Source organism: Pinus tabuliformis, chromosome X (genome assembly GCF_031772625.1).
Source record: "Pinus tabuliformis cultivar Carrire ecotype Pingquan chromosome X, CPIR1, whole genome shotgun sequence".
Lineage (NCBI taxonomy): Eukaryota > Viridiplantae > Streptophyta > Pinopsida > Pinales > Pinaceae > Pinus > Pinus tabuliformis.
The window spans coordinates 1,463,585,629-1,463,729,807 of NC_142308.1; the positions used below are offsets into that span (position 1 = coordinate 1,463,585,629).

Below are 144,179 nucleotides of genomic sequence, written 5' to 3' on the forward strand. Positions count from 1 at the left end.
AATTGTTTTTAATTAATTAAAAAAAAAAAAAAATTGGCACCCCCGAGCGGCCCGCGGCGGCGCGGCCCGGGGCGGAGGGGCTGCACGCAGGCCCTCCGCCCCGGCCTCGCCGCCGCGGGCCGCCCGGGGGCGGAGCGTCGATTCCCGGAATCGACGCTCCGCCCTAGGGCGGCCCGCGGCGGCGCGGCCCGGGACCGAGGGCCTGCGTGCAGGCCCTCCGCCGCGGGCCGCCCGGGGGCGCCAATTTTTTTTATTTTTTTATTTTTTTTTAAATTAATAAAAAAACAATTAAAATTTTAAAATTTTTAATTTTAAAATTTTTAATTAAAAAAAAAACCATATTAATTTTTTAAATTTTTAAATTTTTTAAATTTTATTTAATTTTTAAAATTTAAAATTTTATAAAAAATAAAAAAACCCATTTCATTTTTAAAGTTTTTATTTATTTTTTAATAATTTTTAAAATTTTAAATAAAAAAAAAATTAAAATCGTTTAAAAAAAAATATTCTAAATTATAACCAAAAATAATGGTTTAAAAAAAAAAAAATCAATTTTTTTTTTTTTTAAACATTGTTTAAAAAAAAAAATTTAATGTAATTTTTTTTTTTAAATATAAAATATAGGTTTATTTTTTTTTTAAAATATAAAAGATCTGTTGAATAGTTTTATTTTTAAATAAAAAATAGAAATAAAAGTTAAATTGTTTTTAATAATAAAAAACGTTTTTCTTTTTTTTTTTTTAATTAAATTTTGAATTTTTTTTTAAACAAAATATCTATGTTTAATAAAAATTAATAACATTTTTTTTTTAATAAAAAATACACTTTTTTTGGATTTTTTTTTTTATAATTTGAAATTTTTTTTTTGTTCTTTTTTAATATTAATTTTATTAGTTTTTAAATTTTTTTCATTAATTTCTATATATTTTTTTTTTTTTTAACTAGTTTGTTTTTAATTTTTTTTTTTTTCCCGGTTTTTTCTAATGTTTTTTTTTATTTCTCTATTTTTACTTACTTAATATATATATATTTTAATTTTGTGTTTTTTTTTGTTTTCCAAATCTTTTTATGGTTTGTGAGATAATTTTTTTAACATTTTTTTTTTAAATATTAATGTTACTATTTTTTAAATTTTTTTCATTATTATTATTATTATTATTATTATTTTTAATTATTTTGTTTTTAATTTTTTTCCCTAGTTTTTGCTCATGTTTTTTTTTTCCCTCAATTTTTACTGACTTATATATATCTATATTAATTTTGCTTTTTTTCCCAAATTGTTTTATGGTTTATAAGATATTTTTTTTTAACATTTTTTATTTTTTATTTTTGCCTTTTTATATATATAATTTTTTATTTGTTTTTTAGAGAGAATTATTTCATTTGGATTGAAAATTTAATTAACGATGTATAAATATGTAAAATATCGAAAATGAAAAATATCGACCTTCTTCTTTAAATATACAAATCAATAAAAACCTCACTACAAAAAAAAAAAAATAATAAATAAAAACAAAAAACTATGAAGAGGAAGATCACTTCCAAAATTATTAAATTTACAAAATAATTGTTTACATTTCATACATTAAAAAAGTTAAAGTCAAGAAAACAGGCTTTTTAAAAAAAGGGTCTGATGCAAAATAACCATTTTTTTAAATCGGCATGAAAATCACTACCATTCTAAAACGCAATGTACATAACAAGAATTTAAAAAAATTAAAGTTACAAAAACCATGTTCTAAAAAAAAAATGTGTATTCTGCATCACCACTTTTGAAAATCAAGTCATTTTTTTGCCACCTCTACGAAACGGGTAACAGTATCAGTTTCCGTTTCAAAGTAAAGTTCCAAAAACCATGTTCTAAAAAAAACATGTGTATTCTGCATCACCACTTTTGAAAATCGGGTCATTTTTTTGCCACCTCTACAAAACGGGTAACAGTATCAGTTCCTGTTTCAAAGTTTACATTGTTTAGACTCAAAAGAACTGAAAAGCAGCAAAGCAGATGTACAGGAAGAAACTCACGGGATGGTCAGAAGGGAGAAGAGACCAGAGAACAGCAGTCAGAAAAATGTGTACAACTCGGCAGAAGGACCCTGTAAGCCCAAGACTGCCATCAAACCCCGGGTGGTTCTGAATGATCCTGCACTGTAGGAGCACAGAGATCACATGACGGCTTATGCTATTATATGCAAGTTTATGGGCATATGGCCCACAGAGAAGAATCTGTATATTTGGATTAGAAACAACTGGAAACCAAAGGGGGATATAACTCTGCATCTAGGGTCCAAGGGTTTCTTCACAGTGGTTTTCAACAACCTAGAGGATAAAGACAGAGTTTTCGAAGGAGGACCCTATTTCTATGCTACTGCAGGACTATATATGCGACCTTGGGTAATGAACTTTGTCCCGAAGTGAGAAACGTTCTCATCGGTCCCGGTATGGATAAGACTTTACTCCCTACCTCTAGATTATTGGCTGCCTGAATCCTTGAAAGCTATAGGAAATAAATTAGGACATTTTCTAAAAATCTCAGAGGCAACTCTGCGAGGGAAATATACTTCCTTCGCACGAATATGTGTAGAAATGGATCTATCGGGAGCACTCCCGGATGAAGTGGTCTTAGAAGTTTATGATGAGGAATGGGTATAGACGGTGGACTATGAGCATGTCTCGTTTAGATGTTAGAAATGTCATGAACATGGACACCTTTTCAGAGATTTCCCACAAAACAAGAGGGAGGATAATCCAAGGACCAACACAAGCTCACCAAGATAGGAGGCAGAGGGAAAGGAGGAGGAAGAAAGTACCAAAAAAAACAGAGTGATTACAAACTAGCAAGTCACAATAGTTTTGAAATTTTAGAAGAAGAAGGGGGGAACAATGAAAAGGTGTTACTCTAGACAACCATCCCGGAGAGAAAGAAAAGGACAACATGGAAATATTATAGGAAAACAACGAACAATAGGAAACCACACCAAACAACATGGAACTAAGCAGGGACCAAGAGATGACCCCTAGTGAAGTTGGGACAGAGGACCAAGAACTACATGAGATTCTTGAGAGGGAGAATCTTGATCTAGAGAAATTCTTAAACCAGGGAACCAACAAAGGGATAGATTCCCTACCACAAGAGGAGTTTGATAGAGTACAATAGCTTTTCCTTTGGAGATCTCAGACAAAAACCTTAGGAAACAAAAGAAGCCATGAAAGTCAGGACCATGGAGGGGTCAAATCAATGGAGGAAATATCAGGACACTCGGCCAAAAACCCAGGCAGGAAAAGAGGTAGAAAGAGACAAAATGAACTGCTCATAGAGTGTGGGAAGCTCATGATCAACTCAGGTAAGATGAAAGACCTCACCAGTTACTCATTCAAAAACCCACCATCATGAAGCTCACATCATGGAATATCAGGGGTCTAGGGAGTAAAAGGAAACAGAGGAATCTCAGCAACAGATTAAAAGAAGAAAACCCAGATATGGTGTTCATACAAGAAACAAAATGTTCAATAGACAAAGTTCGGAAGATACATAACAAATGGCTCAGTAAATATGAATACCTAGAAGTCAAAGCCAATAATACAGCCGGAGGGATTCTTACTCTCTAGAATCCTCAGAAATTTGACATTTTGGATGCGGAAGCATCCATGAACTATCTTTCAATGGTTATCCAACCTTTGGACAACAAGGATATCTATATGGTTACAAATGTCTATGGACCTTTGGGCAACAAGGATATCTATATGGTCACAAATGTCTATGGTCCTCAAAATCCTGGAGATAAACCCAAGCTTCTCACCTCACTTGAGGATCTTAGAGAGAGACACCCAGTAATACCCTAGATTCTGGGTGGAGATTTCAACATGATCAAATCTCTTACAGAAAAAAAGGAGGAACTAGTTTGATGGCGCATAGAAAATTTTAGGGGCAAATGTTCGCCCTTTGGCGAAATTAAGGGGTTTTAAATTTTTAGTGGGCGAATATTTTGTATCATAGCACATTTTTACAAATCACCTCAAATAGCCCACCTTATTTTAAGGGAGAGGGTAAAAAAGGTAAATTTAGCTCTTGAAATTAGGAGTTACAACCTTCCATTCTCATAGATTTTATTTAAGTGAATCCATTCACCCATTTTCAAGAATAGGTTTTATTTAAGTGAATCCTATGGGCCAAATACCATATTTATAAAAGAGGTATGGTAAATAAATAAAACATTTTTTATATTTACTCCATAAGTCACCTTATATACATGCAAGGATGTAAACAAATAAAAATATAAGTAAAGTGGAGGTATGGTAAATAAATAAAAATATAAATAAACTAGAGGTATGGTAAATAAATAAAACCTCTTTTTATATTTAGTCCATAACCCTCATTCTATTTAAGGAGGCTCAAGAAAGAGGTTTTATATTTACTCCATAAGTCACCTTATATTTACGAACACTCAAAAAGTGCCTTATATTTAGGTGAAACCTATGGGAAAAATACTACGGGACAAATACCATGGACTAGATTGGATGTTGTAATTTAATGTATGTTAAACATTTTAGCTTGGTTAAAATAAAAAAATAAAATAAAAATCAACTATTAATTTTATTAATTTTTATAAATTACTAATAGTAATTTTTAAGCTCCAGGTTTATGATAACCCATGGTAATACCAAGATCTTACAAGATTTTATAATTGAGTAAAATATTCGCCATGCTTGGTGAGAGATTCGCCAAAAAATATATATATACATATTATATTATTGATAAAGTCGCCTTCCATTTTTCCTATATACCATGGAGATTCGCCCATTTATTATACATATAAATTTAGGGGGGGTTCTTAAAATTTTTCCTGTTGATGGGAAAGGACTCTATTGCCTTCCAGAACTTCCTCATCAACTTGAAGCTAGTGGACTTAGAAACAGCAAATGGAACCTTCACATGGAACAATAAGAGGGGAGGAGCTTCCCAAGTTGCCTCAAAACTAGATAGATTCCTCATCTCAGAGAACCTCTTCCTCTCTGGGCCCAGCTTGAATGCTTTCATCCTACCTTTTGGAGGGTCGGACCACTGGCCAATTCAGCTAGAAGCTTCTTTTATTGGCACTCCAAGAAACAGACCCTTCAGGTTTGAGAATGTTTGGCTTACTCACCCTAATTTCATATCCAACATTGATAAGTGGTGGAAGGAAGATTTACCTGTTCAAGGCACGAAAATGTTCATTCTGCAACAGAGACTCAAGCATATCAAGGTCAAACTCAAAGATTGGAACAAAAGCGAGTTTGGAAATATTTTTAAAGTCAAAAGAGAAGTGGAACAAAAGCTTCAGAATATCAACCAAACTATGATCAAGGAAGGCTTCACTGAGGATAGGAAATTGCAAGCAGACTCTCTACAACAGGAATGGGACACCAGATGTCAGCAGGAGGAAATATTCTAGAAGCAGAAATCAAGAGTACAATGGCTTAAAGAAGGAGAAAGAAACACAAGGTTTTTTCACAAATCAACCATGGAACATCGAGCTCATAATCGAATCACAAAGCTCATAGATCCGCTGGGGAGAGAGCTCAACACACACAAAGATATGGAGTCCATTCTAGTACAACATTTTCAAAATATAGCAGAGGAGCCTATCTTAAACAGATCACTAGCTATCAGAAAATTTACGCAGCATATTCCGAAACTGGTGACCAGGGAAGATAATTTCAATCTCAACAGACCAGTGTCAGAAGAAGAGGTAAAGGAAGTAATAAATGAGATGCACAATGGGAAAGCGCCTAGACTGGATGGATTTAACATCAACTTCTTCAAGGCAAGCTGGGAAATAGTCAAACAGGACATTCTGGAGGTGGTGGAGGACTCAAGGATTTCAAAAACAATCCTAAAGGCGCTAAATACCTCTTTCATTTCTCTCATTCCTAAACAGGATAAAGCAATGACTCCAGATCATTTCAGACCCATAGCCCTTTGTAATGTGATATACAAAATCATCTCCAAAGTTATTGCAAACAGACTCAAGCCCCTCCTACCAACTCTCGTTTCGGAGGAGCAAACTGGGTATGTGGAAGGAAGGCAAATTCTCAATAACATCATTCAAGCACATGAAATAGTGCACTCTCTCAAGAAAAATAAGCAAGCAGGGATGATCATTCAACTGGACCTAGCAAAATCTTATGACAAACTGAGCTGGCTATATATCAAAGAAGTTCTAACAACTTATGGCTTTGACCAGAATTGGATAAGATGGGTTATGGCTTTGGTAACTTCAGCTAGATTTTCCATCCTTCTCAACGGCTCTCCCTCCAAATCCTTTCGGCCCTCGAGAGGCCTTAGGCAGGGAGATCCACTTTCACCATTTCTATTTATTCTTATGATGGAAGGTTTAGGCAAAGCGATCACTTCTACCAAAAGGCAGGGAACAATCCAGGGTCTCAAGCTCACCCAGGAAGGGGACTCATTGACTCATCAACAATTTGTAGATGACACTATGTTACAGGGCATACCAACGGTCAAAGAAGCCAAAGCCTACAAACAAATCCTGCATGATTTTGCTTTGGCGGCTGGTACAGAGGTAAGTCTCTCAAAATCTAAAGTTTTTTTTTTCAATACAAATATTTCCATTCAGAGAAACCTCTCCAGAATTCTCGGATTTCAGAGAGACCAACTCCCCTCCACATATCTGGGAATACCTCTCACTGACAAACCTCAGAGCAAGGAGGTTTGGGAAACTTTGATCAACAAACTAAAGGACAAAATCTGCAAGTGGACAAGTAGATCTTTAAATCTTGCTGGCAGGCTCATTCTCACAAAGGCGGTCCTGCAGTCTCTTCCAATATATATGTTTTCGGCACTTCCTATCCCTGGAGGAGTTGCGCATCAAATCAGGAACATGCAAAGAGACTTTCTATGGGGAAAAGGTGAGGAAAAAAGAAATGGGCGCTGGTAGCTTGGGAAAAAATTTGCATGCCCAAACCTCATGGGGGTCTTGGTCTCCATGACCCGGAAACTCTTAAAAACGTTTTGGGGGCCAAACTTTGGTGGAGATGGCTGAAGGAATCTAGCAACCCATGGGCCAAGCTCTAGAAGCAGAAATATGCAAAGGACTGGAGGGAATGGGACTTGATCAGAATGACAGGGCATATCAGGGGCTCCCACATTTGGAATAATGCTTGGGAGAACAGAGCTTTAGTTCAGAAACATAGCTTCTGGGAGATTGGTAATGGAAACCTCACCTGGTTTTGGGAGGACAACTGGCAGCAGGAACCCAACTTAAGTGGAGAAGGACTGGACATTCTCAGAGAGGAAACTGTCAACAAAGGACTAAAAAAGGTCAGCGACTTTTGGGATAAGACAAGGAACAGTGACAAGTGGAGAACTTGGAAAGTACCAATTAATAGTGAAGAGTCTCCTCTGAAGACCCAAGCTGAAGCTCTTGCTAAAATCCTGGAAAAAAGGAAAATTTTGATCTCGACATCCACAGATCAACTTAGATGGGGAAGAAGCAGTGAGGGCAATTTCAATCTCAAAGAAGCCAAAGAAGTGGTCACCAGGTACAATTTTTCAAACCCAGATAAAACTTGGAAGAACCTATGGAAGCACCCTCAATGGATGAAAATCAAGCTCTTTATGTGGATGGTTCTTCACAAAAAGATTTTGACTTGGGAAAATCTTAGGAAAAAAGGTTTTGCGGGACCATCTAGATGCCAACTTTGTGGTATACAGGAAGAAACGAGGGATCACCTTCTCAGCCTCTGCACTTTCACCTCTACCCTATGGAACTGGGTTGCCTCTATCTTTAGACAAACTGACAGAGATGAAAACGACATCTCCAATACCTTAAAGAATTGGAGGAAAAAACTCTCAGAGAATGAGACTGTCAACACAGCCTGGACATTGATTCCAGGCTTTCTAATCTAGAATGTCTGGAAAGAATGCAATAACAAAATTTTCAAGGACAAATCCAGCATGCCCCAAATCATAATAAATCAGCTCCTAAGGCAACTCAAAGAAACTATTAATACCATTCAGAAGCAACCTCCTGTGAATCCTCCATCTCAACAGGAGGCTAGAATTCTTCTTCTTTTGGGCCTTCAGAAGTTGGTCCCCCAGGGCTCAATCCAGATTGCTACACATGCTTCAATGAGGCAGGACTTCTGGCAACCCCCCCCCCTTGGTTACTTAAAATTAAATACAGACGGAGCCTCGAAAGGTAACTTGGGGGAGGTAGGGTATGGAGGTGCCATTCGAGATGACAAGGGGAATTTAATTGCCATCTTCCACAGTCATTTAGGGAATGCCACCAACAACATGGTGGAAATTATGGCCATAGAGCAGGGCTTAGAGATTCTGAGAGATCTCAACATGAAGAACTCCATAATGGAAGCTGATTCTGAATTAACAATCAATTCTATAAAAAATAGCTAATGGCTCTGATCCTGAGAAAATCTCGCACCACTAGAGACTTTTGTAGGTTTATCGACGTATTCAATCACATATGAGAATCTTGAGAACCCTAAGTTTTTTTCATGTGTGAAGAAATACCAATAGATTAGTGGACCGGCTGGCAAATGAAGGGGTCCTCTGTAAGAATGACTATAGTTTTTACAGGTGGGAACTTACACCTACATGGAATTTGCGAGAGGAATGCCACAGTCTGGCGCGAGCAAACAATGAGCTTTATCTCAAGATGAGGGAGAAGCAGCAATTGGGTAATGAAGAGGATGGAGAACTAGGGTTCAGCTAGCTTTTGCTCCCGAACTCGGCGTGACAGAAGCTCTCTTTTGGATGGCAGGCAGTGGAACAAAAGTGGTTTTCGTTCTCAAATATTTCAGTGGTCAAGCGGTTTTGTGGTTTATTGGACGCATCCAAGCCCCCAAGCAGTTTTTCATGGTTTTCCTCTGATGCCATTCTTCTATCACCACGTGGCAGTGGGCGGAGAGAGAAAACCGCCTATATCGGGCGGGTTATCCTCATGCTTCTTCTCCATCTGATATTCTCCTCAGCCGTCGGATTCGGGGAGTGAAGATCAACGGCCTTAGTTCATCGAGCTATTTCGAGGGGTTATCCTCTGGGCTTCTCGTGTTCATCGTGGTGGCTCCTGGATGACGGATGTCTTAGTTGCACGGGTTTTATCCCCTGGGCGGACCCGAAAAATTCCTTGCTTTGAGTTTATTTTCCTTTCGTGTACGGGGGTTTGGTTATTTTGTAGGTTTTTGAGGAAATGATGCCTGATTTTTGAGGTTTGGCGGTCTCTGACTGCTCCCGTTGACTTTGTCCGGGACTTGTAATATAGTTTTGTAATTTTTTAAGCCTTTGAATGAGAAAGAAACACTCTTGCTTTAGCAAAAAAAAGGAATTAAATGGTTAAAACTTAGAAAAATGACATATACTTGCTAATACTTAAAAGTGGCTTGAGTTTCATGACATGTGTAGATCATTTATAAGCTTCCAAGGCACCCTTATGTGGCCTCCAATGCTCAAATTCGAATTATCTTCAAGATATGGATGAAGATTTGGATAAAGGTCAGAGAGGATATGTGTCTCATCATTACATAATTGAGTTGTAACTCTCTGAGATTTTCTAGGGATCTAGGGAGAGAATAATGGACCTCTATTAATGAGGTAACTTCCTATGTTTTTTTATAAATAGGAGAGCCTTCTCCTTTGAAAGGCATGTGTAAAGTTGGGGAAATGCTCAAGTTTGGAATATAGAATTTGGATTTGGCATCATGCTCATGAGTGATGTTCACTTTGATTTGGTTATGCTTGCATTTGGAGCCTCTCAACTTTCCATCTCTCATGCTTTTGGATTGGCCACCTACAATGTGTGAGATTTATTGTTTTTTTAGATTTAATGCTTTCATAGATTAAGATTTATTTATTTCATATCTTTTCATATGTGAGAGGTTAAGAGTGATTGTTTTTATTTTCTTTTTACCTAGTAGTTAAGAGAATTTGTTTTTATTTGGTTTCATATATTTTCCTGTGTGAGAGGTTAAGAGTGATTGTTTTTATTTGCTTTCTACCTAGAAGTTAAGAGCATTTGTTTTTATTTGCTTTCATATCTTTTCCTGTATGAGAGGTTAATAATGATTGTTTTTGCTTTCATTTCTGAAAGAGTGGTGTGTTTTTCAGTTCCTAAAAGGTTGAAAGATTAAGATTTCAATTCCGTGTGTTGTACTATAATTTATTTTGAATTGAGTGCTGAATTAGAATAGGTGAATTTGGTTTTTCGTTATTTGGTTTCATGGTTAGATTGATTTAAATTGAAAGTTAATTTCTAGCATATATAGTGCACGCATGCTTCGCAAGTTTTACGAAACCCCTGGGTTGACAATTAAATGATAGTTAATTAATTTACCTCAACATTTTGGTGTCGTTGCCGAGGAAGTGTGCATAGGAACTAGCTTTCAGTCTAGAGTTCATTTTTTAGTTTTTTTTCTAGATGCATGATTAAAGCATGTAGATGCATGGATCATTTAGCTGCATATCATTTTTATAAAAATAAAATTATAAAAAAAAAATCGATATTAACCATTTATGGATGAAAGGATCTAGAATGCAGATTAAACATTCTTTGGAGCACAAGGACTACATTGAGGAATGGTATCGAAATGTGATTGTGCCATGACATTCATCCCTTCGTCAAGAGATCTTTGTAGAAAATCTAAAGGTTAAAACGATTTTTCATGTCCTTATGCACAATCAGGGACATTTTTCAAATTTGGATATGAACATTCCAGAAAGTATAATCCATAAATGGCTCCATTGATAACATGCATATACTTGAAAGTAAAATAAAAAATAAAAAATTCTTTCAAGTAGATAAATTAGGAAAAATAAAATTAAGCTTGATTACATTTTTTTAAGTTCTTGATTGCATTTTTTTAATTTTTAATTTTTATTTATTTTCTTGCATTTTTTTCATTAACATCACAAATATTTTCAATAAAAAACTCATGTTTTGATTTTAAAAATTAAAAATATATATAAAAAAAAAAAAAAAAAAAAAAAAATCATGCTAGATTTTTAATTAAAAAATAATAGTAACATTATATATATATAATTCATGTTTTTAAATACTTGGAAAATAGTAGTCGAGCTTGTGCTTTAGAGCAACTTGAGATTGGTAGGAGAAGCAACAACCATTATTTAATTTCAAGACCTAGCAGTTACTTGAGCATTTGCCAGAAATGCATAGCAGCTTAAAAACGTCATTTTTAAAACACGATTTATGGCCAAATGAAAACGTATTTCGAAAAAATAAAACATGGGTTTTTCTCAAAATGGGGTCAATTATAAAACCCAAGAGCAATTTACTCAAATTCATAATATCTTGGGAGATATTTTGGGTTCTCTGAAGCCTTAGTTGGCAAATTACGTGAGAAAAAACAGTTTGCAATTAACGAATAAAGGCAGTTGCGGTCCTAATCTGATCTCCTTGATCTACAAGAGGTAGATCCGCCATGGAGATACTCAAATGTTGGTGGCTCAACTCTTGATAGACATCATGGTTTTGTTGTCAAGTATAGCGAGGATCGAGATTGTTGAGTTAGCTGCAGAAATCAAAGTAGATTTCCCTAATAAGAAGGTAATTATCATACATGCAGGTCACAGACTTATAAAATTTCTTGGAGAAAAGGCTTCACAGAAAGCTTTGGATTGGTTAGTTTCCAAAAATATTGAGGTGCACCTGAATGAACGCATTGATTTGGAAAGCCTCTCGGAATCAAACAACACATATACCACATCAAGTGGAATGACTATCTCTGCAGATTGTCATTTCGTGTGTGTGGGAAACTGTGTTGCCTCCTCTTGGCTTCAAGAATCCATTTTCAAAGACTCTGTTGATAAGGGTGGGCGCCTGAAAGTTGATGATTGTTTGCGATTAAGAGGGAAAACCAATGTCTTTGCAGTCAGAGATATTGTGGATGTTAAGGAAATCAAGCAAGGCTTCCTTGTTGAGAGGCATGCAATGGTGGTGGCTGGCAATATTAAGAAGTTGATGCTGAATTCTAAGCACAAATTGACTACATACAAGGTTGGCTCAACAATGGCAATGGTATCTCTGGGGAGACATGTTGCAGTTGCTTAGCTGCCATTTGGAACAACAATCGGTTGCATCCCAGGAAGGATAAAGTCTAGAGATTTGGAGAGCCATTGGCCCTATCAGACTTTATGCCAATCACTTCCGCGTTAGTTTTAACCCGGGAGTGAAAATTTTCCACTATGACTTCGATAAAACGATTTTCATGGCAATTTTGTTTTCTTTTGATTACATTGGCAATTTCATTGTATTTTTTCTGTTACGTTATATTTTTTTTAATTTTTTTTTAAGAATGTTATATGATATTTATGTTATATGTTACATTTTTTTTAATGTGTTTTAATGTTTAATGTTATGTTTTTTTTGTTATGTATGTTATGTTTTAGATTGTACATTTATGTTATAGTTTTTTTTTTTTTTTTTTTTTTTTTTTTTTTAATTTGCTTGTATATGTATTTTAGTTTGTAGATATGTTTTTCTTTTATGTATATCTATTTTATTTTATTTTTTATTTTTTTTAGTTTTGTAAATATTTCATTAATTTTTAGATTGTGTGTTTTATTATTATTATTATTATTATTATTATTTAGAAAATTTTCATAAAAAATTTTGATATGAAATTCGTTTAGTAATTGGAGAAAATTGAGAAAACGTTTTTGTGATGGTCCACTCAAACACACATGTCAAAATAAATAAATAAATAAATAGTTTATTTACTAATTTTTTCTGAAAGAGGCATTGATCAATTTGATGGTTATTTGTTCATAACAAAAATGCATAGTTGTGTGTACTTAACTGTCTGTTCAAGATTTTAGCTACAGAAATTGTGCAATTTTGTTGCTGAACCACAATTTTGCAGCTATGTATTTAACTCAATGATCTACTTGTCAGCAATGCATTCTAATTAGAAAATCACGATCAAAATTTATTGGTTTTGTCTAATGATTGTGTTTTCAAGCATGATGCAGGAAAGAAGAAGAACTATGAAAGCGCTTTATCTGCAAGATTGATTGATGAATTTTTTATTAAGGATACTTTTGCAGGAATCATTAAGCATTCACAAATAATATTTCTTTACATTTATGAAATTCTATGATTCAAACATAAATTGAGGAAATTGTTTTCTTTTAGAAATTGGATTTATTATCACAATTGTGAAATTGGACTAACTATTTGAAATAAAAACACATCATGAGCAAATTTTTCGTATGTACTTAGAGAAATTGATCACTTCTCTTTGAACACACTCACGTTTGTTGCAATGTTAGTGCCATGTCTGTTTTCAAGTTTCAATGCAATCAGAGAATCAAAGGAAGCCAATTTGTGCATGGTTGGTTTTCCATGACCAATTTCAAGAAACATGAACCAATTGAATCCATTTCTATCATCCATAAATGCCATCATTTTTCCTCTCCAAACTCACAAGCTATCCAAGCATTTTCGCTAAGCATCATCATCACTATTTTCCTTGCAAGAGACACATGTTTCCACTTACATTTTCCATTCACATTTTCCATAATTTCCATTCATTAACCCATTAATAGATACATTCAGCTCGCTTGCATGCTGATTTGTCATTTTGCTTTCCATTCGCTTGTTTACCTTCTTGTCATTTTCCTTTCCATTAAATAAACCTTGATCCACTGCAAAAATTTTCATTCATAGTCCTTCAAAAATCATCATTTCATATTCACGTTAGATGATGGAGGATTCATTAAGGCCTCCCTTCTAACAAGTCTTGTCCTATCAACATCAGCACATTATCTAGGTTCAGGGCTATAGTCCTTATTAGTACCTTGAAAATTGTATGCATCAATGACAACTAACAATCATGGGAATACATCAATGTTCCTTGATCATTAGATATTGCAAGTGGCTTGACATCAGCTCATCTATTCACACTTTGCAAGATGTACTTATTTACCTTAGCGCTCGTTGACATTAATGGCAAGTTTGCCTCTTATTGGTTAATGACATTCATCAATGGCCGGTAATCCAATGACTTCTCTTCATGCTCAACATCAACACATTTATTTGCATGACTAGAATTATACCATCGGGTTTTGTAGCAGGTGAAGACTATATTATTTCAACATTTTGCACCAGATACAACAAATTTAGCAGCAGAAATAAAGAATCCAATTTCACCACCTCATCCACCATTTATGCAATTAAGAAGCAGATTAAATTCTACATTATGTTCCATGATCTAGCAACAGTTACAACTTCTCTACATATGCACAATTTGTCCACTTCCTAGGTAAGTAAAGGTATGTTATTTTCTAGATTTTAATCATAGAATTCCTTGAATACTGAAGTTATAATTTTTTGAAAATACTTCACCATATTTCATTTCTCATTTGAAAAATTTGTAAACATCTTTAGTTGGGGGGCTGGGACATCCATTTATTATCACATCCATATCACTTCATTTCATCCTAACATACCTGTCCTAATCAATTATGATTGCATTATGGTTCAAAAGTTATGTGACTTGCAAATAAATTCCTAAATGATGAGCATATTATAGGGCTGATTTAAAGATCCATTCTTAAATATGTTCAATGAATCTTGTTGCAACAAAAAGAAACAAGGTATTGAAGCACAAGAACCAATACTAATTAAGATTTGGTTGTCACACAAGAACCAACCAAACATGTTGCAATTCAATGTATGACAAGGAATACTTTGCAAAACGAATAAAATTGTCAAATACTATCAAATGCAAATTTTAAAGACATATGATATAATCCAAGCTCATTCAAAAGAAAATCGTGATTAATCAATGCAGTAGATTGCATGAGGACATGCAATAAAGTCGGTTCGGGGGAATGTAGAGTCTCCAAAATGTATTCAAAATATCATCCACTTTCACCTTTATCACCACCAGTTCACTCACATATCACAACTCCATGACCATATAACCTTTTATTAGCCTCCATTTTCATAATTATATGGGTTACCTTTGTGTTTTACAAAACTTAATTATTTAGTATTATAAGTGAATTAAATGGTTAAAACTTAGAAAAATGACATATACTTGCTAATCCTTAAATGTGGCTTGAGTTTCATGACATGTGTAGGTCATTTGGAAGCTTCCAAGGCACCCTTATGTGGCCTCCAATTCTCAAATTCGAATTATCTTCAAGATATGGATGAAGATTTGAATAAATGTCAAAGAGGATATCTGTCTCATCATTACATATTTGAGTTGTAACTCTATGAGATTTTCTAGGGATCTAAGGAGAGGATAATGGACCTCCATTAATGAGGTAGCTTCCTATGCTTTTGTATAAATAGGAGAGCCTTCTCCTTTGAAAGACATGTGCAAAGTTGGGGAAATTCTCATGTTTTGAATATACAATTTGGATTCGGCACCATGCTCATGAGTGATGTTCACTTTGATCTATGAATAGACTTGGTGACAACTGTGGCTTATGGTTAATCACCATTCGTAATTCTATTTCAAACATTACCCATAACATCTTATTTTCAATGACAAGAGCAGGGCCCTTTGTTGCCCATAGCGAGGCAAATTTGGCAGCCTCACATAACTCTGGATCCGTCATAGGGAACTGGGAATCCTCTAGCATCCTCCAAGCTATCAGTGCAATCAACAATAGCAACCATGCATAGTGGAATTTTTTTCCTTCCTCTTGTGCTTCATGGAAATCATTCAAGAATTCTTGGCATAGGTAATTCACCTAATTGAAATGGACCCCCTTGCTGCACTGTGCAGCCAAGGATACCACTAGTGCCAGCACTTCAGCAGCACGAAACTTTCTCATGATTTTTCCTGCCAAGATCTGTGCAGCAAACTGCACAACTTCATCCAAGATGGAACTGATAGCATATCCCCGCTACTCCTTAACCAACCCAAAGTCACTCTTCATTTTATCCGCGATCTTTTTGTCGTGTGACTTCCCCACAAAAGCATCTGTGGGGTTCTCACCCTGATATGGCAAAACCGTAATTCTTCGTATTAGCATGTCATCAATTGGGATGGGTCCTCCCAGCCAGAGATATACACCATGGAATAACGCCAACAAATGGCACACACAAATAGTATTAATAATATTGCAGCTAAAATGCAGGACATACAACATATTGAGCAACCTTGCGTGCTCAATACCATCCACCCATTTCATTGGTTCCAGTCTTGTAACACCCGCCTCCTCATAGTATACTATCTTCAAATACTTTCTAGGTTCGAGCTGTCGAAATTTCTCATGGTCGCCCAAATCCCAATCTTCCATCCTTAGATATGGTACCTAGGCGAACAATTTTCCCTCAATAGGTACTTCCTTCAGCATAAACAATGTGAATACATTGAATTTTATAGAGTTTGGGTCCTTAGTTACTTTGGCGGTAGGCTTCCGTGGTGGTATATACGATGATAGTCGAGAAATTTGCTCTGTGCCTTCTGCGTTGATATCCTCAATCCCCACATTCATCTCTTCTTCTTCCAACTCTTGAGGTTCCATAGATTTCTTGTTTTTATCCATTCTACCCTTCTTCCTTTGCTAAGTTGGGATCTTCCTTGGTGATTTCCAAACTCGGGGCTATTGTGGCTTTTTCTACTTTTTCTCTCCTATTACAGAGGCAGTAGGCTTTGGTCTCAGTGACCCAGGTGTTGTAGCAGGGACTGGAGGTGTTGGATTCATGATGTTTCCTAACCCTCTCTTCAATAATTCTTTCTCAACTTCTGCCCAACTCAGGTAACCAGACATGCAACAACACACTCAAATCTTTAAGCGCAAAAACACATAGAAGTTTCTCAAGAATAAAAGTGCCCAAGTGTGTAGTGGGGTGCAATATTTATAACCTGATTCGAATTCAAACTGTCCATTCCCCCGTAAATATTCCTCATAAATACGAATTCAGCGGCAAATTTTCCCAGATTTATGCCTTAAATGTATTTCCTCCGCTCCTTTTAACGGAAAAATCGCTGTCAAATCAACTGTAGTTGCTTCAATGGTCACTTTCTAGGCAGGCTGCACGACAATCCTCCTTGTGGCATATCTACCTCATCGCATTTTGCACCTGCGCGCTCTTCCAAAACATCGCACAACCTTCCTTCTTCGATAAAATGTTTCCTTGGCAGAGTAGTTTATTGTCTTGTATAGTCTTACACTTTCTTTCAACTGCCAGAGGCACTAATATTTTCCTACGACCATGTAGTCACTGTGTAGCAGTATGATTGTCCCTATAAACTTTCAAACTGCTCCTATTAGTCTTGCCAGGAAATATTTCCCCATTCAGCTTCGCGAGCTGAATTACACCACCATCTGAAATGTCCTTAATTACATACGATCTGATCTAATGCATTTGAAACTTAACTGTAAATTTGGTAAACTTGCTATCATGCATTAGGACCAAATCACCATTTTTGAAGGTGTGATGCTTAATGTGACAATCGTGCCATGTATTTTCTCGAGATTTTTGTACGTACTAATGAAATCCAGCCAAAAAGTTGTCTTCCTCTAATGCCAATAGTTAGGCGCTCCTCCATGATGTCGCGATCTTCCATCTTAGTTACTACTGCAATCCTTAGGCTGGGAACTATTTATTCCATCGGCATTACTGCTTCTTGTCTATAAACCAATCGAAAGGGTGTTTTCCCAGTCAATTTCTTACAGTTAGTCCTATATTCCTAGAGAAACGTCAGTATGCGCACATCCCAATCATTCTTATTAACATTGCAGACCTTTGTGACGACATTCTCTAAGATCTTGTTGAAAGGTTCAATAGTGCCATTCACCTGGGGGTGATATGGTGTACTCTTCTGATGGTATATCTAGAAATCTTCTGTTAAAGATGCAATTGTCTCATTCAGGAAGTGTGACCCTCTATCACTCATCAGAATCTTTGGGCATCCAAAACTTGACAGGATAAATTCAAATATGAACTTTGCAGTAGTATCCACACTATAATCCTTCACAGGTTATGCCACAGCCCACCTAGTTAAGTACTCTGTCGCAAGGATAATATAACATTCTCTCTTCTTCTTACCTAGTGGTTGAATAGGTCCAACAAAGTCAATTTCACATTTATCAAATGCTTGTAATGTGACTTTTGGATTTAATGGAAGTTCATCCCTTCATAATGGTCTACCGGTCCTTTGGCAGACATCGCACGTATTGCCATATTCCTTGGAATCTTTATGTACCACTGGCCACCATAATCCTGCACAATTGTCTTGCCTTCATAGTGTCCTCCAACAACACCACCATGTGCTTCAGCTAGAATAGTCTATCTTTCATATTCAGGGACATATCAGTGTAGAACTTCATCTGACCCCATCTTATATAATTGTCCTGCAATCACAGAAAAATATGCAGCCTTGACAACTAATTCCTTCTTCTACTACATCGTATAACCTTTAGGAGCTACGCCAGTAGATAAAAACTAAATAGTGTCAGCAAAATTCTCATCCCCAGCCTTGATAGCAAAGAGCTGCATGTCAAGTAATCCTCCCTTAATATTAATAGGCTCTTCAACATTTTTCGATTCGAGAAAGGTGTTCCAGTCCAGCATTCATTCTCTCAGGCTTCACTATTACTTTAAATTCCTATTCTTGGAAAAGGAGAAACCATCTACATATCCCCCCCCAGCATAGGCTTATTGATTAGATACTTCAAAGCAGAATGGTCCATGTACATCTTAAAGTGTGCACCTAGTAGATAATGCCTAAACTTCTGTAGTGCATAAACCATGGCCAAACCTTCACGCTCTATAGTTGAGTAGTTCTTCTTGGCCTCATATAGTTTTCGACTAGCAAAGACAATTGGGTGATCGATATCTCCTACCCCTGGTTATGTTCAGATTACTCCCAACGCTATGCAAGATGCATCCACATGTACATGAAATTCCTTCTTCCAATCTAGGAATACTAGGATTGTCGCTATAACCATCTTCTCCTTTAGATTATCCAAGCTCTTTTAACAATCATCGTCCCAGCGAAACATAAAATATTTCTTTAACATCTTCTCCATGGGTGCAGTGATCTATGCATATGCATTAATAAACTTCCTATAGTACCCAGTATGACCCAATGTCGTGCGTAGCTGCTTTATGTTTCTAGGGGGCTCCATATTGATAATTATGGTGATCTTAGTAGGGCCTACCATCAATTCCTACTTACAGACAACATGGCCTAACAATATTCCATAAGGTACACAGAAATGCATTTCTTCAATTTCAAGGAGATCTGATACTTCCCACATGTATCCAACATCAGGCACGGACTAGATACATGCTTTTTGAGTAGCCCAAACACTATCCAATCGTCGAAGTAGACTTCCAAAAACTTATGAATGAATTCCTTAAATATTGTGACAACCACCCTTGAGAAAATCACAAGAGCATTTTTCAGTCCAAAAGGCATGACTGTATACTGGAATGACCCCCATTCTGTAGTGAAGTTAGTCTTGCTTTGATCCTCCATCGCAATCTTAATTTGGTGGTATCCTAAGAATCCATCTGCAAATGAATATGCTTCCTTTCCACCAACACTCTCAAGAACTTCATCTGTAAACAGCGTAGGGAATGGATCATGTACACATGCATCATTTAACTTTCGCAGATCTACGCAGATCCTGATATTGCCTTTTGTTTTCTTCTCTTGGACCACCATATGACTGACCCACTTGAATCCTTCTACAGGCTCGATTATTGCAGCTATGAGCATCTTATCGAGTCCCTCTCATACCTTCTCCTTGGGATTCAATTGATATGGTTGCTGCTTAACTTGCTTCACATCAGGTTTTAAGTTGATCTTCATCCTCCCCAAATCTCCTACTATCCCCTTCAAGTCAGAAAACCTGGTTGGAAATAAATCCTTATATTCATCTAATAATTCAGCTACCTTATCCATTGTATCTTCATCCCAATAATTGCTAATGTTCGTGATTTTTGGTTATGCTTATGATCAAATGTTTACCTGCTTTGTGCGCACCGGTTGCAAAATATCAGGGATCTCCGCATTAGGTCCCACAACTTCGTGTTGTCCATCTGATTCAGGGATATTAATATTCTATGGATCATTGTCAACTTCTTTCGTTGTCACATTGTAACATTCTAAAGCATGTTGTAGCTACGTACTCCAGTTAGGGTGTACCCACGTGATAGGTTCGACGGGTATTTGAAAGATAATTTATTTAATTTCCTAAAGCGCTTCATCAATAAATTCAAACTCATCTTCAAAATTGGACGTCAACAACAAAATTTCTTTCATCTCATCCCAGTCAGCAGTCCTATGTCGCAGCTCTGTTTCTAAATACCAGTTCTTTAGGATAACATCTAGGGTATGAATAAAGATATGCACCCACTCAAGTTGAGGTATCTCACCCCATGCCTTAGTCCATCTCACCAGATGTTCGCGTGGATCATCCTTCACCGTGTCTTTCTTAGTGATTCAGGTGTTCACATAGCCAAATCTTAAGCACATCATTCTACGATATTCCTTCCAGACAAAAAAATTATCCCTGTGCATACCCCACCATCTTGCAGGCGTAGCTCTTCATATTAGATCTAAGGCATGGAACCGATGTTCCTCTGGTTCATCCCTTTCAAAATGCTCAAGACATATATTAATTGCCCAAGCCATCATAATAGGGTAATTTATGTACCTCAGTAGATACACAATGTAGCGACTTTGTAAGTTGATTACATCTTAGCATAGATAACTCATGCAACTGATTCTACCAGTTTCTAACTCTTCATCTGAATCTGATTGGAAAGAGTTGTCCTTCTCCCACTTGATCCTTCCATCCATAGTAGAATTAATCCAATATTCATTTCATGCAGTTAACTCATAGATGTTTTCAATGTCGTCATCTTCATAATAGTCATGATTTGTTTTTGTGTATCGTGCACCTTTAGATAGATCCAACGGGACAACTACTCAAAGTTCATTCTTTTCAAATACCATGCTTTGTTTCTTTAAGTTAATGATTGCATTCATGTCAAAGGCCTGTTGTGGGGAAAAATGCCTATGCAGGACGATCCTATCCACCTAAGGTGTGACAGTGCCTTAGCAACAAACAGAGACAGCTATTCTAGTATTCTTCCTTTATGAATTAAGAATGAAGAGAGAGAGATGGATGGACTAACCGGTGTCTTTTGTTTGTCCCTCGATCCGGCTCCTCTTCTCTTGGAGAGTTCCCAGCTACTTGCCTTCTCACTCGCCCAGCTTCAAGAGGTTTCTGCAAGATCACAAGAAGAGAACACTACACAAGACATGGATTCATATTCATAACTAGTTCAGGATTAGAAATAAACTAAACATACTAATGCATTCATACATCAAAAATACACCAGTATATAGGAGAAACCAAGATAGCTTTATTGATGAATAACAAGGTTCAGGAAGAGATACAACCCAGAGGGCTCCAATCTAGCATCTCCTTCCCAACAAATGGAATTCCTATCTTCACCCCCTTTCAAAGCATTAAGCACCCAATGATTCCAATCTCAAACCAACAGCAATTCTTTGCAATAACAAAATTCCAGCCTCTAGATCTCATGGAGGAGAGATCCATATATAGATGTTTGGAGAGAGGATGAGTCAGCTTGAGATCTGACTAGTGTCCTCTCCCTCTGTCAGTTCTTGAGTCCACTTGGAGGTTCTTGCTTCCACTTGGAGATTTGGAACCTCTTACTCGTCACCAGTCGAATTCCCTGAGGCAAGTGTCATTTTGGAAGCTTCCTGGGTTTTGACACCTTGAGAAATGAGCTTGCCACTTGTCCATTCTCGTTCAGTGCAGGTAGCCAGTGTTCCAGTTGACATTCAACGCAGGTATCCAGTGTTGGCTTTGACATTCAGCGCAAACAGCTAGTGTAGCCACTGAAACAATCCTGATTTGACTTGTTTTGAGTAGTTTTTGGTGGAGAACTTCTGTGAATTGCTGTGGTTTGTTAGCCTTGTTCCTATAGGGGTAGGAACAACATGTTTAGGGACTTTGGATCCCTTAGATTATGGACATTTCATGCTCAATGCTGTAAGGCACAAAAATGTCTATAACAGTTGCCCCCTAAAGTATGAGGTTGTTTATCGGGTGAAATGCTTTATCAGGGGGATCCGAAGTTCATCCAATGCTGGGAGGAGACCTGTAATAAGATACAATACAATACATTATTTTTCATACTGCTTTCATGATCTAGCTGAGGCGGGCATTCCCATGCTTAGTTTTATAAATTCATTTTTCTGTACATAGAATAGACAATCGTCTGATGGTAGACTGATAATTCTGATGAAATTATCATCCTTTGAGTAGGATGATCATCTGCTGCAATGATGTACTTGTCAATGTCTTTATCTTTCCTGAATATATATCGCAGCCCGGATGGATGAAACTAGATCCGGGGTCTTCAAACTCGTTCGATCTTCACTCTAAGTACAAGTTGATCCATGTGAGAATTGTTCTGAAGTCGAACATGGAAAGACATCACTTGATTACTGGCCAATGATGTAAACCGTTAACAAGCGCGAGAGGAATCACCGATAATGATAATGACCCTCAAGGTACTGCAGTACAATTCACGTGGTGTGAATAAAGGACTTAGCGTCGAACACCACGCAAAATCTTTCGGTCGAAGGTCATTGATGTATACCTGTCGCCGGAAGTGAGAAACTTGCCATTGAGGCATGCAAGCTTCAAAGTACTGAAGGGGTTGTTCTTAGATCAACTTCTCGGATAATGAGCTGATGTTGACAAGAAGCGATCCGTCAAAGGAGGGCCTTAATGAATCCCACATCAGTGACACAGAACGGAGCTAATGATTTTAATGGAGGTGAAAACGATCTGTGACATATGATTCAGGGTGGCGGTCATGAAAGGATGAAGGATAATGTATGGTAGTGGATGGGACACGGTTGAATTTTCTGAACGACTTCTCTTGAACATATGGCGACACTGATGCGATGGATCGGTAGCATTACCCCAAAAATGGATGGTATGGCGAGACCATGGATGTGACCGGTGAATGAAACAACCCAACCCGATTGTGGTACGGAGGAAAAGTGTCATGTTCAAGAGCGACTTGCTACCATCAAAGTTTTCTTTAGTTTCTCCCAATTTTTCCCCAGTCATTGCTGACCAGTACCTCTTTATTTTTGTCAAGCTTGAGGAGGATAACATATGCTTGTTCTATAACCTGCCCTTCAGGCAAGCCCATCGCTATGTTTTAACGAGCCTAGCGATAGTGAAACTCGTTCTCATCTAAAGACAAGTTTGTCGCTATTTAATGATTTTAACAAGTCTAACGACAAGGATAACTCGGTCCTTTTCATTTTTAGAGAGTCTGAAAAGGTACATAAAGTTAACTCCAAAAGTCCTTTTTCGTCATCTAATCCCTTAAGTCCGAAAAAGTATAAAACAATACAGAAGGGATGAGTTTTCGATAGTTTTAACAAGCCGAATAAACAAGCGCTCGATCTTTTTGTGCAATAATCCCTCAGGTCCAAAAAGATTAAAATCTAGAGGAGGGATAGCTCTTCCGGTCGCTTTAACGAGCTGGAAGGCCAAAACTCGGCAATCTTTTCATATTTTACGAGTCAGATGAAAAGAGCTTAAAGAAGACTCGTCTTTTGAGGAACGAGTGATAAACAGGGTTAGCAGTTGATTCCAGGTACAGGTTGGAATTTTCCAATCACGGCAGTGTCACAAGGATGGCTAGGTGAAATCACTCTTCGCAGCTGTTCCTCAAAATGGGTAAACAATCATATGGAGGTGAACGATCGGCCAAATGAAAAGTGGAGGTGACAGTGCAAACACGACCAAGGCTTTAATGGCTGATGATATAACATTCACAGTGGTTATTTACCGGGATAGTTCATTTTTTAACGAGCTTAAACGCGGGTGGAAACATTTGCTCGGTCTTATGTTTATTTTTTAACGAGCATGAACTATGTGCTAAAACTACTCGGATCTTGCGTTTATTTTTTAACGAGCATGAACTTTGTGCTAAAACTGCTCGATTACATATGGTCAAATTTTGATTTTTACCATGACTAACTTTGCCCTTTTCAAAGATAGTACTGTATCCTCACTTGCTACATCAAACTAGTTAGAAATGAATAACATTTGCATGAAAATGAGATTAGAACCCTAATATTTCGCTTTGACCTACGTAAAAAGCAATTAAAAGGTGTTTTTACCTCTCATTTTACCATTTCATTTGAACTTGGTTTGTTGGAGCTTTGGAGGTGCCTCTTCCCCCTTGATTTTCACCAACTGATTCCGAGAGATTCTGCGGACGATTTTCAGCGCCGTCTGGACCAGGTAGGAGCTAAACTCTAGCTCTTTATTTTCATGGTTTCCTTTTTCCATTCTGTGCCTGTTTTCCTGTTCCCATGAGCCCTTGGGGTTTTGCTAGGGCGCTCTGCCATCATCGCAGGCAGTCCATTCGAAACCTGCGTTGAATGTCAAGCTGCATGAAGGCAGTTTGACCTTCAACGCAGGTAGGACACTAGCCAGTTGCGTTGATCATAGAAAAACAGTTCTATTGCACAGTTTTTGATGAAATTTTGCCAGTTTCTCATCAAATCCAGGATCTTACTCTTTCTCTTGTTTGTTTTGCAGGGACTTTTGAGCAAAATGACCCTCACATGGTGAGAACGAGAACATGAAGAAGAGGACATGATTGCCCTCCATGACCCTGTCACGATGAACGCGCTGCGGAACTGTGGCCTGCTGAAGTTCTTCCGTATCTCTAGTATGAGAGCACAGATCTCTTTACTGCAGTATATGCTTGATGCTTGGGATCCTATTAACCAAGTATTTCAGATCAGGAGCAAATCCATCCCTTTGACCGTGGTAGACATTTACTTCTTGACTAGTTTGTTGAGGCGGGGTGCCCCCATTTCTTTGTCAGGTTCGGCCCGAGGGAATGACTCCGTGAGAGATTATGTCCGCCAGTATTGCAGGGAGGGATCCCAGCTGAGTAGAGACGGCAAGGTTTTTATCCGTGAGATTACTGACAGGTCTCTCAGGTCCATTCTGTATACTATTGGTAGGATGGCCGGCAGCGCATCTCTTCATGTTGCCAACAGATCTTATGTGCAGCACGCCTTGGAGTGTCTCCAACCGAAAGTATTCAACTGGTGTGATGCAGTACTTTTTCAGATGAAAAGTCATTTGAACAAGGTAAAGGACGGGAAGCTGAAGAACTTTGGATTTGGTTCTATTCTGACTGCCTTTGCCTTGGAGAAAATACCACTGATGCAGCCTCAGTATATCGCACTCGACTTGCCTTCTCCTATCGAGCCACGCATGCAGAGATGGGTTGATCACATGTCTAGGCATGCTGGTCAACCTCAGATTTCTTTTACTGATACCTTCTTCAGGTGGTTCAAGCGTCAGGAGATGGTCTATTCCGAGTATCCATATGTTGGTATGGATTTCCGAGGTGATCCGGACTTGGTACTGCCGGATGGCGAACAGTGGGGCGCTATTGGTAAAATCTTCGACCATATTACTGTTTACTATTTTTATTTATAATTTCCTTGTGCTTTATTCTATCAAGACTTTAATCAAACTCATGTGTGCATGCAGATGTTGGTCCTTTTCGTCCAGCAGTTCGCCCGAGAGCGCCAGTTGCTGCCCCAGCAGGGGAGACTGTTGGGAGGGTTATTCTCCGCGACCTTGATGTGGCTGAGACCCTTACAGCTGTGCAGGAGCAGGTTGAGAGCCTTACTCTCGGCATTCCCGATGTGAGGATTGATGAGTTACCTTTACAGTTGCAGCGACATACTACTGGTGTGCCTAGACGATGGACTCGTCTCTTGTGCATGATTGCACAGGCCGTGACGTGCTATCATGAGCATCACTAGGCTAGGGTGCCCCCTAGCGTTTTTGAGTTTTTGGGTCATGCGACCGATTTTTGTCTTGGTTACGGAACATTATGTATGAACAATAAACAGCTTATATATATATTTTTATTTTCGTGGTTTATTTTGGTTAAGTTACATGATCCATATGTACAACATTGATGATGTGTCTCTTTTTACAAATGTCGTAAATGTCTATCTAACACATAGTTTGCTAATGAGTCGGTTAATGTGTTTAAGTTTCTGGAAATATGCTGGTATTGAATTAAATCAAACTGTCTTTCCAAAATCTTAACCCTTAGGAACATGCGATAAATAGCTGGATTGCGAACGGAATATATACCATTGAGTTGTAGTATTACGAGTTGTGAGTCTAGCCTGACAATTAGTTGGCGTATACCATGGGTGATGGCATCAGAGAGTAGCTCTATCAACGCGCTATATTCAACGATGTTATTCGTTGATTGCCCGATACATACACCTCTGAAACTTACTAACTCGCCGCTTGGATCAAAATTGGCCCAGGCTGCGGAGGACAGGTTCCGCGAACTACGACTCGCTCCGTCGGAATATCCAACACATGTCTCCAGAAGGTTTGACATCTGCAATAAATGTAAAAAGGTGGATTACTCGACCAAAACAAACACTTTAGCGAAAACAAAATACAACAAAAGCATACAGGTTACTATTTAGGCATAGTAACGCTTGAGATACAACCCATTACGGGGTTGCGCCAGTGGAATTCCGTCATAATCCATTAACTCGTAGGCTCCTTTTGCTAATACTCGTTTAACAATATAGGGGCCCATCCATAAAGAATTAAATTTACCTGCTCCCAATTTATCGGATTCTTGGTCGTAAAGCAAGACCAAGTCACCTTCTGAGAAGACACGGGGTTTGACATTTTTGTCGAACTGCGCCTTGACTCGTTTCTTATGGGCTTCATTAGCCAAAGCGGCATCACGACGGATTTCATCCAATTGGATTAATTCCAAGAAACGAGCCTCTTCTTCCGAAGTTCCGGGGAGGAGATCAATTGCGAGTTTAAGAGACGAGATTTCACACTGGATGGGCAAGACTGCTTCCAAGCCATACACCAGTTGGAAAGGTGTGAACCCAGTCGCCTTCTTTACCAATGTTCGGTAAGCCCACAAGGCTGAGTATAGGATTAGGTGCCACCTTCTTTTGTGAACCCCGATCATCCTTTGCAACATACGCTTCAGGACCTTGTTGATTGCTTCAACTTGTCTGTTGGCTTGAGGATAATACGAGGTAGAGCTATCGTGAGATAGCCCTAGCTTGGCAGCTAATTCAACCATCATGTGGTTGTGAAAATGTGACCCATGATCTGTAACTATAGCCTGTGGTACGCCGAACCTGGCGACTACATGATTGAAAAAGAAAAGGGCAGCTGTTTCACCAGTGTTATCTAATGTAGGCATCGCCTCGGCCCATTTGGTAAAATAGTCAACGGCGACTATAATATACCCATGCCCCCCGGTCGAGGTGGGGTTACATGTCATGAAATCGATGCCCCATTTGGCGAAAGGCCCAACAGCAACTATTGGCTGTAAAGGTGCGGGTGGTCTTCTGGTTTTGCTATCAAAAATTTGACAAGCATGGCAACTTCTGACTGTGGTTATGCAATCTTTGAACATGGTTGGCCAGAAGTATCCTGCTCGTAAGATTTTTTGTGCTGTAGCATATCCAGATTGATGCCCCCCACACGCGCCTGAATGACACTCATTCAGGGCTTTTTCGGCCTCTTCATGGGTGAGGCACCTCCTCAGAACTGTATCGATACCATGACGGTAAAGTGTATCACCGATGATCATGTAGTCTTTCGCTTGGTATCGTATACGTTTCTGTTCTGAGTGAGAGGTGTCAGGCCTGAACTTTTGGGTTTGGAGATAAATGATTATATCTCCATACCATTCATTGCTTGTAGATATCAGAAACAAACTTTCGTCCACGATTGATTCTTCGGATGTTTCATTGTTGGACGACGATGGGAGATCGCACAATAATTCTGCGAAGACTAAAGATTTCTTTGATTTGGATTTTACAAATTCCAGATCAAACTCTTGAAGGATCGCTATCCATTTTGAATATTTCCCCCCCAGTAACTGTCGCAACAATATATAAGTCATGGGGTTGCAATCTGATAGAATGGTAGTTTTCCGAAAGAGGACATAATGTCGAAATCTTTGTATCACTTGAACAGCAGCGAGTGCTAGCTTTTCAACATAATAATATTTTCTTTCTGTATCATTTAAGTTTTTACTTAAATAATATATAGGATGTTCAATTCCATCGACTTCTTGAACTAAAACCATCGCAATGGTCGTATCTGCTGCAGCCAGATACAGGTTAAAATCTCTTTGATAGTCCGGGGCATACATTAATGATGCTTTTACTAGAGAATCTTTCAGAGCATCAAAAGAAGCTTGTGCCACCTGGTCCCAGACAAAAGATACATCCTTTTTCAAAAGACGAGTATGACCTTTAGCAAGTTCTGCGTAATTTGGAATGAACCTCCTCAGAAAGTTTGCTTTCCCTTGGAGTTTCTGAATCTGAAGCAAATTTGAAGGTGGAGGTAAATTAATGATTGCCTGAACCTTGCAAGGGTCGAGACGAATCCCATCCTTAGAGACTACAAAGCCAAGTAAACGACCAGAACCAACGCAAAACACACATTTGTGTGGATTGAGTCTTATCTTGTAGTGTCGGCAACGTTGAAATATCGCTCTTAAATGCTGCGGATGATCAGTCCGCTTTCGCAAATGAGCCGGAAGGTCATCGAGATATGGTTGAACGATGTTCTTGATGTCGTGGAAGGCATAGTTCATTGCCCTCTGAAACGTCGCCCTTGCGTTCTTTAAACCAAAGGGTAATTTTCGATAAGCGAATGTGCCCCACGGACAGATGAATGTAGTCTTTGACTGGTCCTGTGGGCGGATATTTATTTGATTATACCCGGAAAATCCATCCATGAATGAAAAGATTTCACATCCGGCGCATTCGTCAATTATCTGGTCGATGAAGGGTGTAGGGTAGTTGTCTTTTGGACAAGCTTGGTTTACATCCCTATAATCGACACACACTCTAATTGTCCCTTGTTTCTTCATAACAGGGAAAATATTCGATACCCAATCGGTTAGAGGAACTGGGTAGATGAAACCAGCATGGAGGAGCTTTTCAACTTCTGCTTTAATGGCAGCGGCTTTCTTAGGGTGCACTTGCCGAAGCCGTTGTCTTACTGGTTTGACATCAGGATACATCTTAATTTCATGTTCAATGATACTCGAGTCAATGCCTGGAATTTCATCATATGACCAAGAAAAGACATCTCTGAATTCGCGAAAAAGAGCGTTATATATTTCCAGTTCTGAAGGAGAACATCCTTTGCCGACATAAATATTCTCTACAACATTTGTCTTAGTCGAGATATTTATGGCTATAGTCTCTTCGATATTGGATAAGTTTCGCTCGAAATCCACCATATTTACAGTATTTGATAGGAATTCAAAAACTGAAGGGTGGTAAAGGTCATGCTGAGTATCTTCTTCATATTCTGGAAGAAGGGAACGATGGTGGCAATCATTCCATGGTGCCCCCTCAATCAACATTGATTGTAGAATTCCTTCGTCAGTCCCATGTACTTTCGACCAAGGATCTAATGGGGTACCATATTCTCTAGACCTGTCTACCCAAACGCTTGATGAGCGTTGATTTGGGTTCGCCTCCCATGCCCGAAACATTGATTGCTACAATATTTCTATAGGGCTTGGGGGCAAAACCATTGCATGATCCATGTTGACATCGTCTTCTGAGATCTTCGTGGAAGATATCATGTTGCAGGTTCTTACCAATGCTACTTCCCCTATATAGAATGGAGGTGGAAGTGCGAAAGTTCCCATTAATGTGGGGTCTTTCAGTAGGCCTACTCCGATGTCTTGAAGCGAATGGTTGCTTCCATGGATCATGGGAATGCTTCCTGTAACTTGTGAACCATTAGGGAGGAAGTCCTGTTGGTCGACGATCGTAATCCCTCCTTGAAAATGGAATGCGATCTTCCTAAAATAAGTCGACACTACAGCCGCCATGGCATAGATCCACGGTCTTCCCAGTAGGATGTTGTAATCAAGATTCCCATCGATGACTTCAACATCTATTTCTACTGTTTTTCCCCCTAGTTCAACTTTCAAGTTATTAAGGATACCGCACGGGGTATAAGTCCTTCCGTCGAATTCTTTCAATGTCGTCGAAGATCGCGACAAGGTCGGAGATCCTAAAGTTTTCCAGCAACTCATCGACATGATACATGTAGATGCCCCCTCATCAATAATTGTTCGGTGAACAGTTTTGTTGAGGGCTTTCACTTGGATAAGGAAAGCTAGTTGAGCTGGTAACTGAGGATCATATCCTTTGTGGTTGAAGGATACAAGATTGGAATCCTTAGGATCAACCCCACCAATAGCCGATAACAAAGCCTGCCTTTGGGATGGGCAATTTTGTAGTACTTCAAGAGTCGACATAGCGGATGGCGATTGGGCCAAATCTTCCACTATGTTATAATGTTGCGCCGCTCTGGCGCGAGGATTAAATGTCGACTTGTGTACTACTCCCTTTGGCGGTTTTATTGTTAATTCAGGAATGATGGGCGGTACAACTTTTGTCAAAGTTGTTGTCGAACTACTCGGTTGATCTTTACCTTTGTCGTTCGACAGCTGCGGATTCTCGTAATCTTTGTTCCTTGTCAAAATCAAAGCATCATTCTACTGTTTTGAAACCGACAACATGAGCACTTGTGACGGGGAAGCATTTCCACCATCAACCAGATTTGTACCTGGATTTGGGAACGGATCAGTTAACACAGCTGAGGTTTGCGAACTTTTGAAGAACCTTCTAAGCTCAGCTTTGTATGGACAATTGGCTGTCCAATGATCCTCGTCACATATCATGCATGGACTTTTTGGTTTCCCTTTCCTAGGAGGGTTTGAAGAAGTTTTTTCGGGAGATGACTCTCCTTGTTTCTTCTTCTTCCCTTTGTTTTGCTTCTTCTTGCTTCCTGGTTGATTGGTTTCTTTGCCTTTATCTGCTGATACATCATTTACTTCCGAAGCAAGAATTTCTTCTTTTGCATTTTGATCTGAAGTCTTACGGGCCTTCATGGAGTTGGCCTTTGTCGACTTCGCGTTTACCGTGCCAATCACACCATCGTCGGCATGAGTCACTATTTGATTTAGGAGGAGGAGGAATTGAGAATTCCGGTCTAGGAGCATCAGGTATTTTGTCGTAGAGCGTGCCAAACTAAGTATAGACTAAGTCTAGATATTGCGCACGAGCAATAACTTGCTCCTCCGTTACGACTCCCCCCTTGGCCACATCTTCTGTTATGGCAGGAAGTAACGACTTGATAAACCATTCAGCTAATAGCTGATTGGGAACATACGTTTTTACCATCCTTCGACGACGACGCCACTCATGTATATGATCAGATATGTGAGTGGCCGTTGTCTGCTTGAAGTTGGTTAATATTTCCGTTCCCGTTTCATACCTTATCGGTAATTGAAAATGGGTTAAGAAAGTCGTGGCTAGGGAGCTGAAATTGTCGAACGAGGCTCTAGGTAATTCAATATAGCATTTAGCCGCTGGACCCGTTAACGTCCTCTGAAAAAGGCGAAGCCTTATCGAATCATCGTTCAGGGTGTTTGATGAACACCACAGATGAAAAGTCATCACGTGATTCGATGGGTCTTCACCTGGATTTCCATTGAATTTAGGAATGTCAGATGGAAGTTTGTGAGGAATCGCTGGCCACCAAGGGGCGTAAGTAATCAGATCGTTGGTTAACCGGTGTAAATCGGGTAACTCTAAAGTTGCCACGAATGGTAACTGTTGATTCAGATTAGGTGAAGCATATCCAGGGTACGATGGAATCGCCTGAGCAGTGGGCCTTTGCATACCAGCATAATGTAATTGATGTTGGTATGACTGATACGGTTGGTGGACTTGACCACTATAAAGCGGTTGGTTTTGACCGTTTTGAATATACGGTTGTCCACTATTCACAAAGATGTGTTGCTCAGAACCTTGCTACACTTGCTGGAATTGTGGTTGTTGGTATTGCACCTGTTAACACCCAGGTTGTTCCCTATGACTCCCAAGGGAATACGGCCGGGGTAACCACTAACCAATCTTTTAATCACTGTTTCTAGCCAAACAGTGATCAGAGAGGGCTCTCTCTTTATGATTTATATCTACAGTGATGGTGTTTTAGGCTAGGTATTGAGTACAGGTTATGTTTGTGTTTCGGTTGATGTAATTCCCTTAGACTTTAGTGATGTAGTTTTCAGATATGTTGAATATCATTGGGCAATGGAGTCTGTGGCTTGGTGTGTTTGAAACTGTAAGATGAAGGATGGAACGTACAGGGCCTTTTGAGTGCTTCATTAAAACGTATTTTTTGGGTAATGACAGGAGACAAGAGAAAACAGAGGTCACAGGGGCAATAGTTGAATCCCTGAAAAATGACTGTTACAATAAAAATACAGTTTCGAATTGCAGCAACTAAGAATTACAATTCTTTCACTGTATATGAGGAAAACATATATAATAGCTCAGTTTGAGTCCAGGGTAAACATGGTTAAATCCTGGTACTATCCTTTCACCTTGCTATCAAGTGTAAAACATTAGAACAACAAAGAGAACAAAAGACTCAAAACACATGACAAAGAGATTTGTGAATACTTATAGTTTTATGCGACACCCATGGAATCCTGTAACATGCATCCTTCACCACAAGACATCAAATACACCAAACTTCTGGAAGTTCCATTCCTCCTTTGTATTAATTCTCTGAAAATATTACAGCAGATGGAAGTTATCCAAGAGAAAATTCCAGCAACCCCTTCAGCATCTGTGAAGGGTGTATATATACTAGCGGTGGTCTACAGAAATATCTGAGTTCTGCGTTATCTCAGTCTTTACATTCTCACCAACTCTTTAAGATATTATGTCAAAAATTTATTACACATTTAATACACAGTACAGGCATTTTAATGCTCTGTCAGAAGATATTTAGCTTTATAAGAATAGCTAAGTCGGTCTGAATATTTGGAGTTAATGCATAGAAAACCCGACTGTAGGCTGGTACACTGTGTCTCGGACCTGTCAGCTGTGACTTTGACTGCTGCTGGTGGTGAGTGACTGGTCTGGCTGAGTTGGCTCAGCCTCTGCTTTTTCTGTAAATTTAATTCCCAAAATTGCCACTGCGCGTGTCTGCCTTTTTCCTTCTGCGCTATTGGTTCTGGCCTGTCAAAATTGTCTGGGTCAAATGCCTCCAGACATCCTGTGTGGGCAGTTGATGTGCCAAAATTGCGCCTAGAGTCTCATCTGCTTCTGTGAATTTGAAGAAATTGGGTGGTGTATCAAACAGATGCTCTATCTCATTCATGAGAAAAAACAGGTTTTCCACCCTGTCATACACCATTTGCCCTGTGGCTGGCCCTGTGTCTGCTGAAGTGCTGGGAGATTTTGCAATCTCTGCTACTGCATGGGCATCAATTCTCTTGTTATAGTTGTCCAGGGTGAGCAGTCTTCCCACGCTGCTCAAAATGTTGGGGATGCCTCTGTTCTGCAGTGTTACAAATTTCTCCAGGAATTTGTTAATTTCTGTCTGCATGTCCTGTGTTCTCCTCTCCAGGGTCCCAACCAAGTTTCTCAATGTAACAACTCTCTTGGCTATGGCAATTGTTTCTGTCCTGTTGTTGATTCCCATGGTAGCCAATTGAGTGCTGGTCTTGTAATTCAGGATATTGATCATCCTGGTAGCTGCTTCTGGCATGTGTCCAAGGCTTGCCCTGGCTCTCTGTATCTCCTTGTTTGCTTTGGTGATGAGCACCATTTGCTCATCCATAGTCTCAATATATTGCCACTGGTTGGCAATGGATCTTCCAATGTTGCTCCATAATACTGCTTTCATCTGAGCAGTTACCTTTTCCAATGCAAGCTCCTTTTCCAGCTCAGCAATCCTTCTCTTAAGGGTTTTCACCTCTCTCTCCTTGGCTGCCTCATTTTGTTTGCTTTTATCAAATTTCTCATTAACATTAGCCAAGTTCTGTTTGAGCCCATCCAGCTCTTTCATTTGAGCTTCCATAGCTCGGATCTCTGCTTGTAGCTTCTGCATGTCTAAGCTAGCAGCTTGCTCTGATGTTGTTGTGGGGGCTGTGGATGGTGCTGTAGCTCCTGTTTGCTGAGGAGGAGGAGTGATGATCGGAGGTGCTTCCTCAAGATTTATTATTAATGGAGGAGGCTGGGAGGATTGACCTTCCCCTTTCTGTTTCATGGCTTCTTGTAGTGCTGCCTTTGCAGCTTCAGTTTGTCCTAGCTGGTCTTGAGTCCTAACCAGCTCTTTGTATAAGGATACCAACAGGTCTGTGGTATCTTTTTCTTGCCGTTGCTGGGCAACTTCATCTGTTTGTGGATGGATGGTGGCCGGGAGTTTGATTTTCTTTCTTAGGGCTGCCATGTCTGCATCCCTTATTTTCAGCAGTTCTTGGATGCCTTTGACATCTTGGGATCATGTCCAATATCTATGATTACCTCCTCCAAGGATTTGATCCTGTTGTCCTTGGCCTGTGAGGATGCTCGTTCCAATTCTAGCTGGGATGATGTATTGTCTAGGCTGCTCTTTAACTTGTAATTTTCCAGTGTCTCATCTGCCAGGGAGGCATACACCATTTCACCCGTTTGTTTGTGTAACTCTATCTTATCCATGGGGTGAATGTCCTTAGCCAGAACTTCCATATTTGTTCTCAAATAGTCTGAGGTGGACTGAGGATGTAGAGTTGTGGGCATGAAATGGCTCATTATCATTTTGCCCTCACTCACATCAAAAGCAGACATTAGTCTCTGCTGGTTGCTGGGAGCCAGTTTTAACAAGTGATCATAGAGTTGCACTTTTATGGGATCACTCCTTCTCTTGATTTCTATGAACTGCTGCTTTATACTTGAGTGCCCCTCTCTATGCTGGCCAGAAGAGCTGACCTCTCCTCCCATTGTCATATCTGGTCCTCTTTGAGATGAGCTGGCCGAGAGTTCTCCACTGGGTGGGCCCATGCCCATGGCCTGCCTTATTGCTATGTCCTCCTCTTGGGAGTCATTCAATCTTTGTCTCTTCTCTCCTCTGATAAAGGATGAAGTCTGGGGAGTCTCTCTCTCTCTCTTTCTGGTTAAGTCCTCCTTTTGAGGTGTTTGGAGGACTGAGCTGTCCACATTGATGTCTGTTCTTGGAGACAACTCTGTTTGGGGCTGCTGTTCTGTAGAACCGGGCAAATCTGTCTCTTTATCTTGCTGTAATGGCTGCTGCCCACTAGTTTGTGGTTTATCTTGTTGCTGCCCCAACTCCTGTTTTTCCATTTCTTCTTGCTGCTGTAGCAAGGTGTCAACCTGTTCTTCTGTTAATATAGGTGGTTGTTCCACCTGTTTGCCTTTGTCCTTGCTTGCTGCTTGGGTTGTCTGCTCGGCAGTTCGCTGTTGTGTTGCTGGTGTTGTGGTGGCTGCCCCAATTTGCCTCCTGTAGGAAATAGGCACCTGTCCACAAGTTTCCAAGTCAGCTTGTTTTTGGACATTTCTAGCCTCTTGCTCAAGTATTTCTTCATTAGTCATTTGCTCTACTAATGTGCCCTCTTCCCAATCTGGTGCATTTGCATATTTTTCAATTTCAGGTAATCTTGCATGAGCATAGTTGCCTAACTTATACCTGATCCTCCTGAGGGAAATAGAGTGGTTAGGGTCATATGGAATCCACTCAAAACTAGTTTTCAACTGGAGTCCTTCCAGGATCCTGTCTGCCTCTTTCCAGCCTTCCTCCTTCCTGTTGTATAAGAAGGGACCTAGCTGATTTCTCACTTTCAACTGTGATTTCTTGTTTCTACTCTGAAAGTGTAGGTAATCTGAGTTCCCAAATTGCCTGAAATATTCTAAGGCAAACAGTCTCATGGGAACGTACCTTGGCAGCCTAAATGGATTTAATTCACATCCATACACCCTAATGACTGTGTGATTCTGGTAGAAGTACCAGTTGCCGATGTTGTAAAGCTTGTTCAAATGAAGAATTCTCTTCATGTCATCGGTCAGTCTAGGAGGAGGGGCACCTTGCAGCACTGTTAGGGTTGGATGAACAAATAAATCAATAAACTCACAGTATGTATAAGGTGATACTGAGGTACAATGGAACACAGGGGTCCAAAAAACAACTGATCTTGGGGTTCCTTGGGCGTTGAGTGGCCTCAAAGGGACAGAGAAGGTAGCTGGTTGGTTGAACAAGAACAGATGGTATATGTAGGAGGTGTATCTGAACAGCCTCTCCCTCTTCAAGTTCATGAACTGGTCATGAATCTTCTCAGCTATATAAGTTGCATAATCATAGTGGATAGCTGGAGGCTTACCCGGGGCAAATATGGACAGCATGGCCAATATGCTGTCATCTACATCTTCCAGTCCTCTGAATCCCAGGACATATCCAATCAAGTCCACCATCATCCTGCCCAACTCATTCAGGTATTGGTACCCAATGGGAGGGGTTCTGACTGCTTCAGAGCTAGGTGTGACAAATAGCTGGTTAATCTTCACAATCTGGTCATTAGACAGGTTATTTCCTCTCTTTATCAAATCTTGCATGGAAAGAGGGGTCAATTTCTTGGCTGTATGGAAATGCAGCATCTGATTTATACTCTCTGGAGTGATCTGAAACAGGACTAGGCCTGTGGGGCTAATGACTGCCCTTTGGCTGGGGTCATAGCACTCTTGGCAACTGTAGATAAGCTCTGGCATGGGATTAACTTGGGGAAGGTTGTATATGGGCAAATTTGATTCCCAAATTCCCAGGATATCTGCTCCACTCATGTGCTGGGCTCTCAGTTCATTTAACATCTGGATATTATACTTAGTTCCCATAGGAAACCAGTCCAACATCTGGTAATCCATGTCTCCCAGGGGCTTCCATGCTAATTCTTGGTGGGGGGCATTGATAGGCTTAATATTGAGAGCAATGGGAGTCTCCATAGCTTGTGAAGGGATAAACTATTGCAATTTGACAAGTGAGTTGGCAAAGACAGACTGCAGATTGCCCTCTGTGGTAAAAAACTTGATTTTCTGAACTGTCAGAGGGGAATTTACCAGCTCGAAATTGAAATACTGCTGGTAATTGGTTACAGAGACTCTTTTGGGGCCCAATTTAGCTCCTGGTAGTAATTCAGAGGTATTCAGTGGGGCATTAGCCGAGAAAACGCAGGACGAGGGGTTTTCAGATGAATTGCAGTTTGTTACAACTCTGCAGGGAATTTTTGGACTTCACAGAGACAATGGTGGAGGTATAACCCGGTTCTAGCGGTGAAAAAGTCTGTTTTACGGTCCTATTATGCCTGTGAGCAGTTTAGAGCAGAATGCAGGTCGTATGGAGGGCAGGGCAGGGTAAATACCTGTAACTCGACGTGCAGAAGTCGTGATAAGGTGTACTGCAGTTGCTGGAGTGGTCGCCTTTGTTGAATTTACAGGTTGGCGGAAATCCGGGCAGAAACGGTTAAACAGAGAGTTCAGCAGACAAAACGATGAAATGGTGAAAAAACGCGTGAAATTTGGTTAATATGAGATTTTTACCCATTTGGCGCTTTTTTTTTTACGATGACGTCAGCATGACGTCATTGGTGGGTCACGGTGATGTGACGTCAGCTGACGTCATCGGGGAGGACGTGGCGGAAGACGACAGGTCAACGGGGACGGGGTGGCAGTCCAGTCAGCGGTGAGCTGGACGCGTGGTGGAGGCGGGTACGAGACGTGGCAGACAGGTCAACGGGGACGGGCGGAGGTGAAACCGTGACGGTCATGGTTAAGGCTCTAACCGTCACGGTTTCTCGGGGCGGTTAGAGTACGGCGCCCAGGGTGTCAGAGGGAGCTCCGAGATGGTCCATCGGGCGACGCGTGGCGGAGGAGTGACGAGGCGCAACGTCATGTTCTCGGGAGTTAACGTGCGGACGTGGATAGCGCTCCGATATTGTTGTGGGCCGTCGGATCTGGAAGGCTTGATCCGACGGCTGGCGGAGGTGTAAGGTGCACGGCGGATGGGCGGTGGAAATATTAACTGTTTGTGGGTTTTTTGACATGGTTTTCAAATGTTTCAACTTCTGACCACCCGCGCTTGCATTTGGGGGCGTGCTGAAGGCGGAATTTTGCCTTTTATAAGGTTTGCGGAGGGTTTGTGGGCTAGAGGGGTTTAGAGGGGTTTTTACCCATGCAAAGGTATTTTTTGAGGGGAAATGATCTGCAGCAAAGGGAGAGTATCGGAGATAGGTTCACCATGGTGGCCAGATGCCACTATGATCCCTCTTTGCAGATTTCTTGGCTATTATGCCTAGGGGAGGGAATATATAACATTTAGGGCTTTATACACCTTAGTGTTATTACTATTAGGGCAAGGGGTAGAATAAGGGAGTTAAATAGTAGATTTAGGAGTTAGTAAAGTGAAGGAGGGGAATCTTTGAGAAAGGGGATGTTAATGATGGAGTAGAGGGGAAAAAGTGAAGTTAGTGATGCTCTCTGCTGTGAATCCATGAAATTCACCACCTTTTTTGCTGATATGTCCATTGCCTTGGCAAAATATCTTTGACAACTATGTAATGGTGAACCTGTCCTTTCTGCAACCACAACTGCCTACCCAACTATTTCACCTAACATTTTTTAGTTTCTTCTTGGAGGGGCACTTAGACTTGCAACCCTCAATTGCCCTTTCTTTTCTTTGGCTTTTTCATTTTTTTACTCTATCTGCTTCTACCCTTATCTCTTCCAAGGTCCCAGATTAGGCTTTTGGGAACCTTTGTTTCTCTACCTGAACTACTTATCTGCCAAGATTAAGCTATTTGGACAGACTTCTTTCTCTATTCTATAACTCAAAATTGAAACATGGCATGATCCAGCTTGAACTGTTGAATCATCCACAAAATTTGTAATAAGGTCCTCAATATTTGAAGTATTTCATACACCTCTGATTTCCTGGAAATATGGGATCTTTGTAGTAACAAAGCAGAGCATATTTGGATTTTCAATAATCAATCATGAAATATGAAACCTATTACTATAGGTATCCAACAGTGGCTCCACATGGGGATGGTTTTTCTTTTGAAAGACCAAGAACAGCAGGTCAGATTGCCTTGTTGCTCGATTGTCCATCTTAATCTTTGAGCTCTGATACATGTAACCTGTCAAAATTGTGTGCTTTTTGATGGGGAACCTCTGGTTCTATGTGCCTATTGCTGCTAGGTGCAGCACTTGGAAAACCTCTTCTTACAAACTAAAAATAGAAAACATATATAGGCCTGAATATATACAATGAACCTTTGGATCCTTATCATAGTGGACCATCATAATAGTGCTTCAGCATCCTGCCATTGACAGGACCTTCATCCAGTTCAGTTACAGTCAAACTTTTAAGGAAATAAGTGTTATTACCTTGCACTGCTTGGACAGCAAATGGTCCTTTCCACAAAGAATCAAATTTCCCATGTTTCCCTTTCTCTTCTCTTCTTGCATCCCACTTTAGAACTTTGTCTCCCATATTGAAATCTTCTGCTTTGGTTCTTCTGTCAAAGGCCTTTTTAAGTTTTTCCTGTAGTATTTGCACTCTGCTGAAAACTTGTTCTCTGGTCTGCTGCAAACAGATTATCTGGTTGATCCTTCTTTGCATATCATTTGGCTCTGCTTGACTTTCTTGTAGAAGTTTCATAACTGGCACACCTAGTGATGAAGGAAATCTGGCCTCTAATCCATAGACTAACTCATATGGGCTGGTCCCAATTGATCTTTTGGTGGTTAATCTGTCTGCCCATAAAGCATTTACTAGCTTCTTGTGCCAGTTCTTTTTGTTCTCTTCTAGCACTTTCTTTATGATGTTTATCAAACTTTTGTTTGATGATTCAGCAAGACCATTTCCCTGAGGATAGTAAGCTGTAGAATGGCCCAAAGTAATGTGAAATTTATGACAGAAATTTATCATTTTCTTGGATTTGAAGGCAGCAGCATTGTCTGTTATTATCTTTTCTGGGCAGCCAAATCTAGCCAGTATATTGTTTTCTAAAAATTGAATGATCACTGAGTCATTTGCTTGTCTGCATGGGGCAGCTTCAATCCACTTGGTGAAGTAGTCTGTTGCAGTCAAAATCCATCTGTGTTGTCCTGAAGATGAGGGATGAATCTCTCCAATGAAATCCAAGCCCCATTGTTGAAAAGGTCTTTCTGTTGAAATGGGCCTCAAAGGAAGTGGCAGCAACTGTCTTCTGCCTTCAAACAGCTGGCACTTGTGGCATGATGTTGTGAATTTCTTCACATCTGAGAACATGGTGGGCCAGTAATAACCGGCCCTTAATATTTTGTCCACAGTGGACTTCCAGTACAAATGTCCACCACAGTCTCCAGCATGGAATTCTTGCATAATTTTATCAGTTTCATTCTCAAGAAGACAGTGCAGCAAAATACCTTCATGGTTTTTCCAGAGTAGATTCTCATCTAACACACAAAATTTGGATGTTTTCATTTTTAGGAACCTAGACTTAGTTCTGGACAGTCCTGGGGGAGCACACAGGTTTTGTAACACATAACAGATATCAGAGTACCATGGAGATTGTTCAAAGGCTACATTGATCTTTGGAGTCGCCAGCTCTGTTTCACTGTCCAGTTGGTTGATATCTAAGGCTTGGAAATTTGATTCTGTCATTAACTTAGCCAAACCTTGCCCTTTTATCAACTTTGTAGGCTTTATTTCAATGTCAAATTCAAGTATGTTTGCAATCCATTTTCCTCTCCTTCCCTCTAAGTTTTCTTGTGTGAGAATGTCTTTGACAATAGGACTTGGTACATAAGCTACAACATGGGAGTAAAGGATGTAAATCCTAAAGTCTTTGATGGCTTTGATCAAGGCATAGGCTTGTTTCTCCATTATTTGGTACTTTAGGGGGGCATCCCTAAGAGTTCTGCTGAAAAAAGCAATGGGCTTTTCATTCCCTTGGTCATCTTTCTGCAATAAAACAGCAGCAATAGTGTGTTGGGAGGCAAAGGAGAAAATGACGAAGTCTCTGTCAAACTGAGGGTTAGTTAACACTGGGGTTTGAGTCAAGGCCAATTTTATACTTTCAAAGGCTTGCTTTGCTTCCACAGTCCACTTGACCTTTGAGTCTTTCTTTAGCATATTGTTTAGTAGTCTGATCAATTCTGCTAAATTTGGGATAAACCTTCTCAAAAAGTTGATTTTTCCCAAGAATCCTTGAAGCTCTTTGACATTCCTTGGGTGAGGCATTTGTAGGATAGCTTGTATCCTATCTGGATCAATTCTTATGCCATCTTTCGAAATGATGTGTCCTAGAAGTTTCCCTTCTTCCAAACCAAATAAAGACTTCTTGGGGTTTAAGGAGATGCCATATTTTCTGCATGTTATGAAAATCTGTCTTAAATGTTTCAAATGTTCTTGGTCAGATTTTGAGAAGGGTGTGAGATCATCTAAGTAAATGACCAAGAAATCATGAATTTCTTTTGCAAAAGCAATGTCCATTGCTCTCTGAAATGTTGCCCCTGCATTTTTCAATCCAAAGGGCATTTTCACATACTTGAAAGTTCCCCATGGGGTAGTAAATGCAGTTTTGTCTTGATCATCAGGGTGCACTAAAATTTGATTGAAGCCTGAGAACCCGTCAAGCAGTGATATCCTTGAGGCTCCTACTACTCTTTGGAGGATGTGGTCCATTTTTGGTAAAGGATAGTTATCTTTGAGTGAAACTTGATTCAGATTCCTTAAGTCTACACAAAGTCTGATCTCACCAGTTTTCTTTCTTGTAGGGACCAAATTTGAAATCCACTCAGAAAACCTGATTGGTGCTATGATCCCAGCTTTGAACATTTTTTGTAATTCCTTTTCAATGGAAGGAAGAAGCACAGGATTGATTCTTCTCAATTTTTGTTTGAATGGTTTTTTATTAGGCTTGAGGGGAATGGTGTGCTGTATAACAGAGGTATCATAAGACTTCAAGTCTTCATAACCCCAGGCAAAGACATCTTGGAATTCTTTAAAGAGATCAACATATTTGGGCTTTTGATCGGGGGGCAAAGAGGCGGACAGCTTGACTATCTTAGGCTTTTCCATAGTGCCAATATTACATTCTTCAACTCTTGCATCTAATGGCTGCATCTTTGGCTTCCTAGGGATGTCATTTGAGTCAAAAATATCCTCTAATGGGGTAAGGCCCACTGGGAGGAAGTTGTCTTTGAGTTGTATGATTTCAGTTTCAATGTTACTCATCTCTTCACAGTCCATTTGTTTAATTTGTTGAATGTTTTCATTGTTGAAAATGGTTGGGCTGAGCAGTTGTTTTGCTGTCCTAAGTGACATTGGGTGAGCAGACTGTTGAAACTGTAATTGTGATTGACTTGCTCCATCAACAATTTGAGATTGACTTGCTGTCTCAAGGTCAATATTTAATCCTGTAAACTCTTGTTGCAAAGTTAAAAAGTTGTTTATTTGCCTATCATTCTCAAATACTTGCCATTCTTCGACATTGTTTGGAATAGAAGGCCTATATTTGACTTCTGCTGTGAAACAATTGTTGGGTTGTAGTGGGAATTTGAAGGTGCTGGCAAATGTTGCCAAGCTGTGAGCATGGAGATTGTGGCCCCTTGGAATCTTTGTGAGAACAAACTCGGAGAAAGTTTCTAGTATTTCAATTACAGCAGACCTGTAGGACCTTAATCTTTTGTCATTGGTGACAAAATCCCCTTTTACTTGTTGAATTACTAGATCAGAGTCCCCCATGATTGAGAGGCTATGTGCTTGTAATGATTTTGCAATCTTGAGACCTAGTAGCAGAGCTTCATATTCTGCCATGTTGTTAGTGCATTTAAAGTTCAGTCTATATGCCCTGCCTTGTGCACAGGCTTTCTCTTTGTTATGTATCCATACTCCAGCTCCTGCCCCTAACTTGTTAACTGAGCCATCAAACTCTAGGACCCACAGACTATCTTGCTGGTCAGGGGATCTTAAATTCTTCTCATGGGATGGCCATGTGAGCATGAGTTGAGGTTTCTTTTCCCATTTGTCTCCTAGGATAATTTCATCATTTGTTTGACAATTTTTGACAACTAAAGGAGGGTGAATGGGTATTGTTGGGCTGATTAAATTTTGGCAGGTGCCACTTGTTTGATGGATGTTTTGTTCTTGTATGGGTGTTTCGGTCTTAATGTTATTGCTTAAGGAATTTGTGCTGTCATTGAAAAGGATGAAGGAGTCTATGTCCGAATGGACAGCATATATTGGAAAATTTTGAGGCTTTTCTTCACTGCTGACCATGTATTTCATGAGTGTTTCCCTATAAAGTCTCTTGGGTTGTCCAAAGACAGAGATGGTTGCATATGACATGTCTAATTGCAGGGAGCCTTGGAGCTTGGCTCCCCATGATCTTGATAAGAGCATTCCATATTTGGGTGGGATATCAGCAACAACAACATCCATTAAAATGGTTTTGTTGGGAAATTGAACCAGGGACACACATAAATCCTTAATCAGGCCCAAGCATTTTACTTGACTAGAATCAAAAGAAAACAGGTCTTTGTATGGTCTTGTTATATCCAAATTTAATCTTTCCATGACTGCTTTTGGCATGAGGTTGTGAGATGCACCTGAGTCAAACATTGCATTGTGCAGTATTTTATCATGAACGTGTAAGCTGACATAAAAAGGTAAAACCCCTGTGACTACTGTTTTTCCATCTACCTCTGGACCAAACAGTAATTCTGGAGTGTCATCTAGCACATTTACATCATCTTTGTTGTTGGTGAGCTGAAGGGATTTATTGATCTGTTGCTTATATATGTCATGCTTGGCTAGCTCTAAAAGGGGAATTGCTATCTTTAACTTGCCAATCTCTGTTCCTAGGTCAAAGGGTTTATCCACCTGAATTTTAGGGTCACGGACAGCAGTCCTTTCCTTGTTTAATGAATCTTCTTGTTGGATTTCATCTTGATTTTGGAACCTGCCCCCCATGCCCATGTCTTGAGGGGTGATGTTCGGATTTGGGTGAGAGGATGATGTTGCTGTGGGCTCTTGTGGTGTGGACAGAAATTCAGTGACCTCCTCAACCACTACTTCCTTTGCAGGCAAGTTTGTTTTGTCATTAGGTTCAGTGACTGAGGCTTCTTTAGATTGCTGTTTCTCCTTTACCTTTTCAGGCTGATTTGCATTTACAGTCCGACCTCTTAGTTTGTACTGCTTATGGACTTCATAGACAGCAGTATCATATCCTTGCTTAAAGTCAAAGGATTCTCCTGATTGTGTTTGGAATGTTTTGTTTTCATCCTCATCATGGTCTTCTTGTGTTAGGAAAACATGGCTTTTACCATCCAGACCTATTAAATTGATCTCAGGATCTTCATTGAGCTGATTAGCCGAGGAAGTTTCTGCATAATTTTCTTGAAAAGGTGGTCTGATATCTTGGTCAGCACCTGTTTTTCCTATATTGGGGTTCTGTGTTCTCCTAAAATTTGGGTTTCTAGGAGTATTGTTTTGTGGTGCTTCCCATGATGACTTTCTTTCTACTGATTCCACTCTCTCACCTAGTCTTTTCATGCTGTTTAGTATTGCATCCAACTTCTGATCGAAGCCCGAGGGCTCTTCTTTGAAACCAACCTTCTTTTCCAGCTTTGCCCTGTTTCTTTTGGCAATTAGGTTGGCCTCTACAGTGACTGCAACTCTTTGGGCTTCTGCAAGGGTTGGAGGGTCTCTTTCTCTCAACTGGTAGGCCATATCAGAGTCAAAACCATCAGGGAAGTTATAAAGGGCCAAATCAGGAGGGGGCCTTAAGTTCTGGGGAATAGCATTGTATATGTTGTTAAACCTAGCACAATATTCCAACACCGTTTCTTGGGGACCTCTTTTCATAGTGTTATATTCACCAAGTATATGGTGTGGATCTCTCTTTTTCTCCCATCTGTTGGTAAATTCCTGGTATAGAACTTCAGAGGTTGCAATGGAATTTGCATTCAAGGATCTAAACCAAGTTCTGACATCCCCAGTTAGGCTTTGGACAAAAATTCTCATTCTAACACTGTCATCATCTATTTCATATGTCTCAAAGTGGTCTTGCATCTTTTTAGCATGCTGGATGGCTGTCAAAGGGCCATGGGAGTCAAAAAATGAGAGTCTAGTTTGGTAGTCTTGGGGTAGAGCCGGAGCATTGGCTGGAATCTGCAATGGTGCATATCTGTTAGCCATGTTTATAGGGTTAATAGGGTTGATAGGAACAAATGGGACAACTGGGATTACAGGTGTACTGGGGTTAATAGGATGGATAACAAGTGGGGAACTGGTCGAGTGAGTATGTGCAGATGGTGAAGATGGAAAGGTAGGACTTTGAGGGGTTGAAGATGAACTAGGGGAGTTGGGTGTGGAACGAAAAAGGACTTTGCAAGGAGTGGGAATGAGGATGGGTTGGTCTGACCTTATATCTGAATCAGCAGGTTTATCCTGCTTGTGCTGTTTCCTTATGTTCTTTGGGATGATATTTGGGTTATCAACATTGATGGGTTGATCAGGGTCAGGGTGTGCCCTAGTATGCCTTGGGTTTCTTTTAGGAGCCAGCTTCTAAGTGTTCTTTCAGAACTTTATACAGAAGATTTGTATTTACAAGGGAAAAATAAGAACTCTGGAATGACTATATATGTTTCAAGGCTAGGATAAGTTTCCCTAGTTAGCTCTTCCCTAAGACTGCCCCTGTATTAGAGAAACAGTCCTAAGATGTCTTGGCTAGCTTCAGGCTTGATGAAAGCTTTGGAAGATAGATAGTGATTGAATAGTCTGATCCCCAGCGGAGTCGCCAATTATGTTAACACCCAGGTTGTTCCCTATGACTCCCAAGGGAATACGGCCGGGGTAACCACTAACCAATCTTTTAATCACTGTTTCTAGCCAAACAGTGATCAGAGAGGGCTCTCTCTTTATGATTTATATCTACAGTGATGGTGTTTTAGGCTAGGTATTGAGTACAGGTTATGTTTGTGTTTCGGTTGATGTAATTCCCTTAGACTTTAGTGATGTAGTTTTCAGATATGTTGAATATCATTGGGCAATGGAGTCTGTGGCTTGGTGTGTTTGAAACTGTAAGATGAAGGATGGAACGTACAAGGCCTTTTGAGTGCTTCATTAAAACGTATTTTTTGGGTAATGACAGGAGACAAGAGAAAACAGAGGTCACAGGGGCAATAGTTGAATCCCTGAAAATGACTGTTACAATAAAAATACAGTTTCGAATTGCAGCAACTAAGAATTACAATTCTTTCACTGTATATGAGGAAAACATATATAATAGCTCAGTTTGAGTCCAGGGTAAACATGGTTAAATCCTGGTACTATCCTTTCACCTTGCTATCAAGTGTAAAACGTTAGAACAACAAAGAGAACAAAAGACTCAAAACACATGACAAAGAGATTTGTGAATACTTATAGTTTTATGCAACACCCATGGAATCCTGTAACATGCATCCTTCACCACAAGACATCAAATACACCAAACTTCTGGAAGTTCCATTCCTCCTTTGTATTAATTCTCTGAAAATATTACAGCAGATGGAAGTTATCCAAGAGAAAATTCCAGCAACCCCTTCAGCATCTGTGAAGGGTGTATATATACTAGCGGTGGTCTACAGAAATATCTGAGTTCTGCGTTATCTCAGTCTTTACATTCTCACCAACTCTTTAAGATATTATGTCAAAAATTTATTACACATTTAATACACAGTACAGGCATTTTAATGCTCTGTCAGAAGATATTTAGCTTTATAAGAATAGCTAAGTCGGTCTGAATATTTGGAGTTAATGCATAGAAAACCCGACTGTAGGCTGGTACACTGTGTCTCGGACCTGTCAGCTGTGACTTTGACTGCTGCTGGTGGTGAGTGACTGGTCTGGCTGAGTTGGCTCAGCCTCTGCTTTTTCTGTAAATTTAATTCCCAAAATTGCCACTGCGCGTGTCTGCCTTTTTCCTTCTGCGCTATTGGTTCTGGCCTGTCAAAATTGTCTGGGTCAAATGCCTCCAGACATCCTGTGTGGGCAGTTGATGTGCCAAAATTGCGCCTAGAGTCTCATCTGCTTCTGTGAATTTGAAGAAATTGGGTGGTGTATCAAACAGATGCTCTATCTCATTCATGAGAAAAAACAGGTTTTCCACCCTGTCATACACCATTTGCCCTGTGGCTGGCCCTGTGTCTGCTGAAGTGCTGGGAGATTTTGCAATCTCTGCTACTGCATGGGCATCAATTCTCTTGTTATAGTTGTCCAGGGTGAGCAGTCTTCCCACGCTGCTCAAAATGTTGGGGATGCCTCTGTTCTGCAGTGTTACAAATTTCTCCAGGAATTTGTTAATTTCTGTCTGCATGTCCTGTGTTCTCCTCTCCAGGGTCCCAACCAAGTTTCTCAATGTAACAACTCTCTTGGCTATGGCAATTGTTTCTGTCCTGTTGTTGATTCCCATGGTAGCCAATTGAGTGCTGGTCTTGTAATTCAGGATATTGATCATCCTGGTAGCTGCTTCTGGCATGTGTCCAAGGCTTGCCCTGGCTCTCTGTATCTCCTTGTTTGCTTTGGTGATGAGCACCATTTGCTCATCCATAGTCTCAATATATTGCCACTGGTTGGCAATGGATCTTCCAATGTTGCTCCATAATACTGCTTTCATCTGAGCAGTTACCTTTTCCAATGCAAGCTCTTTTTCCAGCTCAGCAATCCTTCTCTTAAGGGTTTTCACCTCTCTCTCCTTGGCTGCCTCATTTTGTTTGCTTTTATCAAATTTCTCATTAACATTAGCCAAGTTCTGTTTGAGCCCATCTAGCTCTTTCATTTGAGCTTCCATAGCTCGGATCTCTGCTTGTAGCTTCTGCATGTCTAAGCTAGCAGCTTGCTCTGATGTTGTTGTGGGGGCTGTGGATGGTGCTGTAGCTCCTGTTTGCTGAGGAGGAGGAGTGATGATCGGAGGTGCTTCCTCAAGATTTATTATTAATGGAGGAGGCTGGGAGGATTGACCTTCCCCTTTCTGTTTCATGGCTTCTTGTAGTGCTGCCTTTGCAGCTTCAGTTTGTCCTAGCTGGTCTTGAGTCCTAACCAGCTCTTTGTATAAGGATACCAACAGGTCTGTGGTATCTTTTTCTTGCCGTTGCTGGGCAACTTCATCTGTTTGTGGATGGATGGTGGCCGGGAGTTTGATTTTCTTTCTTAGGGCTGCCATGTCTGCATCCCTTATTTTCAGCAGTTCTTGGATGCCTTTGACATCTTTGGGATCATGTCCAATATCTATGATTACCTCCTCCAAGGATTTGATCCTGTTGTCCTTGGCCTGTGAGGATGCTCGTTCCAATTCTAGCTGGGATGATGTATTGTCTAGGCTGCTCTTTAACTTGTAATTTTCCAGTGTCTCATCTGCCAGGGAGGCATACACCATTTCACCCGTTTGTTTGTGTAACTCTATCTTATCCATGGGGTGAATGTCCTTAGCCAGAACTTCCATATTTGTTCTCAAATAGTCTGAGGTGGACTGAGGATGTAGAGTTGTGGGCATGAAATGGCTCATTATCATTTTGCCCTCACTCACATCAAAAGCAGACATTAGTCTCTGCTGGTTGCTGGGAGCCAGTTTTAACAAGTGATCATAGAGTTGCACTTTTATGGGATCACTCCTTCTCTTGATTTCTATGAACTGCTGCTTTATACTTGAGTGCCCCTCTCTATGCTGGCCAGAAGAGCTGACCTCTCCTCCCATTGTCATATCTGGTCCTCTTTGAGATGAGCTGGCCGAGAGTTCTCCACTGGGTGGGCCCATGCCCATGGCCTGCCTTATTGCTATGTCCTCCTCTTGGGAGTCATTCAATCTTTGTCTCTTCTCTCCTCTGATAAAGGATGAAGTCTGGGGAGTCTCTCTCTCTCTCTTTCTGGTTAAGTCCTCCTTTTGAGGTGTTTGGAGGACTGAGCTGTCCACATTGATGTCTGTTCTTGGAGACAACTCTGTTTGGGGCTGCTGTTCTGTAGAACCGGGCAAATCTGTCTCTTTATCTTGCTGTAATGGCTGCTGCCCACTAGTTTGTGGTTTATCTTGTTGCTGCCCCAACTCCTGTTTTTCCATTTCTTCTTGCTGCTGTAGCAAGGTGTCAACCTGTTCTTCTGTTAATATAGGTGGTTGTTCCACCTGTTTGCCTTTGTCCTTGCTTGCTGCTTGGGTTGTCTGCTCGGCAGTTCGCTGTTGTGTTGCTGGTGTTGTGGTGGCTGCCCCAATTTGCCTCCTGTAGGAAATAGGCACCTGTCCACAAGTTTCCAAGTCAGCTTGTTTTTGGACATTTCTAGCCTCTTGCTCAAGTATTTCTTCATTAGTCATTTGCTCTACTAATGTGCCCTCTTCCCAATCTGGTGCATTTGCATATTTTTCAATTTCAGGTAATCTTGCATGAGCATAGTTGCCTAACTTATACCTGATCCTCCTGAGGGAAATAGAGTGGTTAGGGTCATATGGAATCCACTCAAAACTAGTTTTCAACTGGAGTCCTTCCAGGATCCTGTCTGCCTCTTTCCAGCCTTCCTCCTTCCTGTTGTATAAGAAGGGACCTAGCTGATTTCTCACTTTCAACTGTGATTTCTTGTTTCTACTCTGAAAGTGTAGGTAATCTGAGTTCCCAAATTGCCTGAAATATTCTAAGGCAAACAGTCTCATGGGAACGTACCTTGGCAGCCTAAATGGATTTAATTCACATCCATACACCCTAATGACTGTGTGATTCTGGTAGAAGTACCAGTTGCCGATGTTGTAAAGCTTGTTCAAATGAAGAATTCTCTTCATGTCATCGGTCAGTCTAGGAGGAGGGGCACCTTGCAGCACTGTTAGGGCTGGATGAACAAATAAATCAATAAACTCACAGTATGTATAAGGTGATACTGAGGTACAATGGAACACAGGGGTCCAAAAAACAACTGATCTTGGGGTTCCTTGGGCGTTGAGTGGCCTCAAAGGGACAGAGAAGGTAGCTGGCTGGTTGAACAAGAACAGATGGTATATGTAGGAGGTGTATCTGAACAGCCTCTCCCTCTTCAAGTTCATGAACTGGTCATGAATCTTCTCAGCTATATAAGTTGCATAATCATAGTGGATAGCTGGAGGCTTACCCGGGGCAAATATGGACAGCATGGCCAATATGCTGTCATCTACATCTTCCAGTCCTCTGAATCCCAGGACATATCCAATCAAGTCCACCATCATCCTGCCCAACTCATTCAGGTATTGGTACCCAATGGGAGGGGTTCTGACTGCTTCAGAGCTAGGTGTGACAAATAGCTGGTTAATCTTCACAATCTGGTCATTAGACAGGTTATTTCCTCTCTTTATCAAATCTTGCATGGAAAGAGGGGTCAATTTCTTGGCTGTATGGAAATGCAGCATCTGATTTATACTCTCTGGAGTGATCTGAAACAGGACTAGGCCTGTGGGGCTAATGACTGCCCTTTGGCTGGGGTCATAGCACTCTTGGCAACTGTAGATAAGCTCTGGCATGGGATTAACTTGGGGAAGGTTGTATATGGGCAAATTTGATTCCCAAATTCCCAGGATATCTGCTCCACTCATGTGCTGGGCTCTCAGTTCATTTAACATCTGGATATTATACTTAGTTCCCATAGGAAACCAGTCCAACATCTGGTAATCCATGTCTCCCAGGGGCTTCCATGCTAATTCTTGGTGGGGGGCATTGATAGGCTTAATATTGAGAGCAATGGGAGTCTCCATAGCTTGTGAAGGGATAAACTATTGCAATTTGACAAGTGAGTTGGCAAAGACAGACTGCAGATTGCCCTCTGTGGTAAAAAACTTGATTTTCTGAACTGTCAGAGGGGAATTTACCAGCTCGAAATTGAAATACTGCTGGTAATTGGTTACAGAGACTCTTTTGGGGCCCAATTTAGCTCCTGGTAGTAATTCAGAGGTATTCAGTGGGGCATTAGCCGAGAAAACGCAGGACGAGGGGTTTTCAGATGAATTGCAGTTTGTTACAACTCTGCAGGGAATTTTTGGACTTCACAGAGACAATGGTGGAGGTATAACCCGGTTCTAGCGGTGAAAAAGTCTGTTTTACGGTCCTATTATGCCTGTGAGCAGTTTAGAGCAGAATGCAGGTCGTATGGAGGGCAGGGCAGGGTAAATACCTGTAACTCGACGTGCAGAAGTCGTGATAAGGTGTACTGCAGTTGCTGGAGTGGTCGCCTTTGTTGAATTTACAGGTTGGCGGAAATCCGGGCAGAAACGGTTAAACAGAGAGTTCAGCAGACAAAACGATGAAATGGTGAAAAAACGCGTGAAATTTGGTTAATATGAGATTTTTACCCATTTGGCGCTTTTTTTTTTACGATGACGTCAGCATGACATCATTGGTGGGTCACGGTGATGTGACGTCAGCTGACGTCATCGGGGAGGACGTGGCGGAAGACGACAGGTCAACGGGGACGGGGTGGCAGTCCAGTCAGCGGTGAGTTGGACGCGTGGTGGAGGCGGGTACGAGACGTGGCAGACAGGTCAACGGGGACGGGCGGAGGTGAAACCGTGACGGTCATGGTTAAGGCTCTAACCGTCACGGTTTCTCGGGGCGGTTAGAGTACGGCGCCCAGGGTGTCAGAGGGAGCTCCGAGATGGTCCATCGGGCGACGCGTGGCGGAGGAGTGACGAGGCGCAACGTCATGTTCTCGGGAGTTAACGTGCGGACGTGGATAGCGCTCCGATATTGTTGTGGGCCGTCGGATCTGGAAGGCTTGATCCGACGGCTGGCGGAGGTGTAAGGTGCACGGCGGATGGGGCGGCGGAAATATTAACTGTTTGTGGGTTTTTTGACATGGTTTTCAAATGTTTCAACTTCTGACCACCCGCGCTTGCATTTGGGGGCGTGCTGAAGGCGGAATTTTGCCTTTTATAAGGTTTGCGGAGGGTTTGTGGGCTAGAGGGGTTTAGAGGGGTTTTTACCCATGCAAAGGTATTTTTTGAGGGGAAATGATCTGCAGCAAAGGGAGAGTATCGGAGATAGGTTCACCATGGTGGCCAGATGCCACTATGATCCCTCTTTGCAGATTTCTCGGCTATTATGCCTAGGGGAGGGAATATATAACATTTAGGGCTTTATACACCTTAGTGTTATTACTATTAGGGCAAGGGGTAGAATAAGGGAGTTAAATAGTAGATTTAGGAGTTAGTAAAGTGAAGGAGGGGAATCTTTGAGAAAGGGGATGTTAATGATGGAGTAGAGGGGAAAAAGTGAGGTTAGTGATGCTCTCTGCTGTGAATCCATGAAATTCACCACCTTTTTTGCTGATATGTCCATTGCCTTGGCAAAATATCTTTGACAACTATGTAATGGTGAACCTGTCCTTTCTGCAACCACAACTGCCTACCCAACTATTTCACCTAACATTTTTTAGTTTCTTCTTGGAGGGGCACTTAGACTTGCAACCCTCAATTGCCCTTTCTTTTCTTTGGCTTTTTCATTTTTTTACTCTATCTGCTTCTACCCTTATCTCTTCCAAGGTCCCAGATTAGGCTTTTGGGAACCTTTGTTTCTCTACCTGAACTACTTATCTGCCAAGATTAAGCTATTTGGACAGACTTCTTTCTCTATTCTATAACTCAAAATTGAAACATGGCATGATCCAGCTTGAACTGTTGAATCATCCACAAAATTTGTAATAAGGTCCTCAATATTTGAAGTATTTCATACACCTCTGATTTCCTGGAAATATGGGATCTTTGTAGTAACAAAGCAGAGCATATTTGGATTTTCAATAATCAATCATGAAATATGAAACCTATTACTATAGGTATCCAACAGCACCAGCCATGGTTGTGAGGCCATGTTATGTTGTGCTATACTAACTGTTGGACCAAGGTGTGAGGTAATTGTACCCGTTTGGACCTGTGTCGCCCCACCAGTTGGCGATTGTGGTTGTGTCCCAGGGTCAAGGGGCTGTTGCATTACAATCTGAGAAATCTGAGGTTGACATACAACATGCAACGTTTGAACTTGCGACACTATCACAATAACCGGTGTGGTCGGGATGTTCGACATAGGTACACACTGTTGCATAGAATATACAACTCTTGGTTGTTGAGGTAGCATAGGTACCCAACCACTTGATGTAATTCCAGTATAATCTGAATTCTGTTGTGAACTCCCGTATGGATACCCTCCCGGAGGGGGTAATGAAAGGGCATACTGCCCCCCATACGGTAGCAATCCGGAACTCAAGGGGATTGTTTGTCCTTGGGGACTGGATTGCCCAAATTGACCTCCAAATGGATCAATCTGGCGAGTTTCAACATAAGAGTTGTTGGATATTATTCTGGACGAACAAACTGGAACAGACCACACTGTCGAAATAGTCCCTTGGTGGACTCCTTCTAGCGGTTGCGAGCTAGTCGGGACAGATGGTATGTCGGCAAACATTGTCGGAGTGACGGCAGGGGGTTCTGTTGTCGCTGTGTCGTTTGACACAGTCCTAGATGTTGACGGTTGTTCAGACATTTTGAGTCTATCCAATAGATTTCCTAGCGATTCTACAGGAACTTCCACTTATGGTAGACTAACTTCTGATGAAGGAAATGGAGTAACCCCGACTCCAAAATGTGTTGGAGTACTTGCTTGCGGATCCTCTGCAATTTCCTCTATCGCAATCAAACCAGGTGGAAGAGGAAGACCGTCAGGTCCGTAAAATATTTCTGGTGCCGAAGAAGGGGTTAAATCGACAGCGACAGTTGTTTGAGGAGCAATACTCTCTGAACCAATCACAGATGGAATTGGTTCAGTAACGCAAGTATTTGCCCCCAGACTAGGATCAGTGTTACTGTCCCTCTGCGACTATTAAACTTCTTCTATAGAGGCAGGGTTTCCAGAAATGTTTGGAGTAACCGGAATCTCAGATGTTGTTGGAACACTTGTTCTAACTTTGATAGGAGATTTTGAACCGGTTAAACGAGTTCGCTTTGTCCATACTGTTTTCGATTCCAGAGACAAAGACGGTTGACTCGTAAGTCTCCGCGAACGATGGGGTTTCAATTGACTTTCTTCCACGATTGCGGATTACTCGATCAACCAAAATATAAAAGGGGAAAGTGTGTTTCCGAATTAAATGAATTTTTTAGACGCTTTTAGACACAACTTGCTTTTTCACTTTTAAAGAGTCGAGAAAAAGCCAAAGATGACTCTAGTCTCCTTCGATGTTTTAACGAGCCCGAAGTGACAAATGCTCGGATGGACTTTTTCTGTTATAGAGTCTGAAAAAGGCCAAAAGGAACTGCTCTAGAGTTATACGCAGAGGGTGTGCCAAACTTTTCGCAAAACCGCAAAATACTTTTTAGGGTGCGGGCGGTCGATCTTCCTGAATGTTGTGTTCAGTGCATTGCGATCAGTAGGGTGGCCGACACGGCTTCCTAAGGATAAAGGTTTTATGCCTATAGGGGTCTCCCAATATATACGCGACGGTACGTGGGAGCACAATCTGTACTGGCACTATCGTCCCTCAGGAGGAATCACCCACCATCCACGAGATCGACAGTCACCAGGCTTAACGACGCCGGAACACGTCTATAGCTTAGACCTCTATGTTGTGCGTTATGTTGCAAAGCGTTGTTAAGTTCATTCGATTTATTTTAGGTTGATCTTTTTAAAGTTTGCCTTTCAAGGTTCACCACGAGATGTATGATACAAAATCCTAAATGCAGTCCAAAGATGATAAGCAAGCTTTATATCTTTTCAACTTTGAAAATCCTAGCTACTAAGGGAAAATAAAGACACCATCTTTTCTCAAAGAGCAATCAGCACACTCTAATGCACTTTTCCTAAATCAAGCATGCAAACTATCAAGATGCATGCACAATGCAGGTGTTTGTTTTCCGCTTTCTTAGTGTTGATGCCTACAAAAGAAAGCTTTTTGCACAACTTTGAATTTCATTGCTTTTAAATGACAAATACAAACAAGTTTACTTTTTCGAAATCAGAAAGGGTAGAAGAGATTACAACACTTAACGATTTTCGAAATAAACTTTTGTTTCGACACTTTAAAAGAGACAAACTCAAACCAATAGGCAAAAGCAAATGTATAATCAACTGCAAACAGCCAATGAACTCTCTCCTAAGATCACAATCAACAGATCTGAATCAAGGGCTACAGGATGATTACTTCACTCATGCAAAGGAAGACTGCAAATGATGCCACAAACACATAAAATCACTCACAGTCTTTTTGTACAAAAGGAGGTGGAATCTAAGCAGAGAAAAGGAGTTATCAGACTGGTACCTATGCTGGTTACAGGCTGCAAAAATCAGAGATCAAAACAAGGCAAAACATAGCAGAGAACCCCAGCTGCACAAGAGCAAACTGGTTCAGCGCAACCTCAACACAGGGGTTTTGACATTCAGCGCAGGTAGCCTTCACGGGACCTGCGTTGAAATGCAGAATCCCTTCACTGGGTCTGCGCTGAAGGAGAAACTCTCGTTTCCCACAGGTTCTGGGTCACAGATTGCTATTTAATTCACTGTTTCAGGCCAAATAAAAGCAACAAACAAGGTACAATCAAAGGGATGCTTTGAGAGAGTACTAAGATCTATCACAAAGGATCATCAAGTCACTTGTGAGTCCATAGTTCAAATCATAGACAAGTCCAGTGATTGGATCAAAGCAGCAATTGTCTACTTTGCATCCGGGAAAAGCAGATGCAGTTCGATTGTTGTTGTCAAGTCTATGAAGTAAACAATGATAGAAACACAAATAAAATGACTAAACAAATCTCCCCAATGGAGTCGCCAATTTGTTGTGGGGAAAAATGCCTATGCAGGACGATCCTATCCACCTAAGGTGTGACAGTGCCTTAGCAACAAACAGAGACAGCTATTCTAGTATTCTTCCTTTATGAATTAAGAATGAAGAGAGAGAGATGGATGGACTAACCGGTGTCTTTCGTTTGTCCCTCGATCCGGCTCCTCTTCTCTTGGAGAGTTCCCAGCTACTTGCCTTCTCGCTCGCCCAGCTTCAAGAGGTTTCTGCAAGATCACAAGAAGAGAACACTACACAAGACATGGATTCATATTCATAACTAGTTCAGGATTAGAAATAAACTAAACATACTAATGCATTCATACATAAAAAATACACCAGTATATAGGAGAAACCAAGATAGCTTTATTGATGAATAACAAGGTTCAGGAAGAGATACAACCCAGAGGGCTCCAATCCAGCATCTCCTTCCCAGCAAATGGAATTCCTATCTTCACCCCCTTTCAAAGCATTAAGCACCCAATGATTCCAATCTCAAACCAACAGCAATTCTTTGCAATAAAAAAATTCCAGCCTCTAAATCTCATGGAGGAAAGATCCATATATAGATGTTTGGAGAGAGGATGAGTCAGCTTGAGATTTGACTAGTGTCCTCTCCCTCTGTCAGTTCTTGAGTCCACTTGGAGGTTCTTGCTTCCACTTGGAGATTTGGAACCTCTTACTCATCACCAGTTGAATTCCCTGAGGCAAGTGTCATTTTGGAAGCTTCCTGGGTTTTGACACCTTGAGAAATGAGCTTGCCACTTGTCCATTCTCTTTTAGCGCAGGTAGCCAGTGTTCCAGTTGACATTCAACGTAGGTAGCCAGTGTTGGCTTTGACATTCAGCGCAAACAGCTAGTGTAGCCACTGAAATGATCCTGATTTGACTTGTTTTGAGTAGAACTTCTGTGAATTGCTGTGGTTTGTTAGCCTTGTTCCTCTAGGGGTAGGAACAACATGTTTAGGGACTTTGGATCCCTTAGATTATGGACATTTCATGCTCAATGCTGTAAGGCACAAAAATGTCTATAACAAGGCCCATTCAATCCCAAGAAACACTAGGTATGGATTACTATCATCAACGATCTCAATAACTTTGAAATCAACCACTACTCTTACTCCTTCAATATCTACAGTTACTCCATGTAGGCGCCCGATTGGAATTATCTTTTGTTGATTCGCCACACGCAGTTGAATTGGTGACCACTATAACCTTTTCTTTCCCATACATTCCCAAGTCTGCTTTAGTGGTACGCTAGCATTGGAGCCCAAGTTTAGGATTACCTAATCCATTTCAAAATCACCAATCTGTGCAATCAACCGCATCTCCCTACCAATTCTCTGCTTTCTTTGGTTCACCTTATTGACTACATGTTGTCCTGGTAACAGTTTATCCTTGTTGGTGCATCTATCTATCAATTCTTTTGGTCCTTCTACGACCTTTTGATTTCGTAATAATTTCATGCAGGTCTGCAGAAATGATTTTAACATTGTGAGATTTGAATCTTGTGTCGCAGAAACTTCTTCAGGTTTCTACTTTCATGGGACTAGCATCATCTCATTCTTAGATGTAGAAGCACCTAGATCAATACAACTATTTCTCGCTTCCATGAACGTCTCTTTTTCAGTGTAAATAAAACCCATCATTCTTCTCACCGGCTTTTTGGAACCATGAATCTGATTCTCATTGTTTTCCTTTGACCTTGTATTCACCAGTGGCTACACTGCTTCGTGTGACTATGTTGACACTGAGATCATCTTCGCACAGCTCAGATCTCATCATTTGAATATTCTACTTTGACTACTGGTTCTTCTTCTTATGCATATTTGCTATTAAGATTAGGCAATCTTCTATAACATGGTTGAATTGACGACAGTACTGACACGAAGGGTGTGTTGGATTCTAGTAGTTGCACACAAAGTGCACTAGTTCTTTGCAGTTGTAACAAATAATTTGGCCCTGGCCTCTTCCAGCTCCTCCTCCTCCTCCTCTTCTCCATCCTTGGAATCCTTTGTGAGCTATAGGTGATCCTTAGTTGTTTTGCGCATGATTTTCAACCTGCATCCTATACAACATTGTTTTGTCCATCATTAGTTCATAGCTTCGGCAATTCCTCTCGTCATGACCAACTAATTTACAAAAGTTATGAAAGAGTTTCTTTGGAGACTATATAAACTTCTCTAATAGGGAACAATTATCGATCAAATGTTGTCCTGATACTTGGAAGATACTACACCAAGTACTTGCATCAATGCTTGATCCAGCGGAAGACTCTGGCTTTAGTGGATTGGGACCTCCCAGAGCTATATAATCCTGGAATACAGGGCATTGATCATTATGGTGACCTTCGGCTTTGCATTTTGTGCACCAAACTTTAGAATGTGTCTCTAACTTAACCTCATTTCCCTTCTTCAGATCTTGTAACTCCATATGCAAGCTTGCTAGTTGCACTTGGATCCACTGAACTCCTACATTCGTATCCTGGATCAGTAAGGCTTCTAGCTTCATCGCAATTTCCAACACTTTGGCCTGAGACCCAATCTTCTACTAAGATAACGACAATATTAAGTGAGGTAACAACTAAGCTATATATCGATCCTTATGTTGTTCATCTAAAATCTGAAGGTTAGCTTGACTCAACAAGAACTTCAGTCATTGATCTATATCCCATGTAGATTCATTAACCCTCTACTTGATCTCCTTGATTTCAGTCACACACTGAGATTTTGACTTCGGCTTCGTAAATTCTGCATTCAACGCATCCTTTGTGTTAGCCAATGAAGCAACCAGATGTGTTGTGTTATATCTGATGTACCAAGTCAGCGCTCATTCCTGTAGTGCTATAACTAGTTTTGATTTCTTCATATCATCATCATTGATCTGTTGTGCTTTCCACAGCCTTTGGGATGAACCAAAATTGTTCAGGATCCTCTGATCCCTAACCCCTGAATACAAGAATTTTTATTGTATTTTCCATACTGAACAACAAAGGTTTAGGTGGAGGTGTAGATGGAGGTGTAGGTGTATGAGGCAGAGGCGAAGGTGGAGGTGGAGTGGTTGGATGTTGACTTCCAGAAGTACCCTGATCTACCATTTGCACCGCACCTCTGGGCATACTAGAGCTACTTCATTCTTCTTAACTTTCAGACTCTCCCAATAAGGGACTATATTCACTTTCTACAAATTTGTTCAGATCTACTCTAAATCGTTTTCCACTTCACATAGATCTAGTTAGAACCCTCTTAAACATTAAGGTAAAGGCATAATCCCCTTTTCACAAAAAATCATTTTAATCCATGTTTTTAATGATTTCAGGTACTTACCTCTCGAACCCTTGAAGAATCGTCGTTCAACTTCACTATAATACACAGATGTATCTATTTCAAATTTAGTGATGAAAGTGCCCAAAATACTATCAATCCATTAATTAATGGCCCTCGCAACCTTATAATCAGATCTTTCAAGATGTTTGACTAATTTTGGGGTGCACACAATAGGATCGTTGTGCTTCCAAGTAGGTTCGCTATCTGCTAATTTGGACAACCACTCGTATTCAGAGAGGAACAATGTAAAGAAATCTTCGCGTACTTTTGTGTAGAGAGACCTCTGTAACCACTTTTCTTTTGATAAGCATGGATTCCTATTCTCCTGGCCTACAAACTTGTGCAGCTTTTGATCTATCCACTTCTCGATTTCCTTCTTAGTCGATATGTAATCATGCCACATCACACATCCCTCAGATAGATCCCAATTCCAGCAATGGAACCTTTTGTTGGCTTGAGGGGGCTTGTACCCAAGTTCAGAGTTAATTGTGCTAACCAAAAAAACCCTACACTACCGGCCCTTTCGGCAACAAACCGTGTAGCGCACATTGTAGTCTCACTCGAGGCAGTATTGGGGGATGTTAGGACCAAGTTTCCACATCGAGAAGACTATGTGATGTGGTTAAGGAATTTTATGTAGTTTTAGGTCCGATCTGACCTTCGTGAACCCTTATTCATGAAGCTTAAGTGATTTCCATTTCAAAAAAGATATAAACTTTACGTAAACATCTAATCATGCATAAAATCACATATAATAGTGGATTCCAATCTTCACAGAGCAGTAACTTCAGAAATACAGATAAGTATCATGTAAGTGTGCATAAATATAGAAAATACACAAGTATACAAAATACACACAGAGTTGCTTCAAATATTCTTTATTACTCCAGATCTTTCTTAATACATACTTTCCAGACCCTGTGCACGCAATTGTAGGGGCCCACACACTTAGTTGCAGACTTACCAAGGTCTCTGCACACTCAGATGTAGGAGCCCTCCCCTTCACCCAAATACAGAAAGATCTACAATTACAGACTTATAAATATCTCATCCATGAATTAATTGATTGATTGATTCCCTTAGACTTGCTAAGACACGTTTTTATACTCTTTTCTATTACAATACCATGGTCTGTAAACCATGGCCGGATCTCAAAACAATACCAAAATGTAAGGGGTTTTAACCTTCCTAAAACCCCTTAACTCCTACTTGACCTGCGCGTTGCACACTCCGCTCCTCAAAATGCGGAGACTTACAATTTTTACAAAACTGACCCAGGGGACCGCATCCAAAGAGGACTAAAAACGTAAGCAACACATATGCAAATGACATGAATGCATGACCAACACACTACTCATCCAGTCTAAGGGGTGAACCATGCTCTAATACCACTATTGGTATCATATATGACACAAAGAGAGTGCAACCCACTCTGATACTACTCTGTAACCACCCTCCTCTAAACATGTGATGAGAGGCTACTATGATTGATTCAACCTCTGTGGTGACTTTAAGGAAATGGAACCGACGGAAACACATCAACCATACCTTCCAAATTAGCAACAACACTCCCAGGAGGCAACTCAGCCACTTAGGCATCCTGCCCCTGGGTCCCACTGAGTTTTTAGACCTCTGGATGCTCTCATGCTATGGGCATGCCAACATCCAAGGAGCTTCAGTTGCAACCTAATCAGGAGCTTTTGGCTCCAAAGGAAGAACCTCGGGAATTTATGGAGCAGCCACAAGTAGAGGAGCATAGAGTGGAGACATCCACTCAAGCAAAGACATCTAGAGAACGAAGGAAGCAAACTAGGGAAGTTGACATATTATTGCATGATGCTAGAGAGAATGTGGGAGCATCCACATCACAATGTAGGAAGAGGTCACCGGATCGATACACTTGATCCATGGCTCTAATGAGTGAGCTTGTAGAGACTAAGCCATCCTCATTCGAGTAAGTTGTAGAGAAACCATTATGGGTTGATGTTATGGTAGAGGAATATGATTCTATCATCAAAAACAATGTTTCAGAAGTGGTCCCAAGACTAGTAGACAAATCAGTGGTTAGTTCGAGATGGATTTACAAGGTAAATCATGCAACATATAGAAGCATAGAGAAACACAAGACTAGATTTGTGTTGAAGGGGTTCTCTTAGGTGGAGGGAATTGACTATGAGGAGACCTTTTCTCTAGTATCAAGGTACTCTTCCATCAGGTCAATTCTAGCACTGTTAGCACAAATGGGGTGGAAGATCCACTAGATGGATGTGAAGACAACATTCCTCAATGGAGTTATTGAGGAAGATGTGTATATTAAGTAGTTGTAGGGGTTTGAGACCTTTTACAAAGAGTCACGTGTGTGCAAACTCAAGCGAGCGTTGTATGGACTCAAGCAAGCACCCCGTGCCTAGTACACTAGGATCGACAACTATCTCGGGTTGGGCTTCAGAAAAAGTGAAGAAGATGCAAACCTTTATCACGTTGTTCTTGAAGGTAAATTATTTATTATTTTGTTGTATGTCGATGATTTAATTTTAACCGATGATGAGAAGTTGATCATTTCTTGCAAAGAGTATCTTTCAAGAGAATTCGAGATGAAGGATATGGGACTCAAACATTACTTTCTTGGTTTGGAAATATGGAAAGGAGATGGGGAACTATTTTTTGCTGAAGGAAAGTATGCCAATGAGATACTATAGAAGTTCCACATGGAGAAGAGTGAACCCATGTACTCCTCTAGCAGGAAACTAGAGTAAGGAGGATGCTACTTCATGTGAAATAGTGGAGGCTACTTGTTGGGAGCGGGATCCCCCAATGGAATTTTTGGGGCTAAAAGCCCATGTTTTAGTCAAATTTTGTAATAAAATTGTAAAGACTGCATTTTTTGATCATGGAACATGAATGTGTCATGTGTCATAAAGGGTAGTCCGCCATTAGTTTTGTAAAGTAAAGTCAGTTGTAAGAGATCTACTCATGGTTCATGGATCATGGGATTGTATAAAAAGAGCTAAGCTCTAAGTAGCTTTAGAGATAGACAATAATGAATTATGTAAGAGAGTCGTAGCTCTGAAGTAACAAGTCTAAGTCTTGGTTCGTAGCATAGGTAGAGTCTCTGCAGCTAAGTGTGCAAAGGCCTAGGGTAGGAAGTTCGCAGCTGAGTGCACCGACCCCTGCAGCTATGTGCGCAGGGTGGACAGAGTTTCTAAACACTTGGAAGATATCAATAAAGAGAGATATTCTGTAATTTCTGTGTCTTTATTTCATCGATGCATCTTAATATGATGTGTATGAATTTCCTTTATTATGCTTATGTGATGTGCGAATGAATGCAATTACATTGAATAACTGAACTCATTTACAAATATCTAATTACGTGGTGGTAACTATAATTGTTTGATAAGATAAGCAAGCCAATTAGATTAATTGGGAAATCTACACAGCACGCTCCCTTGGCAGCGTGAAAGCACTTGAGCAATAGGTTAGGGCTGCACGAAGGTCAATCGTACCCTTTCACGGAGGTATTGAAGGTTGGAATAGAGGGCTACTCTTGCAAGCCCTAGAGCGAAGCAACCTGCATGAGGGTAGGGATAAAGGGAATCAAACAACATCATAACCATCTCAGGGTGTGGAAACTTCGTTCCCGCTTCCCCCCATATTGATTCGGGTGAGACTTCAGTCGATGCTCCGCGGGCTGATGTTGAAAGGGCCAGTAGTGTAGGGATTTGTTTAGCTAATTAACGTTGAACCTGGGTCAGGCCCTCTCAAGCCAAAAAATTATTCTGTTGCTGGGACTGGAATCTTCATAAGAGATGTGTGATGTCGTATCACTAGAATCCAACTAAGAAGGAGATCAGAGACTGGTTGGATAGAAATATCCACGAATTTGTGACGCAAAAGAACAGAAACCCACGACTGATAAAGGAATAATGGTTGGACAGATACCTGTACACAGAGATCCACGAGATCTTTTTCTCCTCCTTCCCAATTGAGCTATACGAGTGGATCACGAAGCTAAAAGATAGCCAAGGAAGGTGGAAATTTGATGGTCCTATTGTGTGGACCCCGGAGCTAATACAGAAATTGGAAGCATCTAAGGACAAGATCGCTCGCACTGTCGATCATTGTATCGATTGTGTCATAGGAGGATTTCTGACTAAATTCACAGTCGACACCTTAGTCAGCCACAACGAGGTGGAGTGACACTTTTTCAAAGGAACGCAAGGTAAGTACGTGAAATCTTTGAATGCCTGGATTAAAATGTTATTGTGCGAAAAATGGGTTATGCAGCTACATTGATGTTCAAAACTACGTGAAGCAGAAAAACTTACAGGAACAAAGGAAAAAAGGGTTTAGAGTATAGTCAATTGATTTCACCTCTGCGAGGTGATGAAGAAGGGATAGTGAAGGTTTCTCCGTGAAGTGCTATTTAGTTAATAAGACAAGGATTCCTGCGAATACCACCTCCACCCACACTACCTCTGACTTCACCACCATCGCCTCCAACTTTGCCCGTACCACCTCCACCTCCACCATAGTTCAATATGGAAAACTCAGTGAAGTTTCCTTTGTTCAAAGGCTTGGGAAATGAAGACCCAAACCAATTCTGGTTCGTTGTAAAAGTTGTATGGGAAGCTCATGGTGTTACAGATGACAACATCAAGAAGGCGACATTGGTTAGTGCTATACATGATCGCGCGCTAACCTAGTATATAAAGTATGATAATGATAACCTGAATGTTGGAATGGAAGACCTCCAGATAGCACTGAATAGAGAATTCAGTAGGCCTAAATATGAATCATAGTCTATTGTAGGGTTCAAATAAATCACGATGCAACCAGGCGAGACACCTTGGAAACTAGATCAGAAGTTGAAGTGTACAATCTGTGAAGCCACTATGAATTTGACAGACAGACATCATCACGAATGGTTTGTGGCTTTACTGCTACCACACTTAAGGGTTGCATTGTCACAACAAAAGATAACAACTCAAGCGGAGGCCTTGGAGATTGAAATGGGACTACATGAAACTTCGATGCAAGATCCAAATCTGGGGGTTCAACATATCCATGCACAGTTGAAAAATCTTTGCCTTGAGATGCAAAGCTTGAAGCAGGATAGGATAGTTCGACCAGTAGTGCGTGAAGAGGTATGGTGTTTGAAATGTAAAAGTCAATGACATGAAAACACCATTGTCCAGTCTTTGTGAACTACCTTACAGGAGGAGGACCGATGCCTTTAAGGCTAGAAGCTCAAGCACAACCATGCGCGGGGCTTGCATTATGGTGTGCTATCTATCAAGTAGCAGGAAAACATGCCATGGATAACTCTCACTTGTTGCAGAAGTTTGTGCAGACACCGCAACAACTGTTCTGCAATTTTTATAGGTTGGTAGGACACGATGAGCGTAATTGCAGGAGTTATGAGTTGATGATGGATAGAACACCCACCTACAAGGTTCAAGCCGAAATGCAGCCCCCTAACCAGAGCGCAGGGATGGTATGAATAGGATTTCAGGGGCACGGACGAGGCCAAGGCAGAGGAGGACCTGGTAGAGGTTGGGGACAGTTGATCTGCTACAATTGCAGAGGACCGGGACATTATGCCCACGATTTCACTCACCCAACATGTCCGTCGTGAAAGTATTGCACACTATTTGATCATGAAATGAAAGACTGTCTATGTTGATAGCTAGGATACGTGACAAAGGGGTGCTACCACCTCTGTCGACTCAGAACCTATAGATGATGAGGTCTGAGCTGCACGAAGAGGATCCAAATGTAAATATAGTGCTCAGAAGTGGAATCGTGATAGGAGATGACAAGGGGAAACAACTAGAAGGCAGTACATGGGTTCAAAAAGCTCCAGCAAAAGAAACTGAGTTTGATTTGGAGTGCACACATGAAACCTTCATGGAAGCGAAGAAGAGCTTCACTGAGGCCTCCACCTCAGGAAGCAAGGATAAGCCTGATCAGGAGCTGGACCCCTCTATGCTTACAACTTTCCTGGAAACTTGTATGAAGTTACTACGTGATAGCAAGGCTATGAAGGGGCTGTAAGAGATAATAAATAGATGCGCCAGAAACACTCTAACTGAGTCGCGCGTACTGCGAAATATAGGTAAGCATAAAACAAGGATGGGACGAGAGATGAGACTAACCGCGCAGATAGGATAGTATGAAATGGATCATATTATTTGGACCTGGGGTCAGATATGAATGTCCTACCAAAAAAAACTTGGGAATGGATGGGGAGACCCACGCTGCAATGGTATCTGATTTAGCTAAGGATGCAAAATCAGCAGAAGATCATCCCCATGGGGCGGCTACAGAGGATGACTGTGGATATTGAAGATGCGAGTGCGCTGGCTGATTTTGAAGTAATAGAGATAGTGGATGATAGCAATCCCTATCCTTCACTCCTGCGAATTGATTGGGCTACTAATATTAACGGGGTAATCAATATGAAGAAGTGAAAGATGATCTTTGAGAAGAAATCGCTACACGTAATAGTACCCCTTGATCCTGCTGAGGGATCGCATTATACTGAACCAGTCTGTGACTATGAGAGCGATGAAAATCTAGACTATATTTATAAGATAACAACGTGAGACCAAGACTGGGTGAACCCAATAGTAGATGGATGAATTACATGGGATCACGAGAGTTCATGCACCTCGGACTCTGATGAGGAACTAGAGTGTTGGCAGAATCTATTACATGAAGTAACTATGATGAGTTGTAACATGACGAATTGGTTGCTGCGCTGTGTGTCGTCAGAGGTAAGAAATCTGCCTATTTATGATGGCCTGAATGAGGTAGATATACTTTTGGATGCATTTGAGAGGGAGGTACCAGAAGAGTAGTGCTTCTAGGCATTGGACTAGGCAGTGCATGATACACTCGCAAAGTGGTGGGGTATGCACAAGGGAAGCTTTGATGAATGGCGTGAATGTAGGAGAATGATGAGAACTTGCTTCGGGAAGTTGAATATGTGAATGACAGACAAGTATGATGGGCAGGATGACCCATGCCCACACTTGACCAAATGGACCTAGGCTTATGGAGAGAAGCCCCAACCTGAATGGGTGCACTTGTTCTGTCACACACTAGATGTCCCGATGAATTGGTATGTAGAAACCGAACTCCGCCATGGGATATCCTGGGTGAGCAATTCATGATGACATTCATCTTTGAGGATGGGTTTGACAGTATTGAAATCAACAATCTTTAGGATATCGCAAGATCCTTTAAACCTGATTCAGCCTGAATGGGCTACTCAGCTGAGTCAGGTGCTAGAGTTTTATAATGTAACTACTAAAGAAGAGGACGAGGATCCGCGGAAGATTAACATTACGGAAACAGAAGGTCACCGTGAGGTTAAAGGACCACTGATTGAGAACCCTGATATAACCACGCCGTTGAAAATGAAACAAGTGAATATTGGTACAGAGGGAGAACCCAAATTCACGAAGATTGGAGACTACTGGGATGACACGACAGTGGATAAGGTCATTGAATTGCTCCACAAATACCAGAATTTATTCCCTACCAAGTTCATGGATCTGAAGGGGATAATCGGGGACCTAGGTATGATGAATATCACATTAAATCCCAATGTGAAGGCGGTTAAGAAAACACCTTACCGTCTCAATATGAAATATAAGGAGAAGGTCTGCTTAGAGCTAGACAAGATGCTCGCGGCAGGTATCATTGGGCCTGTGGAAGAATCTGACTGTGTAAGCCCAATGGCGGTACAGGAAAAGAAGAAGAAGGATGAAATAAGGATATGCATGGATCTCAGAAAGTTGAATGACGCTTGCATACATGATCCTTTCCCGACTACATTCACTGATGAAGTGTTGGACAATGTAGGTGGCTAGGAATCATATTCCTTCACTAATGGGTTCTCAAGATACCACCAGATCAAAATTGCGCTAGAGGACAGGAGCAAGACAACCTTCGCAACTGAGTGGGGTTGTTTTTAGTACACTGTAATGTCATTTGGATTGAAGAATGCGCCTGCAATATTCTCACGTGTAGTTGTGGCTATGTTCAAGGAATTTATTCATAAGTTCTTGGAGGTATATTTTTATGATTGGACCGTGTTTGCACTGGTAAAATGCCATGTAGCAAGCTTGCGCCTAATGCTGGATACCTGTCGAAGATACTAGGTCACGCTTAATCTCAAGAATTGTCTGTTTTGTGTTCCTTTCGGGAACCTGTTGGGGCATGTTGTTTGTAGACAGGGACTGATGGTAGATCCCGCAAAGATAGCGGTGATATTGAACTTGGAAGCACCGAGGAGTGTGAAGTAGTTGTGCACTACCCTAGGACATACAGGATATTATAGAAAGTTTATCAAAGGCTATGCCCAGATCATCACACCTATGGAGAAGTTGTTGAAGAAGGATGTCACATTCTGGTGGAATGATGACTGTAAGAAGAGCTTGGATATATTAAAAGAAAATATGGTCACCGCGTTGATTCTAGTCTTCCTCGGACTGGAAGAAGGAGTTTCATGTGCATGTTGACGCATCATGTATAGCGCTGGCAACAGTACTAATGTAGATTGGAGGAGAAGGCTTGGACCACCCTATAGCGTTTGCAAGCCGAAGGTTATCCAAAGCGGAGAAGAACTACTCCACCATTGAGCGTGAAGGGCTAGCTATGGTGTATGCGCTCTAGAAGTATAGGCACTACTTGCTAGGAGGCCATTTTAAGATGTATATAGATCACTCCATGCTGAAGTACCTGGTCAATAAGCCTGTGTTGGGGGGGAGAACCTACAGGTGGCTCTTATTGTTCCAGGAGTATGATTTTAAAGTTATTGTGAAGCATAGACGACTGAACCTAGGACCAGACCATCTGTCATGCATTGAAATAGGGGAAGAGCCCACTAATTTGGAGGAGGGATTGCCTGACACGCAGCTATTTGTAGTGCACATCACAGATGGTCATTTCAAGGATATAATACACTTCCTAACAACAGGAACTACTCCGAAAGGATACACTGTCCAGCAGAAGAAGGAATTAGTGGTGTGCGCAATAGATTTATCTGTCATTGCTGGGAATCTCTACAAGATGGGGACTAAAGAGATATTGCAATGGTATGTACCTAACCTCAAAATAAGTAGCACCCTTGTGGATGCTCATGGGGGCATAGCGGGAGGACATTATGCAAGAAGAGCAACCACGCAGAAGATTCTATGTGTAGGGTTGTGGTGGCCAACCCTCCATCAGGACTCAAAAGCATATTGCAAGGCATGTGATGTGTGTCAAAGGACTGGCAGGCCATCGCGGAGGGATGAGATGCCTTTGAATCCAGAAATGATGTTGAAACCCTTTGAGAAGTGGGCAATAGATTTTTTGGGACCCATTCAGCCCCAAGGGAAGATAGGAGCAAGGTAAATTATCACCACGATGGAGTATTTGACTCGTTGGGCAGAGGCACAACCTATGAGGGATTGCACATGTGCGACCACTGCAAAGTTCCTCTTTGAGCATGTACTGACGTGATTTGGTTGTCCAAAGATCTTGATGAGTGATAACGATACGTGTTTCCTGAATGAGATGATTAGCGCCCTAATGGAGGAATTTTAGGCATATCACCAGAAGAGCACGCCTCATCACCTGGCGGCTAATGGGATGGTGGAAGCATTCAACAAAGTGCTCGAAACCACGCTAACCAAGGTTTGTAATGCTCAGTGAAGTGATTGGGACCTACGCATACCTGCAGTTCTATGGGCTTATCGAATGACATGCAAGAAGTTGACTGGACAAACCCTTTTTAGGCTTGTTTATGGTGTTGAAGCGATGATTCTTATGGAATTTATTGTGTCTATTCTACACATAGCAGCACTCACAGGTATGACAGATCGCGAAGCCCGGGAGGAGAGGCTCGCACAACTAGATGAGCTTGAGGAAGAGAGATTTCTAGTTGGATTTCACCAAACAGGTCCAAAAGCAGCGTGAAAAGGCATGGCATGATCGACATATTAAGTTGTGCCCATTTAAGGTAAATGACTTGGTTTTGTTATATGATAGTAAGTTTGATAAATTTCCAGGGAATTTCAAGATGCACTGGTTAGGGCCTTATGAAATTAAGGAAATTACCGATGGAGGAGCGATATAGCTGGTCAAATTGAATGGAGAACCCTTCCCAGGAAAGGTGAATGGTAGTCGATTGAAGCCATACACCGGTGGTCCGACCATGTGACTAAATGAAGGTAGCACAGTCTTAGTGCTCAAGGCAACTAAAAGGAGAAGCAGGACTATAAACTACACTACCCGAGTTGGGGAGCTGCGTGATTGGAGGATGGTGCGAAGCAAGGAAGTGTCACTGGGTCTGCGGAAACGATGAGGGAGCTGCACTACCCAGAGAGAAATTGCACAGGTCAGCTAGAAAGTGATCGTAAAATTCACTGTTCATGATTTGACGACAGAAGTGAGGCCAAATGGAGTTGGTGGCCGACATTTAAGACAAAATTTATGGCTTAGATCCTTGAAAATCTACCGCTAATCTGGCATTAATGAACCAATTTTGGGGGGAACGTTCAGATTTGAATTCAAAATGCCCTATAAACTACAAGTGGTTGTCCAGCAAGATACACTTACCATTTTGAGAATCGAGTTGTTGAGCTCTCAGGCACCCATGAACCGAGAATTCTTCGAGACTTTCAAGGAGACTCCTAAATTTTCAAATGTTGGACACAGATTGTCATTGATGTCAATATGGCAATATTTGATGAGAAAAAGGAGCCACGAGGAGTAGAAAAAAGGATGCAAATAGCCATTGCAGCAACAGAGGAATAAGCGAGCTATAAGGAAGCAGACAGAGCCATCAGAGGAGCAATGGGTGCATTTATATTATCGGGAGCTATCGGGCCACAAAAGAATTATATGCATGAAGATACAGGCAGAGGAGCATATATCATACATATGTGTTTTTACACTATCAGAGGCACAGAACCTTATATATATATATATATATATATATATATATATATATATATATACTATCGGGCCCGTAAAACCCATGTATGCATGCTTTAACACTATCGGCGGACAGAAAGCCCATATACATAGGCTTAACACTATCGGAGGTGGATTGCAGACTTGAAACTCTATACATGGGAGTGTTGAGTTGTATCAGGTCTGGCACATCGCATCACTATGAGGGGTCTACGTTAATGTCAAGCCCTAATCTTATGCGACTTTCGATCGCCAATAGTGAGTATCGCATCAACACTTCGGAAGTGGGAGCTACAATATGTCAAGCAGTCCATTGCAATCGCCGATAGCGATATCGCATCAGACCTCCGCCAAGGGCAACTCCCGACTGCGATGCATATCCACATGGACCCACCGCACATTACAAATATGACTTAATCTATGATCGCATCTATCACATATCGCAAGCCATAAAGCCTTGCCACATTGGAAGCACTGACTGCGATAGGCTGTGGACCCGACGGGCATATTAACTATGGTTTAATACCATATCACATCCAGTCCATCGGAGCAGTGGAGGATCGGCCATCAACCATCGGTGGAGTCATGGGTCCGATATATAAAGGACCCCCGGGAATCACGAATCGCAAATTCCGATTTAAGCGCAGACCCGATACACGAATAGGTGTGATTGTAATATTTCGTGAAGTCAGCATTTTAGTATGTTTGCCTGTTTTTTTCTCATACTCTCTGTGTAATGAAATTTCTGGCTTTTGCGGGGTGTTTTAAGTCGAAAGGCTTACGATGGTTGTTCCGATGGTTTAGAAGGCTGAACATCAGTGAAAAGGGGTGAATCATGGCAATTATGATTGCGATCGAGACAAAACATCTATTTATATTTGAAAGAACTCTGTGTATGCCGCAATCATTGCCAAAAGGAGCACTGTTATGGTAAACCAGGAGGATGTGTTCTCTGTGGATCATTTGGACTAGTCTAATGAATCTACGTATCCCCAGAAAATCAGTGAACTTGCATAGCATAGAGGAAGCCATAGCAACCAAGGAGGAAGCCTAAGAGGCGATGTAAGTGGAAACGCATGGACAGAGGCATGGGAATGTATAAAACAATAAAAATAGAGAACTGTTAGTGTTGTTGTTGTGGTGAAGAACCAGGGTGTGAGGTAGCAGAAGCAGCAGAGGCAGAAGAGGTAGCAGAAGCAGTGAAGGCTGTAGAGGAAGCAGAAGCAGCATAGGCAGGAGAGTAGGAGTGAGAGAACCTCAGCTGAATAGAGTGTAGCAGCATACCAATTTATACCAAGGTTGGGTTGGAGCCCAAGAGGTTGGAGCCTCAAAACTAAACAGGATTAAAGTCACTGGGGGTAGGTTCTCCTAAGTGCAGAACCACTGCAAAATAGAGTTGGTGCTCTGGAGGTTGGAGCCTCACTGAAGTCCAAGTTGGAGCTTGGCAACTATTCATAATCAGATATATACTTATATTGTATTTATTTCATTGCACTCTCTTGAGTTTTAATAAAAGCATTAATTCTTGCTGTTGATTTCTGTGTTCTGTGTATACATATACATATCTATATATGCTTTTGGCAATCAATAGAACAATTAAAAAGAAAAGGAAATACTGATTCACCCCCCCCCCCTAGTATTTCCAACAATTTGTATCAGAGTCAACTTCTTCATACTAGCCTAACAACTTGAAGAAGGATATGCAGCCATGATGAGAAATCACGAAGCATCAAGAAGACCTCCTCTATTTGATGGCACTAACTTTGGTTTCTGGAAAAGAGAATGACCTACTACTTAATGTCCCTTGGACCTAAAGTCTGGCATTTTGTTCAAAATGAGTATCATATGCCTACCAGTCTTCCAACAGATCAAAACTAGAGGAAAGCCTACATTGCAAATGCAAAGGCCTTAAACTCCATCACTAGTGGAATCACTGATTCCGAGTTCAAAAACGTCATGAACTTTGATTCTGCCAAAGAAATGTGGGACAAGCTAGTTGGCTTATACAATGGAGACTCAAAATTCAAGAAGGCAAAGCTTCAAACTCACAGAAGACAATTTGAAAGCCTGATGATGGAAGATGAAGAAGATATTGCAACATACCTCCTCCAAGTAGCTGAAGTGGTCAACTCCCTTAAAGGATTGGACAAAAGAATTGAAGAAAGTACCATTGTTCAAAAAGTATTAAGATCTCTTCTAGACAGATTTGACTCCAAAATAAGCACCATAGAAGAAGCAAAGGATCTAGATGCCCTCAAGATGGATGAACTCCATGGAATCCTCACTACCTATGAGATGAGGAAATATGGCCCTAGCCCCAAAGATGCAGCATTCAAGGCTTCAAAGTTAAAGAAGGGGAAAGAAAGGAATGACTGTAGTGATGAGTCCGATGTGGAATCCGAATTGGCTCAATTTGTACGAAAGCTTAAGAAAGGATCTAAGCTTAAAGGCAAGTACCCTCTTATCTATTTTAAGTGTGGAAAAATAGGTCAATATGCAGCAAAATGTCCTCATAAACATGATAGTGATGATGAAGGAAATTCTAAAAGAATGGAACAGAAAAAAGAAAGGGTTCAATAAGAAGAACTTCTTCTGTAAGCAAGATGAGTCCGATGAGGATGAGTTTATGGTCATCAAAAAGAAATCAGATGTGGAAAGTGACCATGATGAAAGCAAAGAAACATTATTCATGGCATTCACAAATGATGATGATTTAGGGCAAGAAGGAAATATAGATGAACTGTTAATTAGTGCCATTGAAGAAAATGAAAAACTACGGAATAAAATCATCTCTCTCAAGGTGGAAAACGAGGAAACAAAAAGGAGAGAAGATCTCCTGGAAGAAAAGCTAAAAGACAAAGAAGAGACTTGTGAAGAACATGAGGCCGAAATAGTGTCTCTAGGAAAGGAGTTGGAGAAAAATAAAAAGGGCTGTAAAAGCTCTCAAATACTTGAGACTATTCTAAAAAGTAAAAAACCCCAACATGACAAGTTTGGAATAGGTTTCAAAGGAGAATCATCAAGCACTAAGAATAGTGCGAAAAGATATGCTGATGCACTCTCCTGCAATCCAAAAGAAGAAAAAGTATGTTATCAAAAGCCCATCCCAGATCCGAAGAATGAAGAGAGAATTACTCCAAAGAAGAATGTGGAGTTGAATCATGGATACTACAACAAATACAAACCTGTACTCCACCAAGGGCCTATCTCAAATTCAAAGAATGAGGCAGGAGTAATTCCCAGGAAGAAAATCGACTCAAACCATGGCTACTTCAATAGGTACAAAACCATCTTTCTTAGACACTATTTTCACTGTAAAAACTTCGGTCATCAAGCCAGAAATTGCATGGCCCGCAGAAGTGAAACACCTAAGCTAAAGGATTGAATAATCAATTCACATGCCCCCAAAAGGTAGGGACAATTAAAACCTTCAATTCATTTGATCCCTTGACCAAATTCGATCTGATTTGCTCATTCTGCTACAATAATGGACAGCATGAAGAAAACTGCCCACTCAAAGGAAGAAAGACGAGTAGTAAGAATTCCAACATGGATAAATGCGGCCTAGCTCTATATGCTCAAAATAATGGAAATCATTGGTTTGTGGATAGCGGGTGTTCCAGACACATGACAGGAGACAAAAGGAAGTTTGTCTCATTGAGAAAAAAGGAAGGAAATGTGTCCTTTGGAAGTGGATCTGCCAGAATTGTGGGAAAAGGAACTATTACTCTAATCAATGGAAAAGGAAAAGCTCAAGATGCTCTGCTAGTAGATGGGCTCAAACACAATCTCCTGAGTGTCAGCCAAATCTGTGATCAAGGACATAAGGTTGTCTTCAACACCAAAGATTGTGAAATAAGGAACTCTTCCTCAGGGGAACTTGTGGTGAAAGGGGTTAGAACACCTAACAACATTTACATTCTGAACAAGATTCAGGAAAATAAATGCTGCCTGAGTTGGACAAATGAAATTTGATTATGGCACAAGCGACTTGGACATACAAGCTTCAAAAATTTGGTCAATATTAGCAAGATTAGAGTTGTACGAGACATCCCAAGGCTATTCAAACCAAATCAAGGAGTATGTGGTCCATGTCAACATGAAAAGCAAACTAGAACCAGCCACAAGACAAAGTAGCTCTCTACATCAAAGCCCTTGGAGATCATCCATGCTGATCTATGTGGACCAACTAGAAATCAGGCACTCCAAGGAGAAAGGTACTTTGTGTTATTTGTTGATGACTATACTAGAATGATGTGGATATATTTTATAAAGTATAAATCTGAAAATTTTGAATGTTTTAAGAATCTAAAAGCCCTTGTAGAAAATGAAAAAATTCAAAAATTAAGTGCCTCGAATAGACAGAGGGGGAGAATTCACATCAAATAAGTTAAGTAAGTTCTGTAATATTCATGGAATTAATAGGGAATTCTCTGCTGCCAGAGCACCTCAGTGAAATGGGGTAGTTGAAAGAAGAAACCGAACATTACAAGAAATGGCAAGAACAATGCTACTAGTAGCAGAATTGTAGTCAAAATTCTGGAGAGAAGCAGTAGGGACGGTTGTCTATACATTAAATCGAACTCAATTGAGACCAAACTGTGAAAAACCACCTTATGAGTTATGGAAAGGAAGATCAGCTTCAGTAATGTACTTCAAGATCTTTGGAAGCAAGTGCTTCATAAAAATCAATGATGGCTCGCCAAGAAAGTTTGATTCTCAGGTTGATGAAGAGATATTTCTTGAATACTCTACAAGGAGCAAGGCTTACAAGTGCTACAATTTTCGACTGAATAAAATAGTGGAAAGCATTGATGTAAAGGTTTATGAAGGACTTCCAGAAAAAGAAATTGAAGAATATGAAGATGATTTTTTCATTGAAGAAGAAGGACCTAAAGAAGAAGAACTTGAAGAAGAAGAAATAGATGAGGAAGAAGAAGAGGAGAAAGAACCACCTGATACCCCTTCAAAGATGAAGTTTGTCCAAAGAGATCATCCAGAAGAGTAGATTATTGGTGACAGAGATGAAGGTGTGCAGACCCGAAGAAGGATAACAATTGCACCCAAGAGAAAATTCATTGCCCTTCTATCTATGATAGAACCATAAACATTTGTAGAAGCAAGTAAGGATCCTCATTGGGTAAAAGCCATGGAAGAAGAAATGTCCCAAATTGAGAAGAACAAGACATGGGAGCTGGTACCTCATCCAAAGGAAAAAAACATAATAGGAACCAAATGGGTGTTTATAAATAAAATGAATGAGGAAGGACAGGTTATCAGAAACAAGCCAAGGCTTGTTTGCAAAGGCTATTCACAAATTGAAGGAATTAATTTTGAAGAGACATTTGCACCAGTAGCCTGTATGGATGATATCAGGATGTTTTTGGAATTTGCTTGCTCAAAAGGATTCAAACTCTTTCAAATGGACATGAAATCAGCATTTCTAAATGGAGAACTCAAGGAAGAAGTCTACATGGAGCAGCCAGAAGGTTTTGATCTAACAGAAGGAAAGAACTTAGTCTGTAAGTTGAAAAAGGCTTTATATGGGTTGAAACAAGCTCCTAGAGCTTGGTATGCAAGATTGGATCACTATCTACAACAACAAGGCTTCAAAAAGGGAGTGGCTGGAAGTAATCTATACATAAAGACAGATGAAGGTAAGTTATTAGTTACTCTTGTTTATGTCGATGATCTGATCTTTGCTAGCAATAATGATGAAATGAGCCATGAATTTTCTCAAAACATGTCAAAAGAGTTTGAGATGTCAATGATAGGAGAGTTGTCTCACTTCCTTGGACTTCAAGTATCTCAAACCAGAGCAGGACTATATATATCTCAAACCAAATATCTAAAAGACATGCTCAAAAGATATGGAATGGAGGACTATGCACCCATGAGCACACCTATGAACACAAACTGCAAATTGAGCAAAGATGATGACTCCCCTCTAATAGATGCAACTCATTATAGGTCAATTATTGGAGCCCTTCTATACTTAACAACTACAAGACCAGACATAATGCAGGCAGTAGGAATGGTGGGAAGATTTCAATCTGCTCCCAAACAATCCCATTTATTAGCTGTAAAAAGAATTCTCAGATATCTGAAAGGAACTTTTGATTTCAGTCTTTGATACCCAAAGAGCTCAACACTGTTTGTAACTGCATATGCCAACGTTGATTGAGATAGAAGTATAGATGATCAGAAAAGTACTAGTGGAAATGTGTTCTTCCTAGGAGACTGTTTAGTATCCTCGCTCAGCAAAAAACAATCATCCATATCATTATCCACAGCCGAAGCCAAGTATATTTCTGTAGCAGACTGTTGTACTCAGATACTATGGATGAAGGAAGCTCTAAAAGATGTCGACATATGTACAGATCAACCGATTACCGTCTATTGTGACAACACAAGTGCTATCAGTCTCAGCAAAAATCCAGTGATGCACTCAAGAACCAAACACATACCAATCAAGTATCATTTCCTCCATGAGCAAGTAGCTGAACAAAACATCGTCTTGGAATATATCAGTACTAAGGAATAGATAGCTGATATTTTCACAAAACCTCTTCCTCGAGAAGCATTCGAACATCTGCGTCAAAAGATGGGGGTTATCTCTTTATCATCCCTCAAGTTCATTCATAAAGATGTAGCAGGACAGGGGGAGCAGTTTGATAGGGGAGTCCGTATGCATTCCTTTGCCATTGATGTTAAAGGGGGAGAGAAAAATAATATTGCCATCAATAACAAAGGGGGAGATTGTTGGACACAAATTGTCATTAATGTCAATATGGCAATATTCGAGGAGCAAAAGGAGCCAAGAGGAGCAAAACAGAGGATGCAGACAGCCATCGCAGCAACAGAGGAACAAGTAGAGCTATAAGGAAGCAGACAAAGCCATCAGAGGAGCAATGGGTACATTTATATTATCGGGAGCTATCGGGCCAAAAAATAATTATATGCATGAAGATACAAGCAGAGGAGCATATGTCATACATATGTGTTTTTACACTATCGGAGGCATAGAACCTTATATATATATATATGCCCGTAAAACCCATGTATGCATGCTTTAACACTATCAGCGGATAGAAAGCCCATATACATAGGCTTAACACTATCGGAGGCAGAAGACTTGGCTCTAGGGAAAATACACTATCGGAGGCGGATTGCAGACTTGAAACTCTATACATGGGAGTGTTGAGTTGTATCGGGTCCGGCACATCGCATCGCTATGAGGGGTCTATGTTAACATCAAGCCCTAACCCTGTGTGACTTTCGATCGCCGATAGCGAGTATCACATCGGCACTTCGAAAGTGGGAGCTACAATATGTCAAGCGGTCCATTTCGATCACTGATAGCAATATCGCATCGAACCTCCGCCAGGGGCAACTCCCGACTACGATGCATATCCACGCGGACTCGCCGCACATTACAAATATGACTTAATCTATGATCACATTCGTCACATATCGCAAGCCGTAAAGCCTTGCCACATTGGAAGCACCGACTGTGATAGGCTGTGGACCCGATGGGAATATTAACTATGGTTTAATACCATATCACATCCAGTCCATTGGAGCAGTGGAGGATCGACCGTCGGCCATCGACGGAGTCATGGGTCCGATATATAAAGGACCCCCGGGAGTCACGAATCGCCGATTATGATTTAAGCGCGGACCCAATACAGGAATAGGTGTGATTGTAATATTTCCCGAAGTCCGCATTTTAGTCTATTTGACTATTCTTTTCTCATACTCTCTGTGTAATGGAATTTCTAGCTTGTGCAGGGTGTTTTAAGCCAAAAGGCTTATGATGGCTGTTTTGACGGTTCAAAAGGCTGAACGTTGGTGAAAGGGGTGAATCATGGCAATTATGATTGCGATCGAGAAAAAACATCTCTTTATAATTGAAATAACTCTGTGTATGCCACAATCATTGCCAAAAGGAGAAATGTTACTGTAAACTGGGAGAATGTGTTCTCCGTGGATTGTTTGGACCAGTCTAATGAATCTATGTGTCCCCAGAAAGTCAGTGAACTTGCACAGTGCAGAGGAAGCCGCAGCGACCGAGGAGGAAGCCTAAGAGGCGTTGTAAGCAGAAACGAATGGATAGATGCATGGGAATGTATAAAACAGTAAAAATAGAGAACTGTTAGTGTTTTTGTTGTGTTAAAGAACCAGAGTGTGAGGTAGAAGAAGCAGCGAAGGCTGTAGAGGCAGTAGAAGCAGCAAAGGCAGGAGAGTAGGAGTGAGAGAACCTCAGCTGAATAGAGTGCAGTAGCATACCAATTTATACCAAGGTTGGGTTGGAGCCCAAGAGGTTGGAGCCTCAAAACTGAACAACACTGAAGTCATTGGGGGTAGGTGCTCCTAAGTGTAGAACCACTGCAAAACAGAGTTGGTGCTCTAGAGGTTGGAGCCTCACTGAAGTCCAAGTTGGAGCTTGGCAACTATTCACAATCAGATATATACTTATATTGTATTTATTTCATTGCACTGTCTTGAGTTTTAATAAAAGAATTAATTCCAGCTGTTGATTTTTGTGTTCTGTGTATACATATACATATCTATATATGCTTTTGGCAATCAATAGAACAATTTAAAAAAAAAAAAGGTAAATACTGATTCACCCCCCCCTGAGTATTTCCAACAGCAAACTTTCCAGAGACAATGCGAGCACTATTAGAAAGTGTTATGTCAGCACCCCCAGAAATTATACATAACAAACAAGTAGTAGAGGAGTCGGCACATGAAATGGAGGGAGAGGTAGAAGTAGTTGCTCCAGAAGTGGCCAAAGTATTGGCGAAGGTCCCTAAATCACCAAGAACACCAAGACCGAAGCTGACCCCAACTAAGGAGACCGTAAAGGACAAGAAGGGCAAGTAGCCTACCATATCAGTGCGCACGTCACTGAGGAGAAACCTGCCAAAGCCCACTACACAGGAGAAAGGTAAGGCCATCATCTTAGAACCAAAAGTGGAGGACATTGAAGACATCCCGATGGACAATGAGGATGTGGGAGTGGAAGTGGAAGAGGTTGAAGCCCAAGGTGTGGACCCTATTACGCAGTTGCCAGAGTATGTCCTTCTGCATAAGCCTAAGTCTAAGGTCCCAAAGGAAATTGATGAAAGTAAGACTCCCCTACAAACCCCTCTTCTACCAGATGAAATTTCTTTTGACAGTCCGCATTTGGCATGAGTACTAATACTAAAGCTTGAAGACTTGGACTTGGCGGACCACGAGAAGTTCCCACACCTGGAAACTGAGCAGCTGATGCACCGCATCATAGATACGAATATGGTAATGACCGCACTGGAGCGCAGAGGTGGCTCAAGGGAGTAGAGAAGGCAGGATTTCTCACCTACTATGGGTGCCGCACTATAACCGCACCCCGGTGATAGTTTTGGTCATCAAGCAGCTAATGTTCTTGGTGCATGATGGGTGTTTGTGGCTGGAGGAGCCAATACCCATCACAGATAGGTTGATTCATTAAATAACGCGCCTTCATATATAGGTGAGAATCTGGCAATGATCTTTGGTGGCAAGGGTGGCGAGCAGGCTCTTGCAAAGTCAATGAAGGAGAAATTTAAGCTGGTGAAGAAGTCGTGCAGGTACGCTATCTCTAGCATCTATGACCTCGCAGTGAAGGTAGCAACATAGATCCTTCCAGGGAAGGTGATGCGGAAGTGCTGCATTGATGAGGTGTTGGTGCTTGTCATCATGCTCGCACCAGTGCGTTGAAGGAGTCCAGTTTAACTAGTCGGACTACCTTCGTGGAGAGTTCCTGAAGAAATACCACAAAGCACAAGATCTCAGCAAGATGTTCCACTACACGTGGCTCTTGTTGTCGATTGTGCTGGTACCATGGGAGCTACCAGAGGACAGTCAGTTCCCTTCGATAGCGCTAGAACTTCCTGAAGAAGCGAAGTATGCTTCGTTGTGGGTGACCAAGGACATGCAGAAAGTTCAGGATAGCAAGATCTTCTGGATTTTGAAGGAGTTGAATATTAGGATGGCCATCAATCACAAGTCGTGATCGTTGCCCACGGTGTACGATAACCTGCAAATCTATGCCGAGTTCAAAGCTGATTTCCATCGATTCTCCATCAGGGCAAGGAAGGACCCTGTGCAAAAGTGGTATGAATTGCCATATCTGGCCACATATGACGCTATTGATGCGGTGCTTGATCAATGGCCGATGAAGTGGCGCTCTACCATGGACTTGGCGGTGGGTGGAACCAAGGCCTCCGCGAAAAAGAAGGAGGAGGAGGCCAAGCTGAAGATGGCACATCTGGTCGAGAAAAGGAAAAAGGAGGTTGCTAATAAGGCTCAAGCGGAATGCGAGGCCGCGAAGCAAACAGGTGGGACAGAGCGAGGCTCTGATAAAGGCGCGTGGTTGCCTTCACCTGATACTGAGGAGGAAACAGACAAATAGCACAAAGCGAACCCTTAAGAGACATTTGCTCAAATCAAGGGCCCATGAGAGCTAGAAAATGGAGGGCCCAAGAAGAAGTCAAAGCCGACCAAAACCTCACTGTATCCCATCACATTAATAGAGAGTGATCTACATGATATTAGTGACATAGTTGAAGATGTCACCAAGGAGGCCCTGCAACACTTTTAACAACAGCAGCAGATCATCCTAAGGGCCATCCAGACCAGGTTGCAGGAGTTGGAGACCCATGCATCGTAGGCTGGCACGATGTCTACCAGCTTGGCTATCGGCACTTCAGAGGCTATCGATATGCTGCACACAAAGACTTTCAGTGCAATAATGCTACCAAATGGAGCACTAACCACATAAAATGAGACTAACAGGCCCACTGTCAGCACCTTGAAGGGAGTTGGGTTGAACCTGGTAGTGCTTTTGCATGAAGCACTCCACCTCTTGTAGGATGGAGTAATTGTAGAACTGAGGGCCCGTGAGCACCACGCCCTCCAGGTCATCAGCGAAAAATGGATCAATAATGAACAGATGGCCCTACAAAGAAATGTTTCCATCGCCACTAATACTGAGGTGACCAATCAAAGCAAGAAGATTATGCAGGTCATTGAGGAGGCATTTAGAATGGTCCCAGAGTTGTCCATTCCGAAGGAAGAGCCAGTCGAGGTCTGCATCCACAAGTCGGCCACAAGGGTGTGCGACACTCGAACTGAGATGGCGTGGGTTCAGTTGGAGTTGAACCTGCAAATTATAGAGCTACAGTTGAGGGCCCAGCCTTCAACACTGCCAAAAGTAAAGGAACAGCAGGCGACCACTATCACAAAGGAAGTAGCAGCAGTGGAGAGTGCAATAGCAGACTGTGCATAGTTGTCTGAATAATAATTTGAGGTCCTGACAAGATTGAAGGAGGACCCAAATATATAGAGGCTAGAGACTGAAGTGTGTGAGCTACAACACCACTGCGATGAAGATAAGGTCACAGTGTGAACCGTCGCACTGACATAGAGGCTAGCCAAGCTGTAGGAAGCCAAGTAGCAGAAGGAATAGGTGGACGCAGTGCTACACAAGGAAACAGTGCTGAAGGCGCGACTAAAGCCCTGGATGGAGGAAGCTTACGCGGTCACAGGAAATATTGAAGGCAAGCTTGCAACTCTACAAGTAATGCAACAAAAACTTCAAGTTGACAACACAAAAGCAGTGACCGAGAAGATAGTGGAGGACGCGAAGCAAGCGGCAGCTCAGTGCACAGCCGAGGTAGCAGTCATAGGGGTCGAGCTGGACGGGCTTCATGCAAAGATCTCCGGGCCTGCCGAGTGACTCAAAGGCGAGTCTTGATGTTTGTGTTGGGGTCTTGTTGGGAGCGGGATCCCCCAAGGGCAATTTTGGTGCTAAAAGCCCATGTTTTAGTCAAATTTTGTAATAAAATTGTAAAGACTCTGCATTATTTGATCACATAGCGTGAAGGTGTCATGTGACATAAAGGGTAGTCCACCCTTAGTTTTGTAAGTAAAGTTAGCTATAAGAGATCTACCCATGGTCCGTGGACCATGGGATTGTATAAAAAGAGCTAAGCTCTAAGTAGTTTTATAGATAGACAATAATGAATTATATAAGAGAGTCGTAGCTCTGAAATAATAAGTCTAAGTCTTGGATCGTAGCGTAGGTAGAGGCTCTGTAATGGAGTGGACAGAGGCTTAGGGTAGGAAGTCCGCAGCTGAGTGCGCGGATGAGATATCTTGCAATTTCTATGTCTTTGTTGCACTAATGCATCTTGATATGATATGAATGAATTTCCTTTATTATTCTTATGTGATGCGCGAATGAATGCAATTACAATGAATAACTGAACGCATTTACGAATATCTGTTTACACGGTGGTAACTATAATTGTTTGATAAGATAAGCAAGTCACTTAGATTAATTGGGAAATCTGCATAGCACGTTGCCTTGGCAGAGCGAAAGCACCTAAGCAGCAGGTTAGGATTGCGTGAAGGTCGATTGTACCTTTTTGTGAAGGTATTGAAGGTTGGAATAGAGGGCTCGTCTTGCAAGCCCTAGAGCGAAGCAACCTGAGTGAGGGCATGGATAGATGGAATCAAACGACATCATAACCATCTCAGGGTGTGAAAATTTGGTTCCAGCATCCCCCCATACTGCTTCGGGTGAGACTTCAATCTGCGCTCTGCGGCTTGATGTCGAAAGGGCTAGTAGTGTAGGGATTTGTTTGGCTATTTAACATTGTACCTAGGTCAGGCCCCCTCAAGCCAACACTACCATTTACAAGAAACTTGTGGGTTCCTTTATGTATTTGGTGAACACATGGCTAGACATGTGTTATGTAGTTAAGCATCTTAGTCAATAAATGGTTAAGCAAGGCAACAAAGTATGTGTTGAGATACCTCAAAGGCACTACTCAGTTTGGTCTTTGGTACAAATGAACAGAGGGAGTGAAGCTACAAGGCTTCACAGATGCAGATTGGGAAAGGAGTCCATCAGCCAGGAAGAACACATCAGGAGGAATTTTCAATGTTGGGTTAGCAGAGGTTTCTTGGTATAGTAGGAAGCAGATATCTATGGCACTCAACTCAATAGAAGTAGAGTACATGGCTGCAAGTCAAGAAACATGTGAGGCTATCTGGATGAGAAAGATTATTGTTGGTTTATTTGGTCAGACTATGGATCCTACTGTGATTTACTGTGACAATCAGAGTTTTATCAAATTCTCTGAGAAACCAGTATTCATGATCGATCCAAGCATATCGATATTTGGTATCACCATCTGTAATATTGTGTGCAGAGGTAGATCATGTTGTTGGAATAGATTCCTACAAAGAAACAAGATGCAGAAATTTTGACAAAGGCTTTGTCAAGAGGAAAATTCGAGTTCCATAGAGGTAGGATTGGGGTATCTAATAATCGCTTTCTTATTGAAAGAGAGCATTGAAAACGCGCAAGAAAATATACTTTTGACTTTTCCTTGGTCAAACTAGATTAAAATTCGAATTTTAATTTCAATAGAATACTTGGAGGTAGTTAACTGCAGAGAAATAGAAATTTTCACTCAGTTAACTTAGTTAATTTGACTGGATACACTTGAGTTCAGTTCAATATGGTTGATTGCTAATTTCTAGCAATTTATTTAAGTGAAATTGAGTTATTGTGAGTTAAACTAGTTCTAACTATTAGAAGAACCAGTGGGAGGTCCCGTAGTGGGATGTGATTTCAGTCATCTTTAGTGATAAACCATTTAACTCATCAATCAACCCAGAATAATTGATGCATGCAAATCATCCGAGTTACCCAGTTGAGTTTGGAGTTCAAGGGAAGTGTAGAGTTCCATAACTGTTTTGTTTTGACACCCTTTTTCCTCCATTTTCCTCTTTTTTATCATCACTATTAACTCAATAAAGGCAGTAAATCATAGATTTTGATAAGGTAAAAACTTTTACATGTCTTATTTGTCATATTCGTTAATGTGCCTTATTGTAGGTTAAATATTGCAATAGCTACATAATTAACATGATTCTGTGGCTACCTCCATGGTTCGCAGGGTTCTGGTGTGCCAATGAAGCAACAAAGCACATGGGTAGTTGAGGATCGATCCCCCCATGGATCTCCTCCTATTCACTCGATCCAATTCACTGAAGGAATCACACAATGGTGCGATCAAAGGCACAAGTCAAACACGTAGCAGAAAAAGTCTGAGTGCATCATGTTTCTTCGATTTTCTTTCCAAATAGAAAATCAATGAAATAAAGTTTTTTTGTTTAGTTTCAAATTTCAATAAGGATTGAAGAGTAGACTTGTAGGCATAGAAGTCCCAAACTATTGAGCACACTTTTATATAAATGTGTATCCTCTATAAACGACAGTAGAGAAGACATAATAGTTAATTGCTGAAGAATTGTGAAACAGAACTTTGTTCTCGTATTAATTTGAAGATACATTTATGTGATTCACTGCATATGTGAGTGTGAACTACACCTACTCGATGCAAAGGGCCCCTACAAATAGTCAAGGTTTTAGTTTACTTTATTTCATTGCTTTTTGATTGTTTTTCATTTAATCACTTTATGTTATCACTGCATTCTAGTTTAGTTTATTTACCTCGTTGTTTTCATTATTTCATTATAACTCAATTATTTTGTTTACCATTTCATTATTTCATTTATTCTTACAGACACTCAATAGTTTAGTCCTTCAAATGTTTTTCGCTTCATTATAGCTAGTATTTTCATTATTTTTAGAATTAGAACTTGTATCTACTATGTAGTCTGCAATTAGAGATTTATTTCACACTCTTTAAAATTAGAATTATATATATATATATATATATATATATATATATATATATATATATATATATATATATATATATATATATATATATATATATATATATATATATATATATATATATATATATATATATATATATATATATATATATATATATATATATATATATATATATAATGTATGTATGTTGTAGACAAGATTTTATTTGAATTTCAATACTATGTTTCATAGCAGCAAGGAGTTTAGATAGATTCATAATTTTAGGATGAATAACATAATATGTTTTTAAGATGATACTCAAATAAATATGACCTGGTAGAGTAATCTAATAGTAGCTTAACTTCCACTTATTCTAACAGTAGCTTAACTTCCATTTGTAGAAATCTAACTCTAATAAGAATCTAGATAACAACGAAAATCTCAAAACAAACGTAACCATCATCTTACAAACTAAAGAATAGGCTTCTGGCATATATAGTGCACCTGCACTTCATAAGTTTACCAAATCTGGTCGATAATTTATTCTTGTAATTCAAGAACATTAAATTGACCAAACATTTTGGCACCATTGTCAAGGAAGTGTAAATAGAAGCCTTTAAAAAAAAATCAAATAAAAACATGACATGCATAGGGAAAGAGACTCTAGAGGTAGGTTCGTAGGTCGAAGAAGAAGTTTAATTCCTACATCATCTCTCACTCCACCACGGCCTCATAGTGCCACACCACCCACACAAACTCGAATTCCATCCATAGCAGGCCAACATAGACTTCCTGAAGTCTTAAGATCCAAAATCCAATCTAAAGGTTCACCAACTTCATCAACAGAGGTTGTGATAGAAGTAGATCCTACATCTCCAACAACTTGAATAATTTTTCTATCTTCAACTGGAGAACAAATTCTAGCTCAAGAGTTGGAAGTTCCTTCTGAAGAAGAAGAGGAAGAAACTTACTTCAAACCATTGATAGAGGAACCAGAAGAACTAGAAGAAAAACTAGATAATCCTGTTGTAGAACCAGATATCTATTCTGAGGAATCCATCATGGCTGAAGAAGGAGAAGGAGAAGTACATAATGTTGATGGTGAACAACATAGGATTGGAGGAGGAGAAGGAAATAGAGGAGGTGGAAGAGGGGGTGGTAGAGGTAGAGGAAGATGAAATCCAGAACCTTTTGGGTTCCATGTCCTTGATGAAAATACAACATTAACAATGAAAAACATCTCGCCCTCTATTCTCCCCAATTTTCATGGAATAAGAAGTGAAGACCTAGAGACATTTCTCTTTGAATTTGAAGTATTATGTAGATCATATGATTATCTGCATGATGCTCAAAAACTAAAATTGTTCCCTGCCACCTTAAAGGATGCAGCTGTTAGAAAAATTATATATGACAGAGAAATGCAAGACATATAATATGCAGAAAAACACAAACACATAAAACCAGAGAGACACAGATATACGTGGTTCACCTAGTTTGGGCTACATCCACCCCAAACATCATTTCCTTCCTTTTTATTATCCAGCAAAATGAAGAGACACAACCTACAACAGATCCGCTATAATATCCTCTGTTTTCTCTCACAGTCTCACCTATCTGTTTCTCGCTCTGAGAATACACATATATTCCACAACCTCAATACAATACCCTCATATAAAGAGAGGGGTTGCCTTCTAGGGAAAAAAACCCTAAACTAAACATAAATTCTACTGTTAGATCATCCGCCTAATGAACGGCCTAGATTGACTAGAAATTATTATACTTTTACAAGGCAATTTTACATCTATTTTTAGCTTCGGGGGCGCTGCCCCCAAAACCCCCGCAGGGGGGACCATTGGCCCCCAAACCCCCCAACCGGGGGGTATGGGCCCCTCCAAACCCCTTCGGGGGGGGACAAGTCCCCCCTACACCCCCCCGCGTTGAGGGGTGTACAATCTTCCTGGGGTATACATCCAGCTGAAACAGAAGACCTCTAAATTAGGATGATAATCAAGCTCCACACCCAACAGCGACATTAAAATGGTTTATGAGTTTAGAAACAAATTCCATAAGGACATGGGCAAAAATTAAAGATGAATTCGTATAGAAATATAAGGATTATTGTATGCCTCATAGCATCAAATATGTAGTCTTTAAAATGGTACAAAAATAATATGAGTATCTTGAAGACTTTGTCAAAATATTTGTTTGTAATATCAAAAGGGAAAAAATGAATATTTTGGATGAGGAAACTTTGAAATCTCTCTTACTCAAATTCATTAAAGATGAGTGGATTGATATTCTCAATATAATGGGAAAAGGAGATATTTCTCAGCTACCATTTGTAGATATTTGTGATCTATGTGTACATATTTCAAGAGGTAAATCAAGAACAGGAAAAAGTTCAAGGGATCCTCTTTTATCAAGAGTAAATAAATCTGCAATCGGGACAATAAGTAGGGAAAAAATAGGTAGTTTTCTTGATAACTTAAAAAAAAAAAAAATTAGGGAGTCTCAGTGATAAAATTGACACCCTTAAAATACAAAACAAGGAGAAAGTCGAAAATGTTGCATTATCCATATTTTGTCCTAGGTGTAGAAAGAAACATGCTATGAGAGAATGTCCTTTAGATTTAAAAAGCATAGAAACCTATGTTATATGTGTGGAAAATCATGATACAAAAGAATGTCCCTCTATACCAGGTCTTAAGGTTGTGTTTAGTGAAGAAGGAATGCCAAATCAGGTAGACCCTCTTTACTTTATTTCCAAAAGACCATGGCAAAATCCTCAAACAAATCAAACTCAAGGTTTTAATCCTCAACGATTTGCACAATCTTCACAAAATAATTGGAATCCACCTATGCCATGGAAGCCTTAGGCTCAACCACCTCAATCTTAGAATCAAGGATGGAAAAATCTTTATGGAAGATATTCTCAATATCAACAATATCTTCCACCTTATCCAAATTTTCCACCACAATACTTCCCTCAAACCAACCAATTACGTCAAGATCAAGCTCAAAATGAAAATACACAAATTTCTTTGCCATTTTCACAAAGGCCGAATCAATTACCCATTCAGCCACTCACAAATCCAAACAAAAAAAATTCACAACCTATTTACAACTTAGAAGGACAGAGTCCTCAAACTTATATGATAACTCCATTAGATTTTAATTATGTTCAATTAAGGTCTAGTAGAGTATTAGAAAGGAAGAAACCATTTGATTTTATTGAAGAAACAGAAAAGAATTCTCAAAAAGATAATAATATAACTCTGAAGAAAAAATTCCCTTCCTCAGAAAGAAAATATTGAAATAGAAAAAAATTCCACGCATTTTAATGATACTCCTATTATAGAACAACCTTCAGTATCTATCTCAAGACCAACTTTTCCTGAAAGGTTGAAAATCAATAAAGGAGTAGAAAAACAAATCATATTGCCTGATTATGATATGTTAGATGAATTGAAAAATGTCTGTATAAAAATTCCTTTATTACAAGCAATAAAAGAAATAATGATTTTTGCAAAAATAATTAAGGAATTGAGTACCTAAGGATCAAGAAGAAAAAGAAAAAAATAAAAAGAATTCAACTAGTCGAGAAAATTACAGATATCATGATGGGGAAAACAATAATTCAGAAATATTTAGATCCAGGAATCCCCATTGTGAAATCACACATCAATGGAACTGAAATACCAAACACATTGATTGATCTAGGAGTAGCCATAAACATAATGAGCAAACAAACTATGGATAAATTAAATCTTCCTAATCTTTAATACACACCAACATTGTTACAGTTAGTAGATAGGTCTGTAATTAAACCTAATGGCGTGTTAGAAAATATATATTTATCCTTATATTCTTGGGAATATCCTATTGATTTCATGATTCTAACACCCAAGAATAATTTAGGAGGACATCCATTAATTTTAGGAAGGGCATGGTTAGCTACAGTCAATTCTTTTATCAGTTGTAGATCAGGAGGCATGTCTATCTCAAATGGAAGCTCAAAAAAGAAATGTACATTGTACCCACCTGCAAAAACAATGATAGAAGTAGAAAATGAAGAATGGATAGATGATGATAATGATATACAACCAATTTTCACTATTGCACAAATAAATGAGGAGGATCAAATTTTAAATTCAATAGAAAATAATGAACCCTCTTTATAATGTGACTATATTCAAAATTTTCAAGAACAGTGCAATATTGAATATCTATCATCTCGGAAAATGTATTTACATTATATGGAAAGTTATGGAAATTATTCAATAGAAAGTTTTCCAGGAAAATATTAAACATCAATGAAAACCTGGAAGAATTACAGAAAAAGAAACGGGTAGAAATATAGCAAAAACACTCTTTTGCATATGCATGGTAATACACTGATATGAAAGGAATTGATCCTAAAACCTAAATGCATCATATTTATATTGAAGAAAATGCTAGACCAGTTTGACAACCACAAAGAAGAATGAATCCAAACTTAAAATAATTTTTTAAAGAGGAATTGCAGAAATTGTTAAATGTAAACTTCATCTATCCAATATCAGACAATCAATGGGTTTCACCCCTAGTAATTGTTCCTAAGAAAAATGGAAAATGGAGAGTATGCATTTATTACAGAGAACTGAATAAAGAAACTTTGAAAGATCACTTTCCACTTCCTCTCATAGATCAAGTTTTAGATACATTAGCAGGAAAAAAATATTTCTCATTTTTGGATGGTTTTATTGGGTATAATCATATTTAGGTAGCCCCTGAATATCAAGACAAAACCACATTCACTTTTCCATGGGGGACTTATGCTTACCGAGTACTTGATTTTGTATTATGCAATGCTATAGCAACATTCCAAATAGCAGTACGAGGAATTTTCTCTGATCTTATTCATGATTGTGTGGAAGTATATATGGATGGTTTTACAATTTATGGCAATTCTTTTGAAGAAGCACTTGAAAATTTAGAAAAAGTTCTCATAAGATGCAAAGAAGCAAATCTTTAATTAATTCATGAAAAATATTTTATGATGTTTAATGAAGGAATTGTTTTAGGTCTCCATATTTCAAGGAATGGAATTAAGGTATAGTCATCTAAGTTAGAAATTATTTCCAAATTATCAATCCCAAGTTGTCAACGAGATGTTAGGAGTTTTCTTGGTTTTAGTGGATATTATAGAAGATTCATAGAAAACTTCACAAAGATTTCATCTCCACTCTTCAAATTACTCACCAAAGATTGTGAATTTAGTTGGAAATCTGATTGTCAAAAGAATTTTGAAACTTTGAAAAAGAATATCTTTGGATCACCCATCTTAAAAGGACCTAATTGGAAATTTCCTTTTCATATATCAACTGATGCTTCAAATATAGCTCTAGGAGTTGTGTTAGGAAGAAAATACCTCACTCCTTATGCCATTTATTATACCAGTAAAAATTTAACTCCTGCAAAGCTAAATTATATTGTTATTGAAAAGGAGCTTTTAGCTATCATTCATGCCATTAATAAATTTAGACATTACATTACTGGCTATGAAACTTTCATTAATACAGACCATTCTGCCATTAGATTTTTAATGAATAAACCAATTACTAATGGTAGAGTAAGAAGATGGCTATTATTGTTACAAGAATTCAATATGACCATTCTAGACCGGCCTGGAAAACAAAATACAATCGCCGACTTTTTATCTAGAATTCAAAATGATAACAATGATACACCTATAGAGGATAAGTTTCTTGATGAATATATTTTTTCAGTATCTACTAAATCACCTTGGTTTGCAGATATTGCCAATTATTTAGTTTTAGGAAAGTTACCCTTCTATTTGTTTCCTAGAGAAAAAAGAAGAATAATCCAAACAAGTGCATCTTATTCATGGATAAATGAAGAATTATACAAGACAGGACCAAATCTCATCATCCGAAGGTGCGTAAGAGAAGATGAAATACATGAAATACTTAAAGCATGCCATGATGAACCATGTGGGGGTCATTTTGCTGACAAAATAACTGCTTATAAAGTCCTTCTCTTAGGATATTATTGGCCTTCTCTTTTGAAAGATGCCAATGAATATGTTAAGAGGTGTGATAGTTGTCAAAGAATGGGGAAACCTGTTCCTTCAAATGAAATACCACTACAGCCGCAAGTACTCATCGAACCCTTTGAAAAATGGGATTTGGATATTGTTAGACCAATTAATCCATCTTCAAAACAACAAAAAATTGTATGCACTGATTATGTTACTAAATGGGTAGAAGCTAAAGCACTTTCTTTTTCTACTAAAAATGTTGTAGTTTCATTTCTTTTCGAGGATATCTTTACTCATTTTGGTGTCCCAAGATAAATTGTAATATATCAAGGAAAGCAATTTACATCCAGAGTAGTGCAAAAGATAGTGGAAGAATATAAAATTAAGCATCGTAAGTCTACTCCATAGCATCCACAAGCAAATGGACAAGTAGAGTCTACCAACAAAATGATTGAAGCAATCCTCACCAAGACATTTCACTTGCACAGAAGGGACTGGGAAGAAAAGATTCCGGAAGCTTTATGGGCCTACCATACCATATGGAGGAGAACTACAGGAAATACTCCCTATGAACTTGTTTATGGGAATCAGGACCTATTTCCAATTGAGTTCCAGATTCATACCTACAAGACAACAGTCAATTTGGAACTTGACTTATTAGAAGCACGAAAGAAAAGAATGGTACAACTCAATGAGCTTGATGAAATAAAGCAAGATGTTATCCAGAAGACTAGTTTAGTCCAGCAACAGAGATCCAGATGGCATGATAAATACATCAAAGAAAGAAAATTTCATCCAGGAGACTGGGCATTACTCTTTCATACAAAGTTGAAAAAATTCCATGGAAAATTTCAAACTCACTGGCTTGGTCCTTATGAGATTGAAAATGTTTTTGATAATGGAGTAGTCAGAATTAGGACTATTGATGAAGAAAAAGTTCCTCTCCTAGTGAATGGACATTGACTCAGGATCTATCATAAGCCAATGACAAAGGAGGAATTTGTAAAGATTTTCTAGGACGAGTCTGATTTGAAGTTGGTTAAGAAGAATTCTTCTTCTTCTCCACCTTAAAAATTTTCCATTTTCATATATATATATAATAATAAATATGTATAAACATGAAAACCAACAATTGTTGGCATGTTTATGCAGAAAATTCAAGATGAAAACCAAGAATTCTTGGCATCTTAAATTTTCTTTGTATCCCATTTTCTAGAATTCCATCTTATTTTATCCCTTTATTTTCAAAACTAATAAATAGCTATAGAATTATTGATTTTATGCAACTCTGATTACTTTCTGTAGCCAATTCGATAGACACCTCTGATCATACAATTAAAGGAATGATTGATTCCCTCCACTACAAAGTACTTGAAGACATAATAAAAGGAAACCAAAGGTTAGCAAGCAAATAAATCAAAGGTTTGCACTTCTTTAATTTAATTATAGGGATCAAAACATTACATATATGAATTATATGGCATAGTACTATTGAAAAATCAAAATCATTATTGCAAAGAGTTGGTCGTGTCATATCAAATTTTGCACAATTCGACATTCACTCCCAGTCATCATAACTTGTATCTTGATCCATTGAATCGGTCATCCAAAACATAAGCATGAATGATATTAATGGTTAGATTCTTCCTCCTCCCTTATACCCTCACTACCTACGCTCTCATTATTCCATCATTCACACTCTCGACCTTTCTTCTCTAAAAACCCTACCAAGCCATCCTATCTTGTCAAACAAAATAGTTTTTGAAATGAATATTCTCGGCCATGAGAGTGATAGTCAGAATAGAGCCAATAGGGATGAAATTTTTGGAGGGGTATCTACAGACAAAATAATTATTTCATAAAGCGTAGTGGCTAGAATTTGTAGAGAAATTCGATGGATTCCATAGCGAAGTGACCAAATCCTTCGTTTGGGCCTTGATGGAATCAAAGTGGAGATAGGGGACATCAAATTCATAGTGAAGCCACTAGACTACCGCGAATTGGGGAGAAATGGTTCAAGAACAGAGGTATTGAAACAGAAGATTGGAAGGTTTTCCTGAAGAAACCAAGCATGGACACCACCATTTTCAAGAAGGGCACCCCAAGCACGACATTAAAAAGTAAGTGGAGGAACCTACTTCTAATAATCCAAAAATTTGTTACTTGTGAAGGAAGGTTTGGATGTATGCTTTTCTATCATATCCAACTACTAATGAATTTTCTTGAAGAAAATGAGATAAACCTTATGTATTTCTTGTTGAATAGTCTTAGAAAGATGTCAAGAAATGTTCAGAGGAGAATTTAGTTTATATATAATACAATGTATCACCATGGTCTAGTCAAAATACTTGTTGAATTTCATCTCCAAAACATAGGTTATAATTGGGAGATGTTTTAGTAAGAAATCACTTTTAGGAAGAAACTCATGGGCAGTCAAATAGCAGCAGACCTAAGAGGGGAAGGAAAATAAAATTTGATAAGATTGATGAACAACAACCACAGCAGCCACAGAAATTGTCAGAAGATGACATCCCTCTTGCAGAAATTTTATAAAAAATAAACAAAATAAATATTAGAAGAAAGAAATCCTGTAAAGAAACAGAGATTTCACCACAAGCAGAGAAGCCTATAATAGAAAGGAATAAAACTCAAAAGACCCCTATCATAGGTTTAAGAAGAAGTACCAGACTCAACTCAGTAAAAGAACTACCCTCAAAGATCACAGAGCATGTCAATATAGAAATAGAAGAAAACTCATAGGCAGAAGAAGAAGATTCAGGAACTCCTCCAAGGGTTTCATCTCTGAGGGTTTCATCACCAATTGTCACCTCGCCTCCTCAAATTCCAAGATGAAGAATGCCAGAGATTGATCCAATGCAGCAAGAGATCTATGATTATATTGAGTCCCTGTAGAAAAGGGATGCAACAAGAAAATCAATTCCAATTCAAGAGGAAGAAGAAGTCCAACTTAATGAGCCACAAGAACCTCTAGTAGTCAATATATTGAAATAGGTAATCTTTAAACTGGAGACATTAAACAAGTACATTAAAAATGAAAATCAAGCCTTGAAAGTACAGAAAAAAATCCAAATATCTAAGAGTGACATCCTACTCTTACATCTAAGTATGTGGTTTAATAAGAACAAGGAACTAAAGAAGAAAAACAAGGCTTTACGGAGACAGGTTATAAACTTAAAATACAAGATTCTCATGAGGAAACCAAGGATGGTAATGACTAGAAAGAAAGTGAAAAGATGAAGTTAGATGTACTGGATGAAGTGTCCAAGAAAATGCAGTAGTTCAAGATATCAATTTTGTATTTTGTATGAGGACATACAAAATCTTCAATGTGGGGGAATGCAAAGTTCCATAACTGTTTTGTTTTGACACCCTTTTTCCTCCTTTTTCCTCTTTTTCATCATCATTATCAACTCAGTAAAGGCATTAAATCATATATTTTGATATCGTAAAAACTCTTACATATCTTATTTTGCATATTCATTAATGTGCCTTATTTTTATGTTAAAGATTGCATTAGCTACAGAATTAACATGATTCTGCAACTATTTTATAAATCTGCAACTACCTCCATGGTTCGTGGGGTTCTGGTACGCTAATGAAGCAACTAAGCACATGGGTAGTTGAGGATAGATCCCCTCGTGGATCTCCTCCTATTCACTCGAGCCAATTCACCGAAGGAATCACACAGTGGCGTGGTCAAAGGCACAGGTCAAACACGTAGCAACAAAAGTCCGAGTGCATCATGTTTCTTTGATTTTCTTTCCAAATAGCAAATCGACGAAATAACACTTTTCTGTTTAGTTTCAAATTTGAATAAGGATTGAACAAAATACCTGTAGGCATAGAAGTCTCAAACTGTTGAGCATGCATTTTATATAAATATGTATCCTCTGTAAACGATAGCAGGGAGGACGTAATAGTTAATTGTTGAAGAATTGTGAAACAGACCTTTGTTCTCATATTAATTTGAAGTTACCTTTTTGTGATTCGATGCATATGTGAGTGTGAATTACACCTACTGGATGCGGAGGGCCCCTGCAGACAGTCAAGGTTTTAGTTTACTTTATTTCATTTCTTTATGATTGTTTTCATTTAATCACTTTCTGTTATCACTGCATTCTAGTTTAGTTTCTTTACCTCGTTGTTTTCATTATTTCATTATAACTCAATTATTTCATTTACCATTTCGTTATTTCGTTTATGCTTACAGTTGTTCAATAGTTTAGTCCTTCAAATGTTCTTTTCTTCATTACAGTTAATATTTCCATGATTTTTAGAGTTATAACTTGTACCTACTTTGTAGTCTGCAATTAGAGATTTCTTTCATGCTCTTTAAAATCATAATTTGTATATATATATATTTTGTAGACAAGCTTTTGTTTGAATTTCAATACTATGTTTCATAGTTGCAAGGAGTTTAGATAGATTCATAATTTTAGGATGAATAAGATAATATGTTTTTAAGATGATACTCAAATAAATATGACCTAATAGAGTAATCTAATAGTAGCTTAACTTGCAATTATTCTAATAGTAGTTTAACTTCCATTTGTAGAAATCTAACTCTAATAAGAATCTAGATAACAACGAAAATATCAAAACAAACATAACCATGATCTTACAAACTAAAGAATAGGATTCTAACATGTATAGTGCACTTGCACTTCATAAGTTTACCAACTCTGGTCGATAATTTTTGTTTTCAATTTAAGAACATTAAATTGACCAAACATGAAGTTTATTATCAGTTGTAGACTAATCCAAGTTGTACGGGTGGTGCATGTAGTCAGAGAATGACCTAAAGTTATTGCGTAATTCTCATTGAGAAATTTACTAATTAATAGGGACCTAATTCCTCAAGGAACAATGCAAGAAAATAGGAGCTTGGCAGGCTGCGAAATTGGCTAAGTATTGGTCAAATTAAGTAAGTGAACTAGAGGGATAGACTATACACTTGCAACGGTTGCTTAAGCTTCAGCAAGAATTGTATTTCTTCTATATTCTTTGATTAATGCAATACATATGAGAATGTGTTTTGAGAAGTTTCTTTCCCATAGATAAATCTATGTGTATGTGTGTTAAATATTTTTGCATGTTTATGATATGTGTTCTCGATCGTAAATTTCTTTCCACAGATGAGTAGAGTAGATTTGAGTCTTATGATTTAGTAAAATTCATAAACAGTTTCAAATATATCTATGAATTTCTACATGGCTTGTATCCTCTATATAATAGGATGAATTATAACCATGGTCCACAAACTATTACTTAGAACCATGGTATGGGGGGGCCTCATGGTTGGTCAGGGGATTCTTCCTCCTATGACCCATTTAGTGAGCTACATAATCCTTTTCTATCTTCTCTTGATATTATGGATTTAGCTAAGCTGAAAAATGACCCCATCCGTCATGATCCTTGGTGGCCACCCACGCCTGCAAAAATTCTATCCCTAAGTTTAAAGGGAAGCCTATAGAAAACCCACCGACGCATATTACCACTTACCATCTTTGGTGTTCATCAAACTCTTTGGTGGATGATTCAATCAAATTATTTATATTCCAACAAACCCTGACTAGAGATGTCGTTAAATGGTATATTGAATTGGATACAACATCTTTCAGTGACTTTTCTTCCTTGATGTTCTTATGGTGAAGTCCACAACACCCAATAATGCTTAGCAATCCGGCAGAAAAAGAATAAAAGGAATAAACAAAAGAATAAACCTGCTCAAGAGACTCAATCAAATCCATCTAATTTGGGAGGGGGCACAAGTGAGAAACATCGCAAGATAAAGTGCCCTTGTAAGATATGTCAAGGTGACTATTTAACTCATGAGTGCCCTCAAATGGATGAAGTCCATCAACTTCTTGCACCACCACTGGCTATTCAACAACTAGTTGTCTTGAGCCATCCCTTTCATGCACAACCTCAACAATAAATGGTTGCTCAAGCTCCTAAACCTCTGCAAGTGGGAAATGAAGGGCCATATTTCCATCGTATCAATAACACGTCCATCCTTAGGTGCCAAGAGAAAGTCATTGTGACTATGCAATCTAAGTCTTATGATAATCCTAACTCGAGTTTTTCTTCTAAGGACTCAACCACCCTGGTTGCTTCCACTAGACCTCTCATGCTAGATAAGCTAGTGGAGCTAGTCTACTGCCCACCTAAGGGTGTTGTTCACAAGTCAAAACATAATCCATCTGCACGGGCTGCCTGACACTACAATATTGTCAAGGATTTCTCCCAAGCTCCTTATGCCAGGTCTTCCCTAGAGGTTTTTCATAGTTTGCCTCAACAATGCAAATCCTTGTTGACTGTGATTCGGGGGTGGATCCCTCGGAGTCTTCTCTCATTACTTTCAATATTTACGCTCCTCGTTATAGGTTTTCCCATCAAATTTATTTCCAATTTTGTGTGTGAATCTTTCACAAGAATATTAATGCACTTTGGTGGATGAAGGCTTTTCTACTTGTGTTATGTCAACACCATGATAGAAAGCTCTAGGTTCTCAAGCACTTGCTAAATCTACTACCACTCTTCAGGAATTTGATGGGAAACCATTTCATACCTCAACGGGTTATTCCTAATTTTTCCATTGAGCTAGGGGAAAATACTACCTATTTTGATGTTGAAGTCATAGATGCCTCGTTGGACTATAACTAACTCATTGGTCATAGTTGGTTTTATGATATGTGCATTGTTGTACCTTCAATATTTCACATTCTTTGCTTTCCCCATGAAGTCAAGATAGTCATGCTAGATAATTTAGACAGTTGTGTGGTGTTAACCAAACTTACCACTATAGGGAATGCCATCCCACTTGTTGGAGATAACCCTGGGAGTTATGAGAGTGTTGGTGAAGGCTTATTCAAAATATCATCCCTTATTGGTGTCTTTCCTTTACCTCTGCCTAGCACTCCTTCTTCACCTTTTGTTTCTCCCATGCCGCTATGATATCTTCTCAAACCTGTGCACCACAGGTCCTTATTGATCCTTTGGTGGTGCCTTCTCTCTCTGAAATTGATCAGTATGGTGAGAAAATGGCTTTAGGTCCAGCAAAAAATTCTTATCAAACCATTTAGCTAACATCTGCATCTAATGAGTCAGGTGATTCTCCTTCTATGTCACTTGAATATTAGCCCATGCCAACTTAAGTTGTTGACCACCCTTTGTCTCGTGACTTCCTAGATTTTCCACTTCTATCAAACGAAGCTATTCGAGAGGTCATATCGGTCTTTGATCATCCCTATTGGGATCTTCATTATCAATCCTATTTTCTTCCTCAAGTAGATAACATGGATGTGTCAGATCAAATCCTGGTTTCCTCTGGAAATGCTAAATGCTCCCAGCTCCTCACTTGGGTCTACACTATCTCTTCTTAGTAGAATTTGGCCAACATATCAACCACAATTCCTATTAATATTTCCATGAAACCAAGGATCATGGAAAACATCTTGATTGGGGTAGATTGTACTCCTTAAGAGATTGAGACTGATATATCCCTATTCAAAGACTTACTTGATTTTTTTGCTTGGTCTTATGATGAAATTCCTGGCATCGATCCCTGTATTATTCAACATGAGATCAAGACATATCCCAGATCCAAACCTATTCAGAAGAAACTTCAATTGGTAAACCCTAGGAAGGAAGCTATTATTAAAGCCAAAGTTCTAAAACTCTTGGATGTTGGTTTCATTTATTTGGTACCATTAATGGAGTGGGTTTATAATCTTCTTCTAGTTGATAAAAGCAAGGGACGATTAGGGTTTTTGTAAATTATCACAACTTGAATCTGGCTTGTCCTAAGGATAATTATCCCACACCATTTATCGATTAGATCCTTGATGCATGTACCGATAATTATATATTTTCCTTTATGGATGGTTTTCTGGATATAACCAAATTGAAATCAAATCAAAAGACCAACACAAGGTTGTTTCTATCTGCCCTTGGGGGAAATTTTCCTATGGTAAATTTCCCTTTGGTCTTGATGTCTATCTTGATGACCTTACTGCTCGATGTTTACTTCGTGAGGATCATCCTACATACCTTACAGAAGTATTTCTCTAATGTCATTATTATAAAATCTTTAGTAATGCTCGTAAATGTTTCTTTTTCATAAGATCTAGGAGACTAATAGGTTTTGTCGTATCCAAGTAAGGGATTCATGTTGATCCCTCTAAGGTTGAGGCATACTCAACTTGCCTCCTCCACACTCAATCTGCCAACTTCAATAATTACAGGGGAAAGCTAATTTCTTGTCTGGGTTCAAATTACCCCAAAGCTTCATGCATTTGTTGAAAAAAGGAGTGCCTTTTATCTGGGATGACCAAGCCCATTGTTCTTTTGATGCTCTTAAAGAGGCTTTGTTCTATGCACCTTTCATCCCTCCTGATTTTAACCAATATTTCTTATTATATCTTGCAACCTTTTATTCTTCCATTTGTACGTTTCTTGTCCAAGAAGACGAAATATGTAATGAGCATCCCATCTACTATCTTAGCAAAGGCCTCCTTGGTCCCGAGCTTCATTATTCCCATGTTGAGAAGTTGTCTTTGGTAGCCATTGTTGTTGTCTGATGATTGAGGCACTACATACTCTTTTGAAAGGCCATGTTCATTGTTGACTCCAACCATATCAAGAATATCCTTAGTTGTCAAATAATTGTGTGTAAATACTCCAAGTGGATTGTTATTCTTTTGGAATTTGATTTTGAGTTTTCCATTGTTAAATATAAGAAATACCTGGTGTTCGCAGAGTTGCTTGTTGAGTTGCCTCAAACTAATGAGGAAGTTGTGGCCATGAATTTCCTAGCTGATGAATCCTTTTTCCTCATTAGCTCTTTGAATCCTTGGTATAAATATGTTCTTCTATATCTCCAGACTCAATGTTTTTAGCGTGAACTTTCTCATTATGAATGTCAATGCATACGCCACTAGTATCGACACTACGTTATTATCGTTGATACTCTATACTATTGTGGTGCTGAAATTTTGTTACGTCGATGTCTTACCCATGATGAAGCCAAATGAGTCCTAAATGATTGCCACACTACGGCATGTGGTGGTCATCTTTCTGGGCTTGCCACTACCCATAAGATCTTTTGTGATGGGTACTTTTTTCCATTGATCTTCAAGGATTTAATCTATGCAGTCCAAAAGTGCCATTCATGTCAAATATTTTCTCATAAAATGCATGTTCATCCCACTCCTTTATATCCTATGGTTTTTATTGGTCATTTTTCTCAGTGGGTCATTGAATTCATGCATTGTAACCCACCCTCTGCTAGTGATCATTACTACATTGTCATGAACTACTTCACCAAGTTGGATGAGGCTATGCCTACATATTCTAATAATGATGCCACCTCATCATTATTTTTGTTTAAGCATGCCATTGCTCAGTTTGGTGTCCCTAAACAGATTTTCATTGATCATGGTAAACATTTCCAATATAATATGATACAGGAACTGGCTGCCAAGTTGGGTTTTCGTTAAGAACACTCAACCCCCTATTATCAATAGGATAATGGTCAAGTTAAGGCCATCAATTGTGTCTTTAAAACTATGTTACGTTGAATGGTAGGGAATCACAAGTAAAATTGGAATTTTATGCTCTTTTCTACTTTATGGGTATATCAAACCTCTGTCAAGTCTGCCACAGGCTGTACTCCTTTCCAACTAGTTTACGAAGTAGAGGTCATTCTTCCTATTTAGTGTGAAATTTATTCCCTTGAACTAGCCATGGAACTACTTCCTGACAATTTGACAAAGGAAGAATGTTTGTTACACCTTGCCCATCTAGATGAAAAATTCCTTTTCGCCCTTATTAATAACAAAACTCACAAGACATGCATTAAGGCCCAGTATGATAAAGTTGTTCAACCCCTTGTATTTTCCTAAGGTGATTTGGTTTTGTTCTATGATCAAGGCCATGGTAAGTTAGGAGAAGGAAATATTGAGCCCTTGTGGAATGGTCCCTATATTGTTAAGCATGTCCTTAATAAAGGGGCCTACAAGTTAGTTATTGTTATGGGAATCTGTTGTCCCTTTTACATATTGTATATAGGTGTGGGTGCGATGTTTCTTTATTTGTTTCTTGATCGTTTATGTGAGTGATTTGTGTGTTAGGTATTCTTTTTGCAAATGTCAATGCCCTCGCTCCCCTATGTAGTATTTGTATATGGTGCAAGTCATTACACTTGAAACATAGTTTCCACAACTTGGTTTATATTTTCACCCACTAGCGAGGTTGTGAGTTTGGGGGGTTTGTGTATCCACTCGGTCACCAATAATGTGACTTAACATAGTGTCATCATCAAGCTTTTAGGTGAGGCTAATAGCCTTGGCATACACCACTCAGTTGTTCAACTTGGCTCCTAGCTTGTAGTGTCTCAACTCAATTGTATTCTATGAAGAATCTAACAATATTACATTGCTCTTTAAGGGTATGTCTCCTAGAATGATCATTTGGTTATATTGCTTATGTCCACATTCCTATAGAATAGAAAACGTTGGTTGATTATTTAGCTAATTATGTGTTAGATTGACATTTGTCGCATTAAATTTTTAACCATGCACATGACAAAAAACATTGTAACATACACATTTTTTTAAAAACACACTATAGAAGTCATCATTTTATTATATCATAATAGATTTTTACATCACAAAATTTAGGTACATGATTCAAATTTTGAGTGTCTAAAGCCCTAGCCATAATTCCATACATATGCAATAATATTGAAAACCCTAGTCAAAACATTATCCCTGGTCAGTGGTTCTCATGATAACATAATACATCCTGCAAAATCCATCGAAGGAGACCTTCACGACAAGTGGAAGTCACCCTTACTATATGCCTTTGAATATGTCGAGGAGTCTTTGTTATCTCCCTAGGTGGAACTCCTAGGGTCAATCCCTCGACATTGCGAGTGAAATCTCTTAAACCCTTGTTTTCGTCATCTGCTTCAGCTGTTGTGTGTCACACTTGGGCCTGGGCTAGTGGTACTTCTCTCCTAAAAGAGAATATCCCTTGGGATGAACCGGTGAAATATTTGCATATAAAATTCACTATACATTAGCAACTTTGTACCCATACCAAACACCAAAAAAAATAAGTATTCTAAAAATCCAAACAAATAAAGAAATGCAATAGACTCAAATTTTTGTTACCTATATCACTCCACTGCATCCTTAGGGATAGGACCGGATCTAGGTCTTCTTAGTAATCTCCCCATCGTATGCATAATAATCTATTTCGAGTGGTACTCTCTTCAACCACTTGAAGTATTATGGGGGAAACCAATATCCACCATGGACACCCTCCTATGCCATCATTAGGGTGCAACATCTCATCATCCAAGGCTCCATCGATGGTGGGTCCTTCTCATAATCTACCATCAGCCTCATCATTGGGGCCTTCCCTAGAAATAATGACACTATCAGAATCTTGTACCCAAAGTTTTGTATTCTTCCTCTTCTTTCCCTATTAAGTTGATCTTTTCCATTTTCCAGGACTCCCTCACACTAGTTAAATAAGGTGGGCTCTAGACATTGCACTACCAGGTCCATATGTACTTTGGTCACCACATGTAGCACCTTTTTCCCTGTGATATGAGTGATGGTATATGCTACAATTTGTAGACCTAAGCCTTTTATGGTCTTAATCAGAATTGTATCACCATCTACGCTTGTGTCTTTCCTACAGTATCACCCTATGTATTTCCTGATTATTTCTTCAGTTCTACTTCTCACACTGGCCAACATAACTGGAGCTCCTCACCTTGACAACCCTATGAGGAAATAAATGTCTTCAAACTCTAACTTGAATTCTTTTGGTGTAGAATTGCTACAGAAACTCTGATAGATCTAGAATTCTAGTTAAATTAAACACAAGTAATTTGTTGATATTCAAGAGAGGAGAGAAAGAATTTGCTCCATAAAATAAATCTATTAAATTAATGAACAATAGTAATACATGAGCAACCAAACCTCTAATCCCAAAGGGAGGTGTTTATATAGAAATTACCGAATCTAGAAAACTAGGAAAAAACTAGTAAAAAACTAGAAAAGGCTAAGAAAAGCTAAAGGGAGACCTAAAATAGAAACAATGACTCAAGACAACCTATGCCAACTATCATCCATGAGAAAATCATGAGGAGGGGTGCATTTCCCAAGGAAGGCAACTTTAAAACATGCTAAAATGGTCCGGGGGACCAAATTCCTTGATTTAAGGGGGAATCTTCATGTGGGGCGCCAATCCTCAAATAACTCAAGTGGATGAGGTGTGGTAGGTTTGAACATGCACTTAGATGTCTAAATGGTTTAGGAAAGTGGTTGGACCAATATTTCCATAATATTAAGCCTTTAAAGGCAAAAAATAAGGGAAATTTGGTCCACCGAGCCATTTTACCAAAAACCAAGTGTGAACATGATTTTTAGTGCATGTGGCTAAGTCAAGGATACTTAGGCTAAAAAATAAATGTAGATGTTAGGATTATATTTTAACACCCCCCCTTCATCCTAACTCACTTATCTAAATTGTGTCCCAGCCAAGATGCCATGTTAGGTGCTCAGGTACAATAAATAAGAGATCCTTATAAAATGAAGAAAGAGGGAAAACCTCATGGGAAACCCACCCCCCCTCCCCCCCCCCCCCCCCCAAAAAAAAAAAAGAGGAAAAAATGGCTAAGTGGCCAGAAGGGCCTACTCAGCTGTCTCCACCACTCCAAGCATAGCTCTCAGTTCTGAAAATTTCTTTTTAGTGAAAGGCTTGGTGAATATGTCTACAACCTGCTGCTCAGTGGGGTAGTACTGCAGTGATATGACTCGGTCACGGATCAGCTCGCGGATGTAATGCATGTGAATCTCGATGTGCTTGGTCATTTGCCTATGAACTAGATCAATCGATATCTGAATGGACCCCTGATTGTCACAAAATATGATAGTCAGAAGTGGATAGTGAATACCAAACTTGAAGAGAAGCCCCTGCAACCAAACAGCCTGTGTAGCTACACTCAGTGCACCTCTATACTCTGACTCGGCTGTAGATAAAGAAATCATGGATTGCTTCTTACTAGACCAGCAAAAATGCCCTGAATCAAAGCTAAAAACATAACCAGAGGTGGACTTTCTATCTGTACAGTCGCTAGCCCAATCAAAATCTGTGTACATAATTAATGAAAGTGGGAAATTTGCAGCATAAAAGATACCAAAACTGGAAGTACCTTTCACATATCCAAGGATTCTCTTTACAGCTTTCCAGTGAAGCTCATGGGGCTCCTGCATATATTTGGAACAAACTCCTACTGCAAAATATATATCAGGTTGGGTGTGAGTAAGATACAACAAACTCCCAACCAACTGTCGATACAGTGTACTGTCCACCAAAGGTGTAGTACCTACATCCTCAAATCTGATCCCCGAAAGAAAGGGAGATGTTGTTGGCTTGCATTCTGTCATTTGAAAGTGGACAAGTAGATCTAATGCATACTTATACTATTCCATCTTGATCCCTGAAGTAAATTAAGAAACTTCAAGATCGAGAAAGTGGTGCAACAGTCCCAAATTTGTCATGGAAAATCAATCGTGCAATGCTGATTTTGGCAAATCAATAGCTAAGGTAAGGTTCCCTATCATCAGTAAATCATCTACATAAAGTACTATCAGAAAAATGGAATCATCATGTTGCAGAAAATAAACATTTGGATCAGATTTACATCGAATGAATCCAATGGAAAGTAGGAAAGAATCCATCTTTGCATACCAGGATCTCAGAGCCTGTTTTAGGCCATACAAAGATTTCTTTAATGTGCAAATGAGGGAAGAGTTTTAGATGTATCCCTGTGGATACTCCATATATATCTCCTCCTTGAGATCTCCACGAAGAAATGCACTCTTCAAATTCATGTGATGAACTTCCCATCTGCCAGAAGCAGCAATAGCTAAAACTAGTCGAATGGAGTCCATTTTTGCAACAGGTGCAAATGTCTCTGTGTATTCTATGCCACGTACCTGTGAGTATACTTTTGCAACAAGTCAAGCTTTGCACTTTCTGATCTCACCATTTGTAGCAATATTTGTTCGATAGATCCATTGGCATCGAACAAGTTTTCCTCCTTTCGGAAGTGGAACCAAGTCCCATGTGTTGTTTTCCATGAGAGCAGAGTACTCTTCATCCATGGCAGCCTCCCAAAGCAGGTTTCCAGCAGCCTCAAAGTGTGACAGTGGATTTGAACCAAGTTTCATATAGCAATGTATGGGAATCAATGGTTCGATGGTAGCCAAGGCTTGAGGGCCCCAAAAAACTGTGATCTAGTCCTTCTCGCATCCATAGGATCCCAACTAGTTCACCCGCATCTTGCAGGGTTTTCTCTGCCCAAGTTGGCAGCTGAGTTGGAGCATCCATGGCCTGCTCCTCATCCTATGAATCATACCCAATATTCTTCTCTGATTGCTACTCTGAAGTTCTCGAAGAAGTTTCAGACTCCTCCTCATCAGTGGCAATAAGCGGTTCCTTGGCAGGGTCCACTGAAAAATCATGTAGTGATTCTTCTTCAAACTTCACACTTCGAGCTACAAGGAAATTTTGAGTGTGAGAGTCCAGCAATCTATATCCTTTAACACTGTCAGGATATCCAACAAATATGCATTCAACACTTTGAGGCTTCAAATCCTTCCTCTTATCTGTCGGAATGTGAGCCCATGCTCGTGAACCAAAAATGCGAAAGTACGACACTTTCGGTTTCTTACCAGTCCAACATTCAAATGGAGTGGTGCCTTTGAGTACTTTGTGAGGAATGAAGTTTTGAATGTATGATGCATAATTAATAGCTTCAGCCCATAGCTTAGGAGCTAATGATTTTGACTGTAGCATACAATTGGCCATCTCTTTTAACGACCAGTTTTTCCTCTCCGTGACACCATTCTATTGTGGTGTCTATTGCACTTTGTGTTGTAGTTGTATACCTGCATCAATACAAAGTTGTTGAACATATTTCTTGACATACTCCCCCCATTATCAGTACAGAGTATCTTAATCTTACACCCAGACTCATTCTCAGCAAGTGCTTTAAATTCTATAAGGCATTCAAATACTTTCGATTTTAATTTCAGAAAAAATACCCAAGTAAAGCGAGAGAAATCATCTATGAAGGTGAGTACATATCAAGCCTTACTAATTGAAGGCTGCGGGAATGGGCCCGTGATGTCACTGTGAATCAGCCCAAGAGGTGAAGAAGCTCTCTGTGCCTTCCCTTTGTCAAACTTTTTCTCCGGATGCTTGCCAAGAATGCATCCTTGACATACACCGCTTGTGAATTTAATAGCGAGCAATCCTTCTACCATGTTTTCCTTGCTGAGTTGATGCAAGTACTTATAGTTTAGATGGAAAAATATTTCATGCCATAACCTGATGATATCATTAGATTGTGATATAAATACAGTGCTAATAGATTTAGGAACAAAGTGGGAGAATAAATACAAATGAGAACCATGATCTGCAATTCCATGTGCAAGTTGTGAGCCCGTGGAAATGTCAGTGATCATTGCGGAGTCCATAATGAACTCCACCTTCCTTCTAGAGCCGGAATGAGTGATCTGATATATCAAGAGAATATTTTCGGACAGCGAGGGAATATGAAGCACATTTGTGAAGCAGCCCCCTTCAAGGTCTACAATTCCTTCTCCGCACACCTTTGTGGGTGTGGCATCTCCCAAGTAAATTAGGGATCTGGTGCTTTCTTCGATGGAGGAAAATTCATCTTTTTGATGCATCCATATGGTTCGATGCACCTGAATCAAGGATCCTAGCTGATGGAATGGATGTGATAGCCATTAAATCATGACCGTCTCGTGCTCTCCCTCTCCCATCTCCCATTCTATTATCATCCTTCTTTTTTGCATTCTCGGGCATGGTGAGATTGTGCTGCTGCAATTGCTTAGCCATCTCATCGATTTTTTTCCTCATACAATTTTCTTCGAGATGAAAACCTTTGGAACAGAAGTTGAAAAGTGTTCTTTCCTTCTTCTTCTTACCCTTAGGTGAAGAAGAGCTCTCTAAATATTGTACATGTCTCTCCTTCTTCGATTCATTAAATTTACCCTTCCCTTTTTTATTGTCTCTTCTGCTGCTCTTTGGAGCATCAGTAGCCACAAGTGCTTGGTTATTTTAATGCTTGATGGCACCCATTTTGACTAACTTAGCTTGCTCCTGAGTTAATGTTGCAATGAATTCATTCAATGGAGGCATTTTCCATTTTTCCTGAGTCAATTTAGATGCTTGAAAAGATGATAGAAATACGGAATATTCAAGGCCTAATTTCGAGAGAATCGAAAGGATGAGTTGACCTTCCTCTTTCTTGACTCCACATGCATCAAGTTCAATGAGGAGGGATTTAAAATTAGTGAATTATTCTTGCAGGTTGAAGAAATGAGTTGGACTGAGGGATATGAGTTCATTCTCCAGTTGATGCACTCTCATTTCATCCTTCTTGCCGAATAGTCCTTCCAATGTGGTCCAGACTACATCGGGAGTAGTGGCTCTGCTAATATGAAATAGGAGTTCTCTGGAAATTTATAGGCATATCAACCCAATTTATTCATCAAATTGATTAAAATACTTGATCTTCTCTGCTATAGAAGTCAGTTCAATCTCCATTCCCATTGTTACCCTGTAAAGCCCTTTTCTTCGTAGGAGCAGAGTGATCTTTGTCTTCCATTCGAAGTAATTGAAAGGATTTAGAACAAGTTTTGTGGGATGAGAGAGATTATCCATTGCTACTTTCTGTGCCTCTTAATGATCTATACCTACAAATAAAACCGTGTACAATCCACTAGATTTGAACTAGCTCCGATACCATGTAGAATTCCTATAGAAACTCTAATAGATCTAGAATTCTAGTTAAATTAAACAAAAGTAATTTGTTAATATTCAAGAGAGGAGAGAAAGAAGTTGCTCCATAAAATCAATGTATTGAATTAATGAAAAATAGTAATACATGAGCAACCAAACCTCTAATCCCAAAGGGAGGTGGTTATATAGAAATTGTCGAATCCAGAAAACTAGGAAAAAACTAGTAAAAAACTAGAAAAGGCTAAGAAAAGGTAAAGGGAGGCCTAAAATAGCAACAATGACTCAAGACAACCTAGCCAACTAGCAGCCACGAGGAAAGCATGAGGAGGGGCACATTTTCCAAGGAAGGCAACTTTAAAACATGTTAAAATGGTATGGGGGACCAAATCCCTTGATTTAAGGGGGAATCTTCATGTGGGGCGCCAAGGTGTGGTTAGGTGTGAACATGCACATAGATGTCTAAATGGTTTAGGAAAGTGGTTGGACCAATATTTCTATAATATTAAGCCTTTAAAGGCAAAAAACAAGGGAAAGTTGGTCCTCCAAGCTAGTTTACCAAAAACCAAGTGTGAACATGATTTTTAGTGCATGTGGCTAAGTCAAGGATACTTAGGCTAAAAAATAAATGTAGATGTGGATTATATTTTAACATCTGGCCCCACTACAAAGTGTTGGTTATCCACATCCCACCAATCGATTATTTGTTGCAATAACCATGGTTGGTTGGTCATACTTCGAATTTTAAAATATTTTAGTAAACCACAATCCCTCAGTGCTTTCAAAGTTAGCGGATGATTTGCGGTGTGCATATCATTTGGCACATGCTCTCTCACCCTCCACTTAATCATGGTTTCTCCTACAATAGACAAATCATATAGCATTCATGAGCATGGCCACAAAAAGAACATGGATTTCACTGTCAAACCCTAAGATATAACATGATTTAGGGATTTGTTTACCAAAACAAAAGTGAAAACTCCATCCACATAGTGTGACACTGTAATAGTGCGGTTGGGGCTTTTGAGCTGAAATTTTCCCGTTCATTCCTACAGTCTAGGAAGATACATAAGTAAAAATAAATAGGTTTCCCTAAAATCATTGCGACCATGATAAAACCAACACGTAAATTGATCAGTGAGGGATCAAAATCGACTTACCTTGGCTTGGGAAGCTCTTGTGGTGCTCTTGCTACTTCTTTCCCTCCTTGCACAATGCTTGGGAACCCTTCTCTTTTCATATCTTCTTCAACTCAAATTGAATCAAATGAGGAGCTATGTGTCTCTTTTATATAAAAATTGAGAATCTAGATAATATTCCCTTTTTAATTGATTTTGGGCTTATGTGTTTTTTCTATGGTGTTTTTATAATCACCTTTTTACAAAAGTATAGCAAGTTTTATTTATATAGTGTCGCTTTCGAGGTCCCATTTCTATCAATGGGCCTAGGGTGTGTCTCTCTTATTGGCATATAGGGGTAAGTCATATATCATCATCATTGATGCAATTTTTACCGTTGGTGCCATCATTGTGCCTTAAGTCTAACCCCATCATGTTGTGCCATTATCCACTCTTCTTCATGCATGTGGTAGCTTGATGGTAGATCCTACCTATACATGGATGCCCTAGTTTAGAACCTTCTTTTCCGTATTGGTATCCATGCAGTTATTTATTGTCTTCTCAGATTCCCTCCTTCTGACCCGCCATGACTTGAAATTTGTGCCACATTTTCCTCTTATTTGTCATATTTTTGGATATACTCCAGGAGGATTCCACAATTTATCCCTTGTGATTGCCATATTTTATCAGCCTATTTCTGCATGATCAACCTTGGTTTCCTCATTCCATCATCATTATTTTCTTGGCCTATCATCTTCTTTCACTTAGTTTTTACCCTTTCCTGAAGGGACCGTTGGGATGAGCGGTTTTATCTGCTAGCCTCTATGCATCCATATGCTTTAAGTGGTTCCCTCATATCGTAACTACTTGATACCTTTATACCACTTGTTCTTCCAGGATGCGCTTCCTTACTATGCTTCTTATGCTTGTTAAGCCCTGAACAACACTGAGCTCCTTTTTCCCTTGTTTTTATCCTCATTAATCAATGACAACATTGAGTTCATTATTTCCCTCTTTTCATGACACGTTAAACTTATGAAAATGTCAAGCTTCTTTTGCTATTTTTTCATGCTTGTAAAATATAAATGAAAATGTCAAGTTATTTTCGTCCTTTCTTTCTCGTTACGTAAATTGAAAGTCAGCGAGTGATCTATTTTCCATTTTCAAAGCTCATTAAATTGTGAGAAGGGTATGAGTGTACTTTTATCTCTTTTTCGGCCTCATTAAAATTTATGACAAAAGAACTTATTGAGCATACTTTTCTTCCCTTTCTTTCACATTAAACCATGAAGGAGGCTAAAAAGAGAAAATAAGAAGGGAACATTTCGTACAATTACTCGTGAAAATGGCAGAATCAGTAGCATCACCCTTGAACATGGCACTCATCTGCATCATTCTCGTATAGTTGGGTTTTACCTTGTCTAGGATCCATACCATACATATGAGTATGTCAACTCCTTTGGTTCGTTACTCTTCCAGTCGCTATGGAGCGTGCTTCATGCCTCCTGTGTTGTTGTGCGATATCATGTGGTGCTAATTAGTCATGTTGCCAAGTCACATTAGTGTCATGTTTTTATGTTTTCAGGGGAAGTATTAGCATGTGTCATCCATCTACAATTTCCTATTGACCTTTTTGAGACAACCATCCTTATGTCAATTATACTTCATTATTTCATGACTTCATCCATTCACTACATCATCTCAGTTTGTTCCATGTCAATTGATGGGGGATACATCAAACCCCTCCAATAGATATTCTCCTGCCAGCTTCATCTCATTATCTAAAAGATTGATTTAGGAACTAGTAGTACCTTGGAGCTTGTAGACCTTAGTGGAAATTTTCCTCACGATCGATAGTGGTTTTACATCATTGAATCATGATCGATTGAGTCTGCGAGTGTTCGACATCAAATAGTCTATTCACACTTAGATGACTATAGTAGGTACCTTGGGGTCTAATTTCATCATTGGTAGGTCCCATCTCATCTATTAACAGTATACCTTATTAATCGGTAATCAAATGGTTTCTACCATGCTCAACATCGACACATGTATTCACATGTTATAGATTCGTACCATCGAGGTTATGTTGAAGACCCTGGGATAGGGACATCTCACTCATATATGGCACCCTTCCCAGGATATGTTGGAGCTATTTATTATTTATGTACTTTGAAAACTATTCTGGGACACCCCTTATTTATCATGTGTTCATAGTCTTACTGATATATATTGTGACAGAGATCCACATTGTATTTACTGGAGGCTATGATCTTTCTAATTAGTCTCATGGGTCCACTTTGTATTATTGGTGGTCATATCTTATAGTTTCATGTCATGGATCTGCAGTTTATGTTTGGTGGCCATGTTTAGTATTTCTTTATGACCGAGCATGGGTATTCCCACCTCAGGGATGTTATCAACATAGGTGATACTTCAACATTTGGATTCTTCTGATCTGGTTCCTTGGATTTGCCTCCTTCCTCATATTTTTACCTTTGAGCTTTAGTAATGCATTTCGACCATCAGTTACTCTTATGACCTCATGCACTAGGGGGCATTTGTTATCAGCCTATTTTTCTCCTAGAGTCAGTACTTATGAGTGCTTTTACTACTTGACCATTTTTTGAGCTTTGACTTCTCTTTTAACCTATTTTTGTCCATATCCATGGGGAAATAGTCTCCGACAGAGTGACCATATCCCTTCAAACTTTCCTAGTTAGTTCCATGCAACCCCGGCTTATGTTCTAAAGGCTTACTTTCCCTAAGAGATCAATTTGAAGCTAAACCTTATCGCATATGTTCACGTTGGCCTGGGTGAATTATTAGATAAGCTTCCTAACTTATCTTCACCTTAAGCATCCACATTCATCCTCCTTGAGAGTCCTTTGGGTATTTATATACTGGTCCATCCTTGAGGGTCAAGCTAGCTAAAGAGAGAGAATCATATAGTCATGTTACTATCTTGATTTTGATTCAACGTTTGTGAGTCATATTGTTTTCAAGGTCATATTGTTCAGAGAGGGGGAGTCTCTACCGAAATTTGGAGAGAAGAATCCACTTGTCAATGTATACATTTTATATTAATTTTCTTTCATGATTAATAGAAGTTAATGTCCCCTCCTATTAGATCTGAATGTATAATGTATTGTTCATGTTTATGTTCATTTGTTTAAGCTAACAGTCCTCTGCAAAAGGTCATTTGTGCTCCTTGTTTGGTGGTGATTGTGTGCAAGTTTTGGATCTATTTTGGAGGATGAAATCTCTCGGTTAGGGTGAGGATCTCTTCATTAGACCCAACATCCACCGCCAATATGCAAGGAATTCAAGTGCTCATCTCAAACCCTAGATAAAGCATTTGTGCAAGAATGATCAATTTAATTGACTAGTTTGTGATCCATTGATTTGTTTACTTCTTTCCATATACTCCTATGTTGTTTGGTAGTCTTGTCAGGGCCAAGACTACAGAGAAATAACTCCTAGTGGCTATATATAAATTGCTGCAACAAAAATAATGCATCTACAGTAATCACAGGAAAAGGAATTGTTAGCATTGATAATGGAAGGACCAAATCCCAATATTTCTTGTGTGTCGAAGGACTGGAACATAATATTTTAAGCATCAGCCAAATGTGTGATCAAGGTTCAATGTCACATTCAACTCCAAAAACTGTGAACTTAGGAACTCAAATATTGGTAAATTGATGGAAAAATATAACAGGACCAATGGAAATGTATACATCCTTGATGGATATGAAATTGAAAAATGATGCATTGGAAAGATAAATGAAAGTTATTTATAGCATAAAGGTTGGGACACATTAGTTTTGATAGTTTGGTCACCAAAGCACAAGTCATCAAGGGCATGCCCAACATTTCAAAACCTCACAATGATGTATGCAAAGTGTGTCAATTTGGAAACCAAACCATAGTCTTCTTTGGGACAAAAGAATATTCAACATCTTGACCATTGCAAATTATCCACACAGATCTGTGCAAACCATCCAAGACATGTGCTCTTAAAGGAGAAATATATTTCATGTTGTTTATAGATGATTTCACAAGAATGACTTGGGTTATATTTCTTAAGGAAAAATCTAAAGCTTTTGAGAAATTTAGAATTTCAAGGCTCTTGTTGATAATGAAATGGATTTGAAGGTTAAATGTCTAAGGACTGATAGAGGAGGAGTATTTACCTCCCATGAATTCAATGAATTATGTGAACATCATGGAATTAGGAGGAACTTCATGTTTGGTCAATTTAGTTTCCTAAATTGCTCTACATAAATTATCAATCTCGGTATCGTAAACTGATGAAGTGTAGTGCACTGATGGTATTCAACTAGTATTTTCACTAATCCATGATGATACATAGTTGTTTCTATGGATTCAATTTTATTTTGGACATTTGTAGCCATCCTTCTTAGATTGTTTAGAAGGAATAAGGGAAGGTTGATGGTTCCATTTTGTAAAAAATTCATTAATAAGTGTATATGGTAAAAATACATAAACCCAAATCTTCCTTCACATGTAATGAATTTTTGCAATATTAACAGCATATTACCCCATTTGTTTTTGAGTGCTGAAGTGTTGAAATAGGAATTCCCTTCCTAAATACTGTAACATCCATACCTAGGTTTCTAAGGATCACTTTCCAAGATTCACCATGAAATTCCTTGTTTTTAAACCATCTTTCTCCTTGTCTCACCATCTCTGTTGCTTTTGCTATGAAGGATTCTATGACTACAAATTTTATATCTCCTATCTCCACTTCTGCGCCATCAAATGATCTTGCAAAAGACTTGGTAATTTCCTTGTGGTAGCCGTCAAATTTCTTAAAAAAATTTAACCATCCGGCCTTCTATAGCATCCCTTTAAGTTGTGGATAACCCTCCATATACTTTACCCCTACGGGCTCTGTCCTGATAATAAGCCCCATATCCCCTGTTTTCAGTTAACCTTCAAAATTACTGTCACTATCTATAAAACGAGTGCTATTTAAGAAATGGAATGACTGTGTGTATGGAAATGGAATGATTGTGTATATATGAAAATGGAAAGACTGTGTATATGAAAAGACTGCGTGAATATGAGAGATAAAATTAAGATTTTGCATGTAATAAATAGACAGTAAGGGTTTAGAGAGTTGTAGATAGGTAGGTCACATCGTCATCTTGACCACATCATCATAAGTGAAATGAAATGAGATGTAAGACAATATGGTAAATGAAATGAAGATGGAATGAAAATTGTAAAAGGAAAAATTGAAAAATTTATTGATGAAATATGACAATGGGATGAAGTGAAATTGCAAAAATAAAATGGGGTGAGGTGAGATGAGATGATGAATTTGCAGAATCTAAACTGCAGAGTGACTGTAGATTTTTGTCACTACTTATTACAGAAAGAAAATGTAAAATATAGGGTGTCAAAAATCTTTGATTTTCACCTTGTATTTTCTATATAAGTATGCCAATCAATGATTGGTTTTCAACCTTATACAATTTATTTTTTTTAATTGTTTTTCTTTTTTCTTTTTTTTTAGGAAAAATAAAGACTAAGTTAGTGGAGAAGAAGAATTCTTCTTTACTAGCTTAATTTCAGAATTGTCTTGGAAAATCTTAATGAACTCCTCTTTTGAAATTGGTTTCTGATATATCTTTAATCTATGACCATTCACAAGAAGAGGAGTTTTACTTTCATCTATTGTTCTTATCCTCACTGAACCATTACTAAAGACTTTTTCAATCTCATATGGCACAAGCCAATGAGTTTGAAACTTCCCTTGAAAATCTTTAAAATTTGAATCAAACAATAACGCCCAATCTCCCACTTGAAACATCTTGTCCTTGATATATTTGTCATGCCATTTATCCCTATGTTGTTGGACTCTACTAGTCCTTTGAACTACCTCTTGCCTGATTTCATCAAGTTCATTTAATTGCTTCAGCCTATGCTTTTGTGCCTCTAATAAATCTAGTCCCAGTTGGACTGCCATCTTGAAAGTTCTGATTTGGAACTCTATAGGGAACATGACTTGTTTCCCATAAACAAGTTCATAGGTTGTATGTCCCGGTGTGTTCGTCCATGTAGTTTTGTAGGCCCATAAGGCTTCAGGAAGCCTTTTTTCCCAATCTCTTCTGTGTAGATGCACAATCTTGGTGAGAATTCTTTCAATCACTTTATTTGTAGATTCCACTTGACCATTTGCTTGTGGATGATAGGGAGTAGATTTCCTATGTTTGATCTTGTATTCTTCCACAAGCCCTTCCACCATGTTAGATGTAAATTGAGATCCCTGATATGTCACAATTTCTCTTGGAACACCAAAACGAGTGAAGATGTCCTCAAAAAGAAAATTAACTACAGATTTTTCATTAGCAAAAGGTAATGCTTTGGCTTCTACCCATTTAGTGACATAATCAGTGCATACTAATATATACTTCTTCTACTTAGATGGAGGATTAATTGGCCCAATAAAATCTAAGGCCCATTTTTCAAAAGGTTCGATGGTACCTGAATTTGCAATGGCATTTCATTTGAGAGAGCAGGTTCCCCCCCCCCCCTTTGGCAGCTGTCACATCTCCTGGAATATTCTTTAGCATCTTTGAAGATGGTTGTCCAATAATATCCTAAATAAAGGATTTTATAGGTTGTCCTCTTGTCAGCAAAGTTTCCACCACACGGATCATCATGACATGCCTTAAAAATCTCAAGTATTTCATCCTCCCTGACACACCTTCTAATCATAAGATCTGGGCCTGTTTTATAGAATTCGTTAGTGATCCATGAATATCTTGCACTTTCCTAAATATTTTTTCTTTTCTCTCTATGAAACAAATGTGAAGGTAACATTATTGTGACCAAATAGTTAGCAATATCTGCAAACCAAGGAGTTTGAGTAGTTACTGCAAAAAGATATTCATCAGGAAACTTATCTTCAACCGGAGAATCTTCTTTGATATTCTGAATCCTGGACAAGAAATTAGCAACTGTGTTTTGTTTTCCAGGTCTATCTAGCAGAGTAATGTTAAATTCTTGCAAAAGTAAAATCCATCTTGTAACTCTGCCATTAGTAATAGGTTTATTCATTAAATATCTAATTGTAGAGTGATCTGTATGAACAAAGGTTTCATAGCCTGTTATATAGTGTCTGAACTTGTTAATTGCATGAACAACAGCTAAAAATTCCTTTTTAGTCACAGTATAATTTAATTCAGTGGGAGTCAAATTCTTACCTATATAGTAAATAGCATAAGGAATCAAATCTTTTTGTCCCAATACAGCTCCCAGAGCTGTATCTGAAGCATTTGTTGAATATGGAAAGGGAGTTTCCAATTTGGACCTCTTAAAATGGGTTCTTCAGAAATTTTTGTTTTTAAGGTTTCAAATGCCAATCAGAAATCAGAATTCCAATTGAATTCACAATCTTTGGTAAGCAATTTGAAGAGTGGTGATGCTATTTTAGTGAAATTTTCTATAAACCTTCTATGGTATCTTGTAAATCCTAGAAAACTTCTAACATCCTTTTGGCAATTTGGAATTGATAATTTAGAGATGACTTCAACTTTATATCTGTCAACTTTAATCCCATCTCTTGAAATGTGATGTCCTAAAACAATACCTTCTGCAAACATCATAAAACATTTTTCATGGCTTAGTGAAAGGTTTGTTTCTTTACAAAGAATTTTTCCCAAATTTTCCAAAGCTTCTTCAAATGTATTCCCATACACTGTAAAATCATCCATATATACCTCTACACAATCATGTATTAGATCAGAAAAAATCCCTAGTACTACTCTTTGGAATGTTGCAGGTGCATTACATAACCCAAAAGGAAGTACTCAGTAGGCATAAGTTCCCCATGGACAAGTAAATGTGGTTTTATCCTGATCTTCAGGTGCTACCTGAATTTGATTATAACCACTAAAACCATCCAAGAATGAGAAATACTTCTTACCTGCTAATGTATCTAACACTTGATCTATAAAAGGCAAAGGGAAATTATCTTTAAGGGTTGCTTTATTCAGTTCTCAATAATCAATGCACACCCTCCATTTACCATTCTTTTTAGGCACAATTACCAAAGGAGAAACCCATTGGCTATCTAAAATTGCCTAAATGAAGTTTACATTTAGTAATTTTTGGAGCTCTTCTTTCACAATCTCCCTAAGATTTGGATTCATCCTTCTCTGAGGTTGTTTGATAGGTCTACAATTTTCCTCATTGTAGATGTGATGGATACAAGTCTTAGGATTAATTTATTTCATGTCAGTGTATTCCCATGCAAATGCAGCAGAATGTTTTTGTAATGTTTTGGTTAGCTCTTCTTGTTGTATTTTCTCCAAGTTTTTGTTTATGTTCAATGCCCTACCTGGAAAAATTTCAATTGTAGAGCCAACAAACTCTTCCATAGAATAGAGAAACATCTACCTAGATGACAAATATTCAACATTAGATTTTTTTTGAAATTTCTCATTGTCATATTCTAAAGATGATTCAAAATTTTCTAATGTATTTAAAATTGTACTATCTTCACTAATATCTGAAATAGTAAAGAGAGGTTGAATATCATCTTCATCATCAATCCATTCTTTGTCATCTATTTCTGAGATTGCTTTTGCTGGAGGATATAGAGTAATTTTTTTTGTTGAATTACCATTAGAAATATACATGTCACCAGATATACAGCTAATAAAAGCATCAGCTGTGGCCAGCCAAGGTCTTCTTCATATGAGTGGATTTCCTCCTAGATTGTTCTTGGGAGTTAAGATCATGAAATCAACAAGGTATTCCCAAGAATCTAAGGATACTGAAATATCTTCTAACACTCCATCTGGTTTGATTACTGATCTATCTGCTAGTTGCAGTAAGGTAGGTGTGTAGAGAAGATTAGGAAGCTTGAGCTACTCCATAGTTTGTTTGTTGATGATGTTTATTGATGCCCCTAAGTCAATCAATGTATTTGGAATTTCAGCTCCATTGATATGTGTTTTCACAATTGGACTTCCTAGATCCACATATTTTTGTATGGAAAATTTTCCCATCATTGTGTCTACTATTTTTCCTACTAGGTGAATTCTTTTTGTTTCCTTTGTTTTTCTTCCTAGTTTCTTATGCTCAACTCCTTTATTGTTTTGGCTAGAATTGGAATTTCTTTAATGTCTTGTAGCAAAGGGATTTTGATACTGACATTCTTCAGTTCATCTACAAAATCATAATTGGGAAACATAATCTGCTTTTCTACTCTTCTATAAATTTGTAATCTTTCAGGAAAAGGAGGTGTAGAAGTAGGTTTTGGTTACTCAATGATAGGAGTTGTGTTCACTGATTCTTTTTGTTTTTCTTTTTCAATGTTTTGGTTTTGGAGAGATGTTCCCTCAAAACTTTTATTGACCTTTACATATTCTTCCTCAGAACTGTCTTGTTCTTGAATAACTACAGAAGGTCTCTCCTTTTCTAATATCCTACCAGATCTCAGTTGAACATCATTAAGATCTAGAGGAGTAATCATATAAGTTAGAAATTGTTGTCCTTCTACCATGTAAGCATACTGAGGGTTTTTATTTTTGCCGTTTGGAAATGGTTGGGCAGGTAGCTGATTTGGTTTCTGCTGAAATGGCAGTAAGAGTTGAGGATTTTGGTTTCGTTGTGGAGATTGTTGTGGAAATGGTAATGAAAGTTGAGGGTTCTGATTTTGAAGTTGTGGCTGCTGATTTTGTTGTTGAATGTGTGGGGGAGGATAATTCGGATATGATGGAGGATATTGATAATATTGAGAAAATCTCCCATAAGGATTTTGTACTCCTTGTGCCCACGGTTGAGATTGAGATTGAGGTTGAGGCCAAGGTTGATATTGAAATTGAGGTTGTTGCCAAGATTCCAATTTGGTGGGGGGCTGAAGATACATTTGATTGTTAAATCCCTGATTTTGTGGCCCCTGCCAAGGTCTTCTAGGTCTTCTAGAAACAAAACAAAGAGGTTCTGTAGAATTTGGGACTGTTTCCTCTTGAAAGACAGCCTTAAGACCTAGAATTGAAGGACAACCCTTGGTCTCATGGCTTTCTGAGAAAATCATACAAGTTTCTACAACTTTTGCATATAAAGGGCATTCTCTTAGAGCATATTTTTTTCTGCATTTTGAACAAAAAATGGCTAAAGCATCAACCTCAGTTTTCTGCTTATTTTATAATTTAAGGGTGTCTATTTGCTCACTAAGACTCCGTAAAATGTCAGTTTTAAATTCATCAAGCATATGACCAATTTCTTCCCTACTTACAAATCTAGTTGTAGATTTGTTTACTCTAACAAGAGAAGGATCTCTTGGACCTTTCCCAGTTTTAGATTTTCCTCTTAAGAGATGAACACATAATTCTCCTATATCATTTAATGGAAGTTGAGAGATATCTCCCTTCCCCATCATGTTAAGGATATCTATCCACTCATCTCTAATGGCTTTTAATAAAAGAGCTTTCAAGGTATTTTCATATAAATTGTCCATTTTTGCTCTTTCCAAATTATAGTTGAATCTCTCAATCAAATCCTCCAAGTTTTCATCCTCTCTCTACATCACTTTGAACACTTCATCTTTGTGATTGGTAGGCATGCAATAATCCAAGTACCTATCCAAAAAAGTTTTTTTCATGTCATTCCATGTTCTAATGGACTGAGTGACTAACCCCATGCACCACTTCAAAGTAGCTCCTTTTAGTGTTGAAGGAAACAATTTGAGTTTATGAGAGTCTTCTAGATAGTCATAGGTTTTTCACAAGACTTAAAACTCAAATAAGAATGTTTCAAGATCCTCACTTTTTAGCCCATGGAAGTTTGGGAGGATAGAGGGTGATATATTTTTCATTGTGGCATTTGTTTCCTCATCCACTATATGGAATCCAAAAGAATTATCTATTTCCCTATTTCCTCTGCCTCCTCCATTATTTCCTCTACCTCCTCCATTGTTTCATTTACCTCTTCCTCTACCCCCTCCAAACAGATTGAATTCCCCATCTTCTCCTTCTTCCACCATTATAGTTTCCTCAGAGTCATTATAAGGTTCAACCTACAAGGTTACTTTCTCCTTCTCTGGTTATTCTATTAATGGGATATGGGAGAGAACCTTCTTCTTCCTCACTAGGTACTCCTAATTCTTCAATTAAAATGTGCTCTCCTGTGGAGGTGAAAAAGGTTATTCCTACTATTGGAGATTTAAGATTTTTCTCCTCTAGGACTGACTTGGTAGATGAAGTAGGAGATTCTTTTGATTGAATTTCTACCATTGGAATTTCAGGTGTTCCATGGCTGGGAGTATGAGTTTGGGATGGAGGTGTATCTTTCCTTGTTCTTGGTGGTGTAGGTGGTGTTATAGGAATTGAAATACTGCCCCTAGCTATAAATCTACCCCTAGAGTCTATTTCTCTATGCATATAATTTTTTTTAATGTAAGAGATAAGGCTACCTAGTTACACTTCCCCGGCAACGGCGCCAAAATGTTTGGTCAATTTAGTGTCCTAAATTTCTCTACATAAATTATCAATCTGGGTATCGTAAACTGATGAAGTGTAGTGCACTGTTTGTGCTAGCTAACCCTTCTTACTTCATTGTTTTTATGTTTTATGTTGTTTTTGGGGGTTTTTGGTCTTTTAATTCCTAATGATTTACAATGTAAATTATCATAACTAAATCTAACTTTTGTAAAGACTGCTCAAAATCTAAAAATGGAAACAGAGCTAAGAAAGAAATGAAAACAAAGCTAAGAAAGAAATGGAAACAAAGCTATGCAAGAAATAAAAATAGAGTTTCTATTCCTATTTTACCATTATTTCCAAATCATGAATTAAAACTGAAAGTGAAATTTGCAATTGATGTCTAACTAATTATAGAAATAAAACTAAATGAAATACTTGGTTACTCTACCTCTCAATTTTGGGAGAAAGTCCCATTGGGATGACATTTGAGTGATTATGTACTTCATTAATCTAAGAGAAAGCAAATACAAAGATACAGAAATAACTCATTGCATATATGAAATGTTCAACCACTTAGTTAAGGATGAATTATCAAATTGAAGGGTTTTCCATAAACATTCATTAACACCATGAGTCAGTAAACTAAAAATGAAATGGAAAAGACATTAAATGACACTAATCAGTTTAATTGAGAATTTAAACTAGCAAAATAGTGAATGAAGTAAACTATCCAACATTGTATCCTTATCATTCTTCAATCCTACTCTCATCCTGAAACAAGGTTAGTTTTTTATTGAAGAAACAAGATTACACCATTGAGTCCTATCTTCTAAACCACTAATAAAAAATAAAAAGAGATCAAGCTAATGGAAACTGCTCTAAATTATAAACACTGTTAATAAAAAATGATGGAAATTGCATTATAAACATTGTTAGTAACAAAATGATTATAAACATTGTTTTAGAAAGAAAATGATGAAACTATAATTAACAAGAAGAAGAAAAATAAAATGAAATGAAACCTTCTTCAGTGCAGGGGCCCTCTGCAACTGATTAGGCTACGCTTGCTCAATCAACTCCAAGAAAACTCTTTCAGATGTTCATAAAAACATGCAGTCTTCTCATATTAAAACAGGGACACAAAATGCCCAGAAATTACAGAATCTAGAACTTCAATTTCACAATAAAACTATTATTATTACTACCCTCCTCTTTGGTCCTTTACACAAGTATTTATAAGAAAAATCATATAATTGTTTGTGGAGAAAAACATGCTACAGACAAACACGTAGAAGACAGATATGCAGAATTTCTTCCTCAACTGCTAGAGACATAAATCCAAGAAATGGTGGTTGTTGGATTCATTTGTACAGGTGGCTACTGGGGTCCATAGGTATAGGTAGTTGCTCTGGATAACACTTCCCATCATTGTGAAATGCATTAATTAACCACGAAACAAAGTCTTGTTACCTTCGGTCTCTTTGTGTTTGACTTATCCATTGACCGTAGTCTTATGGCATCTTCTTTGTCGACCTAGGCTGAATGAATAGGATAGGGTCCATGTCATAATGATTTCCAAGCTGCCCATGTGGCTAGTTTCTCCTTCTGACACCTGGAACCTGTTAGAGCATGAAGGTAGCTGCGGAACAGCCGATTAGTTGCATAATAGGTTGCATTTCGTAGCTAATATAAAAAAAATTATTCAAATAGCAAAACATAAAAGCATAACATGTAAATCTCTAAATGTCGTCCTCAAGACAGTATATACCAGTTATTGGTGATGAGAATGCATCTTTCTTATGGAAAAACAAAGAAAAGGAATGAGAAGAGTTGCTAGGGAAAGAGTAATTTTGAGGCTCAACACTTCACTATCACAAGAACACCTCAACAAAATGGTGTAACTAAGAGGAAGAATGGAAAAGCTCAAGATATGGCAAGATCTCTTATTTTTTAAGCTCAACTACCACATCAATTTTGGGGAGAAGCAATAAAACAGTTGTGTAAATCTTGAACATGACTTAAGTCAAGACAAAAAGTACTAAAACTCCTTACGAGATATGGAAAGGAAGACCAACCACTGTTAAGCATTTCAAAGTTTTTGGAAGAAAATGTTACATCACAGTGAAGAAAAAGTCGATGAAGGAATATTCCTAGGATATACTTATTGGAATGATAATTTTTGAGGTAGGAATTTGAAGATTTCGCACAAAGGAGCACCACACAGGAGGATAGTGTGTGGCAATGTCGGCTAAGGAGCATCACATAAAATGTGAAATATTTTAGGTTACTTTTAGGGTTTTTACCCATAATATTAGGAATTTCCCATGGTAAAAGGTAGGTCGTTAGTCAGCCTTATTCCCAATATAAACTTATAAATAAGGCCATAATGTTATGTTATAAGGGTTCACTGTTATATTTTGTTTTAAGACAACTATTATGTGAGATAATGTACTATGATTTGATGGTTTAGGCTAGTGAGCTGCAACAATGTGATGTAATGAAGAATCTTTCGAAGTAATATAATTGGTGGGTTGGTTAATTGTCTATTGTGTGCAATATGGTTTGATTAATCTAGTTTATATGTTATTATGCGTTCTAATATTTATTGATTTACTGTGTGGATTAGGGGTATAATTAAAAAAATAAATGTGCTAAGAATGTTAGCATAGGCCCCATGTCCCCTTTGCCACTGCAAAATTGTCCTCGTTCCTGCAGTCCCTCATAATATGCCTCAGGTGAGACTTCACCTACTTGCGGGTGATGCTGAAAGGGTTGGTGTTTGAGGGGTTTTGTTGGTTGTTTAAATTTAAACCTGGGTCTACCCTCTGCGAGCCAACAAAAGGTTTCATTCTCAGGACCTATTGAAAGGAATGTGGAGGTTGACTAAGGAGGAGATACGACAATGGATACAAAAGAAGGAATACGAATTTGTGACAGAACAAACCAGAAACGGGCAGATCAATCCCAAGAAGTGGTTGCAAAAGTGCGTTCATTAGAGGAAATTTTGGCATAAAAGTTCTCATGAAATTTTCATGTAATTTTCATGCCATAATATGTAAACCAATCAAAATCCTTTAAATTTAAAAAGAGCTACGTGTCTTAAATACTTTTAAATTGTTTAATTTGGGTATTTGTGAAATATTTTATTATTAATTTGGGTATCGGTGAAATATTTTATTATTAATTTGGGTATTCGTGAAATATTTTATTAATATTATTTACCTACCTTGCTCATATGAATTGTAATATTGAAAAGGTTATTAATGCAATGTAAATATTGAAATACTGATATTAGTGAAAAAATATAAATTAAAAATGCAAGCCCATTTGACATAAATAACCATGCCCCAAAAAAATAGAAAAAATAGTTAAATATAAAAAAAAATATAGACAATTAAATATCAAAGATAAATATGGATAATGATAGTTAAATATAAAATTGTTAAATAGTTAAAAATAGTTAAATAGTTCTAGAAAGGAAAAATTATTGGATTTTGGCCAGAAATATAAAATATATAGTTAAATATAAAATAGTTAAATATAGAATAATTAAATAGTTAGAAAATTTATTCTAGAAAGGACAAGTTACCAGATTTTTGCTAAAAAATATATTCAGGTCAAAGATGTGGCCTTCATAAAAAAATGTCATTAAAACACATACACGCACACACACACACACATATATATATATAGAGAGAGAGAGAGTCAAATTTAAATATTAAATATATTACATGATATTTTCTTTGTTGAGTTTCCTATAATTCTAGTCGAGTGGTTTCCAAGAATATCAGAGAACGTCGGAAATTGGAACACTATAGTATTGTATAATTAGAATCTAGAATCAATTTGAAGGGTGAGCTCAATAAACAACAAAGTTTTGTGTGCATTTGATTCCTAGTTGAATAGTATATTGAAGGGCTACATTGTTGAATTTGTGATAGAAGTTTCTCAGTAATATAGTGAAGTCGGGAGGAACTTTTTCAGAGGACCACAAGGAAGATTTGTGAAATCACTCTTCTCCTAGATAAAAATGTTGTTATGTGATAAAGGAGTAATGATGATGGAATTTGATAACATGAGTAGTTGAATCTTTTTGTGCATGATGGGGAGACTAGGAGTTGACCAATGAATGCTTGAGGATAGAAAGGTGAGGGGTATAGAAAGAGAATGAGGTGGATCAAGGATATTGAGGCATCAGAGAGATAGAAGCGCATAATATACCAGATAGATTAAAGAACAAACATTGATGCAAGAAGAGAATGTGACAGAAGAAGCTAGTGGAGGATTGCGTAGTAGGATGATATTTTCATGCCAAAGTGAAGTGAGAGAGAGATCTGCATCAGAACATACATTAGAGAGAAGAGAAGTAGGAAATTCTAGTGAAGGAATGAGAAGGTAGCACCATAACAGAAGTTGGGAAGAGATCTACGCCAATCACTTATTCGATACAGTGCCACACTTATAGGATAAGATTGCCTAGTAATTTATTACAGTTAAATTTAGTTAGTAAAGGGGATATTCAAAGTTATCATAATAGTGGAAGTAGTCATGTGGGATGTAGGATATCATCAACTCAACCAAAAGTATCATAGAACATAACTACATAGAAAACAATGATGGATGTTGAGCCTTCTATGTGAATGTTGGTCTTTCACAACACTGGAAGGGAGGATCCTAGGTAGCATATTTTTGTATGCAAGGAAGTTTGGAATGTTAATAAGGTACAAGATGAATAGACAAAAGTGGCACATCTAGGGTCCACATTTAGGGACTGTGCATTAACCTAGTAAAAGAAATTCAAGAACATTGCACCAAGAGGGAAAGGTAGAGGATTAGGGGAGATCAAGTAAGCCTTGTCACAAGGAGTCCCAAAAACCGAAATCAAATACCTAGTGTATCACATAGGTCAAGGAGATTATGCAGTTTGTTATCAATTCAGTATGGGATTATCACTAGAGATTCAAAGTCTTGCTAGACTAGTTATCATTTTTTATTCTTGATGTGCAACATAGAGAATGGGTCATTGCAGGTTTATTGTCGCATATACGTATTTTGTTGACTCATCAAAAATTTTCCATGCAATCTATAGCACTCAAGACTAACATGAATCTAGAAGCATCACTTGCATATAGTGAAAGAAACGCAGGAATGGCGCTGGTGAATCATAGTTGACAGCTTTACAAATATATTTGCTAGACTTAGTAAAACGCAAAGAAAAACATGAAGTATGGTGCACCATATGAAGAAAGGAGGGACACCATAGAAATGAAGGTCCAACCATCACAACATACATGACTATGGGGGTTGTGAATTCATTGGCACAAGGTACAAGATTATGGTGTGAAGTTAGCAGGATTTGGGGAAATATACCAACTTCATGTCTTATGATGTAGAAATATCAAAGCTCAGTGAAAATATTGTTTTGTGACTTTTGAAAATCAGTTGGGCATGACATATATACTTATCGCACATTACAATTACTAAGAGAATGGACTATTGATACATATAGGGTATAGAAAGTAGAAGGTTCTTAAGTTGTTATGTCAATTTATAACGCACCCAGAGGATATAATCCAAGAAGAGGCCAAGGGATGCAGGGAAAAGGCCAGGGATTTTCAAGTAGAGGAAAAGGAGTAGTTGGGTGACATTGAGAACTGATCATTTGTTATAACTACAGACAACTAGGATATTTTTTGTGAGATTTCCCTAACCCATGCACGACATGTACTTATTGCAAGCTACTAGACCATGCTACTGAGGACTGTCCCCAACTAATCACAAAGTGGAAATAAAAAAGGGTACAAAATGTGCAAATAATAGCTACAGAAGAGTGCACTGATCATCCACAAGTCAAAGAAATTACACGTGGAGGAGCAAGGACAATACCATATTCCAATGGTACAGGGAATCAATAGTACCAATGGATAAGGAAGGTAGCAGAGCCACCTCCCAATTTTTACCTAGTAAGGAAAAAAACACACAAGGAGGCAAGAAGGGAGTTGTTTGCAATAGAATTGGGTCGGTCATGTTAGACCACGTAGCAAGTAAAACCGATATATGACTTACCATCAACCTATGACAGGTCTACACCAAAAGGAAGAGGAGGAGAGGTAAGCCAAATCAAAAAAAAAAATGGACAATTGTTTAGACTTAATAAAAGATAGATCAACCCTAGATAAGCTACACAAAATGATCGAAAAATATGCATAAGGGCAAGAAGGACCTATAGCACAAGACCCCAAGTGTGTATTTAAGCCAATCATGCACAAGAAGAGGACAAGTAGGGATTTCAAACTCAATGAATAGATTGGAGCATATGATATGGACCACATTATCCTGGACTTGGGATAAGATGTCAACATTCTTCTGAATCAATCATCAGCGATGATGGGTAGACCAAAGATGATCTAGTCACCTATTTATCTTATAATGGCCGATCAATCAATAATATTCCCTATTGGAAGGTTTGTAGGAGTAGAAGTTAACATTAATGGGGTTAAGAGAATTGTTGACTTTGAAATCATTAATATTGTGGTTAACGCTAATCATTATCTGTCATTAATTGGGATCAATTGGGCCTTTGACAATCAAGTTATAATCAACCTTAAAATAAGGTAGATAATATGCAAATATGGGGACTTAAGGGTGACTATGCCATTAGATCCGAAGGAGGGAGAATGATACGTGGAACTATTTAAGGATGGATTCGGCGTAGTAGGACTTGAAAATATTTACAATATAACAACGTGAAAGGAAGATTACAATAATCCAACTACTAATGGATTTCTTATTTGGTGAAGTGCTAGCTCTTACACATCAAGATTAGAAGCAGCCTTCGAGAATTGGCTTCATAGATTACACGAGTGTCCACCAGGAGATATGATCTTATTACCCTTGCAGTGTGTTGGATTGGAACAAAAGTGTGAGATCCCTGAAATATGATAGTAGTACAAATTTAGAAGCCTTTGTAAAATAATTTGAGTCATAGATACTAGAGAATATTAGGTTGTTGTCCTTCGATGTTGTGTTAAAAGTGACTTTTGCATGTTGTTTGATTATGCACAAGGAAGGGATAAGAAATTGGAAAACATGTAGACATTTGATGCAGATAGGGTTCCAACTAAATACAAAAAATGAACAACATAAATATGTTGGGTTGGGTTTTCCAACTACTCATGTGCAGGGATGTATCAAAACATGGACCAATAAGAGGATACCAGAAGCAAAGTGGATACATATGTCCATACATACACTAGATACTATCCCTCAAAATTGGTATACAAAATTGGAAAAAAACAAAGGAACCATTGACTGGGGAGAAATGTCATAGAATTTCAAAATAACTTTTAGCTTTGAGTTGGATGACCCACCCCTAGATACAACACTGCAAATTATCAAGAATAATATTTCTGCGTTAGAGACCCAAATTGTGCCGAGATTAGCACCTATATGTTTTGTGCATCAATAGTCTCAACTTTTCAATAGTTCGTGGAATGTTATAATATCACCAAGGAATATGAATAAGACGAGGACCCAAGAAATATGTAGATACTAGAAATATAAGGAGAGCACATTGTAACAGGGCCATTAGGTATGTGAAGAATGTGCCATTTAAACTTCACTTTTTTTAATCCCTAAGAATGGTTGATGGGCTGAAATTTACCTCCAATAGCTAGGGGGATCTCCCCGATGCAGACTCCCAATCATATTCTACATCATTTAGTTTAGGCGTCCCATCCGGCATGTAGGCCCAACTTCCATTATGTTGGTTGATGTTTGCCTTGGATGAAGCAGAGAGTATGAGTTGAAAAAGAATGAATGAGACTTCAACAAATGCAAGTTGATAACCAATGAGTATCACATAAAATAAATCCAATGAATAGAAACAACATAATTACAAATCATAAACCTCAAGAAAAGTAATGTTAGTGAGACCTTAAATGAGATTCACACATACATATACAAGTAGGCTACTGATCATGAATAAGTTCGTGATCAATAATCACATAAATCACAAGTAAGTGCACAGTATAGAATGATATAATGCCAACATCAATAAAACAATTTACTGACATAAACATAATGAACGCATAACATATACCATCCCTTTGGTGCAAGAAAATTCTAACAGCATAGGAAGACATATGAAGAGACAACAAACCAAAGCTCATAGGAACTTTTGATTCATTAAGTTAATAATATTCATGGCACCATCATACATGCTCTCAATCAAATCCAAAAGTGGAAATAGGCAATTACTCCTTGCATTCCCGAGAAGGTCCTAAGTTCTCAAAATCATATATATCAAAACTAGTCCAAAGCTGAAAGTCCTTTACAATGTGTCATGAGGGTATATTTATAGAAAATAGGGTGACCTTTGGTCTACTCATGACTCTTGGACTTCCTCATGACTTTTCAAAACCCTACTTTCTCTTATTCTATCTTATCTTGTTATGCATAACCAAAACAAATTGATCCTACTTTAACAACTTGGTAATGGGTAATTCCGGAACATTTATATGCAACTTCTCCATGAGGTAGGTGTGCTAAAGCTTGTATTCAACAACTATTTTCATCACCTTCTACTGTTATTCATCATGCCTGTGCAGGAAATCAAGGGCATCCAAGATGAGAGTGCCTTTCTAGACCTTGATTTAATTGGATAGAGTTACCAACTTTGTATGCATCCTCACTCACTCCACCACATACCATGTGATGTTTTCTTTCATGACTTATAAGGCCACTATGCTGGAAGCCTACCTAAGAGGGTCGAGGAATGCTTGAATCTCCTATAATACTTCCTCTTGTTTCCTTACTTATCCAACTACACCAATGGAAGGAACCCCACGAACTTCAATCACAAACTCCAACCCACTCAACAAATGCATCCACGAGGCAAGAACCCTGTCAACATCCCTAGCCAGTTTATCCCGTGATTGGATCTTAATGCGTACTTGGACTTTATCGTTATGGGTTGTTATCCAATCCTTCTTTGGGAGAACTATCGATTCCTCTGGATACTTATTAGTCCAGTCATGAATGTTGTTGAGAGTTGTGATAGGTTTTTTTAGCATGGTGGGATTTTCCTTCTTGTCGGTCTGTATGGCTAAGATAGGAGACACTTTGTGATGTAGCTTCAACATCTCCTCATAGACAATTTCCATGGCTTCTCTCAAGGTCTCAATTTCCTCCTTGATCAATGGTTGTAATTCCTTCATGCTAGAGTGAGCTAGGTGAAGAGCTTTATTTTCTTCCTCAAGCCTCTTCTAGTCCTCCTCAACTTTGGCGATCCTTTGTTCAAATGCGTAAAGCTTTCCCTAGAGTTCTGAAATTTTCTTACCCATTCTCCCTACATTCAACTTAGTGGCGGTTACAAAGGCAGTCCTAATTGAAGCAATCATCTCAGGATTTATTGTCGTATCTAAGACCATCTCCTTCTCTATGGTCATAGACAGAGGCTCTATAGGGTTCCTGCCATAATAATTCCTTATATCCTACATAATCTTACAATTGAGTTGGTCAAAAGTAAGTCTCGTGAGGTCCATTACTTTTTCTTCTATTTGTCAGGAATGCCCAATTACTTAAGGGGCAAGTATCCTCTCGTGATTTGGGTTGATGGAGGGATATCTAATGGAGGAAGTTATACCTACACCTACAAATCTTGTTGTTGTTCGTGAGGATCTTGGTTATCCTTCTTGTTGATTTCTTCCCGTTGTTTCTTCATTTCCTCCTTTTCCTACCTTCTCTTCTCTTCTTCATCTTTTCTCATGTGTTCCTCTTCTCTTCTGCATCCTGGGTCCTTTGCTCCTCTTCCTCGTCTCGTTGCTCTATTTTCATCTCTTCTTCCTCTTGTTGATTTTGAAGGTCCTCATGCTACTGATTACCTAATTTCTACGACTTCCTTAGCTCTTCTTCTCTTTTCCCGTCCAACTCTTTCTTTTTCTTGTCCATGATTGCGTTTCTTTCTTCCAAAGTTTCACCATATTCATCTTCCTCTTGCTCTCTTGGAGGGTCCTATGGTTCATCACTTCTATGCCTTTTAAGTTTTCCACCTACCTTTTGTCACTCCCCTTTTCTCTTGATCAAGGAAAACCTAACGTGTAGGCTTATGTCCCCTTGGGAATTCTCAGCCCGCTTGTTCTCCTTTTCTTGTTGCTAGCTTGCACTAAATTCTCTGGCTGCATTGCTCCAATTCCTGACTTTAACTTCGTGAAACTACTTGGTATGTAGGTATGACCAATTAAATTTATCTTTCTTACAATGCGCTACTACCATCCTTTTTGGGTCATACATATAGTGACTTAGGGTCACCAAATGAAATCCCTTCATTTCCTCGGCCTCTGCTTTAACTTCCTTAAATTTTTCAACAGTATATGCCCCAATAGTGAAAGGAAAGGTGTGCCAAGGCTTTTTATTTCCATTATTCAATGTCTTTGAAAATCATGTAGTCATCTTGTAACATACTTCCTGCAGAAGTAATTTTTCTATGGTGAACCTAGGAAGTGCGTGAGGAGGTTTGTACGAGTCGAAGACCCTGATGAATGTGCCCTCCTAGATGGGAAACCAATCTTCTACTCTGGTAATCGTCTCCATAGCTCTCTTTGACATGCAAGGAGGGTCTTCTCTAAAGAACAAGTGGTATAAAGGGGAAATGAATGACTCAGAGGCGAACTCATGCACACTTTTATAGCCCGGGTCCCAAATGATCTTATAATGTTCATACACAGGTTCTGCCACATCTGTTTTCCATTTATAGCTTCAATTGTCAAAATGACACCTTACACATAGTGCATCTAATAGGTACGATTCCATATGGAATTCGGATGGTTGATCCGCCTCAAGATACTTTGTTGTATGTATGTTGGTTTGCAATGTGGAAGCAAGGATGATTTCCCAGTTGAAAATTATGCCTCTGGTGGTGACAATGTACATGATAGGGATCCATATTCCAAGAAAGGTATCGATTTTAGGCCTCCCATACAAATGATTCATCATTTCTTTCAAGAGTTGGTAAACTTTCCTAAGGCCTTATGTCATGTACACTTGATCATTTTTTACCTGGAACTTAGAAGGGTCTTACCACCAAGACCTTAAAATGTCCTTTGTTGGTACTGGGAAGTCTAACAGCAACTTGGTAATAAAGGTCTCTTCTTTCTCTAGAAACCTGTAATAAGAAACAATGTCTGCAGAAGAGATGGTTACGAAGGCCTCACCTCTATGGTTCCTTACCACCCACTGATCTGGGTTAGTATTCTGTATAATCCAAACAATGGTCTTTGTGCACGGGAAGACAGATGGTTGCAAGGCCACTTTGTGGAGCCTAAACCTCTTGATGCCGAGGTATACCTTGAAGTCTTCCTGGTCCTCAAGGATGTCCTTCTTAGAAAACTTTTCATATATGTCGAACTAGGAGATTTTGGTAACCTTATTGTTGTTGCATGTGGTGTCCTTGTAGATATGAGTCGGTGGGCCTTGGTAGCTTTCCTGGATACTGCTTTAGGTGCTCTTATGGTAAGTCTTGACTATTGCAGGTACCATCTCTCCAGAGAAATAAGAAATTGAAATGCGCTCGATGTAGTCATCACCTAGCATGTCAAACAAGAAATCCCACGATGAGAGATATGGCATGAATAATGTAACACAAAATAAAGTCACAAGGAGGGCTTTAGAATATGAGAAAAAATCTCGGGCTAGAGTTCTTCTCATAGGGGAGTCGTTGGGATGCACAGCATAGGAGGTCGGAGAAAAAGGAGTGCCAAATTAGCGACTTGGAAACTTGGTGACTCGGGTTGAGTTGGTCATAGATCTTAATAGGTTGTTTGGTCATGGGGTCACAAGGCCACGGGGCAAGAGAGGTCACGGGATCGGGACAGTCACAAGGTCACAAGGTCGTGGGATAAGATAGGTCATGATGTCAGACCAATTGCAAGGTCTCAGGGTCACGGGATAAGAGAGGTTGCGAGGTCAGGCGAGTCACATGATCATAATGTTTGACCTATCACGTCTTTTGTTTGTGTGACCTATTATTTAGGGCAGCTTGGCGGAGGTGTTGAAGCTCAAAATGTGGCCTTGGGGCTTTACTGGATCCAAAACCTAACTTACTGAGAGGTAAAAAATGAAATGGTTAGAGGTGGGACTAGTTACCTAGGAAAAGAGGGATCTAGATGGGTGAATGCAAAATTGTAGGGTTGCAAGGGCACAAAGAGTTTAGAGAAACTGTGGGAGGGTGGATAAAATCCTTACCATCAGAGAAGGTGTAGGGTTGGGAGGTAGAGGAGGAAAACTGGCATAGAATAATGATTGCAAAGGAGAGGAAGGGTCACATACCTGGAGGGAATCACATGCCTCTCTCAGTCGTCAAGCCTTTCTCCCTCTTGAGTGCTCTAGTGAAACAAATAAATGAACCAGTGGGGCGATCGATTTAAATAGAAAAGGTTGCATGTGCAGGGTGATTTAGGTCACCAAGTCGCAAAGGTCATGAGGCATAAGTCATCATCTCTTATGACTTAGTGACCTAGCGACCCCTAAGGACAAGGTCGCATAGTTGCATGGGAAGAGGGGTCGTGAGTTTTGAGGCCGAGGAAGAGACTATGTTGTGACCTAGCGACCCAGTCATGTAGTTGCATGATCAAAAGGAAATTAAGGTCGTGAAATTTTAAGTTAGGTATCGAACTAAATTGCAACCTTGCGACTTCACTTGGTTAAAGATAAACTTTTGAAAGGAAGGTCATAGGTCATTGTTTTCAACTACATGAAAGCTCATTTTGTGTGAGCTGCAACTTAGGAAAAAGATTAACCTTATGTCCGGCATAATTGGAATTTTGAGGGAACCAAGGATACTTGGCTTAATTCTAGTATGTTAAGGCGAGGTTTAGAGGTAAGTGAAAGGTATAAAATTGGTGTAGGGGTCCCAAAATTTTGAAAGGGCATAAATTTTGAGGCTTGTTACAATGGCTACAACAATTGGTGATTCATTGGTAGAACCATAATATCTCTTCTTTCCCTCGATTTAGGATGTAGTGGACCCTTATGAGTGTGTCATTCCAAGATCATGGGTCCTCTTGATGTCTCCAGGTTACCTTTATTATTGATCAGAATTTCCCTACTATTTTGACTTGGCTTGTGTTGAAGCCCTGAAAATTGGGTCGACAACAAGGTGGATACCCAACCGGTCCGGACCTTGGTTGGCAGCTCCTTATCCGTTTGGTATAGTGGGTCCGACTGGGGATAATGGGACCAGTTTCCCAATCTAAGGGTGTGTGTGTGTGTAGAGTTGGATGATGCTGATCTAAGAGTACTTAAAGCTAATTTAATTCAAACTTTTAAACTAACTCTATGCTATTTTAATCTAATGAGAAACAACACATCTAATCTACGCTAACCCGGGGTGAATTTCTTCTATTATGCGATCTAAAGAGATTTCAAATAATAACTGGTAATAAAGATCATTCAGCTATCATAAGAATAGAAATCAATTAAGATAAACCACTTTGCATAAAAAGTTAGGCAAAACAGTTGTGAACAGCATATCGCATAATCAGTTATTCATAAATCAGACATAAATAAATGGCTCCACCGTACAAAAGTGCCAAATGGTAACTCATACATTCATGCAGTAACATATAAACAACTAAAAACTGTATATCACTTCAAGAATATAAACAGAAACAGTCAAGAGATAAAAGTACCATTTATGACTGGTTCCTACCCATAAACTTCAAGAAAAAACGATTTATCTCTACTTGTTCTAACATCTACTAAGAGTACAAAAGTGCAACAACAGTAGCAGACATTAAAATGCAAACATTAATAAATCTCGATCCATCCATTCATCAAAACCTCCTCTGAGGGTGCAGAAGTGCATGTTCCGAGGACAAGTTTTTGACAAATTTCTGGACCCTTCTCCAAATGCAATGAGAAGGGTTAAAATACTACTTCCTAATTCTAATAATAGTGTTTTTACAAAATTTTAGGATGCGGTTTTCAAATGACCGTCCTTTTTCTAATCTAATTTAAAAGAAAAAACAACATTCTAAAATAAGGCTACTTTTGAACTTGGTCTTTAAAGCTGCAAGTGTTCATCATGGGCTTGAGGAGAGTCGGCTGGCTGACTTCTGCGCTGAGCTGGGTTGCGAAAACAGAATCTATGAGAGCTGGCACTACTTTTTCGGCCGCTTTTATGATGCATTTCACAGTCATCTATTGACTATGCGGCTTGACCAAGTATGCCCAGTAATACTCCCAATTCAACCTGTTTAATGCTTGGATCGCTTTTCCCTTTTCCTGTGCTTTCTGCTTCCAGTTGTAGCTTATTTGGTAGGTACCCTGGGGTGGTCTCTTCATACATCATTCTATACAAGGGTAAGATAAGACCGTGACAAATCTGGTAGAAGTTCGGGACGAACTGAGAATCCCATAACACCTTATGATAAACATGGATAGGTAATGGGTCCTGGGTAGTCCATTTCCACCCCATAGTGGGAAATTTAGACACATAACAAATAGAATCCATAACATAAGCAGACAGATAAAAAGGAGGATAGATCCTTTGAGACAAGGATCTTTTAGACCGGTAATTGATAATAGCCGTGTATAGATTATCAGAAAAGATCTTAGCCCAATCCATAATATCGGCATTTGTGGCAGCATCTATCAGTGGTAGCCATTCAGACGAAAACTTATTGATATTGGGCATCCCAAACAATCTACAAAGCATGGCTACAGCAAAACAATACGGAGAGGTGAGGGAACCAGTGCTGTACATACCGTTTTTATCTTTTTTGAGCGGCTCCTCTTTTCTGGACCAATCTTTGGTGGTCTCTGCTAGGCTTGGGTTTTCTGCCGCAAATTTCTTAACGAATTGTGCATTGTAAGTCGCCTGCAGTTCAGGAAGATGATACATAAGCTTTAAATCTTGCGTCGTTAATGATCTGATGAGCCCATGTCCTTGAACCTTGAATTGTCTGTTGTTCATCTCTGCATTGTCAAGTATCCACTTGATCATATCCGTATATGGTAGAATTTTGGGCCTTGCTACTATCCGGTGAAGAAATGAACATGCTAGCTCCTCTAAGGACGCCTCGGAAGAGCGTTGTGATCCCGCGATAGCATCAACATTCATTATTCTCGGATTTTCTTCTTCAAGCAGCCTATACATGCTTTCCCATGTTGATATCCCTGCGTCTCTGTTACAGGCTGTGTCTGTATACAAGGGCGCCATCTCCTTCATCTTTTCCTTCGCTTAGAGCCTTGAGCTTTATTTTTCTTTCCCATTTCTTCCTGTGTTTGGCTTTGAATCATCTTAGCTCTTCGTTCCTGCAGATTACGAGTGAAATGGAAATTACTGATCAATAAAGGTGATGGGAGAGTTTTAAATGCAACAGATATATCAAATATGCCACCTTATGTGAAGTAATCCTTTACAAAAGCATGCATCCTCATTTCAATTAATAGCTGACAACTAATTCATTTACTATCATTAAAAACGCATGATCTTGAGTCAGATTATGGTAAGTGGCTTTTCTTTGAATGGCGTACCCGAAGGATTCGTGATGAAGTGATTTATGATTTGCTTACGTAACATCGCAGATCGCGCCATCGCAAATCGCACCATCGCAGATCGCGCGAACATAATATCGCAGCGATCGCAACATCGCAGGTCGCAGAAGTTTAATGTTGGTTGAATCTTGTCAGCTTATTTCTGCGATATGCGATCTTGCGATCGGCGTTGTCGTAGATCGGTAAATCTTGAAGTTTTTCTTTATGAGAATTACTTATATTGCGATGCGATATTATGTTTAACACGAGAGTCTTGCGCATACCGATATTATAGAGAAATGGAGGCATCTCCTATCTTTTTTGCAGCGCAGCTTTAAAGATATTTCCCTTATCATAGACTTAGGTTAAAAAAATGTTCAAAGGACCTTTCTAAGCTTACGATGGTAACCTTATTTTGAAGAAAGGAAACTCTTACTTTTTTCCTAAAATTTAACTAAGGGTCCCCATTCATTTAGTATTTTGGACAATACCTAAATGAACAAGGGGGGGGGGATGTTGCTGGCCACAACAATTGGCGATTCACTTGGGAGAACCAGTTATCTCTGATCTTCTATTGACGTTTTCAAACTTCCGGAAAAAAAAAAAAAAAAAAAAAAAAAAAAAAAAAAAATTGTCAGAGAACTTAAACTTTATTATAAAAAGATAAAGCATATTATACTTCAAACTGTCAATGATATTTCATTTCAACCTCTTTCTATTTTAATTATTTGTATCCTCAGCTTGTCCTTGCATTTACATCAGCCATTACTTGGTCTTGTAAAACATAAAATAAAGTTTCCCCTGTGTAGCAGCCTTTTAAATATGCTTCTTTGTCGCAGGTAGAGCCTCTGCTGCTAGCAGTCGTCCATAGCCTCGACAGGGTTACCTATTACCCAGTAATGATCCTTTATCCTGCTTAAGGTTATTTACAACTTTTCAGAGAAAAACCCATTTTGACACTTTTTTCCTTTTTATTCTCTAAAGAACAATGTCTTGGTTTGGTGGCCAAATTATGACACAGTCATTCACTTGATTTACACTTTTTCTGAACAAGCTGGCTCGTGATGAGACCCCTTGTCTTTTGATTGCAACAATCTTGAGTCGTTGCCCCGTTTTGGTGGACAGTATTGGCAAAGTCAGCAAGTTATAATATCTGTGATCATGATAAGCCGGCTCATGATGAGACCTCTTATTCTTTGAGATATAGTGTTTTTTTTCGGATTGTTCCTCTGAATGTTGTGATTTCCTTTAGCAGGGAGGAAGTCAAATTTTCTTTCCTTAAGAAAGTTCTGGATGAAAATAATAAAGTTTTTTGGAAATGGCTGTTTCTACAGGGAATCTTTATTTTGGTATTGATACCTTTCATTGTACTGACATAAAACAATTTCTTCACTAAGATATCTTTCTTCAAATTTCTTGGAGTTGAAACTAGTATCATATCTGGGTTAAAGTTCTATTGATAATAAAGATCAAGTCTCCAAAAGATTTGTTGTTCATAGAAGTAGAAGTTCAAAATCTTTGATAGAGAAAAGGTGTCTTTAGTAAATGTCAAATGTTGTTAACCATAGCAAATTTTATTATGGAGAAAAATATTTAACGAAATGAGAGGTAGACATTCCCTAGGGTATGTACAGAATAGGGATAATCTCTTCTCTTATTTTGCCTATCAACTATTAAAAGTAAACCTAATAACCTAACTATATTACTCCTACTCCTATTCTAACTATATACAGAAAATTAACTAGGTGAAATGATATTTCCAGTGGAGCCATCTTTTCATTTTTATTCCTACACGTATGTAACTTTCAAACATCAGTGTTAAGAACAAAATTTTTCTTAGACTGTTGATGTTGGATGTGGAATAAGAATGTGTAAGTTCAGTTGGAATTCTGTCTAAAATCTCTTTCTCATGAAAACTTCTTTCCAACTGGATACCTATTGGATCATAAAATCAAGATGAATTTATGTTATAGATTGATGATCTCGTAATAGGAAAGATGACAAGCCAGGTTGCGAATATGATTCTTTGGTTTTAATGGCCTGTAACCTACTATGGGTTGAAGTTGAGCTTTTAACAATTTCTTGTAAAAGGAAAGTTTCCATATATGAATTACTAAATAAATCAATGAAGAATAGATGGAAATTTCTGGAAAGAGATTTATCAATTGGCGCGAATTGCCAGCAAGTTTCGAAAGGTACTTTCCTTCATTGATAGTGTTTTGGATGCCAAATAAGTTTTCTAAGGAAGTCTGATATTGATTGATCTTGGAATTGAAAAAGTTCTATACTTCCTTGACACAGTTTGGCTTTCCAAAATGGTAGCACATCTTTCGAATGTTCTTTGATAAGGTGCTCAATATACCATAGTAATCTATCAAAAGTTTGAAAATTTAAAACACAATCTGATTTTATACAAAATGAGTGTAAGTGAGAAAGAAAGAAATGATTATCTGTACAAATAGTGTTACAGCACAACTGGGATTGACTTGGAATATCTTGTTTTTCACAAGAACTGGCCATAATTATGGGATCCGAGCAATTTCAAATTCCGTCTTGTGAATCAGAAGACAAGTTATGATTGTGAACAGGCATGGAGGTTTCCTCATGATATGAATCATAGATCGGGGTATTGTCTTGGATAGTAAAATCATGCAAATGATCTTTTACTTTGAAATGAGGATTGTCTGATATGATTTCTGCATTAGAATATCTCTCATTATCTGAGCTTTGTTGAGTTACTTGGGATAAATCAACAACATCATCATTGTCAAAGTAGCTATCATAAATGATCTTACAGGTTTCCCTAGATTTCTCTTTTTCGTCATATGTTTTCAGACAAGAAAGGTCAAGTGGTTCTTGTTTGAAAATAATCAAAGGATGTTCTATAGCTGTCTTATTATCTTGAAAACCTAATGATGATTCATTTGAATAATCCTCTATACTTTTTAAGATATCTTTAATATTGAGAGGGGAAAAATTATCATCACTAAAAACATCAGGATAAAGAGAAAAATGTGATTCTGGAACAATGCATTTGAAAATATCATCATGGAAAAATCTTTGTTCATCAGATTCATCATAGACATCGGGCTTTAGATCATACCTTTGTGTACTGATACTTTTTGAAAGAGAAGTAGTTTGTTGTTCTAACCTTGGCATCTGCATTTGTTGGTTTGCAACGATATTATCTGACCTTGTATCGAAGTCATCTCCTGGTTCCAAGGCAGGCTTTCCTCCAGCATTCTCGCTTTTGTCTTCTTGCATTAGAACATGCATGTCTCCTAGGCTTTGGGAGCTTTCTTCATCATGGATGATTTGTATATTCAAATTGGAATCCTCATTCACGTTAGAAGAAAATGAGACAAAGCTTGAACTAATTTCTGCTTGATCAGACATAGGAGGCAGGGAATACTCAGCATAATCCGAAGATTCTTCATCTATGAGTTCACTTTCAAGATCATATTTTAGACAATTAAGATGAAATCGCATATTAAAATCCCTAACAAATTCATCTTGTTTCCGTAGATAATTAATTTCATCATATACCTAGTCATAGTCATAACAATCAAATTCAAAAATGAAAATCTTGACGAATTGGTCCCAGCTGTGAATTGATGCAACTGGGAGGGTTCTGCACCATTTTCTAGCTTCTGCCGTGAATGTAAGAGTAAAAATTCTGCATAAAATGCCTTCATCAATTCTTTGAACATTAGAACTTGAAACTCTTTGAATAAATTGAAGAGCATGATTAAAAGCAGAAGAATTATTCTTACCATTGAATTTTACCTGAGACAAGAGTCTTACCACATCAGGTGGAGTGTTGGAAGAGGTAGGAACATGGATGCAACTCCAAATGGGAAGTTTGTGAGCAGCCATCCTGATTCAGATGTTACAATTGAAAATCATTCCAACAGAAACTATGTTCAGGCCCTCCTTCTAGCGCCAAATATGTTGAAGCCCCGAAAATCGGGTCGACAACAAGGGGGATACCCAACCGGTCCGGACCTTGGTTGGCAGCTCCTTATCCGTTTGGTATAGCGGGTCCGACTGGGGATAATGGGACCAGTTTCCCAATCTAAGGGTGTGTGTGTGTGTAGAGTTGGATGATGCTGATCTAAGAGTACTTAAAGCTAATTTAATTCAAACTTTTAAACTAACTCTATGCTATTCTAATCTAATGAGAAACAACACATCTAATCTATGCTAACCCGGGGTGAATTTCTTCTATTATGCGATCTAAAGAGATTTCAAATAATAACTGGTAATAAAGCTCATTCAGCTATCATAAGAATAGAAATCAATTAAGATAAACCACTTTGCATAAAAAGTTAGGCAAAACAGTTGTGAACAGCGTATCACATAATCAGTTATTCATATATCAGACATAAATAAATGGCTCCACCGTACAAAAGTGCCAAATGGTAACTCATACATTCATGCAGTAACATATAAACAACTAAAAACTGTATATCACTTCAAGAATATAAACAGAAACAGTCAAGAGATAAAAGTACCATTTATGACTGGTTCCTACCCATAAACTTCAAGCAAAAACGATTCATCTCTACTTGTTCTAACATCTACTAAGAGTACAAAAGTGCAACATCAGTAGCAGACATTAAAATGCAAACATTAATAAATCTCGATCCATCCATTCATCAAAACCTCCTCTAAGGGTGCAGAAGTGCATGTTCCGAGGACAAGTTTTTGACAAATTTCTGGACCCTTCTCCAAATGCAATGAGAAGGGTTAAAATACTACTTCCTAATTCTAATAATAGTGTTTTTACAAAATTTTACGATGCAGTTTTCAAATGACCATCCTTTTTCTAATCTAATGTAAAAGAAAAAACAACATTCTAAAATAAGGCTACTTCTGAACTTGGTCTTTAAAGCTGCAAGTGTTCATCATGGGCTTGAGGAGAGTCGGCTGGCTGACTTCTGCGCTGAGCTGGGCTGCGAAAACAGAATCTATGAGATCTGGCACTACTTTTTCGGCCGCGTTTATGATGCATTTCACAGTCATCTATTGACTATGCGGCTTGACCAAGTATGCCCAGTAATACTCCCAATTCAACCTGATTAATGCTTGGATCGCTTTTCCCTTTTCCTGTGCTTTCTGCTTCCATTCTGCTTCCAGTCGTAGCTTATTTGGTAGGTACCCCGGGGTGGTCTCTTCATACATCATTCTATACAAGGGTAAGATAATCCCGTGACAAATCTGGTAGAAGTGCGGGACGAACTGAGAATCCCATAACACCTTATGATAAACATGGATAGGTAATGGGTCCTGGGTAGTCCATTTCTACCCCATAGTGGGAAATTTAGACACATAACAAATAGAATCCATAACATAAGCAGACAGATAAAAAGGAGGATAGATCCTTTGAGACAAGGATCTTTTAGACCGGTAATTGATAATAGCCGTGTATAGATTATCAGAAAAGATCTTAGCCCAATCCGTAATATCGGCATTTGTGGCAGCATCTATCATTGGTAGCCATTCAGACGAAAACTTATTGATATCCGGCATGCCAAACAATCTACAAAGCATGGCCGCAGCAAAACAATACGGAGAGGTGAGGGAACCAGTGTTGTACATACCGTTTTTATCTTTTTTGAGCGGCTCCTCTTTTCTAGACCAATCTTTGGTGGTCTCTGCTAGGCTTGGGTTTTCTGCCGCAAATTTCTTAACGAATTGTGCATTGTAAGTCGCCTGCGGTTCAGGAAGATGATACATAAGCTTTAAATCTTGCGCCGTGAATGATCCGATGAGCCCATGTCCTTGAACCTTGAATTGTCTGTTGTTCATCTCTGCATTGTCAAGTATCCACTTGATCATATCCGTATATGGTAGAATTTTGGGCCTTTCTGCTATCCGGTGAAGAAATGAACATGCTAGCTCCTCTAAGGACGCCTCGGAAGAGCGTTGTGAGCCCGCGACAGCATCAACCTTCATTATTCTCAGATTTTCTTCTTCAAGCAGCCTGTACATGCTTTCCCATGTCGATATCCCTGCGTCTCTGTTACAGGTTGTGTCTGTATACAAGGGCGCCATCTCCTTCGTCTTTTCCTTCGCCTCAGAGCCTTGAGCTTTATTTTTCTTTCCCATTTCTTCCTGTGTTTGGCTTTGAATCATCTTAGCTCTTCGTTCCTACAGATTACGAGTGAAATGGAAATGACTGATCAATAAAGGTGATGGGAGAGTTTTAAATGCAACAGATATATCAAATATGCCACCTTAAGTGAAGTAATCCTTTACAAAAGCACGCGTCCTCATTTCAATTAATAGCTGACAACTAATTCATTTACTATCATTAAAAACGCATGATCTTGAGTCAGATTATGGTAAGTGGCTTTTCTTTGAATGGCGTGCCCGAAGGATTCGTGATGAAGTGATTTATGATTTGCTTACATAACATCGCAGATCGCGCCATCGCAAATCGTACCATCGCAGATAGCGCGAACATAATATCGCAGCGATCGCAACATCGTAGGTCGCAGAAGTTTAATGTTGGTTGAATCTTGTCATCTTATTTCTGTGATATGCGATCTTGCGATCGACGTTGTCGCAGATCGGTAAATCTTGAAGTTTTTCTTTATGAGAATTACTTATATTGCGATGCGATATTATGTTTAACACGAGAGTCTTGCGCATACCGATATTATAGAGAAATGGAGGCATCTCCTATCTTTTTTGCAGCGCGGCTTTAAAGATATTTCCCTTATCATAGACTTAGGTTAAAAAAAATGTTCAAAGGACCTTGCTAAGCTTACGATGGTAACCTTATTTTGAAGAAAAGAAATTCTTACTTTTTTCCTAAAATTTAACTAAGGGTCCCCATTCATTTAGTATTTTGGACAATACCTAAATGAACAAGGGGGGGTGTTGCTGGCCACAACAGCTTGTTAACCACACAGACCAAAGACATCCCTAACCACTCGAAATAGGGGTTTGGATAATGATACAAGCTGTAAAGGTTTTAGGTATTGTGGTTATAGATATCTGGCATTGCTCCACTTCCATCGAACCTAGACAGTACCTCAACGAAGTCACGTCCTAGAAATCACAAACGTTGCTCCGCTACCAGTGAGCCTACCCCAACGGAGTCGTTGCATTACCTCTTTGCGCAGGAATCCATTCTCAATCCTTGACCCCTTATCTAAATTCTATTTTTGCGCTCATTGACACTTATTTATCAAGCATTTGTTTTCTGGGCAGATGATGGATCTCGTCTTATTTATTTGCAAGAGAGGTTGTTTCTGGTTTTTCAGAAACTTTATTATTTTCCTCAAATATGTGTCACTCATTAAGGTTTTCCTTTCCCCTTTTGAGTCAGCAGGAGGAACTAATTCATTCAAGCTATATAGCCAAGTCAAAAGTAGGGTCTTACTATTGAAGGATAGGTTTCCATGGATAACCAGAGTTCCCCACTTAGATAGATTTTTAAACCTCATCCTGGTTGTGACTTTAGAAATGATCAAGTGCAGGCACAGACAAGAGTACAACTCATCCACTAGCGTAGAGGCTACCCCAACCCTGAGGTGTCTGACTTGGGAAATGTTCCAAAAATACTTATTTAGGGTAGGATCTTTATTAGTAACCTATGATATGATGAAAGAAAATGATACTAAGTGAAAAGAACAAAAAAGGAGAGTAGGGCTAAGAAAGATCGTGAAAAGAGAAAACAAACAAGAAGACTATAATATAGGGATATGGAGCAGCTACGAGAGCTGCTAGGTGAAATAGAATTTAAGTTTGTGGCCATTTATGGGGAGAGGGTCGATACTCCCTTATAATGTTGTAAACGGTAGGTATGTTGGCCAGTTTTATCCTTAACTTGAAAGGGTCCAATCCACAAGGCCTGGCATTTTGTGTGTTTTCCTTTGTCCTCATGGGATTTATCCCATTTAAGAGCTAGGTCACCCGCATTGAACTCATTATTCCCTACAGATTTATTATTGAACCACCTCTTGATTTGTCTTTGGTGCATAAAAAACTTCTCCCTAGCCTTTCGTCTTTCTTCCTCCAATTTGAGGAGAGTGTCGATTTGGCTTTGCATGGTAGAACAAGGTGTGCCCCACGACTCTTGCAACAGTTGGAGAGTGGGTAGGTACAAGTTTGGAGGTAAAATGGCTTCCTTCCCATAGACTAGGAAATAAGGGGAGGTTCCAAGAGATGGTTTCGGGGTGACACAGTCAGCCCATAGGGCATTGTTTAAGGAATTGTGCTAGTTCCTTTTGTGTGACAAAAACATTTCCTTGATAATACGGATTAGATTTTTGTTGGTGGACTCTACTAATTCATTTAATTGGGGATAATATTTAGTTGAATGTTTAA

General features: G+C 39.0%; 1 pseudogene; it reads left to right on the forward strand.

Moving 5' to 3' along the window:
* Window positions 1-11,501: 11,501 nt before the first annotated feature.
* Window positions 11,502-12,191, forward strand: LOC149145526 (uncharacterized; annotated as a pseudogene).
* Window positions 12,192-144,179: the final 131,988 nt, after the last annotated feature.